The sequence below is a fragment of the Cyanistes caeruleus genome, chromosome 7, assembly GCF_971803275.1.
Source record: "Cyanistes caeruleus chromosome 7, bCyaCae1.hap1.1, whole genome shotgun sequence".
In the NCBI taxonomy this organism is placed as follows: Eukaryota; Metazoa; Chordata; class Aves; order Passeriformes; family Paridae; genus Cyanistes; species Cyanistes caeruleus.
The window spans coordinates 38,370,462-38,514,640 of NC_141707.1; the positions used below are offsets into that span (position 1 = coordinate 38,370,462).

At 41.6% G+C, this 144,179-nt stretch overlaps 5 long non-coding RNA genes across 5 annotated transcripts in view; all 5 read left to right on the forward strand.

Annotated features, from left to right (window-relative positions):
• Nucleotides 1-11,783, forward strand: part of LOC147652319 (uncharacterized) — a 19,867-nt gene extending 8,084 nt beyond the window's left edge. The window contains exon 3 of the long non-coding RNA XR_015289164.1: nt 7,851-11,783. This is a non-coding gene — a long non-coding RNA (uncharacterized LOC147652319). The remainder of the gene's footprint in view (nt 1-7,850) is intronic.
• An 18,137-nt stretch (nt 11,784-29,920) lies between these two features.
• Nucleotides 29,921-32,517, forward strand: LOC147652320 (uncharacterized). The gene is made up of 3 exons (XR_015289165.1): nt 29,921-30,835; nt 31,117-31,231; nt 32,398-32,517. It is a non-coding gene; the product is annotated as an uncharacterized LOC147652320 (long non-coding RNA).
• Nucleotides 32,518-32,915: 398 nt separating this feature from the next.
• On the forward strand, nt 32,916-52,694 carry LOC111931819 (uncharacterized). Its single transcript, XR_002865766.2, has 6 exons — nt 32,916-33,385; nt 33,943-34,158; nt 47,918-48,009; nt 48,650-48,727; nt 50,942-51,001; nt 52,498-52,694. It is a non-coding gene; the product is annotated as an uncharacterized LOC111931819 (long non-coding RNA).
• Nucleotides 52,695-58,205: 5,511 nt separating this feature from the next.
• LOC111932340 (uncharacterized) lies at nt 58,206-66,212 on the forward strand. The gene is made up of 3 exons (XR_002866100.2): nt 58,206-60,738; nt 63,504-63,613; nt 64,882-66,212. It is a non-coding gene; the product is annotated as an uncharacterized LOC111932340 (long non-coding RNA).
• Nucleotides 66,213-126,470: 60,258 nt separating this feature from the next.
• On the forward strand, nt 126,471-129,051 carry LOC147652321 (uncharacterized). Its single transcript, XR_015289278.1, has 2 exons — nt 126,471-126,669; nt 127,346-129,051. It is a non-coding gene; the product is annotated as an uncharacterized LOC147652321 (long non-coding RNA).
• The last annotated feature ends 15,128 nt before the right edge of the window (nt 129,052-144,179 follow it).

Genomic DNA, 144,179 nt, shown 5'->3' on the forward strand with positions numbered 1-144,179 from the left:
CTGTTGCACAGTGAGCTCGGTTAAGCTGAATTCGTAAAGTTTTAGTGGAATTAAAACAGCATGCTCCGTACCAAGATGCCTTCACTTCCTGTGCCTTAATGTTAAATCCTATAGTATTGTGGATCTTAAAGACGATTGAGTTATTTTTAAACCACTGGATGTTTTCCAGTCACTCTATTTCACACTGGATTAATTATGTAAGAATACTGACTTGTTCGTCACTAATGTTACAACTTTTAAAAACAACATGCTGTTTAAATTCAAGCTTGGCAACTCTTGCCTGAATCCCCTCAAATTTATGGCACCACACCCATAGCATAATAAAATCTTTAGTGGTCCTTTGTCTTTTAGCTTGCCTTCTATTTTTTCTCAAGGGTGTTTTATGCTGGAAGATGCATACAAAAGTTGTCCAGATGTTATTTGTATCAGAGCAGGGATTTCAGTCCAGCTATCTGTGGTTGCAAATGTTTATTTTAATGGGTTATTGTGCAATCCTTGCTGTGCGGACCTCAGTGGCCTTATATGTATGTTCTCAGCCATGCCAGCACATTGCTTTTGGAGATATTATTTTAGTCCAATCGCAGTGGAACTGGTCACTGGGGGGAGCAAAAAATGTAACACCTGTAGGAGCCCGGGCGGTGTTTTTGGCTGAGCTGGGTGCGAAGCTGGTGGGCGTTGGGTGGGAGCAGGGCTGAGACAAAGAGCTCAGCCTGGCCACCACGGGATGTGCTGGGAGTTTATTTTACCGTAGCTGTTGCAACAAACAGAAGGGTGGGTTTATCAAACATTTTTGGGAGCCTCGTAAAATCCCAACCGATGTTTCCTTGATACTGGAATAAATTGTTTATCTCGTAACTAAAACCACGCCATGTGTACGCCAATTAGGGCCGCAGATTTCAGCTCATTAAGATAAATTTAAGATGCGAGTTTCGCTGTGTGCTGTAAGGACTGTGAACTGCTGCAGGAGGAAAATATCTGCAGAGCTGGGAGCCTTCCACGGAGCTGAGCTAGGCAGGGCACAGTGCTGAGGGCTCATCTGCAGCCTCTGCTTTACCTGTGTGGGTCCTACTGAGACCCAGGTTTCCCATGGCAAAGAGTTTAAAGCTAAATTTGCATGCTAAAAGTGTCCAGCCTTGCGTTTCCAAGAAATGTGAGCAAGCAAGATGATGGCAATTAATGACAATGACAGTCATTTGCACATGCAAAGAATCAAGACCATTTAACCTTTAAGAGAAAACAGCTATTATATTTTAATGTTGTTTTATGTATTAACAGTCACATATTATTTTGATGTGCTTAATTAATATAAATAAGCTTAAACCATTATACTGTCATTTAAACCCACATAATTTCTTTTTTGTAGAAATTTGTGTGTAATTTACACTGTTGCATTCAGCTCCCAACGTTCCAAGGTCATGGTTCAAATAATTAGATTTCAAAAATACAATTGGAATTGTTCTTTGTCTTTTGATTTTTCAGCAGTAAACACATTTTGAACTTCTCAATAATAAGGACCAGGGGCTTGTTTTTAAAAGCCAAAGTCGATGTTTTGAAGCATCATATAATTCCTGGAGCTTGGGTTTGGTTAGATGGCCTGGTGAAATGGGTACCACCAGCAACTTTGTTTGTAGTTCTGCCCAACCTCACTTGTTTTCAACACTGTTCAATTACACGGGGCTTTACCACTAGGAAATTAGCCCAAATAACCATGTCACCCTCAAACTGAAGGTATCATGTCAGTAGTGAGTGGCATCAATCCTGTCATGGACATGACTTAATCTGGAGCCACTGGAAGCAGAAAACAGATGTCCCTTTAAAAATATGGGACTGGGATAGGGGTTAAATGTTTGTGTTCATGGGACTGTAGAGCTGGGAGAAGACGGGATGTGGCCTTTCTGATGAGACCCCATGTTCCCTGTGCATGATGCATCTCCTGCAGAGCCTCCTTCCTTGAGCCAGTCCCTGGAACAAAAGGGCCAAGTATTTAATCTTGGAGCTGCTCCATGCCAGGGAAATCCTGGGTGTAATAAACATCAAATCCTGCAGAGATCGGGGCAATTCACATTCATGAGGTCCAGCTCTCCTTTGGTAGCAGGGTGGGAGCTGCAGGTCCCAGTGTTCTAGTGGTCACTCCACCTGTGGTGACTGAAACCCTGCAGCAACACCTGGAAAAAACAAATCCCTGTCTCAGGTCTGGGCAGGTGGCTTGGAAACCAGTTGCTTTTCGTTTATGTTTTGTAGAAAGTACGAGCATTTGTAAATTTGAAAGCAGCTGCTGATGCTCAGCAGTAAACCAAACTGATTTTGTTTTACAAAACCTTTGCTGTTTGGTCTTAACTAGTGGAGTTGTGCATGAATCCAGCACTGCTCTTCGCATTGCAGGGAAGATTTTGTCTAGCTGCCTCTGTGACATATGGTAATGCTTAGTGTGTGCTGTATGGCCTGGAGCCATACCACTGCAGCCTGTATGCTGCTCAGATCTCCCAGGCTAAGGGAATCGGGACTAGACAGCGTTTGAATGCAAGGGACCTCCAGGAAAAAGTCAGAGTGCAGCGTTTTCTGCCGGTACGAGGACAGGATGTTCCTCCCTCAGGGCTGAGGCAATTCCCCACACGGGGCTAAGGTGACTGTACTCTCCCAGCCGTGGCTTTTTGGACTCAGTTTATAAGAGACCACTAATGTGCCATAAAAGATCTCACAGCTCTCAGGCATGGGAAAACAGCAAGCAATCCCCCTTCCCAAGGTAACCCAGAGGAAGTGGTGGCGTGGAGGAAAGCACTGCGAGACCTTTTCTCATCTTGTTTCTGGGGGGAGGATGTTCCCATTACCACCTTCCCTTTCAGGATGCAGCTAACCCTGCTGAGCAGTTGCTGCCTGTTTCTCACACAGATTGCTCCCTGTCTCCCTGGGAAGCAGAGGAATCCAGAGGCACCCTCAGCACAGCCCAGCAGGCACAGAAACCCACCCGTGTCACGGTGGGAAAGGAGAGAAGCAGCATGGCTTGCAGGGAGGCTTTGAAGCCTCTTCTTGGCGAGGTTATTAATTCGTTCTGGGACGTTGGGAGACTCGTTTAACCTCTCTTTGTCTCAGATTCAAACCTCTACAAGCAGTTATTATAACATTTGGCTGCATGATGGCATTGTTGAAAGGCTTAATTAAATTAAGTGTTCCGAGATCTTTGAATGAAAGGTGCTATCCAAGGGAAAGCCTGTTGATGATGATGACTCTAAATTATGAGGCCAAGTCCTTCACAAGTTTTACTCAGTCCTTGGTTAGACAAAGTTATTTTTAAACACTGTATTTGATGTAGCATTAAAATTGTTTGGGGAGTGCCATGTGTATAGACATGACATCTGACCCACAGTGGGAGGGATTTGTCACTGGAGGGTTTTAATGGCAGCAACCAGCCACACATCATCCACATGCAGGCAATCGTGCTGGTCACAAGCAAATTTTAATTGTTTGTTTGGTTTGGTCTGGTTTTTATAAATTTATATGAAGACCTCTATTGGGAAGAATAGCCAGGACTTTTAGTCATTTCAGGAGAAATGCTGTCTCAGGTGGGAAATTAAAAGGAGCTGCTCGATCAAAGTTCGTAGGCGTCTCAGCCAAAAGATGCTTGAACAGATGTCTTCTTTCTTCCAACCTGTCAGTACATCCCTAGAAGGACAACAAAGTTTGTTGGGGTTTTCACTGGGTGGTATCTTGCCAACAGCAAGAAGGAAAAATTGCAAATATAATTTTTTTAAATTTTTATTCTTTTGCAACTTATGCAAAAGTTCCTTTGCTTTGACAGAAGGGCTGTAGACCTAAACTTTTGTTATGGTCCTTTCTTTTCTTCCTACCAAACTTCTCCTCACCTTTTTCTTCAGTTAGCCTTTGACTCTGCCAGACACTCTTATCCTCTTATCCTCAGTGCTTTTCCTTCTTTAGCATCTTTTCCTCTTAATTTGAAAGACATAGTTTTCCTGACTGCTTTTATTGGGAAGCTTTGTCCCCCAGTAATACCCTGTCCCACAAAAGGCTGCTGCCCCTCTCCCTCCTGCTATCCTGTGCAAGTTATCAACCCTTCCCAGACTTTCCCACCAGTTTGTCTCCTTTTCCAGTTCCCCTCTTCTGCACAAAACCCACCTCAGAAAATTCACCAGAAACACAAGATTGAATCATAGAATTGTTAAGGCTGAAATACACTTCTAAGATCATGGAGTTCAAGAGTTTATGAGGATATTTTAAATGGGCTAATTGTTTTGCTGGGTACCACAGGCAGAGGACCACATCAAAAGTCTGGGCCCCTTAAAGGTCTGCTTTACAGCCTATTATATAATATGTGATTCTTTCAATAGACAGGAAGGATGGTATTTTGGTTAAAGCTTCCAGGAGATCAGGATTCAGCTTCTAGCTCTGCACACTTCCTGTGTGGTTTTGGGAAAGACACTTTGTGCCATAATTCCCCATCTGCAAACTAAAGATGATATTACATCCTGTTTCTCACCTTCCCCCTGCAAGCTCTGTAAAGCTGCAGAGCCTGTAAGCACTGTAGAGCAAATAATGTCATTTTTTAATGCAACACTCTCCACAACAGCATTTCAGTCTCAGCTGAAGACTAATGACTACTGTGGTGTTACTAATAAATAATAATTGTAATCATACATAAGACTTTCAGCCTTAGCTGCACTTAAGGTTGATTCTTCCAGACTTGCTGCAAGTTTACCCTAGGACCAGTCTGTGCAAAGAATAACCATATCATACTGTGCTAAATAATGTGGATTTCTTTTCTTGCATACTTTCTCTGTATTTGCTGAAGGACAGTGAACAGTAGACTTAAGACAATCAAACTCATTTCACCTTTGTAATATTTAAACGAATTAGTCTCAGAGATGAAAAACTTATTGCTCAGATTCCAGATAATCTTAAACAAAACACTTCATGCTGATTTTACTCCGCTTCTATCTGTGCAAAGATTAAACAAAACCCACAGTTGGTTTCATCTGCCAGGCTCTAAAAAAAAAAATCATGTCACAGAAAGAGAAAGGGGGGGAAATAAATCCAAGGCAAGGTTTGCAGTGCTTTGAGTTTGCTCATCCTTAGTTTATCTTCTGCAAATGAGCATGTATAAAACAGTCCACCTACTGTTCTAGTTGCTACGATATAATGCAGTTCCACTGAATGATCCTGTTAACCTAACCTTCAATTTGCTGGGATTTGAACTCTGAATTACAGCTTACTAACATAGTTTAACAGCTGGTACAAGGGCTTCTTTTGAATTTTTAATCACATGAATTAAAGATTGCTGGAGATGCTTTTCAGACCTCCACTAGCAGTGATCCAATGTACAGAAAGACAAGTATAGGTAGCCCCATGAGGATTAAGAGCACAAAGGTACGATGGCTTGTGAAGCTATGCTGCAGTCTTTGCTTGCCAAATTAGGAATACTGGTGCAAATTATTCATGTGAAGATAAATTCACATTATGGCTCCAAATGGATTTAAAACCCCCTTTTTAGCTTGCATTTTTACACACAGCGTGCATTGCCGGAGCACAGGTTTCGAAGATAAAGCTTAGTTTAACAAAATGTTTCTCCTGTTCCGTGTGTAAAGGGAACACAAGCACTCACACACAAAGCAAGAGAGAGAAAGAAATATATATAGAGTTATTGCAACTGATATCTGGAATGCAATGAAAACAAACATGACCGTCTGTGGATGTTTCGGGGTGGATGTAATCATTTGTTGCCGTCGTACAGCGGGCGGAATGCGGGTGTTTAGATTTTGCACTCTTTGTGTCTCCCGTTATTTATTCCAAGAAGACCTTTCTCATTGAGGATATTTCTCAGGGAAAGGGGAAAAGAAAAAAAAAAAAAAAGACAAAAATATAATTCGACTGGAAGCTTCTCTACCCTGACACGCCAGCTGATGAGTGCTGGAAAAACAGACCCTGCCTCCCAAGTTCACTACCCCTGCAAGCCTGAAGAACAGCAGAATAAAGTGGATGGAGTTGTTTAAACAAAGTATGTAGGGGGAGGAAAAATAATAAAAAAAAAACCCAAACAAAACTAAAAAATATTAGGGCAGCAGGAACAAGCAAGCATGTTGCTTCTTAATTATGCTGTGTTCCCTCTCTAATGGATTGGTCTCCCCACACGCTCTAAGTAAAGCAACTGGCATGTGGCATCCTCTGCAGAGAGAGGAGCGGTGGAAGTGTACAGCTGTTCGTGCTGACACACAGGTGTTGGATTTTTGGATCTGTTAGCTAGACAGATTTTTAAGGGTGTACGGGGGAATCATCTGCAGTTGTTGCACAGAGAGCGAGTTGTCCAAGAATACCGGAGTTAATTATTATGTAAATCCCGCTCCACAGCCAAGGCTGAGGGCTGGAGTTGGAGCTGTGTTCCCCTGCACCCTGCCAGCTCTGGGTCACTGTCTGATTTCCTTGCTGTCCCCTGAAGTGCTGCGGTGAGCTGGCAGCGATGGACAGCTGTGACAGCAGAGGCAGGAGGGTCAGGTGGGGATGAGAAGATGAAGGGGTGATCCCTGCTCCTCTCAGCTGGCACAGGATCTCTGAGAAAACACAGGTGGCCATGCCAAATCACTGAAGAGGTGGTGCTGAAGCCTCAGGGATGCTTTCCCCAGTCCTCAGGGAAAGCCTCTAGAGCAGCATGTGGGGAGAAAGTTCAGGCAGACCTTTAGCAGTTAATTGTCCTTTTATCAGCAGGACTTTATCAGCTCTGGCACTGAGAGCTTGTGCTGCACTAGCAGCCCTGAGTACCACAGTGGCTTTGGGCTGTGTGTAACTGGGGCAGAATGCATTTGAGTAGAAACAAGGAATATCATCTCCTACCAAATTCCCCCTATGGATAGGCAGTGATTTCTCCTTTTTCTTTTGCAAACCTCTTCACCCCTTGGTTTCCTCAAATAACATGTTGTTTGATTTTATTAAATAATAGATGTTATTTCAATACAGGGCAAGATGCCATGTTTTCTGTAAACTACTAATATGTATCAACATTTATATTTTTAATGATCTTTGTAGCTTTAAATGAGCTGTCATATGAAGCAGAGGTGTCAAGGGTGACTGGAGGGATGTGACCAAACAAGTCCAGGTTGGACAGGGCTTTTTGATCAACCTGCTCTTGTGGAAGGTATCCCTGCCCGTAGGGAGGGGGATGGAAAGAGATGGTCTTTAAGTTCACTTCCAACCCAAACCATTCTATGATCTCAAGATAAAAGATTTTGATCAGCTGCAGTTTATGGGGCGATTTCTCTTCCCTGTTGTTTCAGGGCTCCTGGGGTGGAGCAGAGGGCTGCTGATGGGTTTTTTTTCCACCTACAGCCAACAGCTCAAAGGGATAAATGCTATAACTTCTTATTTGGCCAATTTTAGACACAATTCCATCCTGATAGAAATTAAATTTTGTTTTATATGCTCTGGGACCCCTGGATTTTTGACTTCTGCCTGTCGCCCTGCCAGGTGTCTGTGATTCTCTGCCTCCTGCTGCCGTGGTGGGCTCTGAGCTGTCCAGGCTGCATCCCTGGTGGTGGCTGAGCATCGCTCGGAGGGGCAGCACCAGGGGAGCAGCAGGAGCAGCTCGGGCAGCCTTAACTCTCTCCTGTAATTCAGATTTGAGTGATGAAACCCAAGAATGCCGAGCAGCTGGGAGCGGGTCTCAGAGTGCTGATAGTGGGCAAGCTGGGGAGTATCACATTTCTCCCCGAGGAACAGGCGTGGGTTATTTTTTTTTTTCCCCTTGGGGTTAAGTCTTTTGTTTTGTTTGTGTATTCTGCTCTTAGCTTTGCTCTTTTCCCCGAGGTTCACAATGGGAAATAAATCAAACTCATCTCTTTTCCTTGCAGTTTCCCAGGGAGAAGAGCAGGAACACCTCATCCCATCCTCCCGTCACTCCCAGCCTCTCTCGCCAGGGTCTGTCCAGATCTCCGCGCAGCTCCAGAGGTCTGGATATTACCATCCATCACAGCAGCTCCGCTTCCAGCGCTTGCTAAACGCCTGAATTTCCCGCTGGCTCAATGAACAGCTTTCAGCTTGTGGTACATTACCCAGGCACCGGGTGAATGGGGCTGAGCGCTCCTGTTTGGCTGCGAGCGCCGCGTTCACCTGAGCTCGCTGGCAGGATGAATAGCTCACCACCGTTCTGCTGCTAACCCCCTTTGTCAACTAGCACTGAGCCATGGACCTTATTACAAAGGCCGACAGCTCCCTGGAAACTTAAATCCACTCTTTTTCCCTTCCCTACCATAGGGAGCTATAAAAGAAAAGGACTTGGTTGGTAGGCATGTAATATAACAAAAACCCTTCTGTTGTGGCAGGATCCAGACTCCCCAGTAACAATGGGGATTATGCTCTCACACCGAAAATGCAGTTGCTAGTTTTAACTGGAGTACCTTATTACAGATTCCTACAGAGCACATTTATGTCAGGGGCTTGGATGTTTAACTTAAGTCAAGCCTGGTAGCAGAGAGAGCTCAGAAACCTCTGGTTTGGGGTGTGGTTTTGGTTTTTGGTTGGTTTTTTTGGTTTTTTTTTTGATATGGAGGGCAAAGATGCAGCTCGATATGCTGCTTTGGTGCTAGTTTCCCCCAAACCACTTCTCAGAGAGCTTTAAATATCCTGACACTGGCACCGGGCAGGGGCTGGCAGAAGAATGGATTTTTTCATCTGATGGCTCGCCAAGGTTGTTTTCAAGAAGAAGTAGAAGAAGAAGGGGAAAGAAAAAAACCCTAAAAAACCCCTTTTGCATGCCAGTCATTCATTGCCTGCCAGTTCCCATGGTTCTCCTACGGATGGTAGCCACAGAACTATTCAAAATACAGTAAACACTGAGGAAAAGTGAAAAGAAACTCATGAAGCAGAGAACAGAAGGAAAAGGAGCTGGGTATGGGATACATGGTAGTAAGAGTCACTTAGGAATTACTTTAGGGTGTACCATGAATGCTCCACTCAGTGCCAGCAGTAGCTGGACCAGCACAGTTTAGGGAGGACCTACCCCACTTCAGCAGGATGGGGAAACCAGCTGATGTCACAGCAGGTGGGGGCAGTGACTCTGCTCTGGGCTATCACAGATGGAAAAAAAGGGTGTTCACAATGTAATTTAGCTGCACTTGGGAAGAGTATGTACAGTCCTCTGCATGCACTGCAGATCCCAGGGGACTTGTGCCATCACCCTCTTTTCTGCTCTTTCTTCCTCTGGAGTGGAGTAAGTGTTGTTTTTTTAATTTTGGTTTTCTTCTTAATATTAATTTTTGTTCGTTTCATAAGTCAGGGGATGAAAAGAGAGGAGATGAAGTGTGACATCCCATCCCTGGAAGTCTCCCCTGGGATAGTGGCAGGTGTCCCTGCCTATGGCAGGGGGTTGGAATGAGATGAGCTTTAAGGTCCCTTCCAACCCAAATCAGCCCATGATTCTAACTCTTGTTTTCTTAACATGAGTTCATTTTTCTTATCTCCAGGGCAGGGGAGCTGTAGGTGGAGATCTCCATAACGAGACCACTCGTGCAAGGGACATCTGCACTGCCTTCAGTGTGTGTATCATATTTAACCCCCTGGGACGAGAGAGGTGATGTACCAGAGAAAACGTAATTATCTCATTCAGAGCAAAACTTTCACAGAGGGAGAGAGGGAGTTTAGCACTATGGATTTTTCTGATACAGTTAAGCACAGGAAAGATGCTGAGATGGATCAAAACTTTCCTTCCCTGTGAATGGTACAATGTGGTTCCCATATTGGTTTTCTTTTAATACTTTCATTATCAAAAATCTCTTTTCTTTGACAAGCCATTTGAAACCCTACAGATTTATTTGTTGTTTACATTATGAATTGCACAAATCAAGCCATACAGGATTGGATCAGAGGATAGCTTTCCTCTGATTAAAAGATAGTGGGAAATCCCACTGGCCTGGGGTAGTTCTGAGATTCATCTCTCCTGAGCTTCTTGTGCCTGAGGTTGGTACCTAAGACAGACACCTGGTCCCGTGACTTTTGAAATCCCAGTTACTCTCCCTGGTGTCATCTGAGGGTCTCCCCTGCCCTCCTGGGTGGGACAGGCTCTTCCCTGCTTTTGTACTCTTGTGTGAAATGAAAACTCAAGAGTTATGCTATCAAATTATGCATTGTTTAGGGGAAAAAAAAAACCAACAAACCAACACAAAAATCCACCAAAAAATTTCAAAATCAAGCACTTCTCTGACTGAAGATGAAGCTGCACTTGGAGAAGAGCAATAAGAGCTTTTAGGTGTCTTGAAGTCTGACTGTTGTGAAGATAAGAGGAACTAAAAGTAATAGCAAAACTTATATTTCTCTACAGCCACAGAAACTCTTTGTACTTGAGCAGAGCAGCTTTACAAGCAACAGGTAACAATGAGCATCTGCCCAAATCTGAGGACCAGCAGACTTTGAGGGTGCTGGTGTTCCTCAGGAAGGTGAGACCCTCAGGGCTGTGCAGCCACCAAGGGGGAGCTGGGATGGCTCACTGGGGTTTGCTCAGCACGGGCTCTGTGCGTGTGTAAAGAGCAGAAGGTCCCAGGGAGATCCCGACTGCCTCAGCAGCTCCCCTCTCTCACACAGCTGCAGCACTGATTCATCTCTGTTCCCAGGCTCTCCTCCACAGTGAGAGTGCAGCAGGCACCTGGTGTGCTAAATAATCCTCCAGCAGTAGGCTGGGAGATGATTAACTCTTCCATCACCACACCAGCGAGTTCTGCAGAGCACATGGCTGGCAGTGGGGAAGGATCCCACAGGAAAGCGGCGGAACACCTGTTTTTTATTGAAGTGGTGTACTCGAGGAGCATTACACTGCAGCCCTAATGTGCAGGGCAGACTACTTCAGAGCAGTGCAAAAGGGGAAAAAAGGCAGCCTGAAGTGTGTGTGGGTCTTTTCAAAACACCTGCAAGTAATATTGGAGAGGACAGATGCGAGATGGAGATGTGAAAGGGTGAAAGTGGCTTGATCCCCACCTCAGCTGCAGGAAGGCAGGGAGCAGCATCAGGGGAGTGTTTGAGGGAGGTCAGGTTGAGCAGCAGGAGGCTGAGAGCTCCCTTTGAATCTCTAAAACCAGAGGTTGCTGTCAGCCTGGCTGCTCCTCAGTGCAGCAAAGGGTTGGGATGGGGAGCAGCCATCCCAGGAAATGAGGAACCCCATTCACTGTGGCTGGACATCAGGAAGCATTTCTGCACTGAAAAGGTCATTAGACACTGGAAGGGGCTGCCCAGGGAGCTGGTGGAGCCCCTGCAGGTGCTCCAGAAATCTCAGTGCTCTGGATTAGTTTCAGGGTAGTGTTTGGACAAAGGTTGGACTCGATGGCCTTGGAGATCTTTCCCAACCTAAACCATTCTGCAATTCTTTGATCCTTGCAATTGGTTCCTCCATCACAAGCTTTCCACTGGTTTAAGAGGCTCCTGCCCTTCTGTGCCCTCATTTCAAGATTGATATGGCTTTGTGCCACTAAAAGAGGTACACAAGGGAAAGGGGAGTTGACAATGACTCTCTTTAGGATCTTTCTCTGACTTTATGCTCTAGGAAATGAGGGAGTGGGAGGAGCACACTCGATGCCAGCACGTCTACCTGTGACCCCACACTTGTGCAGCAGGCTGTGCACTGTCCCTGTGGAGCTTCCTTCATGTTCCTGATGATTTATAGGGGAATTGGCAGCAGGAAATGCAGCTGAAAAAAAAATCTGCTATCCTACAAAATAAAGAAAGTTCTGCAGATGGCAAAGGGAATGGGCCTGGGGTCTGCAATGACACATTAAAAAAAAACCCAACAAAAAAAAAGTTCTACATGCTGAGAAAACAGACATCTGGTCATCTGGGACCAAAATCTGACTTTGTTCTTGAGCTGATGAATAATTCAAAAGGCCAAAGTGTTATTCAAGTGTGGGTGTAGACCTCTCACTTCCCAACACACCTTCTGCAGGTAAGCCATTGTTCTGGATGACCAGTGCAATTCCAGGGGCACAAAGTGCTGGAAGGAAGACAGGAAATCTGTTTAAATACACCCCAGAAATGATGAGTTTCAGTAAGGTTATTTAAAGCTTAAGAGAATTTGGCAGAGTGTCTGTTGCTGTTATCCCCTTCTTTCCTTGGTCCCAGCTCTCTGCCATGTTAAAGTGAGCAGGAGAGGTGGCCCTGTCAAGCTTTCAAAAGGCAGAATACTGAAAAGGTCAGAGTAGTAAACTATGACAGAGCATGTAAGTCATTATCATTCTAATATTGCCTCTGTAATGAGAACGGGAGCAGAGCAAATTATTGTGAAATATGTTGTAAAACTTGGGAAAATGCAGTTCTATTGCTGCCTAAGTTCTTTAATGACGAGTGTGTTCTATGTGTGTCTTTATAAACGTGCTCTGTAGCTTGAAGGAGGCTGAAAGAAAAAGATTTGTGGCAATTTCCATGGTAACTATTCATTTCCTGCCCCCAAACATAAGGAAAACTCACATTGCTGAAAGGTTGGGGGAAACTGAAGCAAGCTAAAGAGCTTGGGGATTTTGTTTGATTGTTTGTTTGTTTTGTCTGTTGCTTGTTTTTATTTAGGGTCTGTCAAAAGTTTGCCATTAATTCCTGACATTGGAGTAACACAAAGCTGAGGGTGAGGTATTTTTGCTATACCTGGGTCCACGTGACTCATAAAAGTCCCATGCTGTATGAAGAAAAAGCAGTCAAAGAAATGGTGATGTTGGGAGCACCACCTGGTAGAAGAGCTTATAGCATAGTAAAAAAGAGATTGAAGAAACACCTGTGTAGGTAAGTCCCAATTAATTCTGGGTGTTTGTTTGAGGGTGATTGCTGTGCTGGAATAAATCCCTCAGACCCAATCTCCATCCCTGCAGGGGGACACCAGGCCAGGAGGGTTCACTGAAACTGATGGGAACAGAAGAGGAAATGTCCTCAAGCTGTGCCAAGGGAGGTTTAGGTGGATATTAGGGAAAATTTCTTTGCTGTCAAGGTGGTCAAACATTGGAAGGGGGCAGAGGTGGAGTCCCCATCCCCAGAGGGATTTAAAAGCTGTGTAGAAGTGGTACTTGAGGACATGGATTAGTGCTGGAGAATGGATAGACTCAAAGATCTTAAAGATCTTTTCCAACCTAAGCAATTCTATGATTCTAGCTTTTATTCTGACAACCTGCAGCCTTTTTTGCACTCAGAGATTTAAATAAAATAGATTATGGGTTGATTTCTGTAAACCATGGAAAACTTCACTCTTGGGTTTGCAAGCTGGCTTTTGTCAGTTTGGCTTTCTTTGATATCTGAGATTGCAAATGAAAATACAAAATGAAATGAAAGTTGTACCAAATGTGCAATATGTTGTTTCTACCAAGGAAGATGGCATTTCTGTGTGAACTGTACACATTCAGGACTTTGATCTTCAGGTGAGAGAAGCCACAGTCAGAAAGTGCTCATGGCATTTCAAAACTAGGTTGTGATCACAGGAAACCACCTGTGATGTATTCTGGCTCAGATAATTCAGAGAGACAGAGGAAATCAGACTCTTTGCTCATCTTGTTCTAACCCCTGCCACAGGCAGGAACACCTCCCACTATCCCAGATTGCTCCAAGCTCTGTCCAGCCTGGCCTTGGACACTTCCAGGGATCCAGGGACAGCCACAGCTGCTCTGGGAACCCTGTGCCAGGGCCTGCCCACCCTCACAGGGTAGAATTTCTTCCTGATATCTAATCTGAACTTGTTCTCCTTCAGTTCGAAGATGTTCTTCCCTGTCCTACCACTCCAGACCCTTGTAAATAATCTCCATCTTTCTTGTAGGTTCCCTTCAGGTACTGTAAGGTTGAAATCAGATCACCCCAGTGTTTTTTATATAGAAATATGACAGTGGCTGTCCTGATGGGACTAAGTGTCCCTGGTGGGTTGGACTGAGGGTCCCCCAGTGCCACTGCAGCCTCTGGCAGTGTCCATGAAATCAGGACAAGGGACACCTCCTCAGATTTCTCTGAAACACTTCTCTGGAAAGCAGTGATTCAAGATGGCTTTTGTTGGGAACATCTGGGATTTGGTTTCAGGCTCAGCTGCAGTGAATGTGAGGAAAAGTGTGTCTTCACGGTTAATTTTTAGCTTATGCGACAACATTTAACGGGCTGCTGAAATGTTTAAAAGATGGCACATACATAAGTGTTTGTGGCTCCTCAGTTGGTGAACAATCTGCTCTGACCACACATGAATTTGATTTATGTGAGAGGGCTGAAGTACCACAGGACATCAGAAACCCCTTGATCTCAAATTTTCAGGTTTTGGCAGAGTTTGCCAGGAACAGAAAACGCGTGGAAGCCTGTGAGCCCCTTGGCTTTTGCAGGGGAGGGTGGGGGTTCTGAGGAACCAGCTCTCACCACACACCTCACCTTGGCAGGTAGCTGAATTCCTCCAGAAGGTCTTTATTCAAAGGACATGAAGCACAGGACTTGTCTCATAATCAGGTCATGGCCTTCAGAGGGAAATATTGAACTGCAGAATCTGCCACAGCAGGCAACTACTTCCCCTCATGTGAATTTGACTAAATAAGTTCTGACTGCTTCAAAGTATCAGGCCAGAGGTGAATTAAATCTCCAGTAGGAAGTGTGTGGTGCTGCAAGGGTTAACTGCAGCCTCAGTATTTTTCTGAGAAAGCAGAGGGGGGAAGAAATCTGGACCCGGATTCCAGATCCAGCTAAGCTTCACGGGGTGAGCTTCACTCTTCTCTTTAAAAGGCAAAAAACAATACGGTGCCCCAATTATTCTTTTATTTTGCAAAATGTCAAACTGCACGTGATCCATTTAATTTCTACAAGTGTTCCAAACGGGAGAGCTGTCTAGATGTCCCTTTAATTGAGCAATACCCCGCATAGCAACTATAGTTTCAAACATTCCTGAAAAAGCTGCAATAGACCTGAAACACATACAGAGCCTCAGTTAGAATCTAAACTAATTTTTGGAGTTAAAACTCTATTTAACCTGTAGCTGTAACTCCTTATTGAACTCTCCTCATCTATTTTTCCTTCAATCTGGCTTGCAAAAATGATGCTTTTTTATTTTTTTTTCCCCTAAAGTTGTCTATGAGATCTTCCTCTGATGATGGATCTGTGCTGTACACTCACCTCCCAGAGCTGAGAAAAGGTCACTGGCAGTTCACTCTCTCCTTAAAATTTGAGAGAGTGGCTTGCTCTGTAGTACTAAAGTTGCATATAGAAGCTGTGAGACATAAAAACAGTATTGTGCCAGCTTGTCAGAAATTCACCAAGCAGCTGCCCCTCAGGTTTCTCATGGATGCCTGTGTGCACATATCTGGCATTTTCCAAACTGTAAAGGGCCTGAAAGGTAACTAAAACAACCAAGGCAATTTATTCACTGAACAGAGGACACGGCTAAAGGAGTGAAAATCCTGTGGGGCTTTTCCCCCCCCACCTTTCCTTCTATTTTTTCCCTCACTGGCAAGAATGTGGACTTCGTTTGTCATCCTGTGGGCCTACCTATAGCGGTGCAAAGGTGAAATGCCTGAATATTAAGCCATAATCCATCATTGTACACACACTAATTACTTTCTGTCCTCCCCTCCTCTTGTCACCGTGGTCCAAAGCAGGTTTTGGGAGGCTGAGTACATTCATCTGAGATGTTTAGCTGCCACGCTCCGCTGCATCCCTGTATGATCTGCCTGGGCTCAGGCCCCCAGAGGAAATTTGTGCATGCATACTGTATGTGAACTTTAGATAAATAAATAAACAGGAGAAACAGCTTCCAGATAATTGAAAGCGAGTGAAGGAGGGAGCAAAAAGAAAACAATTTCTCAGGGGAGAAGCAGGCTGAGGTGGCAGGTATGATTAAAATCCATATGATTTATGAGTAGGTGCATTACTAACATGACAAACCCTTACTGTTTGTTTGTTTTGTTGCATTTGACAATAAAGTTTCTTTTTTTCACCCACTTTTTTTTTTTTCTTCACCTCTTTTTTTCCTCCCTTCTCCTTTCTTCCTCTCTCTCTCTATCTTTTTTTTTTATTTTTTTTTTTCCTCCTTGTCTCCTTGCTGCAGGTTTTGCTCAGGAGTTAGCCACTCAGGAATTCCTAGTGCCTGACTGAGCAGTAATTTAGCAAGCTCTCTTGTGCTCTTTTCCTGTCAGCATTAACATGTCAATTCATTTTAATAGTCTGGGCATGCGCAGGGGGGGATGCATTTTCTCAGTAGGTATCCCATGAGCCCACCCCGCGGTGCAGAAATGTGTTATAGCTTGTCTCAGGCCACAGAGACTTCAGCAGGTTTATTTTCATTATGGCCAAGCATATTTGTTAAGACAAAGCATGAACAAGAGAAAAGAATACACAAAAAAAATGAGACTCTAAAATATTAAAGGGGGATCTATGTGTCTGATTGGTAATTTATGACCTGTGCACAGGAGTGGTTAGAAAGGACTTCCTTGCACGATATCATTACGTGAGTTCAAGAAAATACACGCTGTCACTTCCTCTGGTTTTTGGAAATTAAATGATATCGTGCCACATTAGGAATTATCTGCAATCGTGATTAATAGTTGAATTGGATTTTATATCAAACCAGAATTTACTTGCCATCTTTCTTATTAAAGAGCCTTCAGATAGATTTGTATCTAATGCTTTGGCTCCAGTATATAAAACCAAGGGCTGTTCAGACCAAGAGACAACCCTTGGATTACAGCATAATCTTCCTATTTAAAAAAAAAAAATTGAATTTTTACACACTTTAAACTTGGGAGCAGAAATTGTAGATTCATGAGAAGAGAGAAGCAAAAAATTAGAAAGCTACCTCTTGGCATCTCAAATGACATGTTTCCAGATGCAACCTAAATTAAGCCAAGGTATTTTGGTTGTACAGTACCTTAGTGGAATTAAATATTTAAGCACACAGAGCTGTGGTATCAGCGTCTGTATGGTACAAATACTTCTTCAGCCCAGCTGGACTCAGCTACATTATCTAAGTGACCTGAAAAAGGTAAAATTCATGGTTTATTTTTAAAGGATTCTCTTCTCTCAAGGAAAATATAATTTTGTGGGAAGTCCTGCCTTTCTTGCTCTCTGTAGGCACATGGAACAGCAACATCCCCAACCTCTGCTGGGAACATGCTTGTTCTGTTCTTGAGTAGGTGGAGAATTATGTCAGGAATCTGAAGTCTGGCCTAGAGATTCCCTCTCATTGCACTGTGGAAGGAACAAACTAATTTCCTCAAAACAGGAATGCACAAAGTACCTTTCTTAAGGAGCAGGCTCTGCTGGATGCTGGTCAGCAGGGCTTTTCTCAAAAGCAGCTGGCACAAGACCTCTCAAGACAAAACATTATGGCACAGGGCTATAGAAAATCCAAACAAACCCCTGCTTTGGGCTGAGTTGTGTCTGTCCACTGGTCAGACAGTTGCTTTTTATGGCCTGAAAATGCACAGTGACAGAGGAAATGCTGAGTCTGAGGGAGGGCTCAGCTCCTGACAGACAGCACATCTGCTGAAAGCAGGAGCAGGGGCACAGTCTGTGCTCCATGTCTGGAGGGTAGCACAGGACCGCTGAAACTGGCTTCTGGTGAGCCATTCCTACAGCAGGAAAAGAATAAAATATGGGAAAAGGTGAAGGGAACTCTCAGACTGTGCCCAGCACTCTGAGAAATAATTGTGTAGGTCAGGAAATGTCAGGACACACCTGCTCCGTGAGAGCCTTACATCTCTTATTTTCACCATCTCACTGATAAAAAGTGGGATGGTAAAAATGTCCTGGATAGATGTGTAATGTGTCACCAAACCACCTGTGGCCACAGCCCACAGAGCTGTCCCTCTGAGAGGGTCATTTTGCCACCAGTGTACGTGGCTGGTGGGTCCCAAGGAGATCCTTCTCCTGGTGCCTTGAGGAATTTGGGCAACTTGTTCTACCCTCTTTCAGTCAAGAATTCCCTCCTAACACCTAGATTAGGTCTCCCTCCTTTAGCTCAAAAACGTTCCCCTTGTCCTGTAACTATCTGCCTTTTAAAAAAGTCAGTCTCCCTATTTTTACAAGCTCCTTATAAGTGTTTGATTTCCAGGATAAAATATAAATATGTCTGGGGACAATCAGCCTAAGGTTGGCTGGTATAAGTAACATTGAAATATCATCAAGTGTATTTTTAGGAGGTGATATGCATGTCCAGTAATTGAACTCATTGGCCAAACTTTGCTTAAATTTGATTGCTGGCCAGGAGATACAACCTGTTTCTGTAAATAAAAGATAAGGTAGAGAAGACTTTTGAATCAGCAGCCTCACAAGCACTGTGATCTCATCAGGTACCTGGAAGAAAGGAGGAAAGAGAAAGAGGTGTAAGGAAGAGCCCAGCAGCAATAGAATCTTTAATTCAGCTGCCTGTGTGACTTTTCCTGAGTCTAATAAGTCATAGAGCCAAAATTTGCTCCGTGTGGGAGTTTTTCACCAACCACAGTCCAGGAAAAGATGCACTGCCAGCTCCAGATAAGCGTGATAAGCAGAGGATGAGGTTTGGGAGCTGATTCCCATGTTCTGCCTTTTCCCATGGAGGCTAAGGGTTCATGCAAGGAGGTGCATCCATCTGTGCCAGACTTAACAAACACGCGCTCTCACCCTGCAAGTTTCACTGCCAAGTTGCTCTACCTTAAATCACTCGCAAGGAGGGTTTGAACTGCAATTCATGTTGGGTTCTGGCAAAACCGGGAATCAAGATGTAAGAAGTGCAATGGTTTGGTTCCTGAGAGAAAAAAAAAAAGCAGGGGAAGTGGGGGGTGTGGGGGCACTTTGCAGCCACATGGCAGTTTCACCATGTGGGAAAAAATGTCTTCTTAACTCTAAATAGCAAAATTGCAAAATCCTGGAGCATTTCAGGGAGATCAGTCATAGCAAAGAGCAACACAGGAGGTGGGGAAGGAAAATCTGAGCCTTCAGGAGCAAGACAGGCAAAGCTGCTTGAGAGGAGGGTGAATGGCATGAACTCCCCAAATTCACACAGGTGTGAACCTCCTGAATTTCCTGAGCATCAAGAAGAGATTCAGAGTTTCCAGGGAATCTCCCAGCCCAATGGGGCAGGAGGACCCCCCATCATTTCTCATCCACCACACAGCCAAGTGAGGAGAAAAGTAATTGCTTTGGGTAGGAGGCACAATAAGACATGAAATACAAGCGTGTCTTTCGTAGAATTTGTAGGCCATAAAAAGTATTTTAATGACATCTGGTGCAGGGGCGTGTTGGAGCTTAATTAATTAATCCTTGCAAAGAACTCAGAAATTCTGGGATCAAAGGTGTTGCAGAAGTGCAAAATGCCATTATTATACCTATAAACGTGTGCTTGTTAAGTTAAATGCTGTTTATTTCTTGCCACTATATACTCGTTCAGCAGTGTATATCAAGTATTTTACTAACATTTTAAAAGTACAGGTTTTTATCACGTAAAACTGTCCCTGTCTCAGCCCCCTGCACAGGCTGTCAGGTACTGCTGGTACTGAATTTCAAAACATGTAATTGAGTCTGATAATGCCTCTGCTCCTAGGTTGGTTTTATTATTATTATTAATAATAATTTTATTTTTTTTTGGTGTGTCTGTGGTGTTTTCCAGTCTGTAATATTAACATGGATGCTGCTGCACAAGAAGCAGAGATTATGCACAGCGGTCCATAGCCATGACTAAAACCTCCAAAATTAACTTCAGGGTTGGTTTCAGCTTGGTACGTGGCTGCAGTTTTCTGTTCCCTCTCTCTTCCTTTCTGTTCCTAGAATCATTAAGGTTGGAAAAACCCTCCAAGATCGAGTTTTCACCCTTCAACCAAACACCCCCATGCTCACTAACCCACATCACAAAGTGCCACATCTTCTTGTGCTTCAGACAATTCCAGGGCTGCTGACTCCACCACTGTCCTGGGAAACCTTTTCAGATTTTTTGCAGAAATTTTTCCAACAATCCAACCTGAACCTCCTCTGGAGAAACCTGAGGCCATTTCCTATCCCCTATTCTAACATCCACCCTACACAATTAAAAATATTACATTTGCGCTTGTTGATTCCATGAATAATTTGACTAAATTCATTGAACTGGGCTCTCCCACCCACCTAAAATTTTTTGTTTGCTTGGGTTTTCCTGGGTTTCTTTTTTTTTTTTTCCTGTGTAACAATTTATAAATAATATAAACCATAATCAACGCTGTGTTCCCACTAATTCAAAATTTAGCGTTGGAGATTGTTACAAGTCAGAGGAGCAATGCACCTGCAACCTCAGCAGTCAGTTAGAATGCAGGGTCTTTTTTCCCTCCTCTATTTGAGTGTGTAGTAAAATTATTCTTTCCCTTAGATTTATTTCAGCTTTTGTTAAATGATTGGCTTTATGGCTTCCCATAGTTACATGGAATAAAAAAAAAAGTTTAGAAATGCACTCCCTGTGATTCATAGCAGCATTATTTAGACTAAATTTGTAAATTCTGTGCAGATGACAATAGCATCTTTGTAAGTCTTTTAAAATATAAATGAAATATGAGTTTTCTTTCAAGGTACAAAATGTCATTAAGGGCTCAGGTGGTTAAAATCAACATGAAAAATACATGCTGCATTTTCCCTCCTTAAATGCAATAATGTAATCAGATTTCAAGTCATCTTACCTACCTCACTTACAGCTTTATGGAGATTAATTAGTTTTTAGCCCCCAGTCACATGATCTTTTCTGACTGCCATTTAGCTACATTTGCTATCTGACTTGAACCTGTAAGCTGTCTCCAGCCCCAGAGGACAGATTAAATTTTAGTATTGGTTGCCTTCTTCCTTTGATTTAAAGGTAGATAGTTAGAGCCATAGTTCAATTATTCTTTGTTGTTAATTAGCCATGTGTTGTCATCATTTCTTTGGGCAAAGCACATGTTTGATGAAAGAGGTGAAAAACGGCTTAAGAGTAGGAGACAACTTTCATGTGTTTGAGCTGAAAAAGATTTTTCCTGATCAGGTGCAGAGCCATAAAAACACTTTTATTTCTCATCTACATCACCCACCTCTCCCTGCTTTGTGTATGCCTGGCTTTTATGCACTGCTGATCGATAAGGTTACCTTCTCATTTCTGTAAAACGAGCTGGCCAGAGAGGAGGAGAGGAAATATTTCAGTTCTCTTCCCCAAGCAGGAGCGAGGCGAGTTTGTGTGTGTGTGGCTGCGACTTGGCTTTTGTTTTCTAAATTTTCCCCTTAAATTAACTTGAACACTTTTTCTATAATGTGATTTTATGTAAAGGGAATGTTTTATCCCTTGTTGAGAATGATTTCCAGGGCCTTTTAATATCCAAATAAATTCCCTTCTTCTCTCCTAAATGTATTAGAGACGATAAACGTAGATTGGATAAAACAGTGTGTAGACAAATTCCTGCCCTTAATTCTGGGTATCCTGTTTACTTCAGTGAAATCCTCCTTTCTCAAATCAGAAAAGTACATTTTGGCCCATGCTCTGAAAAGACAAGAAATGGATAAGCTGCAGGGGGAAAATAGAAGGATTTTTTTTTTCCTTTTTCCTGTTTGTGATTAAAAAGGAAGTAAATAATAAAGGGATTTGACTAGTGTTGGTTCTTAGGGTGATGTGTAACTGGGCTCCTCAGCATATATAACAAAAGATCAAAGGGATCTGTGCCTCACATAAGTAAAGGAGTTCTTGGTGTGAAGGCTGTGTGGATTTTCCCTAGGTGAGGGCTGGCAGAGAGTTAAGATAATGAAGGTGTTATCTGTTACACGTTGAGAAAACATCAGAGCCAAACCCATCGAAGCCTTTATACGGACATTACATGTGGCTGCCTATTTGCCATTTTTTTCCCTAAATTTCCTCTAATTTGCTCTTTAGCAAGCATTCACCTTGGTTAAATAGGGCTCGGCTCAGCGATATTCCACAGAACCGCGGCGTTTCCTGGCTCCGGCCACCAAGGCTCTGCAGGATTTTCACTGCTCAGGTGTTGCAGAGCCTAATCCTTATTCAGGAACCAAAATGATCCACTTTCCTTGCCTGCGGTGCTTGGATCCCTGCCTTTGGCAGTAGCCCCAGACTCCTGCAGAAGATGAAGACATCCCTCCATGCCTATAGATGGAAAGGCGCCAACATGGATGCCATCAGAAGGACGCAGCTGAGCATATGCTGAGAAAATTGTGGCATCCATACTGTACATGGGGAAGGGCTGACTGAACACACCAGTTTGTTGAAGCTTATGGCCCTGAAAAGGAAACATAGGTTTCCTGTAAATGTCATTCAGGGATATGCTAACTGTTATTTCCTGGCGCTGGATCATGATGCTTTCAACACATTCTGTTCATCTACCTCTGCTGCCTGCCTGCCTGGCTGTGCACAGCGATAGCTCTCCTGTCTTCTCACCTTTCCCTCCTCCCTGCACAAGGCTAAGGTAAGAGAGAGTCAGGAAAAAGGGGGAAAAAAGTGGCATGGGGATGGAGCGCCAAGGGGAAAAAATAATTAAAAGGGATGGTTCGGTGTTGTGTGCCTTCCCCTGGTTGCCACCTTACTGGTGTGATTGGGCTCCATCCCTTTGGCCCCATTAGGAGGGAGCTGGTCCCCTGGTGCCATTCTGTCATGGAATTCCATTTGTACAGATTCATTTCAGCCTTAGTGCCCGTTCCAGGGCTGCTCTGCTGTAGAATCTTCGAGGGTTTCCCCTCTGTATCTCCTGCAATGCGAGTTGTCTCTTCCTCTGCCTGCAGTCCTCACATTCCTCCTTCCCTCCAGGTGTTGTGTTTTGGGCTGGAGGTGTCAGCCAGTGGGATGGGGCACCAGGGAGATGTCCAGGCACATGTCAGAATCTCACTGCCCACCTCGGGCTGGAACCTGGGCCTGGCTGCTCCTCCTTCCAGTGCAGGGAAATTACAGGAATAAAGGTAAATTCTTACAATCGATATGCCGAGGGTGTCCTTCCAAGCCAGGGGCATGGACACTGATCTTTTGCCCTGGCAGTAAAGGAGCTGTGTTATCTCCGTTCCAGCTCCATACAAGGCGCTGATGAAAAGCAATTTTCTGTGTCTGGTGATTACAGATGGTTGTTTTGGGGCTAACGAGGCTCCACTCCCTTTTGGCTCCCTCTGAAAGGGCCCAGCACTGGTGGAGGAGCAGTGCCCTGGGTCCTCTGAACGCGGGGGTGGCAGGAACAGTGTTCACAGCTACCATGAAATGCCACGGGAGTGGGTTTGTGCTTCTTGTTTCACTGCATCACCCCTCAAAAAACCAGCAGCTGGACACAGGGCTGCCACCTCCTGCCAGCCACCCTTTGCCACCAGGCCCTGGTGTTTGTTTCTTTAGATTTCCACTCCCTCCTCCTCACACAAGTCAAGAAAGGAAATTAATTAAAAATTCAATATTTTCTAAATTTCTATATCTATTCCCATACTTCATTGCTATATTGTCATATTCCTAAAAATTCTATGTTCATGCACAGAGCAAAGAAAATAGATTAAAGCTGGATGCCACTATGCTGATTTATGTCATACCATAAATAATGCTTTAATAAAATAATAATTAATAAAATAATATAAATAATAAATACAATAAATAAATAATACAATAATAAAACACAATAAGGAAAACATGATAACATGAAACTAAGCAGGTGTTCAACTCATATCAGGAACATCTAGAAAAGCAGGAATATCTGAAAATGTCTGGTTGAAGCTCACCAGAGGTGAAATCCAGTGAAGTTGTGGGGTCTTTGAAATGCTGACGTCTCTTTCTAACTGAAATATGAATATGAGTGTTTTTTTCATAAGTACTTTTATTTTGGACTATCTGTGTTTGGGGAGCTCTGACCTAAGTGTAGCACGTCACATTCAGGAACCAAAAAAGGCTTTTTTATCATTATTATTTTCAATGAATGTTATCCTAAGGAAAAAAAAACCAAAAAATAAACAAAAAAAACCAAATAAAAAATAAAAAGAAAACCCTAGGTTTTATAAGACAAAAGCATTCCCATTTGAAACAGGAATCATGGTTTGCCAAAATGCTGCAGCACGACCCCCATGGTGCCATGCAGGCAGCAGGGAGCAAGGAAAACCCCTCACTTTGGGTGGTGGTGCTCTGGATCAGACAGGGAAATACAGGAAATGTAGGGAAAAGGTGGAGTTAAAGCAAGGAACAGCAGTACTGATTTCTGTGGAGAATATAAGAGATTCCAGGGGTTTGCAGGGGTCTGGTGGCCCACAGGAGCTCGTCAGTAGCCACCCCCGTGGCCCACTGGGGACAAACCACACCGTGTGTATCTCCTGGCTGCTGAGGAGTTTGGGGTGCCCAGTTTTGGGTTATTTTTCCCATCCTTTTTCTCCTTGGAGGGTTTGAGGGCCGATGCTGAGCATTTTTGGAAAATTGTGCCTCTTTGGAGCGTGCCACTTCCCCAGTTGTCAGGAATGCAAGCAAATAAGTGAAAAGCCAAAGAAAAGCAAGATTTTCACCACACAGATCTGCTTTACAACTGGCTCTGAGCATGACCAGGTTTGCTTGGAGTGGAATCATCTCTGAGGCAAATGCTTAAAGCAAGGAGCCAAAGGAAGCACTGCTGTAAGGATGCCTCTTCCAGCCATTCCCAGATGCAGAAAGAAGCAGTATTCCCTGTGTTTCCCTCCAGGAAACAATGATTGCTCGTGTAGGCTGCATTATGAGGTACCTGTTATTTACTAAGGCAGTTGAACTCAAGACCTGGGCACTACTGGACCCAGTTCATGGATATTTATTGCACCAAATCCAATCTATAATATAGTGTCAGCCTTGTACCAAAGCAGGAGACAGTTGTATTTATGATTATTAGTACAATATTGAATCATCCTGAACCAATTACTGGTCCAATTACTGTGTCATTATTATCTTCTGAATAGGGCTTGATTTGTCTGTGATAAATATGATGCAATTAAACTACCTTTTTACATAATAAAACACTGCAGGTGTTTATTCTTAAGGGTTTACGGATACCAACAACCAATAGATTTAATTAAAAAAAATCCTTGAAATAAATGTGAATTTCATTAAATTGTTCTTGCACTGGTGAATATTTTAAGGCTATCCTCCAAAAGATTCTCTCCCTATAATCTGTCTTAAAAGCTATGCTGAGTGCACAAAAACAATGACCTCAGCTTTTTAATGTTTCAATAATTAATAACATTTCTTTAAAGAATGTGTAATTGGTCTGTAATAGTATAACTTAAGAAACAAAAAAGTTATGTGGGTCAAATTGCTATTACCATTGTGTCAGTGTGAGGGATAATTGTATGCTGGCTTAACGAAAAATCTTCTTAAATTCAAATTTTCTGCTCCATAACTTTAAATTTAATCTTACATTTTTGGCACTACAGCCATAAACATAATATTGACTTCACTCCTGTTTGGTGCTAGGAATGGGTACAGAACTATGTTGTGCTGGCTCTAGACACTGAAAGGAACAGATCATTAATGTGAAATCCTACCTGGAATTAATTTGTGTCTCAGCACTGGGGATAAATACTATATAGCTTTAGCTATAAACCAAAGTCAATACCTTGTGAATGGGTATAAAACCCATTTCTGGGCTGGGTTATGCTGGTTGTCAGAAAGGAGAATCCCCTTTGCAGTTTTGCTGCTGGGATTCCCTGTGCTGCAGCCCTGAGGAATGGTGATGCTGGTATTTTCTTTCCCTCTGACAGCTGAATTCAGCTCCTGATCATCAGATTTGGGGTTATCCTGTGTGTGTTGGGTTTGTTTCTTGTCTCTGTGGATTGTGGCAGCACAGGATGCCGTGAGGTAACGCAGGGCTTCTGGAGGCAGGCAGGATGTTTGATATGGGAATTTTTTTTTGCGTTGGAGCAGAAAAGGCTCAAAATGTTTCTACCAACACTCATAGCTGAGTTCAGGGCCAGAAGGAGCTTGTGGTGCAGTTTTACAGACAGGGAGGAGTGAGGCAGAGGTAGGTGGCAGCTCCAGAGGAAGTGTGATGCTGACCACACCAAACTGGGCTCATGGACCCCTGGCTCTGCAGCAGGGAAGCTCCCAGGGCTCCAGGCTCCAAAATAACCCTTTCATTTGCAGACTTCTTTTTATATCCAAATTGCATTGGATCATTATCAGCAAGATCCTTTTCTGCACACTTCCAGACATCTGTATTCTCTCTGAATGCATTCTGAGTGAGATGCTTTAGCAGAGGATCTCTCCTGGCTGTCTAACCCTTCACAGGAGCGCTCATGGCTCTGTGGAATAGCATTTCAGGGCAGGACACAGCCCAGCTTCCCACCCTGCACCCTTGGGATGTGCCTCTGCACCTCCAAAGCTTCACCCATTCCCTCCCATCCATCTTCCCTGCAGCACGGGCCAGGCTGGATGATAAAGTAAAGCTTTTTCAAAAGGTTTATTAAGCAAGATGTAAGGTCAGGCTTTTAGCTGGAAGGCTGGAAATGAAAGGTTACAAGCAAAACAAACACAAACACAGTCTCAGCCTAAGCTTAAACAACTGGATTCCTTTTCAATTGCTTGGTCTGGTTTCTCAGACACTGAAGACGCACTGCAGCTGTTGGGATTTGGAGCATCCTAACTTCTGCCCCAAGTCCTGGTGCTGTGGTCAGGCACAGGCAGTTTGGCTTCCCTCCTCTTCCTCTGTTTGCTGCAGCTCCTGGGGCACACTGACACTCTTCTGGCTTGAGACAAGGCCTAATTTGTGGTGTGATGACCCCGCTGTAGACACAAGACGTGGGCAGTGTGTGTTCCCTCCTCCTACCCCTCACCTCTTTGGGCAGCACCAGAGCAGATCTGGGTGTTCCCATCCTGGAGACCAGATCTGGGTGCTCCCACCTCGGGTTTGAGATGCTCACAAGGGCAGTGGGGGATGCTGATGCCTTCAGCCCCATTTCAGTTCCTCATTCCCACCTCTGGGGCTGCCTGCTGACCATGCTCACCCATCCTTGCTTGTAACATCCAGGTATGGAGTAATTCCTACAGCATCCCTCTTGCTGTGTAGGACCCACCCAGGGGTCTGCACTGCACTGCCACCTCTCTGCGGGGTTTTGGCACCAAAACTGGAAGAAAGGAGGAAGTTAATTACATTTTCAGCTTGTTTGTGAAGTAAGACTGGCTAGAGCAGAAAGCTGTAATGAGAGACAATGAAATAACCCAGGTCAGCTTTGTGCCTGGCTGGGGATGTTACGCTCTCTTGGATGATGATATCCTGATTTAAATTAGTGACAGCCCTACTCTGAGACATGGCTCAACAGCCACTGAAACAGAAACACTCGGGGAAGGAGAGCTAAGCTGAGGGAGAAAAAACAATAAATGACCCCCCAATCAAATGACAATCTAATGGGAGCAACCTGGATAGATAATTCTTATAATTTCAAAGCAGCCAACACATTTGGGATTCTACTGCAGCCCTTCTGCCATCACGAGCTCGTGTCCCATTTGGCATCCAGCATCAGTTTTGAGGTCTGCACCCCTGGGATGTGTCTGCCAGGGAGCACCAGGGAGCACAGCAGGTCTCAAAGACAAAAAAGTATTAATGGATGGATAATTGCCCACCTTGTAATAATTTACTGGGAACCTGATACTTTTATAATTTGTCACAAACAACTCCATGGTGTAATAATATCGGAAGTATCATTGGTGCTATAAAAAAAGTGATGGTGCAAATTACACTTCTCTTTCTGCTGAATGGTGCTAAATAGCAGGGAGTTCCCATTCTTCTATTGCCAGGATTTCAATAATTGTAGATGTGCATTTGCAGGGATCAATTGATAATTTGGATCACATGCCATCAATATTTCATTTTCTCTATATTTTTAAATGAAAGGAAGATGCCCAATTTCACAGTGGTAAGATTAAAAAAAAAAATCTCATTTTGTTTTCCTGTCTGCTCTTAAGGAAGAAAGCTCATTTCTTGCAGCATAAAGGGATATTAATGAATGCAAAGAGCATTTTCCATATTGCAGAATAAAATTTACTGTTCTAACCAAAGATATTTTATATAAATTAAGAGTTTGTTTAAAAAAAATCGAAAATGGGAACTCAATTCTAGACAACACTTAATTTAAACTAAGTGTTAAAATAAAAGCAATAACACTGAGAATAAATTAATGAACTACAATTAACTATATTTACAATAAGTGGTTTGGTTGGAAACACCTATTCCCTGCACTGATAAAATAAAACCTGCATTCTGCAAAAGCTGAAATAAGTTAAATGAAGATGCTTTTAACAAGGTTATTACTTAAGCAGTGACAGGTTTACAGATTTTAGCACCATTGGGTTTTCACAGGAGCTGCAGCAAGTGCTAAAATAACACACACCTTCAGGTTCATTAAATTCACCAGTGTGATGAAATAACTGATATTTTTCTATATTACTATAGTGCCTCAAAGAACTGACTATAAATAAGATACACTAATAACAACTGTTTGCAGTGCTAAAACAATAAAATAATTCTTCCAGGCTTATATGCAAAGGAAGAAATAAGTGTAAGGCAGACTGTTAGCAGAGTTATATCTGGTGGCTTTAATTCTACTGGTGCCATGCCTTCAGCCATTTACTTATCATAGAAATGCCCTATAAAATGTTTTATCACTCATTGTGGCAGGAAGAAATTTGTTTAAAGGCTGCATAAAGAGGGGGCTCCCGTCCCGAAATGCTCTCTAATCTGGTGTTTATTGGAGCATTTCTGAAGCCCAGCTTGCACGAAGAACTGATTTTTAAAAAGGAGCATTTCAGATGGCAGTAAATCCCACATTATGCCCTGTTTGGGAAAGAACCAATGCTGGGGGAAAAGAAGCAGATTTCTAATAAATCAATGGAGTGTGGCCTTTGGAGACCTGGGAGGCATATGGACAGTAATCGAGTATCCCAGGTTGTTCCGTGAACGATTCCATCTGGATGAGGCCTCGGTGTTATTCGCAGCCTCCTTCTCCCCTAAAACACCTCCAATCTCTCCTGCAGCCCCTCTCTCAAATGTCAGACCACCTGGGATCCGCAGCTGTCGGGCTGAAAGCGGAGCTGCCCCGGCCCCGCTGCCGTGGGGGGAACCGGGGGACCCGGGGCTGGGGTGTGCTGGGGAGCACTGTGCTCCCTTTTATGGAAAAATATGGGTTCAGTGGGTTTTATAGAGAATGTCCCACTGCCACTAGGACAAAGGGGAAGGGCTTTAGGATGGACGTTTAGGTTGGACATTAGGAAAATATTTGTCACTCAGAGGGTGTGGAGGCCCTGGCACAGGGTGCCCTGAGAAATGGGGCTGCCCCTGGATCCCTGGAAGTGTCCAAGGCCAGGCTGGACGGGGGTTGGTCTGGTGGAAGGTGTCCCTGCCCATGGCAGGAGGTCAGAATGAAGCGAGTTTTAATGTCTCTTCCACCCCAATGTGTTGTTATTCCATGACTCTGCATATATGTGTATGCATGTATATATATATATATACATATATATATATTTATATATATATATATGTTTATATGTGTATAAACACATGTGTTTAAACATATCTTTGCATACCTAAGCCATCACAATAGCTGTTTCCAGTGCCTGGGTTTGTTCTCCATGTGGGTACTGTTCCCTCCACCCTGATGGAGAGGTAAAACCAAGAGTCACTGTGCAGTCAAAGGGTCTGAAACACCACTAAATGGGTTAATCAACCCCACAATGTCACAGCCATGCTCCAATCTTGTGATGCTGTATCTCTCCTCTGAGTGATTTGCAATTTTGTTCTCTGGTAGAATCACAGAACCACAGTCTGGTTTGGGTTGGAAGAGACCTTGAACTCATCTCATTCCACTAGACCAGGCTGCTCCAAACCCCATCCAAACCTGGCCTTGAGCAAAAACTATGTGATGTGGCCTTGGGGGACATGGTTTGGGGTGGGTTTAGCAGTGTTACATTAACAGTTGGACATGATGATTTTAGAGGGCTTTTCCAGCCCTGATGATTCTGTGACTCTGATCTGTAAGCTGCTGTTTTGCTCGCCCTTAGGGAAGAGTGTGCAGCCCACCCTGCTCCGAGGCACTGCTGAGTGAAGGAACTGCATGATGCACATCTCAGGTAAACAACATGTCAAGAGCACATTGCACCTGGGCAAAAACCTTTAATTTCTCCACTTTGTTTATAACTTCCTTGCACCATCTCTCTGAGAAGAGAAATAAGACCATTTTATTGGTGAATATGCAAGGCAACAGCAATATTAAATGGTTCTGAGGCCTTCGACACAAAAGAGCTGTTACTGGCCTGTAAATGAAAAAGATGTTTTTCACTACAAGTCCTTTCTTTCAGGAGTTTCCCTTCCACCTGGAATTTACACAGCTCACACTCACCAATCTTTTGGAGTTACTAATCCATTTAGATTTTTTTGTAAACAGCATGAAACTTTGGGAGCAGGTCGGGTTTGAGTGCCTGGTGTTATTAATAATTTATGCTTCACACAAAAAAAAGAAAATTGATCCAAAGCATCCTGGAGAGGCCAATCCATGCTGCCTCTGTGATCAGCTGAGACACAAATTAAATGTGAGGAATGAATGGAAATATATCATGGAGAAAAGCTGCACAGACCCATTCCAAGCCAGGAGGTGTAGAGCTGGTGAGGGCTGTCAAAGGGAAGAGCACGGTGTCCTTTGAAGCCCGGTCATGGAGACAAGGATGTGGGAAAAGATCCTGCAGCAAAAAGTGGTCAAAAGTTCTTAAGAGGAGGACGAGAGCAGCTCTGTTTCCTGAAGGCAGCACTCCAGATCAAACAGCTCTTTGTGGAAATGTTCAAAAACAATCCAAACCACCTCATCCTGGGTTAAAGATGAGCTCCAGTACCTGGGGCTGGATGGGAGGTCAAAGGAGGAGCACTGGGGGACATCAGTAGATGCTGAGGCTGTGCTGGAGCTGTGAGATGGACCTGTTGTGTCAAAGGTAAGAGTTTATATTTTCTCCTAAGAAAGAAAAATGTTCAGAAAGTAATCCCTAATGGAGTTTGTGAAGCATTTGCTGAGCTTTAATTTCATCCTGGATACACTGATACATCCTTTGTTTCTCTTTGTTAATCTTGTGTTTAAAGTAACTTCTAGTAGAAGTCACACATATCTGACCCAGAAATACAAGAATTTCACAGTCTCTGAGGAAATGTGCTGAAGGCAGATTTTCTGGAGCTTTTCAGCTGGGAATGAAACCTTCTGCCCATTTGTTTACCGCAGAGGGAGCCCAGGAAAAGGACGAAGTGCTGGAGTGAAGGAGATGGTGCAGAGGTCACTGCAGGCACCTGCTGTTTCTGGAACTCTCTGTTTTGAGGTATATGCTGACTTTGGACAGGTGAGCCACCATGGACTGGTAGAACTTTTTATCAGATATTTTTCCTGTATGTTTTAATTGCTATACATGAATAAACATGTAAATGAATGTTGGAGGAACTTCTCTTTGTAAGTGTGAACCGTATAGATAAATGCATCTACATATTTATGTGTCCCTATCAGTCTTGATACCTTACTTGTTAATGTAATAGTGTCATCTAAGTTCTGTCATACTTTGTTCAGGGCAGATTCATTAACTGGCAAATGAGCACCTATTTCAATGAGGTAAATCCAGAATAAATCCCTTGATCAGGGGAATCAGACTCTTGTGCCATTCCTGCTTAAAAATACTGGGAAATGCTTATACTCAAAGGAAAATGAGATCTCTGACACTGAAAGGTGCAGTGAACTAATATGGTATAGCTGGGCAAAATAATAGAATTATATGTTTGTACAAATTACTTTCTGTGTTCTAAAATCCTGGAATCATAGAATGGGTTTGGGTTCAAGGCACCTCAAAGATCTCATTCTATCCCCTGACATGAGCAGGGACACCTCCCACTATCCCAGTCTGCTCCAAGCCCCATCCAGCCTGGCCTTGAGCACTTCCAGGAATCCAGGGGCAGCCACAGCTTCTCTGGGCTCCCTGTGCCTCTCCACCCTCACAGGGAAGAATTTGGTGGTGACACATTGTGGTCCAAAAACATTACTGCTCTGGTCCTTGACACACAAGATGGGTTGACACAGAACAAATGCGTTGTTGACACCCTGTGAGCATCACGTGCTAACCATGAAGAGCTGTCCTGCTCTGAACACCCCTGTGTGAAGCATCCATCCAGGTCACTGCATCCCTGTTCATCCCTCTGCTCCCACGGTGTGGGATCATGAGGAGCAAACAGCCTGAGGGCAGGTGACCTGTCAGAGCAATAAACTCACCCTGGATTTTCAGTCCTTGGCTGCTCTGTGAGATGCTGGACAGGGTGCCAAGTTTAAAGTTGTTTCTAATGATTTGCCACTTTGCTGTTGAAACTGAAGTAGGAGTGGGAACATATTGGCTTTGGCCGACCAGTAATCAGTGCTTGAAGGGGATGAGCACCAAAATACTTTTTGGCCACTGTTCATTAATTTCTCTAAATTCCCAGGGGAAGATGTCAAATTTTTGCCTTTTTATTTTCTTTTTCCTTGCAGGTTCAGTGCCTTCAGCAGCTTTTGCAGGGTGCCAGGTCCACAATCTGGTTTAACAAAGGCCACTAGTCCAGGAACCTCTTCCATGGGGCCCACATGAAAAACAGGAGTTGGAGAAGCAGAGTGAAGGTTTGGAACCATCAAATCCTAGAGTGGTTTGGGTAGGAAGAGACCTTAAAGATTATCTCATTCCACCCCCTGCTATGGACAGGGACATTTCCACTATCCCAGGCTGCTCCAATCCATATCCAACCTGGCCTTGGACACTTCCATGGATCCAGGGACAGCCACAGCTGCTCTGGGCACCCTGTGCCAGGGCCTGCCCACCCTCCCAGGGAAGAATTCCTTCCCAATGTCCCATCCATCCCTGCCCTCAGTCAGTGATGTATTTCTCCTTCGCAACATCAGCGTACTAAGTATGCTGTAGTTTTTAGGCACATTTAAATTGTGCAAAATTGTATCCTTGAAAAACACGCAGAGATCTTCTCCATTTATTGTTTTGTTGTTTTCATGAAGGTTTATCGTATCTCCATATAGCCAACATTCAAATATCCTTCAGGAAGGGAATGCTGGAGCCTGGCTGAGACTCTGGAGGTCTCTGCAGTGGTTTTGCACAAGTTGTCTAGAAAAAGGACAGAGTCTCCTGGTTGAGAATTCGTGGCATGAAGGTCTGAGCAAGAGGAACTGTACTTTCCATTGCATCACTGGCATTTCAGCCCAGAGCTCTCCCACATCTCATAAGCTGCTTTGAGCCCGTGCAGTACGCAGAGTGGAAAAAAAAAGGAATTGAAGAAGCAAAAATAAATATTAAAGCACGTAAGAATTAAATATCACCTATTCAAATAGCAATTATGCCGTTGAAAACAAGATCACCACACCTGTACAAGAAAAGACAACCAAGCCTAAAACATCTGTTTGGATCCACCTGCCAAGCACCTGTTCTGCTGTTTCAATGCCATTTGATTGCTGGAGATGTAGAGGCTCTTGTGAGGTAATGAGTGATTTTACATTATGCATGATTGAAAACAGGTGTTCTAATGCTGTACAATTCTATGCATGAATAATTCAGTTTGTTTAGAGCAAGATCTTTAAAAGAAATATGGTCTTTATTTTTTTTTATTCTTATTTTTTTTATAAATATTAAGGTAATTCTCTGTAATGTATGGTGGCTGGTCTTTTCAGCAGGCTCACTGATGACCATTTTTGTATAATTTTATGGGTAGGAAATAACACCGTGAAAGGTAAAAAAAATAATTATACCTAAAGCACATAAGCAATGAAAATTGAAAGCTTTCTTTAGCAAGAAGGGGGGAGAAAAACCTGTCAGTGTTCTAAGGGAGAAAGCCAGATGACTTTTGGCAAAGCCTGCTTCTCACCACTAACAAAACAGCCCAAGAGCTTAATTATAGAGAGGGGTGAATGTGCCTCAGGGATAAGTAAGTAGCTAGTCCATCTCTTGGTCCGAATTCCAGCTGAGTCTGAATACGTTTAAGAATTTGGGTTGTTTTTTTCTCTCTCTCTCTCCTTTTACCTCATGATTATGAAAAGGTTTCTTGCACAGTTGTTTGCTTTGTGCTGATGGAAGATGCTGCAGAGTCAGGTCTTTATCCACAGACCAGTTTCCACGCTGGGAACTGCGGGATAAATCAGCCCATGCTTCTCATCATGGAGAATTCAGCAGCTGCTTGGGATCATCTCCCAGAGATGAAGGAGATGTGGAAGTCAAACTGAGAGGCTGCAGCATCCCCTCTGCCTCTTCCCAAGGTAAGCAGTGCAGCTGGAATGACTTCAGCCACAAGAGTTTGGAGCTGGGATGAGATGGACTGGAGCAGCCAAAGGTTTTCCTGCTACAATGTGTGTCTGCTCTCTCCTTATTCCCTCAGCCAGGGATGTCATTTAGTTCAGCAGCTTTAGTTTAACAACAAGGTTAGTGTCTACTTGGTGTTAGTTTTTATTATAGGAGTCTTCTGTGATGGGCAATCTTGGTGAGGGTGGAGGGAGTGGAGAAACTGAGAGGGAACAGAAGATTTCAGACCTTCCAGGTCTTCCTGTCCATTGCTGTTGATGTGACAATGAAGTGGGAAAACTGTAAAAGAGAACGAAAATTATTGATTTGAAAGGAGGAATGAACAAAGGTGTCCCTCAGGTGGTAGATGCCCCATCCCTGGAGACATCCAGGGACGCTTTGGACAGGGCTCTGAGCAACCTGGTCAAGTTGAAGATGTCCCTCTTCAATACCAGGGGTCTGGACTGGATGGTCCCTTCTAACCCAAGCCATTCCCTGATTCTAGGAAAGAAAAGAGGCTGAAAGACATTATTAAAAGCTGCTGTAGTTCCCTGTATTAATTAAAATATGCACCACAGTGCAAGAACACTGATTTTTTTTGGTTGTTCATGTATAACCTGAACACTCCAGTGGCTTCCTGTAATAAACTTCAACACATTCTGTGGGTTCAGGAAATGTAAGGAGGAAAACTCAAGATTCCAGAACATCCAGGTGTGACCCAAGACCTCACTGGGAAAACAGGGGCAGCTCAAAATGCTCAAACTGTGGCCCAGACTGCTCAGGGAACATCAGGTCAGGGTTCCTTCAGGCCCTAAAAACAAAGATTCTATGGCCAAACCTGATTAAGCTGCAGACATTTAGGGGTTTAGCTGAAGCAGATCTGTGCTCTTTTGGTATTTTATATACAGTAAGTTACAGGAGACTGTAAATTAGAGTTTATAATACCCTATCCATTCAGCTACTGACAAAGTATCTAAGGTAATCTGACCTGCTTCACAGACCATGAGAAAAATCCTCATGTAAAGTGAAAAAGATAAATTACAGAGAGGTGGAGGAATTTGTCTCAACTCAGATATTGGGTTAATTCCCATGTCAGGCAAAAGATGTTTCACCAGGCTTTACTTGAATAAAGTTGGGGAGGTTTAATAGATTCAGCTCTAGAGGACAAGGGATAAACTCTGCTCCCTTAGAGCCAATGACCAGGCCACCAAAAACATGGGTAGGAATCAAAGTGAAAGGAACAAAGGAAGAGATCTCTGAGAGAAGAAAAACAGCAAGGTCAAAATATTGTAGGGAAAAAAGGGCTGGGGCTTTTTTCCTGAAATGATAAGAAAGAGGAGCACATCCTGGTACTCTGAAATAGGGAAAGCTTTTTCTTTTCACTCAGTTATTCTCCCCTTTAATAATAAGAAAATAAGTTAAATCTCATCTTTATAACATGTTGGATGAGGGGGAAATGGAAAGGGGTGATGTTGCATCTGTTGGGCTTGAAGATGCCTGGGCTCCTGAGGGTTTATCTGTACTGGTGCAGATGATGGAAACTCACAGCTCCCACTGGGCAGCAGCCAGACAATGTCCTGCAAAAGGCAGGACATTCCTGCTCCTTCCTGCCTCCTTCCCACTCGTTTGCAATCATGAGAGATACTGAAGGCTTCCTTCAGCTTGGTGGAGGAATTTCCTGTGGATCTGCAGCTCTTTCCCTGCCCCCTTCCCCTTTCCCAGTAACAGCTGTTTCACTGAACACCTTATCTGATTGTTTTTAACTTAATGTTAGGGGGTATTTTCTGTTTTCTGCTTTAAACCCAGCACATGTCTCTCCCAGAAACACATCCTTCTCTTACTCCTGCCACATCTTCTATGCAGCAGTAAGAGAAGGCTCCAGTAGCTCCTCTACCACATTCTTAACTATTTCTATTCCCTTTCTGGGTACTGAAGTGGTCCCTTGTCCTTGCAGTTGAATCCTGCGAGGGCAAAGTGTGTCTTGGTCATGTTCCATGGGCCAGGTCAGGTGCCTGCAGACAGGAAAGAAAGTTTGGCTTTCCACCTTCACTCCTTTGCTGTGTGAGAAGGAAACAGAGGTTTCCAGAAACACATCCCAAAGAAAACCATCAGTTTCTCTTCTGCAAGGATAGCTGTGTGATCAAGGGCTGGTAGGAGGTTTCCAGATGAGGCACTGAAAGATGAATGTGGAGCTCCCTGATATCTGTGTTGGATGTAGAAACATTTGGTTTCTGAAACCTTTTGATGGACTCAGATGGAAGTTGTTGCAGAAATCAAAAGTATGCATTTACCTTTTTTATATACACCTCCTGTGATTTATTAGGTAACTGTTTCTTGTCATTATTACACCCTAAATTATTTGACCATGGTTTCCTTTCAAGAATTAACCAGACTATGATGAATCATGGACTCACAGAATGGTTTCAGTTAGAAAGGAACTTAAGGGTCATCCTGTTCCATGCCCCTGCCATGGCAGGGACACCTTCCCCTATCCCAGGTTTCTCCAAGCCCCATCCAACCTGGCCTTGGACACTTCCAGGGATCCAGGGGCAGCCACAGCTTCTCTGGATAATGTGCCAGGGTCTCAGCACCCCCACAGGGAAGAATTTCTTCCTAATCTCTAATCTAGATCTTCCTTTTGACAATTTAAAGCCAGATCTCTTGGTCCTATCTTGTGACTTGCAAGAAGTCACTCTCCAACCTTCTGTATGTCCCCTTTGTGTATTGGAATGGTTCTGTGAATACACAGGAACTTTTCCTTTGCTTACTAGGAGATCTATTCCCCTGATGTCTCTGTTGCTACAGCAGAGGTCACAGAACAAGGTCCTTTCTCTAGGTACCAGCAGTCCCATTCCCTAAACCAGTAGTTCACTCCTTCTTACCCCCAGTTAAAATCCTGTAGAAACTGTCAAGAGTTGTTTCCACCTCTTTAATATCTTTCTCAAACAAAATCCTTCACTTCTTTGTATGCAGGGGCTGCTGCAGCCTGGATCTCATCTTGTCTTCTAGTAACATCTTCCAGATTTGTTTTAAACTGATTAGGCACTGCTGAAGAATCAGCTTCTCTCCCCCGGACAGTACAAAGCCAAGTGTTGACAGAGCTGGCTCGTGGCCATCGGCTCCGTGATGACGCAGCATCGCATCTTTTGACAGCCCCCATTCCATTTGGGGCACTCTGAAATATTCACACACCCTGATGAATTGAAATAAAATAAATTACAGAGTGACAGGAGACTGCAATTAAAACAAAAAAATAAAATAGAAGTATCGGCTTGACCAGAGAGTTGCTTTAATTAAAGGACTTATTCTATACACTGGAGCGAGGAATCAGAGTTATTTCTGCTGTTCTAATGTGGCTGCAGTTTCTCTCTGAATTCTGGTTTTGAGAAACAGAAGATTATCCTTTTTATTGGGCTGTGGAGAGAAATTATGAGGAATGAGCTGAGTGATTTTAAAATTTTCTCAGTAGGAGTATGAAAGGAGGGAAATACTTGTCCTTCCTTAACTAAATAACTTCCAGTGCAGTGTAGAAACAGGGACACCGATTTCTGGGTCCCATCTCTGCCCAGGGATGTATTTAATTCACTGAGTTCACATACATTTCTTCCATCTAGATTCTCTTCTGGGTGGAAATCACCCTGTCTTTAAGCATGAGGAGGAATTACAGAAGGTCATAGTAACAAATACTCTTTCTGGGATTCATTTGTCCCTAAAGGTTAATAAAGCTCATCAAGAAATACATTGAAATGAAGCAAAGTTATCTCTAGCTTTGAGTCTTCCCATCACAGTGTCCTGAGAGATGTCCTGTGGTTTGACACATAATTAATATGTGTATTTATCTTAGCTTTCTTTTTTAACATCCATCACCATAATAGCCAAATATAAACATTTCATCCTGTTTTGTGAGGAGCCTATGGTCCATTTTATTGCATCAGTCACTTTCCCAGCTCCCACCAGTGACACGGAGTAGATGGCTCAAAAAAACCCCACCAAATCCCTGAAATTTTCTCACCACTTTTGCTGGAAGCTGTTGTGTTTACAAACTTGTGGAAAATGTGCCTCTTCTGCGTCCTTGGAGTGTCATGGGAGCACAAACTGAGGTCTGATCCAGTAGCACCGCTCGGGGCTGCCTGGTGCTTCTCGGGGGTCTCATAATCCACCCACGAGGTTGTTCCAGAGCCCAGCTTAAGTCACACTCTGTTTGCCAGCATCCAAGATCCCAAACTATTTTACAATTAACCTGGCTTGAGTATTAGAATCTGACCATTTTTCAGACAAAGAGAGATGATATTTTTGTGATTTATCCATGTTAAAGCATTACAATGTCCTCATTACTCTCATTTTAACTTATGGGTTGCCCAAAGAATATTTGTTAGAATTATTTGCTTTAGCTTATGCTGTTTGTAACTCATTTTTTATAGACTTGACTGGACAGGTAATTACCACAGTATTGTTCTTGGCTCCTTAACTGGATCCCACCCAAATTTGCAAAGTGCTTCTACAGAGATAATGGAGGACATTCCAGCATCCTGTGAAATGTCAGCTGAAAATCCAGTGTTAGATGTGTGGAGATGACCTGGGTAGGGTTGCCAGATGCTGTAATTTCTTGCTTGGGAGTACCAAACACCCTGAAGTTACCAAGACAGTTCTGCCAAAAGAAGGAATGGAAATGCAAAGGAGAAAATAAAGAGAGTGAGGAAGAAGAAGTGTCCATACTCTGTAGTTTGATTGTTTAAACTGAGGGGTTTACCTCTGTTTCCTTATAGGAAAAGCAAATGCAGCACTATTGTTTTATACCAAAGAATGATACAGTAGTTGATGTGAATAACAAACTCCCATTGTGAAAAGTATTAAATATTTTTTTTGAGGAAATCCTTAAATCCCGTATTAAAAAAGAAAAATAATGCAAACGTAACTTTGATAAATATGAGTCCAATCAGCTGAGAAAAGCACGATGATAAAAACAGAACCATAAATTGAAATTGGTAAATAATGGTTTTTGAAAAATACTTTTATTATATAAATAATATATATTATATATATATATTATTTCTTATATAAGTATTTATATATTATATAAATTTTATTATATTTTATTATGCATGGATACTTTTTTAAAAGGGGGCCACTGAGATAAGCAGGTCTCAGAGGTGCTTGATTTGGGCTATGTAACATCCTTGGATGTTGGACTAGAAGATCTCCATAGGTCCCTTCCAATCTTAGCTATTCTGTGATTCTCTTTTGAGGATATTTGAGAAAGTTATTCCTGAATGTTCAGAGATCTCCCTGCTTTTCATTATCTTTCTTTCTTTTTTTTTTTTTTTTTCCTTTTCCTTAACGAGGGCCAGAACCGTGCACATGATTTTTCTGTGATAGATTCACACGGGAGGTATTCTGGAACTGGCCAAGGACACAGCATTTACAAGAAGGTCCTGACAAGCATCCAAAAGTCTTTGTGAAGCTTCCATCCTAGATGACCCCATGGAATGTGAGAGAGCTTTCTTTTAGGGGAATGGCATCTTCTGGCCAGAGTTATATCCAGAAATTCTGCTGTGCTTAACCCGTTCTTGAAATGCCCAGCGCAGTGAATTTAAGGGTGGAGGCAGCAAAAACAGGTTTCTGTTTTCTCAAGAAAGGTGCCAGGAGAGCCCTCAGGCTCTTACTCTGATTTTGTTTTTTCTACTCACAGAAGTACCTCCCTGGTAAGTAGGGTTTCTGTGATCATTTGGATGTTTGAGCCCCTCATCCTGGAAAAATCAGAAGAATTTGGGTTATCTGCCTCGCTGACATAAAAATAGCTCCATTTAATGGCATTTGGAAAGCCTAGAGTTTTGAACTCAGTCTTCCACTTGTGAAGGGGGCAAAGTTTATAATTTTGGGTGGAAACCATGTGAAAGTTATCTGGTTCATCAGGGCTTTGTTTTGCCTTTTTTTGGATTTGTTCAAAATCAAAAGTCAAAGTGAAACTCGGGGGATGTGAACCCGCTTGAATCCAAACCAAGGGAGCGATGTGCCAGATCTCCCATGAACCAAAAACCACTGGCTTCTCACAGTCCCCATCCAAACAAAAATGCACACAAATATAAATCAAATATCCTCTTGTGCTCCTCACAGCTTTCAGGGAAACAAGAGAGAATATTAAAAAGATCTGCTCGGTTTTGCTGCAGCAACTACCAAAATATCCTGTGATCACTCGATAGCTGGCAGTTAATATCCTGATCTATTCTCTTTCCTCAGTAATCCAGCCCTTTCCAGCTAACACTCGACGTTGGCATGCACAGCATAACCCCTCAGCATCTTCCTCGCTTGTACAATTTCACAGGGAAGACTCTGCACAATTCACAGTCCTTTACATCCCTGCTCCAGGAGCCAAGGAGGGAGACGGATTTGCAATTATATGAAAGCTGCAAGCAGCCTGATCAGTACAAAGACAGGACGCTTAACCAGTCTATGGCAAGCTGGAGTACTGAGAAAATATTTAATGATATTTTTTCCCTGTGGTTCACCTTGTTTGAGAACAAATGCCGGCTCCTAAATGAGAGAGGAAAAAAAATAAATAATAAAAATCGATGTTTTTCAGTGCTCATCGTGAACCAAACACTTTCTGAAGACATAAAAAAAGAAAAGTGCTGGTCATGGAAGAACAGCAAAGGTTTCCTTTGTAACTAAGACACACTTGTTTGCAATAACATGTGTGCTTTTAAATGCTGCCAAGTTGCTGAGGCTATCTCTCCTAAATGCAATCTTTAAATATGTAAGTGTTAAAAAAAACAAGGTAATGTTCAAGAAATGTTAAAGTAAAAAAAATAAAAAAAAAAAAAAAGTTTGATCAGATGGTTAAAATCCAGTCAAACCAAAGACAACCTGTTTATGACCTCTCTATGCTAAAAGCTAAAAATGTCCCTTTTTTTACCCCTACAAGATTAATTGCCATCACTTTGGGAGTAGTGAGCTGGACATTATTATATGATGTCAATTAATGATTAAAAAAAAAGGTGGTTTGCAAATGTAGCGCCACAGTCCCTGGTGCATTACATCATTCCTGAAAGATCTTAACACGTGATAGGCAAAGAACACTTTAACCTAAAAGTCCGAGTGTTACAACCTCGTTTTTGCTGTAACACCCTATGCACAACCTTTTGGCCAGTTGCAATAAAATGAAGAAGTCGAAAAGAAAAGGAAAAAATAACCTTTTAGAAGGAGGGGACACCCTCCTGTCCTGCTGCCTGAGTGTTGATGCCATGGAACGAGTCAAAATTTGGTGTTGATCTGTGCAGTGTTCTGAGCGAGTTCTGTCATCCAGAGCTCCTGCTGTGCTCATGGGGCTGCTGTGATCCAGGTATCATTCCCTGGATAATGCAGTTATCTCTGCCAGAGCCTTGGAAATTCCACTTGCCCAACAAAATCACTCTTGCCCGGGCCCTGCTCTCCCTCATGGGGTAACAATGGTCACTTTTGGGCCTTATCCAATTCACTGGATTACTCAGGAGGGGTTTTACCTTTATTTCATCTCTCCTCCCATCACAACCTTCCTTTGCAGCAAGTTGGATTTCTTTGTCAGTGCCACGCACAGCCCGACCCATTTTCCTAAGAGCTCTTCCCCACTTTTAGCATCCAAACGCTGCCGAGGCTCCTTTGTAAATGAATGACACGCATTTAAAATACCTTTGTAATAATAAATACCACATGAACATATGTATCAAGCAAAGGATTTCAATTTTGATGACACTTGCTTCTCAAGAACAGACATTCTGGAAGAAAAAAACATTGCCAGCCCCAAATTGATTGACATTTGTTTACTTAACTCTCTCTTCTTGAAAGTCTGCACACCTATTTCAACCTTGAACAGTTTCCAACTGTGGTATACTGGAACATTTTTTCATTTATTAAGTTCAGTGTTGCCAACCCAAACAAAGAGTAATCAGTGATGATCCAAGCAGACCAAGCTGTCTAGCACCATACAATGTATCTGCATGCTAATTTTCAAATTCCCTCACATTTCCAGAGAACTAATGGGATCATTTTCATTCTGTTACAGCAACTCAACAGTTACTGAATCACCATCTGTGTTTTCGTTAACCTGAATCAGATATAAATTCTGTTATTGCAAGGTAGAGCAGCTTGTTTAATGATTCTTAATCTTTTCTTTAATTAAATCATGCAGCCAACCTGAAAAATCTATCTTAATGCAAATTAGGAGCTTTTTTGGCATTCGCTTACAGTAATGCACTAATAAGGTTAATTTATGAAGGTTCTCTTCCAGTCTGTACAGATGATATTTGTTCGCTGCATATTTTTAGCATATTGTCCCTTTTTGTAATATTTAAAAAAATAATAATAAAAAAATGCTTATTTTCCCCTGCACAAAGGAGGGAGGTTGCGATCTGCTTATTGTTTATTAGAAAGTTAGAGCACAGAAAATGAAAATCAGCCTCTCCCTTCTGCGAGTATCAGGCTATGAGGATGCAAAGGCACAATTCAGGAGCCTATTGAATTAAAGGGCTTTGGCCAAGCACTTTCCTGCCTTTGGCTGCTGGAGATCAGGTCCCTGCTCTGATAATCATCTTGAAGATATCAGGGGAGACAGTTTGTCTAAAACCTCTTTTTTTCTTTTTTTTTTTTTCTTTTTCTTTTTTTTAAATTTTTTTTTTCTTGTAGGTGTGAATGAATAGTTTAAAGAGTAAATAATTCTTATGAAATAAGCCTGAATACATTGCTCAGTTGCACAATTGCTTCAGCTCTGGGCTCTGATGATCTCAGTCAAGAAAATCTCTGTCTTTGTGAGCATTCCTCCCAACTACAAAATGACTTGAAATCTGTTCAAGTTGCTGAGTAAAGAGTAAGGGTTTGGTTTTTTTTAAATACTTTTTTTTTTTTTTTAGGTTATTTTTCAACCCACTAGTAAATGGGGACAGAGATTGTGAATTTCAACACACAGTCTTTGCTATTTAATTAAAATCACAGAGGCTGGCTGGACAGTTTTCAGCAAAGACATTTTTTTGCATTGGGTGACTGCAGATTCCTGAAATCAGACATTCTTTTCATAGAAATTTGCCTGCTCGGACTAGGAATGATTTATTTTATTTTACTGTATTTTCCAGTTCTAGGAGAGAACTCACCTCAGCTGGAAGATGCACAAGTTCATTTCTCCTGGGCAAGAGGATTGCCCGAGCTCAGCAGCATCGAGGGCAGGCTGATGGGAAGGGGAGATCCATCTCAACCTCTTCTTTTACCCCCACTCAGCCTTGTCCCACCTCCTTTTCCCTTTCCCTCTTCCCAGCTGGACCCATTCCACACCTCTTTTAACTCTTTACACAAAACCTGAAGGTTTTGCCCAAGGATGAAGGAACTTAGGGAAAGATGTGAAACTCTGTGTTTAATCAAAGCAAACAGCACCATGGAACAGCTCTGGGATGGATGATTGAGGGGAACCTTCCTACGAGTTCCCTGGAAAAAAATATGTCATGCTATCCATGGAATGATTCCTGGCTTTTTAAGGATTCTGGTATTGCTCTTTTATTCTGATTTTAGGAATTTTTTTTGCTTTTCCCATGCTCACGTGGGGTTTTTGCACCCATGGAATTTAGGAACAGGAGTTCTTCATCTCCCTTTCCCTCCTTTCATTTTGGAAAACTGTCTTCCAGACATTGGTAGTTTTTCTCTGTAATATTAGCACAGCAAGAATGACAAGTAATTGTTTTCCTTCCCATTTAATTGTACCTATGTGTTCTTAAGTCTATTACATGCTTCGCTTCATGCTTCACCCACTTTTAAAACATGCAGATAAATGAGTATCAGCACAAGACTATTTTAATACAAGCCCAGGGTCTTGTACAGCATCTTCTCTAAAGACTACCTACATAAAAAAAAATAAAAAAAAAAAGACAAAAATCCCCAAAGAACAAAAACCTAAAAGAAAATTAATGATTCCAAATTCTAGAACTCTTTCTGGGGGAAAAAATATAGACAAATCTTTTTTCTCTCTTTTTTCAGCAACACTTAAAACTATCTGCCACATTCCTTGGTTCCTTTAACAGTGAGAGAAAGTGAATATTTTTCAATTTAATCGTAAAAGTGATATTAGGTCAATCTACTCTCTTTCTCATCTGTTTTCTCTTAAATTTATTGTTTTCTCTGCATTTTAAACATTTTCCTGCACTTCTCAGAAGGGTGACCAATCTCTAGGGGACAGGGAAATGCTTGACAGTGACAATGGTTTCCTTAAATCAAATTGCAGCCTTTTCTCACGTATTAGAGGAACACTGCTCAAATAACTGAATTATTAAACTGCCTCCCAATGAAAGTTCTCCATGAGGAACCCCCAAAAATCAGAAACTGAGCTACTGAATTATGAAGATTTTTGCTGTAACACCGCTATGAGGAAAATAGGGAAGGCTGTACTGGAGATTTGATCACCACTGAGGGGAAAGGGAAAGAACATGATCCCACTTGACACTAAAAATCTTGCTGGGTTAATTACCACCTCCCTAAGCAGAGAAATTAAGGCAGGGAGGGCATTCTCATGCTGACAACCTCTACCCAGCAGCAAGCTTTGCATTTTCCCAAGGCTGAAGACAATTTGGCCCTGACAAATCCAATCAGTGATGCTCAGGCGTACCCTCCAGAGCAAAGCCCCAAGTTTTGAGGATGGACAGGGCAAAAAAGATGGGCTGCAGTAGGTCACTATTAAAATATTTACAATATGGCTTGGCCAGTGCTGAAATGGCACAGTTGGCCTGAAGTCACATCGAGGTCTTCTGGCATTTGAGTGTTTCCCCAATGGCTTTGTGCAGCAAAGTGTTAAGTCCTCCTGAGCATTTTATGTATTTAAGGCAGTAACTTTAAAATAAAAAAAAATTGCAACCTTAGAGCAAAGCTGCTATTTTGAGAATTTTAAGCCATTATTGACTCCTGTCAGATCAGTTTCTAGACTTATTGACTCTAGAAGTAAATATAGACTGAGAGAAAGCGAGGTCAAGTCAATATTTATCTTGCAGATCAATACATTTTGATACTAACCAAAAATTAAGCTCAATACATGCATATATTATATGCAACAAGGTTAGGAGAGATCCATTCAGAAAATTTGTCAATTTGAAATTTCCCCACGGAATCCAACCTTTCCTATTCAATTCCCATTAGAAAACCTGTCCCTTTAAGGAGGTCTAAGTGACAGGAATCCCAATTCCACATCATCCAGTCAGGTGAGTAACAGGAAAAGGAAAAAGGGGAAAAAAAATGAGTGATAAGATGGGAGTTTGATGTGGTATTGGGAAAGGCAGGTGAGTTATGGAGGCACATGGGGACTAAGGCAATATGGAAAGTGATTTATGTGATATTGTACCTGCAAGGCCACGTTGGAGGGACCTTGGGACAGCCTGGGCTGGTGGAACGTGTCCCAGCCTTGGAATGAGACGATCATTAAGGTCAAACTCAAACAGTTCCATGATTCTCTGATTCAAAATATGAGGAAAAGGTGGAAGAGCGTGGAGGTGGACTGGCAGCAAGATGTGGCACCAGCTTCTCCGAGCAGGGATCAGGAGTTTCTGAGCTGCAGCAAGTGGGGTGCAGTGGTGGTGGAAGTTGGGGGGTTTTCTCTGTGGACTGAGCTGATATTTCCTGGTGAAGAGAGAAAAATTTGCAAACTTTGAAAAGATTTGAAAAGCCTAAAAAGCAGAAACCAAGTAATTTAGTGTTTAATGCTCCCACTTTACAGTAAGACAAGAAAAGGGCAACTTTGTCATCCAAAGTCTGGCACAGCATGGGTAGAAATTGTATCTTTTCTTCCCTTCCCTTCCCTTCCCTTCCCTTCCCTTCCCTTCCCTTCCCTTCCCTTCCCTTCCCTTCCCTTCCCTTCCCTTCCCTTCCCTTCCCTTCCCTTCCCTTCCCTTCCCTTCCCTTCCCTTCCCTTCCCTTCCCTTCCCTTCCCTTCCCTTCCCTTCCCTTCCCTTCCCTTCCCTTCCCTTCCCTTCCCTTCCCTTCCCTTCCCTTCCCTTCCCTTCCCTTCCCTTCCCTTCCCTTCCCTTCCCTTCCCTTCCCTTCCCTTCCCTTCCCTTCCCTTCCCTTCCCTTCCCTTCCCTTCCCTTCCCTTCCCTATATATATATATTTTTTTTTAAACACTGTTTTTCCCCTTCTTTTATCCCCTTCCACCCTTCATTTTTCCTTTTTTTTTTTTTAAATTCACATTTCCCTCCTTCTTTTTTGTTTTTTTCCTTAATATTTTTTTTTTCCCCTCCTTATTTTATGTTTTTTCCCTTTCATCCTTTTCCCCCCCTAAGCCTCTATCACAGCCCAGGATGCATTTGCACCCCAGATAGCGGCGGTGACCTCACATTTACATAGCACCTCTCACCCCAAAGGATCTCCAAACGCTTTGCAGATTTAACACAGGCTTCTCTCCACACTTGGAAATCCCTCCACCTTCTGCTGGAGCCCAGGCAGCTCCTGCTGAGAGAGGCAGCACTCACAGCACTCCCCAACAACTCAGGGAAAAGGGGAATTCCTTCTCAAAAAGAAACCCCAAAAAACCCCAATTTAATCCAGCAAGAATTTAGCCAGGCTGAGTGTAATTACACAAATCTGGAATTTGGCCACTGCAGGTACAGTGGATACTTTCCCTGGAAAAGTTGGATGTGCATGACCAGAAGGAAAGGGTATAAAAGTAAATGAATGCTCCTTGCCTTTTTAAACCACCGTTCTTTCCATCTGGAAAAAAAATGTAAAAATAAAACCTGTGTGTAGCTGTGCAAAACCCTTCCTTAGAGTTAATTTCAAAGAGAATAAAGATGATAAAATGGTATATTAATGGGTAAAATATGATTTAATTCAAAGTAAAGTGGTGATTCTCACCAAATTTAGCTCTGCAAATGCAGCAAAGTATATTCCTCATCCAGCATAAAAAGGTGGCATTTGTTTGATTTTGGTTTGATGAATTATTAATTTTATCACAGCTAAGATGACAGCTAATATTAGGACATTGAATTATTAATTTTCAAATGTGGCAATAAAAAAGCAGAACAAACACAAATTGAGACACATTTTAGGTGTGAGGTGACTTGCTTACATAATGTGTGTGAGAAAACAAAACTGCAGAGACAGAGATTTGAACCTTACCGAGAAACTGCTTTTGCCTTCAAACCTCAGGTATGATTTTTAGCCTTACTTTAGAAAAAATATTCCTTGACTACTCTAATGTTCATATTGGATATCATACTCCTCTATTTTCCAGCCAAAAAAGGGTCTCCAGGTGATTTTTCTGGCTGTGGATACAGTTTTGGAGGCCAAGGAATAATAAGAGAATGTGTAACCTAGGTAGAATTTAATCTTTTTTTTTTTTTTCTTCTTTTTTTTTTATTCCAGGTTGAAAAGTACAAGAGAATATTATTTAGTTTATTCCTTTTCTCCTCTTTCCTGCTGTTTTTTTCACCACTGCTTGTCATGTGGCACAGGGTAAATAAGCACTTCAGGGCTTGTTTCCTTAAAACTGTTTCTGTGAGGTTTCAGCCTTAAGAGCCAGTGCAGGATTTATCTGGCTCCACTACTGCCCTACAGGCTAATACTGATTTTCCTGTCAAATGTCTCCTTTGCAAATATTCTTCCTTCCCAACTCTCCAAATGAAGATGGGAGCTTTGAAGTCTTTCTTATTCCATGGCAAAACAGTCAACAAAACATTTCCAAATGTCATATCTTTTTTTTTTTTCTTTTCTTTTTTTTTCTTTTTTTCTCTGAGATGCAGACACTGGTGCAATGCTGCCCCTGAACACAGGGTGAAACAAGGATCTGGAAATGAGCACAACCCGTGTCCAGCAGGGATGCTGACAAGTAGAGGTGGGTTTTTGAGGGCAGAACTCCCAGGCCAAAGAGGAGAAACAGCTGTCTGTCCCCAAGCCTCATTGGGAATTAATCCAGCTCAAAGCTGGATTAACTTCTATTTAAAAAAAAAAAAAAGGCCACAAACTTGTATTCCACTGCCACATATGGCGATTATTTAGACTACAAATATTAGGCAGGGCTATCTGGTTGGGTACTAAAGAGAGACTGATTTAAATCACTTATTTTTATCCTGCTGACAAAACGGAGTGGGGGAGAAAAAGCATCTGTCACCCATCTGAGTTGGGAGAGAGGCCATGGCAGAGGGAGAAGTGCAGGAGGGGCTGGGGTGTCCTGGTGGAACACGGTGTGAGAGCCCAGCAGGGTCTGCTCGAGAGCCTGGGGTGAGGCATGAGCTCACCTGGCTGCTGGAAAAGGGGAGAAGGGTGAGCAGAGATGGAAAAGAAGGGATGCTGGAGGAAGCTGATTTGTCCTCTGGTCTCTCCTCTGATCCCAAGTGGATTATTGCTGTGCTCAGAGTGGGAGGTGAGGCCTCAGGGCTGGAGGACAGGTAGGCTTGAAAGTGCAGCCTGCATGGGAAGGCCAGAAAGCATAAATTTGTCCTCACTCCCACTGAGTGAACCTGTTTATTTCTTAGGTGGACTCTGACTTGCTGTGTGCTCATCTGAGAATTTCAGCAGGGACAAAAGCATCTGAAGTGTTCAGGAGTTTTTAGGTATGACTGTGACCTGCAGTGCAGGCGTGGTGGGAGTTAAAGGTAACATCTGCTGCAGATGTGTGAGCACTCACAAAATCCCCACATCCCAACATGGGCTGAAGCTTTGGCTGTAGATACAGGCTTGGAACAGGAGGAGAAGGAAGTTCATGTGTCCCAAGGAATGGGGTGTATTTGTCAATGCCCCTCTTGTAGGGAGGTGGTAGAGATAAAGCTCCTTCCTTAGTTTCATTTTATCATTCTGCTTGTTAATTTTGAAAAGAAACCTCCTGTTTCTTCTTTTCTTTTGTTTTTCCTTTTCTTTTGTTTTTCCTTTTCTTTTTTTCATTGTTTGGGTTTTGTTTGTTTGTTTTCCACTTCAGAGGGGCATTCCATGGTCACACATCTGCCATGGCAGGAGCAGTGGTTCACAGGTGTGCTGCATTCATTCTTGGTTTACATGTTCATGCACAACACAACCTTTTTTTCCTCTCCCTCATGCAAAACCAGTGGAGTTTATAATAAGTACAAAACCCCAAAATACAGCTGATCACACCAGAGTGAGTTTCAAGGTCTGCCTGACTGTGCTCAACCAAAACCTGAGGCATCTCTGCTCTGGGTTAATACACACTGGTGGGCATTACATCACCCAAAACTCCAATATCTGCCATAAACCAACTGTTTTCCTAGTGGATCCCAAAATTTTTTTGAGGTTTCTCCTCTCCCTAAGATGAAGACCTAAAAAGAATTAAAGGATAAGCCAGTCTCACCACCTTTTAAAGGTGATTCTGAGTGTGTGGGTTTGAGCTTCTCTGGTTTCACACATTGCTGGTTATGTTGCCTATTATAAAGGATTCAGTAAGACACACTTTCTCCCAGTGGTATTTTATTTTGACACATCTCAAATGAAAATACAGCTCATTATTTCATACAGAATTCAAATGTGTTGTCACCTGGGTTCCATGCATTAAAATGTGATTCATTTTTTGCTGTAGGTACATGAAAAATTAGAATGAGTCTGTAATGAGCATATTTAGTAATTCATTTATCTATTTTTTTTTGGTCATCCAAAAATGGGGCAAATGTCAGGTTTTTTTCCTCTTTTAAAATGTGTCTGTGTTGAGAATGTTTGTCTGGCCCTGTTGCATTCTTTATCTTCATGGTTTGGCTCTCAAGAGGCATATTTAAATTGTCATAAATGTAGTAAAACTTTTCAGGAGAAAGCACTCAGAGACCTTGTTTATTTAAGTTTTAAAAATATTATTTATCATGCCCTGTAAAAGATCATGTATCAATCCTCCAGGGACAGGGCAGCCTTTTCAAATCACTCATAAGATGAAACCTTGTAGAGGATGCAAATTAGGAGCTTGATTAAATGAAAACTGGTGTTAAGTCTGTGCCTGGTGAAGTTTCTGTAGGAACAGCAGCAATTAATGTGGGGCCAGCTAAGCAAATCTGTTGTGAACACGTTTCATTTTATGCAATATATATACACAGAAAGCATGAAATTTTGGCCCAGGTGGATGTGCCAGTCTGTTGAGATTACCTGATCCAGGAGGTGTTTAAAATGATGGAAACCACACGAGATCGGTGCATCTCCAAACGTCTCTGGCACGTTGAATTGACTTTTTTCACAAGAATTTCTTTTGCAAGGTTTCAACAATACCCAATCCTCGTCTGAAAAAGGAGCCCATTTAAGCTTGTGATTAACCAGAACCAGCATTGGAGAGGTGGCCTCTGATCCCCCACGCTTGAATTTCAGTCTTGGAACAGGGTGCAGGGGCTGGATTTAGTCTGAATTTTGTTTCATTTGCAGTAGAACGGCAGAGCTGGCAAGCTCAGGCACTACCAGTGCTTTGTGGAAGCTGACATATGAATTTGTTCTACAAATGTGCCAGGGACATGCTGATCCAACAGTTAGATCACTTCCAGAAGACACAGAGTTGGATCTCTGAGCTGACTTCAAATTCTTTATTATTACTATCCAGTAAAATTAAAAAATTCTGCATCAAGAAACGAGGTGATGAATGTAGCACTCAGTGATACCCCCTGAAAACGCTCCCATTTTCAAATGGATTAAATGAAATAAAAAAATAAGCTAAAATATCCCAAGCCTTCAAACAAAGAAGGTCACACTCCTCTCATGGCCCTTGGGACTTGAGGTTGCAGACAGATTTTGGGGGTTTGTGCTGGATTTTGGTGGGACAGAGTAACTGAAGAGAGTTTTGGTTGCAGGAAAGAGAAGGAATGTGTGTGGAAAGGATGGAAAGGCCAACAGGAGGAAAGGAAAAACAGGTAAGCCAGAAAATCTCTTCAGCATTGTGGTGGGGTAAGTACTGCAGATTTGTTACATGGAAGAATATTTTTAGCCTTTTTTGTCTCTGTTGTGTTTTTTAAAAATGTCTTAATCCTTGTGTATCATGACACAAAGTTCCTTTTGTGTTCTTCTATTAAAGGTCACTAAATTTAGATTCTGATGTCTTAACTATTTTTATATTCCTGAATCTAACCTGCAGATAGCTGAACATGTGTTTGGAAAAGGAGGTCCCAAGGGAAAATACCATAATAGGAAGTATATCAATAAGGAAATACTAGTAACTGCAATGTGATATCATTTGTGCTTTATTTCTGAATGGATCAGAGGAAGCTTGCCTGCCACTGCGGAAGGGAAAGGATATGAGAATGAACTCCATCAGAAAATACTACATTAAAAGTTCCTCCTTCTCTGGCATGAAAATAGGTTCCTACAAAAAAAATATAATAATAATTATGTGTTGATTTTAAATGCTGTGTGAGAATGAAGGAAATATGAGCTGCAGAGACAAGGAGGAGTGGTACAGGGTGTTCAGGCTGGGATGGTGCTTCACACACCAACAGTCAGAGAGCAGAGTGGAGGGTAAAATATGGGGAGCTGCTGTATCCTGAGTCATTAACATTGGCCATGTGGTGAGTTTCTCCACACTCATTTACTGTCCTGTGAGGAATTGAATGGATTTTTTTTACTGGTAACTCTTCTCCAGTTCCTTTTGTACTTGAAGGAGATGGAGAAAGAAGAGAAAGCCCCCACTGACCTGCTGGATCATGTTGCCTCCAGAAGCTCAAGGACTTTTAAATCCATTTTAAAATTAAATAAACCAACAAAATGTTAGACACTTATTATTCTTACAACCATACATTCAGTGCAAGGTAATGCATTATTTCAGTTATGGGTTTGTCCTCACAGTGACATTGAAAACTCTGAGAATCCTTTTCCATAAGTGCCAATATTTACCAGAAAGAAAATCTGGTCTTTGGTTTTCATAGACTCACAGAATGGTTTGGGATGGAAGGGACCTTAAAGCTCATCCATATCCACCCCCTGCCATGGGCAGGGACACTTTCCACTGTCCCAGCCTGGCCTTGGACACTTCCAGGGATCCAGGGGCAGCCACAGCTGCTCTGGGCAACTTGTGCCAGAGCCTCACCACTAAGATTTTCTCCCTGATGTCCCATTTTACCCTGCCCTCTGCCACTTTGACTCTATTCCCCCTTGTCCTGTCACTACTGGGTGTTGTCCAAAGTCCTTCAAGTAGTCATGGACAAGGAATGGGTGCAAGCTGTCCCATTGCTGGGGGCTCAGGGACAAGGTGACCATCTCCTTGCCAGCCTGTCCCTCCAAAGACAACAAAAAACAACAGAAGTGGCAGAGATGGTGAACAATTTTTCCTTTTGTGTAAATTTGTTCCCTTTTCTTCTTCTTTCTTTCTTTTTTCTTTTTTTTTTTTAAATTCCCTTTACACTTTCTTTTGCAGTTGCAAATGTTTTGAGAATCCATCATCTTCCCAGGTTGATGGTACAGCCCTCGTGACCCAGCTGTGAGTCACCATTCCCAGCTGGGTGGCTCTGAAGAGAGACAAGAAGCTCAGATGTGTCCCTGATTCCCCACCAGCTCAGGCCAGGAACATCTGTCTGCTCCTTCCCTTCCTTCAGACGGTCCCAAGGAGGGGGCAGACAGGCAAGTAGGAATATGAAAGGGAAAGGATCAACTGGCCATGTTATATTAGCCAACTTAAATAATTCTTCTTGGCTGTGGAAACAGTCTTCCCATCCAAAGCTGCTTTTTTTTTTTTTTTTTCCCCTTTCCTTTATATTTTTTCCCAAACAGGAACAATTTATTTCCACTTTTGGGCAGGTTTCTTGGCCAAAGGCGAGCTCTCCCCATTGCTTCTCATGCACCATTCCCAGTGCCCCCCAAGTGACCTTAGAAAGTGCCTCAGGGACCCAACTTTGGTGAATAGCAAAATCAAAATATGCAAATCGAGCTTGGATTATCACATATATAATCATGCAAACATTTTTCCTGCACTACTGCCTGTGCCCAGCTTCCTGCCCTACTGCTCTGAGTGCCTCAGCACTGTCTATAGCTGTTGAGCTGAAGCACCCGGGGATGGCTCCTGAAGCAGGAAGAGAGTTCAATCTGCAGGATGGTTTTTCCAGACACTTTCTTTCTCATTCCCCACAAGATAGTTGCTATTCCTCCGGATTTCACTGTTGTAATTTGGATGCGTCTGCTTCAGAGCAAAGAGGAGATAAATGCCTCGTTCAGCCTCTTCAGTCCACTCTAGTTCTATTTTAGTTTAAGGAGCCTGTGCTACTTGGAGAGTGGGAGCAATTCCTGCCAATAACTCAATCTTTCTCTAAAGTTCAGCATCTCACTCTGGGGAAAAAACAAGTGAAAAGTAAAACTACACGACACAGTGCAGAGTCCTGGAATCAGGTTTAGGTGACAAAATCCCAGATCCTGAATCCCAGAATGGGTTGGGTTGGAAGAGACCTTAAAGATCATCATGTTCCACTCTCTGCCATGGGCAGGGACACCTTCCACCATCCCAGAGTGCTCCCAGCCCTGTCCAACCTGGCCTTGGGCACTTCCCAAGGATCCAAGGGATCCAGGGACAGCCACAGCTGCTCTGGGCACCTGTGCCAGGGCCTCACCATCTTCACAGGGAAGAATTTCTTCAAGTTGGAGTCATGAAATTCACATGGAACTTTATCTCTTTATTTTTTAATGCTCTATGCAATATTTTGAGTATCAGCAAAAGCCCGAACTCTATCCATTTAAAAAAGAAACAAAATCCATAAATTTGTAAGGAAAAACCCTTAAACTTTTGCAGGTAATTATTTTGTACAAAATTCTTTATATAGTTTGCTCGAATTTTTTATGCAGTCTCAAGGAATGATCGATTTTCACAACAAGCCTTCTTCCTAAGCCCATAGGAAAGCACTCCCTGTGCTATCCCAGTGTGTGTGAGATGGGAGCATCCCGTGGGCTGAGGAGCAAGTGGAGAGGAAGTGTCATCCACTGATATCTGAACAGTGAACAGAGCACCTTCCCACAAAGTCAATTATCCTTTCAAAACAACCATCACACATGCTCAGGAGCCAGATGTTGACATTGTGCTATTGTGATATTAACCTAAAGGGAAGGTTGAATTTATTATTTTTTAAAGTGTTGGCTTCTTGATGATTAGGTTGGATATTTTCAGTATAGTTGATAGAAGAGAGTCATATCCCCAAAGCCTGTTTGTTTCAAACTCAATATTTTTTTTTTTTTCTGGAAAAAGCATGAAATGAAAAACCCACTGTGAATCTCAGAATATTTGATTTGAGGTGAAGTGCCGCATCAGCTGATGGTTTTTTAAAAAATACACATGCATCAAAAATTATACATCCACTTGTGTGGGCTGGACTTGGAATAAACTTGTCTAGTGGGAGGTTTACCTGGTCTAGGGGTAGGACTCATGGAATGATTTGGGTTAGGAGGGACCTTAAACCCCACCCCATCCCACCCCTGCCATGGTCAGGGACACCTTCCACTCTTCCAGATTGCACCAAACCCCACCCAACCTGGACACTTCCAGGTGTTCGCTTAAATTAATGTTTTATAACTGTATCAGCCCCTGTGCTCATTCAGAGACTTTTCTTATTTATCCAGTTGGACATCCTAAATTACTTTTATCGTAATGCTGGAGAAATAATTGTCTCACCTCTCTTAGGACATGCTGGAGGGTTTATTCTCCCCTTGCTATCTGAGCAGTTATAGTCATAAATCCTTGTGCATTGAGAACAGAATAGACATTATATGCCTAGAAAATTCTTATGATTTCTAAGCTATTATGCCCAAATCCTAATTAACCATTATTAAAAATAATGTGTCCTTTTTAGAACGTGAGATATAGCAGCACGATAAGATACGACGTGAAAATCCCAAATATCACAGTGTAATTTTGCTGCTTTGCTTTTCTTCTTTTATTAGAGATTTCCAGCATCCTGCTGCATTTCCATTCCAAGTGGCAAGATTCAATAGTATATATTTTGCAAACTGCCAAAACAGAGCCATTGGATTTAGTTTTCTAATAATCAAACAACCGTATAACGTGCCTGTACATGTCAGGGACAGAAGAAAGCAAATTTATACACAACACCGTGTATTTTGTGGATAGCGATAACCCACCCAAATCTAATTTAATCAAATATTTAAAGAGGTAATAATTAATTTTTAAAGAATTGAAGTGAACCGTAACTAGGAAGAAATGTTATTGTTTATTTTTAATGCCAGAACAGTATTCCTGATGCATTTTTAATATTTCATTAAGGCAGTAACTTTCATACTGTATTTTTTCCAGTTTTTGTTATCTCAGTAATACTTCTTTTCCTTGAACAAAGGTGAAACATTACAGGCAAACTTAAGTCTTGAACTGATGCAGTGTTTGAGGATCTTTTGTCATAACTAATTAAACACAACCAGAAGTATTTTTAAACAAGCTAAGACACAACACCTGGTTGAGAGCCAGGAGTGGGCTTCTTTTTTTACCTTGTGACAGTGTCCTTCCCATCAGATATAGCTTTCTATCCTCTCTTTTGAGCTATTATTCATAATCCTTACATTTTAGGAGAGGTATTTGCAAGCAGGGCTCTAAACCCCACCACTCTCTGTGCCCTCCAGAGCTCCAAACTGCTCTGTCTTGGTCTTTTGTTTCTTTTGATGAGGTGTCTCTCACATTTCCAGCCTTTTATACTCAAAACTGTGGAAGGCTGTTTATTGCACTCTGGCTCCAGCCCTAGTTAAAGGTGTGAACTACCAAAGTGGAAGGGAGCACATGCACATTAACACTGCTGTGGGAAACATCGCCTGACAGATGGATGCATGTTAAATGGATGTTGGAAGGAAGGTGTTTGCAATAAAAATCTTGAGTATGGCATCAGAGGAAGACCACACACAATTTTCCAGCTTTATGTCTGCAGTATATAGGGGGTCAAGCTTGTTGTAGTCCTCGTGTTCTTTTACTGTCACAGACTTTGCTGTGCTGCTCTCAACAACACTGACAAGAAGGTGAAGTATCAGGGTTCAAATGCCACATATGAGTAGTTCTATTTGAATCCATACGTACACAAAGACACATTTCTACTTGATATTTTTACAGCAATATCTCCCAAGAAGGGCAGTGGAGCTGGGGAAGCCTCTGGAGCACCAGAAGTGACTGGAGGTGGGGCTCAGCCTGAAGAAAAAGAGGATCAGAGGGGACCTTCTCACTCTCCACAACTCCCTGACAGGAGGGTGCAGCCAGGTGAGGCTTTGTCTCTCCTCCTCAGTATCAAGCAATAGGAGAAGAGGAACGACCTCAAGTTGCACTCAGGGAGGTTTAGATTGGGTACCATGAAAAGTTTCTTCACTGAAAGGGCTGTCCAGCCCTGGCACAGCTGCCCAGGGTGGTGGTGGAGTCCCCATCCCCAGAGGAGTTTAAAATATGTGTGAATGTGACAGCGAGGGACATGGTCTAATGGTGGGCCTGATAACCTTAAATATCTTTTTTGACCTAAGTGATTCAATGAAACATTAATAATTTTGCTTTTATTTTAAATACACAGCCATTTCCAGGAGTCAGGAGCCAGAGGATCTGAGAAGTTGTGGTAAAAAATTGTCAGTTCATTCAGTGAAAACGTGACAAAATGGTCTAAGGATAAGCTGAGTTTCTCCAGCTTCAGTTCAGGTTTGTGGAGGATGAAGGAGATGTTCTTAACATTGCGCAAATGCAGAACTGGGAATTTGACATGCAGATCTTCCCTTGTTTGTGAAAATATGTGTCTGAACAACCCTGAGAGCTGAAGCGTTGAAATCCTGGCTGAGAATATATATCCAGGATTAGGAACAGAGAACTTCAGTGGGAAAAGTCATCTGGGATTTCTTAGACATTCCTCTGGTTGGAAACTTGGCCATAAAAATTCTTCCTTTTTTGTCCCCAAGGCATTGTTGTCAGACACTTTGTACCTGAAGATTTTTCTTTCCCATTATTGAAGTTTTCCTAACCCAATGTGCAAGGACCTTGACTGGGAGCATGGTAGGGAAGAGGAGCTTTAGGCAAGAAGATGTCCCCTTATCTGAGATGAATCTGACGGATCCCTTAGCTGTTTCCCGTACAGAAAATAAGACTTTCCAAGCAGAGAATTGTATTGTCTATATTTTTGCTCTTTTCCCAAAATATTTTTGGCTAAACCATCTCCTTCCTACACAAGGAAATTTTTCACCCTCTACCTTAGATGAACTGGTTGTTTTTCTTTACGTATGGAGCTCTTTTTTGAACTGAGTTCATAACTCCTGTTTCTATTTGCTTTGCATTTTCAAATATCTAGTCCAGGAATCCTTTCACCTGAGATTACCAGGGGAAAAAAAAAATTCAAACACATGAATAACAGCTATGTACAGTTTACAACTTGTAGATTTGAATTTGTTTACATAAATTTGCAAATCTGAAAGGATCTGTGAGAAGAATGCAGGCAGGGGACACAACACGAGTCTCAGCTTATTTGTGTGCTCTAAATTTGCTTGGCTTTATGGAGACCTGCTTGTCCTTGTGCTATGACAATGGATGGTTTATAGGGTCTTAAAACATTGATGGAAAAGAGGAAAAATTCTTCCTTCAAAACTTTTGAGTTGGAGAGGAGCATTTGAAGCCACACTGCTGGAATATGAACATTCACACCCACGGTACCAATGGTACAAAAATCCTGTTTTCTCCCTCAGGCCCAGCTCCAGCAAGCACTTACACACATGCTTAACTTTATGCACACAAGAAATCCCATCAGTTTAATGGGATTATTCCCTTATGTGTAGTTACACACACGTAAGTGTTTGCAGGATTGGGGTCTATTTCTCTCGCAGTGATTTGAAACTTACGGTAGAAAATTCTGTGTGCAAACTTGGTGTTGCCTAATGGCCAAACATTAAAACTGAATTTTTCTGCTGAAATGCATGGGGCTGTGCCAGCTTGTCCTGTCCTTTTCTGTGTACGGTTTGAACTCTCTAAATGCAATACTTTTGTGACTATCACAGCAAAAAAGGGGATTGGAAAGATAACTAAGAACAAAAATCAAGAGTGGAAATTCTCCATGCCTAGAGGTTGCTCTATTCCAAATCTTGATTTAAAATTTGAATTTAATCTAGAAAATGAAATTAAAATTAAAATTAAAATTTGAATTTCGTTCAGATGTGTACAAAATATCCTCATCTAGAATGAAATAACCCGTAACTCTTTCTGCTCTGAAGAAAAGGTTTGCCTTTGAAATTTAATTTTGGAAGTCTACATGCACCCAAATTTATAGGAGAAAAGTATTTCCAGGGAAAAAAATGTGTATAAATCTGGATGCTCACACATGCAGGTAAACTTGCATGTACAGGATGAGCACTACAAAAAAAAAATAAAAAAAATCCACCAACCAAATTTTAAAAGAATAACTGAACTTATCCTTCCCTCTGACTTAGGGAGTTTACTTTTAATTTGAAATTCTGCAGCCAAGATATTATTTAAAAATTTAAGGCAAGTAACCATCTGCCATAAATGATAGAAATGGAATATAAATAAAATAGCGCTTGTAGTATTCCGATGGAAATCACACACCAATCGCTTCCACAGCCGAGGCAGCAGCAATACTTTCAGATGTCAGGAACAAAGGCAGAGAAGGGAGTTGCTTTGGCCAGGACATGTTTTGCTGTACATGGTGTAACTTGGCTGTCCTGAAAGACAATGTTATTAAGCAATTTAGGCTGGAGCGTCATTATGCCCCATGAAGAATTTAAGGAAGATCTTGACTTGAGCGTGCTGCAAGAGGAGTCCTGCTGTGCCATTTGGTACAAAAGGATAATCAGTCTTATGCCACTGGCACACTGGAACACCTAATGGGATATGCCAGGCATGGATGTTCAAGGTTTTATATAAGGTAACAGCTGCCTTGGTCAGGCAGTTAATTAAATGTGTTAATTTTCCATACAAGCAGCAGTAGTGACAACAGATCCAAGTGGGATTTTATGACATTTCGGGGTTCCCTTATGTGATCACAGCGATGGATCGCACCCACATCATCTTTCACATCCCTGCCTTCCCCCCTTGGACATGGGGAAATTTGGAAATTCACTCTCTGACTCCATGAATATTAGAGCAATGGTAATGCTCTGGTAGCACTTACTGCATATTGCCAGTTGTCCCAACTCCAGTCTTGAAAAGCTGTTTGGGCTTATTCCCACACTGATATTGGTTTAGTCAGAGATGCAGCAATTCATTTACAAGGCAAAAGTGCTTTTTATTTTCTCCCTCTATCTTACATTCCTTATTAGAAATGTTTAATGAGCAGATATGTAGCCTGGAAATAAAGCAGTGTGATATTTTTTAATAGATAGTGTGTTCTTCAGATGTAGAATTACAGAAAATTATCTTCTTGTTCTTGATAGTTTGGCTTGTACAACGTTGCAGGATGACAAATTCAACCTTTTCTGTGCATTATTACTTTCATAACATGATAATAACTCAAATGCATCAAGAAAGAGAAGGTAAATGGGGACAATTCGTGAAAAGGACTAGGAGAACATATTTAGAAGTAATGGTCTGACAAATATGCATACTGAATAATATAAATGAACTGAACAAGTTTCCTCCCCACCAACTGGATAATACAGTGTGAAGGAAAGTGGAAGAAATGCAAAATGCCAAGTTAGGCATGTGAGGACTGACCAAAAATGAGTCACACTCCCACGCTTTTGGCTCACAATTCGAAATATTTGTTTTTAGTTGATTGGGTAGCCACTAAAAGTATATGGTGAGCTTTGTTTGAATTTGATCTGTCACTTTTTTTTTGATGGGTGACAATGATTTTATGACATATGTCACATTGTGTCACATCACTCACAACACATCAAGTCACACTCTATCCCATCATTTCTGAAGGCAATAATGCCACTCAACACGACGTGACGTGACGAGATGTAACGCAACTCAGAGGCTGAAAAAACAACGGGAAACTTTGGTGGGTGTGACATGGGTCCCTGAAATTACCTTGGAATGAGCCTTGGGAAGATCCCAGGAGTTAAGTTTGCAAAGTGGGACAGCTGGGTGACTTCTGCCTTCGTGAAGGTGGGCTCTGAGTTACTCGGTGTAGAGAGGCAGTGAGTAGTTACTCTGTTCATGGTGGGAGTCTGTTGCTGGGCTTGGTGATAAAAGTGAGTTCTTCAAGAAAAAAAACTTGCTGGAAAGATGAGCCTTATGCCTGAAATGTGACAAGACTGGAACTGTCTCTGACCTGAAAGCCTGCATGTCTTTAAGTGTTTTAGAGCTTTTAAAATATCTGAAACCTCAGGGGATGTCCTAAGCATAAACATTACTTTAAGCCAGGATTTAGCTGGATGTGGTCTTCTAACATATTTCAAACAAAGATGGCTGCAATCTTTATGAGTTCTGCCCTGTTTTTCCAACAATTATCTCCTTTCCCGTGTTATCTCCTTTCCAGTGTTTGTGTTGTATATGGTGTCTTATCTGTTCTTATTGGCTGCAGCAAACTATATCCATGTGCACACAAAAAGGACCTTCATCTACATCAACAGCAGGATATTTCCATTTAAACACACCACTTAAGCACAAATTGTGAAATTCCCTCAATTTTTGAACACTTCACTGGAAGAGCCTGAATTCCTTATCTGACAGGATTGCACCAGAGAGGTTTTTCAGGTAGGTGAAACTTCTTTCATTGTGTGCATAACCAAAGATCAGGTTCTTGCTAATCCAAAGCTCAACATGGCTCATCAGCTCCACTGATCATCAGGTTTTCTTGCACTGTTTGGTCAGTGGAGCCTCTGAACACAGTTTATCTGCATATTGCAAAATCAGGGATGGAAGCCCCATCCATGGAAGTGTCCAAGGCCAGGTTAGATGGGGCTTGGAGCAACCTGAGATAGCAGAAGGTGTCCCAGCCCATGGAAGGGGGTTGGAATGAAATAGTCTCACTCCTAGGCTGGTGAGTACTGACATGATGTCCAGAAGAGTGCTTGTGGCTCTGAAGTCAAACAGAATGATGGACTTCGCTTTCTGAACTTTTGCACCACCCTCTTTTCTTGATTTCATGTTAATGAGCTTCTTGTATATCCTTTACTGTTCTTCAGGTCTGATTTTCCCCTTTAATTATCTTGGAAGTCATCCTTGATATCTGGAGTTTTCATTATGCTCCAGGGCAGACGAGAACTGAGCTGAGTAACACCCACCCCCCCTTTTCCTTGGTGACATTTTCCCATCAGAAAAAAAAAAAAAACCAACCCTGCAGTTCTCTTCAAAATGCTGCTAAGTAATTTACAGACTGAATAACTTGAGATTCTTCCACCTTTCCTGCACACACCGACGAGGAACTCGTGTAAATTCTCACTTTATTACCACACCTGTTAGAAATCACTGCTGCAACTTAGGTGTGAAAAAATGTGGCTGTCCTATACCTAGTCAGGAATCCATCCCAGGCTCGGTGTAAGTACATCACCACTGCTATAAAACAGACACAACTACTTTGGTGACATTCACTGTTACTGTACGTTGACAAGTTCCCATTTAATTTACTACATATGGTTCCACGTCTCCATAGCTACTCTCGTGAATTCATTATTCATTAAATAAGTGATGAATTTACTTAAATATTGCGGCCACATGGCCGACACAAATGCATTCTAATATTATTAACACGTTGCCAACTTGCAACTCTTCGAAGTCTGAGTAAATGTTTTGACAAGAAGAGGCAGCAAGAACAAATAAGTAGTAGCAGCCTAGATGAAGTTCAGCCATAGTTCTAACAGCTTTAAAGTCTTAACAGTGTTTTCACTGGGGCAGTACCAGATAAATTGCTCTTATGTGTGCATACAAGAGACTAAAATTCCTTTGAAAGTTTATAATTTCTCATGGGAAAACACAACATAAAAGTTACTTTTACTCATAGAAAAACAACACCATATTTTCCTGTCAACCTTTGCTGTTGGGAATTTCAAACTTTTTGCATTTTTTCCCTGTGATTCTTTGTCGACCCGAGGGACAGGCATTTACAACATAATTTACTTTCAGCGTGTCTCTGTAAATCATTGTAATACTATCTATGGCTAGTGGGGAAAAAAAAAAAGCAGCACTCTCCAGTTGGACTGACAAACCACTTTTCCAAAACTTCGGCAGCAAAGCAAAATCCCCCATTTCAGCAGGGAAGCACTGACACGTGAGATACACAAAAGAAATGTATTTTATGAGGGCTTTCATATGAATTTTTGTATTTAGAAGTTGTAATATTTATTGGGAAACATCTATTGGACTGTGTTTGCTTGCAGCAAAATATTCAGAATGTGTGGAGTATAAAACATGTCTTGGTGGGAGAATTCTGGTGCAAAAAGAAAACCGCTGATATTTCTTTTTTGGAAATGTCAGTGTATTTTTTCCTACTGTTCTTAAGGCCTGTTGTTGCCACTGTTGTTGTACAGGCTTAACAGTGTTGTCAGAGGTGAGGTGTTTTAAGCACAGGCTGCCATAAAAAAAGCTGGAAACCTGTAGAGCCTTTCAGCCTCACTTTTTGAGACTGCTGCTAATATCAAGGCTCATTCAGTTTTACATTAGAACTTGATGACTTGCACATTGGTTGAACCTTCACCTTTTACAACCTTAATGGGGATTTATTAGCTATTTCACAGTGTGTAAATTTGAATCTAGGTCAGATGAGGAAGAAAAATAGGGCAAATCTGGGCCTTAAGTATAACCTGCATATAATATATCAGGATAAAAAAAAAGGTGCAAAATTAAACAGATGATTAAAAGTGTCTAGAGCAGGCAGAGTTTGAAAAAAGAGCTTGATAAATTAGGGGTGTATGTAGGATTTTTTTTTTTTTTTTCCGAGTTCAAACTCAGGTGACTGGTGAAAGTCTGGTTTCCACACAAATTCAGCAGATTAAGGAGTTAAAATAGCTTGTTAACCTGTTTCTGCTAACTGCTAGCAAGAGGAAATGTAACACAGGTGTGTTTGATATTCACAAGATTAAAGCTTTTGTCTACCATCAAATGTTCACCACATTAAAGTGGTTTTAATGAGGTATTGGGAGATAATGAATGTACGGCTCTAATTCAGCGCAGCAGAGACAGCCTGCCCCTGCTCTGACCCCGCTGCAGCCAGGTACCCAAACCAACAGATTGGTCTCACTCTTACACCAAAAGATGTGTGCAGAATGGAGCAGCCACTACCTGCTGCTGTCCTGCCCTGCTGAAAATGCATCTGGTTCAGGTGCCTCGAATTACCTAGAGCCTGACAACAGGTATTGATGGTGTGGTGGCACTCATCCCTCACCAGCTCCTTCAGGAAGGTTGTCTGGAGGGAAAAAAAACACAGCTGGGTTTTAATAGTGTGTGTGCATGAGGTAGGCAAAAAATGGGTACAAATTAATACTGTTCATGTTATTAATGTTATCATTCGTTCTGGTACTTAGTGATGTTCAGCAAGTCAATAGCTGGAGTGAATAAAGGTTGGAAAGGTCTCTGTGGTTCATCCAGCCCTGTACTCCCTGCTCCATGGATCCAACCCTCCTGCTAAGCTAAGGTACGCTGCCTGTTTGCTTATTCTTAATAGAATAAGCTCCAAATAAAAATAAAATTAAGATCCTGAAAGGTTCTCCAAACCAGATTTATTTTGGCATGCATATGCAGGAAACTATGTACTGTAGCAAGTTTTAAATACTGTATTTGGACACTAATTCTCAACTGCCGTCATCAGTTTGCTGACAGCCATCTGCTTGGACCCTGCTCCTTCCTCCCGTTCAGCACCGTTAAAGTAAAATATTGACAGAAACAACTTCTGCAGCAAAAGTGGAAAAGTTAATAACATAACTGAAGTCACACAGGATTTTTCTCTAATGTTCTGGAGCTCTCCTACAATTTCGTTTTACTCATGCCTTAATTTAGAAGTGTCCCACCCCGGCTTAAAAATAGGCGTTTGTGTAGCCAGCTATCTATAGATGGCACAGGTTCCTGAGGAGAGATGTATCGCTGCAAGTGCCTCCTGTACAGTTCATGTGACTTCTTGTAATGAGTAATGCACATGCTCCTGGAGGAGCTGACACACCGGGCGGGATGTTGTCAGTCAGAGCTGGGAAAAGAAGTCATCACAGTAAGGTTGTCACCGTGGCTGCCAAAATCTGCTGCAACACGAGCAGCAGATTGGTGGAATTCAGATCTACCTGCAGAAACATTTTGAGCAGCGATGTAGGGAGCCGATGCAATCCTTTACATCGTTGCACAGTGCTGGCTTTGAGCTCCAGGGGGTACCTGGACATTTCCAGAATGATTCTCAGCCTCCCTGGGATGAGATTTTTTTTTTGTTCTGTACATGCCTTGTGATGATCCCCACATTAATGAGTCTGAGATGCTCCAGTTCAGCACAGAGCAGGCTCTACCTTCAGCTCTTTGTGTGAAATGTCATTAAAGCTCTTGCACAGGTCACAGGGCAATGCACAATAAAAGACTTTGCCACTAATTATTTCAAAAAGGAAAGTGGACGTGAGTTCATGTACACACACACATACACACACAGATATACATTCACATAAATAATTTATTTGTCATACCTATTTATAATACATGAATCTTTTATGTTTTATGATGATACCATCGCAGTTTTCAGATTTACATCTCTTATTAAATTCCCCACACAACAAAACACAGTACTATGGAAATATATAGCCCTACAAACTGATTCAAGGTTTCTAACCCAAGTGGTCTCACTGTCTGCAATATTCCTTTCTAAATTGTGCCATTACATCCCACAAATCGACTTGCAATGAAAGGTAGTTTCTCTTTATTCTCTTACAGCTTTGTGGGAGAAAGGAAGGCAGAATCTCACCCCTACAGAACAGCACAACAGTTTCCAGGCTGAACTCTCTAACATACACAATCTCCTCTGTGCTTCTGAACACACAGACCCACCAGCCCTGTGAGAAGATGAGTGTGTTTACCACGTTGAAGAAATCAGCAGTAGATTTAGTGGAGTGCCTTTGGGCAGGTGAGAAAAATTCTGAGAAATCCAGTTTCCAAGCAGGAAATTCGACGAGTGATGCAGAGATCGTGGCAGAAGCTGAAAACGGTGTGCATGCAAGGACAATGCCTCAGCATCACACTTAACACAAGAAAACGGGAACAATACATATTTTTAAGAGATGCTTTATATATTTGACCTCGTTTTGGTGGTTGTTTGTTTTTTTTCCCTGTAGAGGAAAAATGAATCAATCTGTTCACCACCCTGAGAGTGAGCACTGACTCCCACTCCTTGCCTGGTGCACAGCCCTCAGGTCAGTGTGTGGGTGAGGGAGGTGAGCCCCGAGCACTCTCCATGCTGGGCAGAATGATGAGAGGTTTCTTCTCCTCTCCTGTTCACCTCTGTCATCCTTGTTCTCACTTTGGGATCACCTCCTCAAAATTTGTTTGAAAGTCCTTCACCACAGTGCTCCAGGTGGTCAGCAACTCCAAATCCCTTTATAGACCCTGCAGCTCTGTCTGTCCTTACATCTCGTGTGAAACATGCAGCCAGAAGTCCCCACCCTGCACCACCTGAAGCCCCAAAGGAATTGTTTTCTTCTTTAAGCAGTTCTCTAGACTGAAAGGCGAGGGCTCACTGTGAAAATAGGTATGATTTTAAACAGCCTTTCACATTTCACAAGTGTGGTGAGGATGGCTTACCAGCCTCACCAGGCTACCTTGCAGCTTCTCTTTTATGGTCTGAAGCTGGAGGTGCTGATGCATCCTCAGAAAGCCACAGGCAGAAACCACACAAAGAGATTAAAGATGTGACAGGGAGAGGCAGGAGGAAATGCTCCTGCTCGTTTTCTTGTGTGTGTTCTTCTGAAGGTAAAGCCAGCAGGAACTCCAGCACAGGTCCATGAGTTTCCAGAACAACCTTTGGAAGTTTCTGTCTGTTTTCCAAAGGAAAAAAGCACCAGCAGACCCAAAGCATGGAAAAATACTCAGCAGAATCAAGCATGACGGGAAAACTTCACAAAGACATTGCTGTTGCTTTACTCAACCATTTTCTCCTCCTCTCCATCTACAAGGCAGAGGTACAAGAGACCCAACACCTCTGTGCACATTGGTGGAAGGCTGTAATATTTTTCTCAATTAAAATCCCTGGAAAATGTGGTAACATTTAACTCCACATGTTAAAGAAGGTTCTTTCTAGTTCAGTTCTCACTGGCTCCGTCTGCTTCCGTGCTGTGCAGCTCCTTGTGACTTTTTTCCAAGTTCAGCCATTTAGAACATTTAGATATTTCAGAGACATTTAAAACACTGGGATATTTTAGAAGTCACAGCGATTTCTGAGACATCTTGGACCATAGATGGCATTTGTTAGTTTGAGGGGAACTATTTATTTTAATTTGCAAAGAAATGTAGGACCAGTGATCAAAAGTGATCCAAATCCATTCGTGATGTGACAAGTGGCAAACGATTTTTTCTTTTGTAGTATCTTCAATGCAAATGAGTGTAAAGTTCCTGAATATTTGACATGAGGATGTATTTATTAAAGTGTTAATAGCACAAAAGAGCATTGTTATATCAGGGAGACACATTATTAAAAAGTTTATAGCAAACAAACAAGCTTTCAGAGCTGGATTAGAAACCTGATTTATCTGCATTGTTTTAAATAAAACAATGAAGAGATAAAGTAGCAAGTGAATATCAAATAGAAGTGTTCAAGGCCAGGTTGGATGGGACCTGTTCTAGCAGAAGTTGTTGGAACAACAATGGTCTTTAAGGTGCATCCCATACCAAACAGTTCTCAGATTTTAGGATTTTGTCACACATTTGGGATAATAAAAGGAAAAAAAAATATCTTGGGCATCTAATAGACAAGTTAGAATATGAAAAATCTTGTTGCCTGCTGTGGTGTGGTGATATCAGGGAGACTTGGACTCTCTGGTGTGCATCAGAGCTGCTCCAGGGGGCATCAGTCAGTGTCCAGAGCAGCCAAAGCTTGCTGAGGGGATATCTCATTGCAAACCTCTGGCCACGAGTCCAATCCAAAACCTGGGAAAGAAGAAGAAAATCGCTGAAGGTCTTTGCTATATATACATCCTGGGGAAGAGGAGCACCTAACACAAACTGCTGCCTGGTTTGGCGTCTCTGCTGCCAGCATTTGTGTCAGCTGAGCCTTCCAAGTGACAGCTGACGTCACCAGAGAACCTAAGAGATTTCCACCAGAAAAGTGTCACAGGAGAGAACATCTATTTTCCCAGGAAACCCAGTCCCTCTCCCTCACTGGCTCATGTGAGAAATGCTCTTTGTAGCCTCCTCTAATTGTGAGGTCACACCTTCCTTTAATGAGTTTCCTAAAAGTTTACATCAAGTTTCCTTCGTGACACAGGTAGGGTTTCATTGATCTCCAGCCAGGGCTGTCATTATCAGAGCACGGGGTTCCAATTTCTGATTAATGAAAATTATAATTATGTACAGATAATGGGGAGGGAGAGGGAGAGAGAGATGTTTCCATGTTACTTTAAACAAAGAAGAGTTAAGGCCTTATCTTAACTATGCATTGGCACTGCAATGCGAAATGGTCATGCAAAATTAATTTTTAATGTGTTCAATTTATATTAAAAATTTCTGCAAGTGTGTGAATTTTTTTTTTTTCTAAGGCTGGAGTGCTACTTCATTTACAATATTCCCTGAAGGTGTTTTTTTTTTAAAGAGACTCTTAAACTGAAGCCATTTTAAGGGTTTTATGAGACATTATGTGAGCTTTCATATGCAAGTTAGTCGTTAAGTACCAGATATTATATTCTGTAATATGCTTAAGTGATATTAGAGGCTGTATATAGCCTGCAGTAATGGCTATTGCTGCTTTTTTAATTTATCAAGAAAATGTTGCTTAAATAAGGAGCAAATCAGTGTTTGGGTGTTAGAAAATATAAATGTAAAGGAAGCAACAATATTGTTGGGACATATTTTGTGCTCTCAGCTTCACTGGGTAGCAAAACCAGGGTCTGCTTCTCCTACTCCTGCTCACACACATGGCAAGTTCCATATATAACATGCTGGACACATATAAAAAAGAGAAATTTCACCAGACATTGCTCCTCATGACTTCATGAGAATTTATATCATGCCCCTGTTAACTGGATTTTTTTTTTAATCATATGATTCCTGGCATTCAAACAAAGTAGCAACTCACATTTGGACTTAAAGGAGTGAAGTCTTTGAATATTCAGCCTACAAAGGGAAATGTTTTTGTTAAGCTGGATTCACTGGTCAAGCTATAAAAGACAGGATAAAAAAAAAAAAAAATCACAACAAACCAGCCCTCACATGGTGAACAAACTTGCTATTTTTTTCTCCACCCTCCCTCCCTTAAGAGTCAGAGGAAGAAAAAAGAGAAATCTTTAAGCTGACAAGTTTGTAGAAATGTAAAAGTCACTTGACTTTCCTTTCAAACGTGCCTCTTGCTCCTTGTCCTGACAGCAAAATAAAGGCTGTCTGTAGCTGTGCTGCAGAGAAGGGGAGTGCAGGAGTGTTGGAGACTTGGCAGGGACACCTCGTGTTGGCCACAGAGTTCCCCACCTGCTCTGACCCCCGCGTGGAGCCCAGCTGACTGCTCAAAATATTCCTGCTCCAGCCACGGACCCCTCTGCTGTGCCCAGCTGCAAACTCAGGCAGACTTGTGATTGAAGAAATGTATTTCAAATGAAAAATAATCTTTTCCATTTTCTTCTCTTCTCCCAGCTGCTGATTCCCACCCTGATTCCTGTTCTGGAGCTGTGATTAATATTTTTTTTTTTTTTTTTTTAAATCACATCATCCTTCTCTCTCTCTCTCTCTCTCTCTCTCTGCCTCTCCTCCCCCTCCTCTTCCCAGTCCTCCTCACAGCTGTGGATCCTCACTCCTCCTTCCAGTTGCCTCTGCTGTCGTCCCTGCTCTCCTCCCTCCCCCAGCTCCCTTAAATATTTCAGAGGAAAGTAATCCAGCTTCATCCAGGCTTTATGGCACTGCCTCTCCTCCTGTCTGCACTTATCCTCTCCTGCTGCCTTTGGGAGGAACGAGCCCCTGGGCACCCTGGGCACCCTGGAATCGGCCTCCTGAACAAACCCACTGGGCACCAAATGGGCACCATGGACCCAGCCAGTCCTAGCCAAGGGACCTCTCTGGAGAAGAGAATTTTGCAGGGAGCACAGGGGGCTCCCCAAAGCCATGCAGCCCGGGATAAACATCTCCAGGCTGCTGCCCGGGCTCCGCCTGCTCCATGACCTTCAGGTGCAGCGCCTGGAATCCCCTCAATGCCAAAAATCAGTGGTCCAGAGGGATCCTCTTGGCAGGGAGGAGATGGCCAGCGAGCAGCAGGTCTGTGCTCCAGGGGAGAGGAGGTCAGGACGGGGTGAGCTGCTTTGCCCTGCCTCACACACTTTTTAATGGCTTATGACTACTATGAATTCTCTTCATGGAACAAAAAAAACTTTTCCACAGCCTCTCCACTCTGTGGTAGCTGTCGGGAGATCCACATTCTCACTGAAATACAGAAACACTCCCACTTCCATCAGGAATTTCTCACTGATGACTCCCCAGCCCAAGCATGAGGAGAACACAGCAGTCCCCGAGGGCAGTGACTTTGGTGTCTCCAGCTCAGACACGGAGATTTCCTGGCGTTAGAGGACAATGTTGTTGGTCTGCCCATTATCCCGTCTTTGAGGTGGTTTTTGACTTTCCCTAGGGATGCCCCTGCCATGCATTCCTACCTTCTCTGGCTGAGCAAGCCCCAGTGTTTTTGATGAAACAAAACTAAGCAGATAAAGCAGTAATAAATATAATAAATCTCCCAACACCTGAACCACCTCCTGTCCCTGCTCTGTGCTCTCTCCCCATGATGAGCCCCAGGATCACTCTCACCTCTGTTCCACAGCCTGAGCTCTGAGTTCAGGAACCAACTTCTAACCACCTTTAAACTCTTTTGTACGGCCTAAACCATTTTACCCTTTCCCCAAGGATGTCTCTGCGTGGAGGTTTCCTGTTAGTGTTGGTGTGGTCAAAGGGCAATTAGGCTTTTCTCCTGCAATTTGGAGCTTGAACTGGCTTAATCTGTGTTCGGCAACACAAGCATCTGCTTCTCTTCTCCCTCCCACCCCCTGCTCATGCACACACAAAGCCTCATTATATTAATAAAATATTTTCCCATTCTTCACCTGATTAGCTGCCTGCACGTGCCTGTGAGCCCATTTTCCATGAAAAATGTGTGTATGCATTTACACCCGTACGTGCCAATGCACCCTCCCCTGATTATATACAAACAGATGTTTATATATAGAATGCATATTATAAATTTAAATTGATACGGGAACATAAATCTGAATAAATCACAGCTAAGCTGCAGCTTAAAATAAACATTCTGGAAAAAAAAAAAAATAAGCAAATAAACTTTTTTTTTTTTTCCTTCATTTTGGCAGAATGTTTATTTATTTAACAACAGCGATGCAGTTGCTTACACTTTCTACAAATGTTTTATCTCTTCTTCCTCCGCACCTGTCCCTGAGTGAATAGAGCCACATCTGCCTCATCTTGGCATAACAAGTACACATCTACATCTGTGAAAGATGATTCCATTTTTGAAGGAAACACTGTCTACTTTTACACTCCTGCAGTCTGCTAGAAATTATTACACAATGGATTTTGTGTCTTGCAGGAAGGCTGCTAAATAGTGAATAGCGAGTTTGGAAATGGTACAACAAAAGTAATGCCCTACTTTAACAAATAGATGGCTAGATATAAATATATATTTATTCTAAACTTTATGGGTAAGAGAGACCCTCTGATTAATGTTACCTTCATTTTACTCTTCCTGGTGTAGTGGACTCAGTTAAAAAGCTCAGGAAATAGGAAGTGCAGAGTAGAGGGTAATAATAGGATATAGATGCTTTCACCCATCAGCTGCCATGTCAGAGCCTACATGAAGCTGATAACGACTGGAAAAATAGCTGAAAAATCCTTCCCTGTGAGGGTGGGAAGGCCCTGGCACAGTCTGCCCAGAGGAGCTGTGGCTGCCCCTGGATCCCTGGAAGCATCCAAGGCCAGGCTGGATGGGTCTTGGAGCAGCCTGGGAGAATGGAATCAGCACGGACAGTGGGCTCTTGGTTGAGAGGAGCCAAGAGCTGGAGTGCTGTCCAAGGTCATGTCATAAATGACATTCAGTAACTCATTAAATAAATGAAGAGGTGAGCTTTGGCTGATAAGGATTTAATGAGATAAAACTGTGAAACAGCCAAAAGCCGCTCTAGTGACACTGAACTGATGACCGGCAGTCCTTTCTTTGCTCATCTCTCTTCTATGGGCTTGACCATCAAAGCTGAAGTAAAAACAAAGAGGAAGTGTCCTGAGGTTTCTATATTGTATTTTCCTCACCATTATTGCCTTCCCTGCACCCAACAGCTCTTGTAGAGATGTAAAAGCAGTGCAGGAACATCATCCATCCATCCATCCATCCATCCATCCATCATCCATTCATCCATCCATCCATCCATCCATCTATCCATCCATCCATCCATCCATCCATCCATCCATCCATCCATCATCCATCCATCCATCCATCCATCATCCATCCATCCATCCATCATCCATCCATCATCCATCCATCCATCATCCATCCATCCATCCATCCATCCATCCATCCATCATCCATCCATCCATCCATCCATCCATCCATCCATCATCCATCCATCCATCCATCCATCCATCCATCATCCATCCATCCATCCATCATCCATCCATCCATCATCCATCCATCCATCATCCATCCATCATCCATCCATCCATCATCCATCCATCCATCCATCCATCCATCATCCATCCATCCATCATCCATCCATCCATCCATCCATCCATCCATCCATCCATCCATCATCCATCCATCATCCATCCATCCATCCATCATCCATCCATCCATCCATCCATCCATCCATCCATCATCCATCCATCCATCCATCCATCCATCCATCATCCATCCATCATCCATCCATCCATCCATCCATCCATCCATCATCCATCCATCCATCCATCCATCCATCCATCCATCATCCATCCATCATCCATCCATCCATCCATCCATCCATCATCCACCCACCCACCCATCCATCCATCCATCCATCCATCCATCCATCCGTCCATCCATCCATCCATCCATCTTTCCTCACTTCTCACCTGGAGGGATTACCACAGGAAGAACATTAATCCAAGGTGTTGCAGGATCTCTTCCACCTGTCACAGCTGGTTTTTGCCCTGTGCCAACACGTTTGTGTCTGCTGACCAGTCATAAACAGGATTGCAAAGAAATTTCACTGAAAAACGAGGCCTGGCCAGGAAATAGAAACTTTTTTCTATGGAAAAAAAATCTGCCCATAGTAAAATTTTCATTCACCACTTCCCAACTCTTCCTGACTATCTTTTGTCAGCCTGGAGTTCTTGTGCAAAGTGTGAGAAGCCTTCCTTGCTTCTTCAGCCACCAAGGCTCTCCTAATATATATATAAAAAAATAAATAATAAAAAAGTAAATGCAGAAGTGACAGCATTATTTCATTAATTTTGAAGACAGCTTTTCCTTCGCTATGTTGCAGGACAGACACTGAAAGCAACACAGATTCACTATTTCAAAACAGTCTGAAATGTGCTCAGATCAAAACGAAATCAACGTCTCCACGAGTGTGATTTCAGAATTGAAATATTTTATGGAGAAAAAGAATCCAAATTAGAACACATTATAAATTTTAATTAATTTGATGGTTTAAAACATATATAAAGATTTAAGGCAACATTATTCTGGTAGCTTTATCATTCTAAGAAAAGGTCAATCCTTAACAGTTCAACAATCAGGACTGATTTTCTTTTAAGGCAAGTTTGGAAGGCAGAGCACAATTTGTCCTTCTGTGGAGTATATTGAGGTATTGATATGCAGGTCTCAGATGCCATAATGCCAACCCTCTTCCTCTTTTTTTTTTTTCTTTTTTTTTTTTTTTCAGTGTTTCATGTACTATCTTTAGGCTTTCTCAAAATCAACTGCTTGATTTACCCATCCTTCCTGGGAATTTATGATTCATATCTTCCCTTCTTTTCCCTCCCCTCTCTTCTGCCAGACCTTTCCAACTCCCAACTGCTGTTCTATCTTCTATATTAAGCACCCCAGGCTCTGATGTACTTGACAGTGCCCTGTACTTTAAACACACACACAAAAGCACTCTGGTGATCTGAGATATCTTCTACAATGTGACATACATACACCAACCTCAGACTCCAGACTTTTCACAGTCTTAATAAATACCTTATATTTAAATTCTTATCTTTTATTTTTTTTTTATTCTATTATTTTTAAAAGGGATGGGAAAAAACCCAAACCATTGACAGTTATATAATATGCATTATTTACTTAATAACTGTTCTGGTCTATTGGGTAAATATATAGCCAGGCAGATTTTAAAAACACGTATTACAGACCCAAGAGACCAGAGAGACTCTGAAGCAGCTGTTCCAGTCTATTGGGTAAATATGTATTTAGGCAATTTTTCAAAATACGTTAAAACTCCTTCAGTGCCATTCTGGTCAATTGGTTAAATATGTATTTAGGCTTCTTTTATAAATGCCTTTTATGTAGCCGATAGACTGAAGGAACTGCTGAATACGTTTTCATAATTTTTACCTGTGGGTATCACTGGGAGTTGTTTCCTGGATTCCAGCTCTGTCCCCTGCTGTCACAGCACTGAGGACGAGCTGGGTGTCACAGCCATCGTCACTGAGAACAAATACAAATATTCCCATACCTGGAATGACATTATTCCTTCTGATTGTCACCCCTGCTCACTGAGAGCGATGCTCTCCATCTATTTTTCCTCTCTGTCAGTGGACTGACACACTTTGCATTGTGCTGTGCTGGTTAGGCTGGTGGATATTTTTAAACCAGCCATGTTTTTTCAATATTCAGAGGCACAAAATGGCATTTTGAAGCCCTGCTGTCAATTCTGGTGTTGTTTATACGAGTGAAGTTTAGCACATGCTTAAATATGAGCCAGATCAGGGCTCAACCAACAGGACTTAAATTGCTTTATGGTTTAAAAAAAAAAAGCCTCCAAAATCTTTTTAGGTGTTCAAGGTGATAGGAAAATCAAATCTGATGGCTGAGCTGTAACACAAGTTTCTGAAAATCTTAAAGTAAAGTGCCTGTGACAGATGTGAACATGCTGGGGTTTGTAGAACTTCTGCTGTATTTCAGCCGAAGATTTATATTTACATCCAGCTCTTTCAGAGTGAGCTCTGGTGAGAATTTTATACAGTGAGAGAAGGAGGGGCTGGGCTTAACTCAGTGGCTCAAGGAAGCTTTTCCAGGCTTGTTTCTGTTAAACCACAGATTTCAAGACAATTATATTTGCTCCATGATTCCTTCTTTGCCTTCCCTCCCTTTATGGAGCAGACATCTCCATTGAACTGCTGTTGTAAATTAACCCAAATTTTATTGTTGCAAAAACAGGACTAAATAAATATCTCCTTTTATCCCCACTGCATGAACTGACAGCATAAATTCTTTCTCAGTTTGTTTCTTAATGATAAATTATTAACTCTCCACATAGAATCGATCATGTTCAGCCTTGCAATGGTCTGTTCATCCAGAGAATGTCTTCATTTTCCTGTGCTGATAATTATTTCAGGAAGAAAATTTTCATTATTTCAGGAGTGTCCTCAGCTTTCCTTGAAATCTGAGTTACTACTGGTAGTAGGTGGATTGAGCTATGCTAGAGCCAGTTCTGGTGTTTTTATCCCACCTCTTGTTCCTTCAGGATGGGTTTGAATTCTCCCTTCCAAGCAAGAATATGTTATTTATTCACCCATCCAGCTATCAGAGAGATTGCTCTGTCATGTTTTTCTATTTTTCAAAAATTTTGAGATAGGTTATTACAAATTGTTATAATTTTAAATTATTCTTATTCCTTTTTTATTCCTTATTCCCAATCTTATTCCTTATTTATAGGAATAAGATAAGGAACATCTTATTCTCAAACAAATTTCTTAATAGTTAATCTACTGTGAATATTTCTCTTAATTGTGTTTAGAAAGCTGGACTTGATGGGCTTGGGGGGGTCTTTCCCAGCCTTAAGGGTTATATGATTCTTCTGTGGGAATGGAAAGGACAAATAGGCAGAAACTACTTGGGAAAATGAGGAATACAAGTGTGTGCTCACAGAGGTTCACATGCAGGTATAAGTGCATTTGGAGATAGAAACGAAAATTTGGTGTACAGTAAAAAATAATGTATTTTAAACAGGCACTTGATAAACTGGAGCTATCCTTGTTGAAGTCAGTGTGGATACTTTAATTCAGGCAAAGTGTAAACCTCTACAGACTGGAGTAAAATGATGTCACCATTTTAAATAAATCAACGGTTTTGCATTAATACAAGTTTAATACAAGTTTAAATCAGAGGATTTCTAAAAGAAAAACAAATGGGGAAAAATATTGATAAGAATTCTGACAAGGAATATTAATAAATGAAAATGTTGATAAGAACTCTGGATACATTTGATGATTTATTGCCAAAATAAGTAAATTTATTATCCAAATTATTAGACTAGCTGTAATGCCAGGATAAAAATAACAGTGATGCTATGTCACTCACATAATTTCATAAACAATGATCAAATCCCTTCAGAATAAGAAACATCTTGTCTGTCATAGATTACGAGATGCTTTCCAGATCCACCAGTATATCCAGGCTTTTCCATTAATCAGTGCCACAGAGGCTTTTTTTCTTTTGGAATCAGGGAGCTGGATGCTGGGAGATGCTCTCAACAGGAACTGCTGCTATGTAATAGACTCAAGCCTGAAATGTGATTCTATTTTTACAATACAAGGATCCCTGCTGGCTTAGGGGAGTGCTGGTGGATCCTGTGTCCACATTGGATGTTGAGTTCGTTCTGTGGAAAAGGTGAAATTCCATTTTTAATAATATTCCAGTTTGTTGGGGTTGGATGAGGCCAAATTTTTTTTTTTTAATTCACCTTTTTACTTCATAAGGTTTTCCTTTTTGTAGCATGCTCATGGCCTCCCAGAGAAATGTGAGTAAACAGTGACTGGAATAACTTTGCCAAACTGCTACACTTCTGCCCCTTTGGTCGTGTCCATGGTGCTCTCCTAGATAAAAAAGGCAATTTCCTCTTTTCTGTGAAAAAAAAACTTAAAAAAAAAACAAACCCCAGAAAACATTACTGAGCCAAAGTGCCTAAAAATTAAAAAATTAAAAAGGAAAAAAAAAATATTAAACCTATTAATAAGTATTAATTATCTTTACAATATATAAAGCATATAAAGAAGGAGAAGCCCCTGCTGCTGCAGGGAAAGAAGGTTTTTGTGCTGGTGTGTGGCAGCTCTCAGAGAGGGCAGGAGACTGGATTAACCTACCATCGCCATAATTTGGTTTGGCAATTTCACTGATCATAAGAATATTCTTATTGTATCAAATTGTGTGACAGCTTTGTGATGGGCACAAATGTGGGACGAGATCAGACCCCGTTTCATTAGATTAAATGGAAATGTGATGTTTTCAACAGTCAAAAAACACTGGAGACATCATCAAAGCTATCAGTGCCCATCTCTGCACAATCTCTGCTATGATCATTTTGTTCCCTTACCATTGATCTACTACAAAACTGAAAATTAATTTAAAGGAGGAAAGATCTTCAAATATTAATATCTGAATATTTGTGTGGGCAGAACACAGGCTGAGCTAAGAACTTGTTACATTCACCCAGAAGAAAAGTAAACCCAGAGTACTGGCCAAAGCTCTCAGAGTAAAAAGATGATTTTGCAGTGACTGCAGTGGACATGAGGGTCAGCTCAGGTCTTGAGTTCTCCTTCCAAACCTGTGCCCACATTTATTCTTTCTCCCTGCTTCAAAATTTCTCTCCTCTCTCACCTGGAAAGTTTGCAGATGCAATCCTTCCATTTGTGAAGGTGCCACTTGGCCAAAGCAACCGGAGCCCAGATGGGAAAGAGAAAAATGATGGCTGAGGTGGAGGTGCAGGTAAATACACAGGGGTACAGAGGAGATACAGCACGTTGGGCAGCTAATTTATCAGCTGAGCAGCAGCCCAGCCTTTCCTAGCACACATTTACTTTGTTCCATGTGATATTAAGTAAATGTGATATCGTAAAACTGATAAAAGGAGTTGGTCTATGGAAACTGCCTGGACTCGAGCCACTTCTGTGCTCTGTCACCACCTGCAAGAGGAAAAAAAGAGGTGCTACAAAATACCTGAGTCTACCAGTCCTGCTGTACTGACTTTCCACTCAAAAATGCACACCAGCACATCCAAGGTCTTCCTTGCCTTTGAAATATGAGTCTTTCTTTCCTTGATCTGCTCTGGATACCACTCACAAACTGAAATGGATATTCTCTATTGCCATTCAGAGTTCCTCTGGCCTCTGCAATGCAGCAGAGGGAGCAGAAATTCCTCCCCAAGATTTCTCTGCCTGGGGAAAACAAAAGGTCCTTCTCAGCAATGAGTAATGTGCACACCCACCATCAGCACTGTCCCTGCCTCAAGAGGAGGCCACCACTGAAGAGTCCACTGGATACGGCACAAAGCAGATCCACCACAACCAGTGGGAGCAGTTCCAAAGGGGATTGAGAAAGGAAAACCCTCCAAGTGCCAAAAAATGCTGTCCTGTCTGTGGCACACATGGATGGAGTGTGCTCAGCACATCTGAGCACAAGGTTCCTGCCTCCAGGGGCTGGTGAGCCCCAGGCTGGGGTCACAACTCAACACTTGGGGAGCAGAGACTCCATTCAGCTCTGTGGCATGCTCTTATGCATGTCCAAAAGCATAGATGTGGTTCTGGCAAGACTTTTCTTTTTCTAATTTTAGTAAAATATTTGCAAGAGAGAGGTACTTCCTCACAGTACATCAGGCATTAGTCACTGATAAGAGCAAACATAAATTCTGGGCTTTAATCTTGCAGCATATTATTCCAAAAAACACCTTAACATGCAATGATACCTTATAATATTGAATTTTAAAACCCCCCAACTTTTAGAACTGTTAGAAAGCGCTATGTTTACAGGAAATGGAACATCAGACTCCTGATGTTGAGCCTAAAATTAGGTGATATTGTTTAAAATACCTTCAGAGTGCTTAATCTGATTTTTTTTTGTCCAGTCTAAGCACTTGAAAACCCGATGATAGGCATACTTGTTTGATATATAAAACTTTAAGTATTTATACTCTAAAAGGCAAGTTTCCTTGCTTTTGAGAATTTTTCTTACTGGGAAGGCTTCCAAATCCTCTCTCATGTAGCTTCATGGAATTTTCTCAGCTCTTGTGTTTGCTCCTTCTCCACACCTCTTCCCCAGTGCAGAGAGGCACATCTGTGTGTTTTCTGCCTTATCAAGCAGACATCTACATCTGTGAGGAAAACACCACTTCCTCAGCTAAAAACCTGTATCTGATTGTGGTAATAAAGCACTACTTCCTCAGTTCAAAACACACATCAGACAGGACCAATTACTTCAAATGACTCATAGCAACAGGCAAAGCAACGCTCGTCTTCGCGGAGCCTTTGAACTTCCACCGCTTCAAAGGTGTACTGAAACGTGGTTATGAGGCGATTGTCTAAAATTGCCAAATTACCAGGTTCCAAGCCTTGACATTTGTGATTCTGAGCCATGAGACAAAGGAAAGCAGCTCGTTCACCCGCTGAGAAATATGGAGGGAAACAAAAAAGATATTTCCTAGGTGAAGAGAGCTCTGAGCACGGTGAATTCTCCAACGCGAAACAGAAAAAACTCCCGTGCCTCAGATTAATCAAATAATATAATTAGGTGATCAAACAATGCACAACAATAATAATGCAAAATGCAAACAATATGAGCCAAAGCTACGGAGGGAATTTAACGAGCTTTTAATCACATCCTGGAGGTCAGGGAGGCTCGAAGTGTTATTAATGGGAATCAAAGCTTTTCACCTTTAGGTCACCAATGCAAACGTGGCACAGGTTGGTTCTGACTGAGTGTCTTTTCCATCTGGTAATTACTGGGGGTAGGGGGGCTTGTGGTCTCAGCATCCCCACAGGAGAGGAATTTGCAGAATCCAGCATGAGAATGTGCATCAGCTGCAGCAGGCCAAGGGGTGTCCAGCAGATGACAGATGACCCAGAATTGTGCACAAGAATGCACAACTCAATGTTTCTTCCAGTAAATGTTTCAGTGCTTTCTACTACTTCCAAGTAGTATTAAATAAAGTTCTAAAGTTATTGTCTAAAATTGTCAAATTAATTGTTTCTAATAAATCTTTTTTCTTATGCTGGGCATTGTCCCTGATGATGGCTCTCTCCTGACAAGCACCTTGCCCAACGAGATGCAACAGTCCAGTTAATTAATAGTTAATTTTGGGTGGGCTGATCCAGTCTCTCTAACTGTCACTATAAGTCAATTTACTTTGAAAAATTAAGTTAAAGAAGAACCCTATACTGAGCATCATAAAGCACATTATTATTAACTAGCAACAAAGTTATTTGGGTGCTCATGATGCAACAGTTATTTTTATCAGAAATCTTCCAATATTAAGACCACATTTAAATAAATATAGCTCTAATTCAAGAATGTATTTCTAGTTGCTCTATTTTCATAATGAGACACTCAGTTTTAATTTGCCATTTTGTTGAGCTTTTACCTGTTTTCATAACACTGAAGGTGATCAATCACATACTTGGAGTGCACATGAGAAGTGACAAGGATTATTGGGGTTTGTTCACAAGAAATCTCACTGTCAAAATTCAGTGATGGGACTGGCCAGAACAAACAGGATACAATCCCATTCCCTATTTGGTGTAACCCTTCAAATCCATTTTTTCTTGCAAACACCTATATAGAACCGATAATATTAAGGTTCCATTAATGTTTGGTATTATCTACATTAAAACTGCAGTTTCTCTACAAGTTTTGCCAGAAATATCTTAATGCAACTATTCAAATAGAGAAATGCAGCAACAGAGAGGCAGAGAAAATACATTTAAAAATCCCAGTTGTCACAGTGGAGGTCTTTTCAGGGCTAGAAGTCACTTCTGGCTTTGGTAGGAAGCCTACAGGCACTTCTTTTTATGAGTAAGTTACATCTGTTCAGGCACTGCACTTTCCTAACACCATACTTTTGTTTTTTAGACTGAGGATCCTTCAAGTCTAGCAGCTCAGATGCTTGCATCCGTCTGTACCCTTTTGGGTAAATACCTGTCACTTTAGGCAGCCTTCTCTGGTTCTCTGCTCCACTCTGAGGCTCAGATTGTCCCACTGACACACTGCTCGCTCTCCTCTGGCACACAGGACAGTGCCACCAGCACAAGACCTTCTGCATCACTCCAGGTAAGGACACACAATTCATCCCTGACAGTTTCCGCCTTTTATTGCTTATCAAACTCAAAGGATCTCCAAGGGTGTTTGATGGAGCAAAGAAAAGTGGATTATCTGGTTGGTCCCCCACTGGTTTCTGTGTCTGTGTCTTTGCTGGGCAGATCTGGGGGTGTCTGTCAGCAGACAGAGCCACACCTGGCTTTGTAACCCTCTCTGATGAATATTGTACACACAAGACACATATTTTTGGTGTTTGCCACAAATCTTCCTATGGAACACAAATCCCTTCACTCTGTTTTAAGGAGCAAGAACTTCTGTGCAAAACTGGAGTGGCAGCTTAGCCCTGTGTCAACAGAAATGCACTGATCTCTCCAGGAATATACACATTACAAAGAACTTATTCCTAAGGAACCATTGATCACCCACCTGGAAGGACCAACAAAACTTAGTCAAGGTCTGTGGCAGAGGTTTTAAATTGTCACTGCAATCTAGACTGAGTGTAACTCATCTTTCCTCTGCACCATTCTCTGTGTCAAGGGTCAGCCTGTGTTTTTCCATTCTCCCAGAGCACCACACATCCATATCCATAGAGACTTCATTGGTGACACTCTCAATTCTCAAAAAAAAAAAAAAAAAAATGTTTTAAATCCACTTCTTTCCCTTAAAATAAGCTTTTTCTTTATTAAAAATAAAAAACGGCAGTCCATTATCATTATTCTTAAATACTGGTTGTATCTCAGTTAAAGGGTCACCAGCCTGGAAAAGATGAGGAGCTCATAAATAGCCCATAAACTCCCTTTCATCTCAGGAGAGTGAACGAGGAGAACCAGAGTAGAAACAACTTTGGAGGAGCTATGTATGTTCTCCCAGCTCCGATACAACTCGGAACGATGTTTCCTGTCATCCACCCAGGAGCTGGATTTATGATCACGTCAGCGCCTGCATTTCAACTGAGGATGCCCAGATGGGGAAACCTCTCACCAGCACCATGAAATACCCATCTGCTGTGTATTAATATTCCTCAGGGAATTATTATTTCCTGCTGCCTGCCTCTTACGGTTGGTGTTGGAGGAGCACAAACCGGAGTGGCTCTGGAGTGAGGATGAGGTCGGGCATCCTCACATCCATGATGTGGGACAGTGTCACTTTAAGGATGTTCTTGGAAAGCTCTAAGATGGTCCACTCATCAGAAAAAAATATTGAAAAGCAAAATGTCCCCTATGCATCCATTTGATCAAATAATACGATTATGGCACTATTATTAGATCAAGAGAAGCAGTTAACTGAGACATGACATGTAACTGTTGAAAATTACACACCATCAAACATCAGCCAGGGACACTGAAAGGAAGAGTTGACGCTTATAAATAAAAAATGATGTAGAAATTAAACAAACAACCCATGGAGACTCTTTCAGGTTTTTTTTTTCTTTCCCCCCCTTTCTTATGTAAAACCACACAATAAATGGTCTTTGAGTTGCAGAGGTTTAATCTATGTGCAGAAAGGGAATTAGAGGCTGAATCAGGGTTTTTTTTTTTTTTCCTTTCCTTTCCTGGAGGCCTCTTTTTTATTTTCTTTCCAGGTATTGATCGTGAAAGTGATATCACACCAGAAGGTGCATTGATATGGTGTTGAGTAACAGAAAACTGCAAAGACTCCTTACAGTATAATCAAAGCTTCTGTCCAAGCCCCCCACTCTGATGAAATCCAATCAATAGGGACGATTAAATGACACATACAGAGCCATCAATATTAAATACAATCCATTTCCTGTACAAGAGCAGAGCAATGTAAAGTGGACAAGATAAAACTTGAATGGGCAGGTTATTTACGATGCTTGTACAGTATTTAAGTAGTGATGAAAGTTGGGAGCACACATGATTTGCATGTTAATCAAAAAAGCAAGTAAGGGTTTTCGATGTGCATAAAATAGAGTTTGGTGGGTTTGAAACTTTTTCAAACAATATACTTTTTTAAAGTTATTTTTGGAGGGGCAAAGTCAGAGAGGAGTCTACCCCAACCTGAAAAACTGTAGGTTCTACAATCTGTGATTTTAACGAGCCATTGGGCTCTTACAGTGTTTTTGCAGTATTCCAAACCATTTCCCCTCTGATTGTGCTGTGGAAGAAAGGGTCTGAGATAATTCATTGCAACTTTAGTCTGAATTTTACCTCCGGAGGTGAGGGAGAGACCACCAGGAAGCGTCACAATTTCCCACCATGAGCACAAAGGCAATGCTGGAGGCACCACCTCGTTCCACCTCCTGCCACAGGCAGAGACACCTTCTTCTGGATCAGGTGTCTCCAAACTCCATCCAACCTGGCCTTGGACACTTTGTTTTGGATCTCCCAGTGGCTGTTAGGGTGCCAGAGGGCCCATCAAAGGAAGGTTTTCCTTTGTGGAATTCCCTCATTACCCTCAGAGACGCTGCCCCTGGGCTGGGGAGATTCCACCAGCTGAGGTAAATGGTTTTTGGTAAACTCCCTGCTCCTCTCTGCTGTGCCAGTCAAAAGGTTTCCACCAGTTCTTGCAGAGTCTGTGTGCTGCAAACATTGAGCACCACCTCTAATAAATCTGATTTCCTTCTCACATATTTATCCACAACATGCAGGTGGGGAAATGGGAAAAATTAGGGATCTACTCTCAAAAGCAACAAATTGATAAAAATACAGGAATAGGTTTAAAAAAAATGGATCTCCAGCAAATCAGGCCCTAAATCATACTGTCTTTTGTTCTGGAAATGTAAGAGCAAGGTTGAATTAATTCACCTCAGAGGGAAAGAGACAAAAGGAGCAGCAGACTGGTAGAAAGGTATCACTATGATAGCTCTGAGCACATTGTTCTTTGCTTTTCACACATGAATCCTCATCATATTGATTGATAAATACAAATTCTTTTCTCCCTTTTTTAGCATCAATTCATTCTTTTTCAACATTATACTTTCACAGTATCTTTGTGAACAGATCAAATTCCTTATCACCAAAACTTGTGCTGGTTTTAGTGGAAACCTAGAAGGACCGTTGACAAGTTTAAAGTTAATCATGTATTTATGTTCTTTGTTATACTGGGCCATAACTGGGTTTGGTATCTTCAGGATGAAAACCCTTCATCTTAACACAATTTTCAAGGATTTTTTAAAAAAACTCCTCAATAAAAGTTTTATAGAGAAAGTGAGCCTGAAAAATGTTCTTGGAGATGACACTACTCTCTGCCAGGACACTTTCACAAATACTGTGGGGACAGCAGGTTGTTTGCCAATGAAAAGCTACTTTCTCTTGACAAAATTGAAAATTGATGACAAAGTGATTGGGTATTTCTCAAAATGCTGTCAAATGTAATGACATTGGGTGTGTTCCAATTAGTTTTGTAGGCTTTCGAGATGCAGCTCTCTCTCCTTGCCTTCTGTGTAAAAAAAACTTTGTGGCGTGAGTCTGGTCTGCTGAAGGACAGCTAGAGCTGCTACAGCTCCCAGAATTTGCTAGGGAATAAGGCTGCACTGACACATCTAGTCTGGACTAAATAATCGACTTTCACTTTGCAAAACTCGAGCTTTCTTCCCCGTTTTGACGTGGCGTTACTCACGCAGAGCGCAGGTCTGTAGGCCACGGTGCCTCTAAGAGAGTGGGGGGAATTTGCTGATAAAATAGCTCATGATGTTTGGCCAGTAATTAACCACATTCCTGCAAAATCAGAGGTGCCTGGGACCTGCTGAGCATCCCACCTACAGCAGCTGAGGGGAGAGGGAAGCCAAGAGCTCCAGCAGTGTGTGTCCCCTTTGGGATGTGGGAGCTGGAAACCAGGATCTCCCTCTCTCCCTCCTATCTGGAGCACAAATAACATAAAGCTGGGATAGGATTGATACGGAATGCTACATAAAATGTTTGCTTATAATTATTTCTAGCACCCTTTTGAAGCTTAGGGATAAAACATTTCTAATTATTCATCAGGCCGTTGGAACTCCTAGGCCTCTGTAATAGGGATTTAGCAGAACAACAAATAACATACAGGGATCCAGATGAAAGGAGTGAATTTGAAGGGATTATTACCATAAAAAAAGGAAATGACTATTTGATGGAGTTACAACAATGCAGAGAGTCAGACAGGGATAGAGAAATAATGCTAATTGATAAATACATAGCTGCTTAAGCTTTAATTTGAGCTGTGGAAGAGTTGTAAAACAAGTGATACCTGTAATTTCCTTTTTAAAAAAGATCCCTCTGTTTGAAATGCATATACAAGGAAAACCCCTCAAATGCAGCTTTCCTGCCACCCTCGTCCCATTTTCACCATATGAAAGTCCTAAGAAGTAATTCTTTAAAAGTCAGGACCATGAAATATTTTATGGCCTTGGCTGGCTTACAGCTGCATAAAGATTTGCTCCCCAGTTTAGGATGGGAGCCAGGACATCTTCTGCAGGATCCTGTGATCTGCTCATGTAGGAGCCCCATGGGCCACAGGGAGAAATGGGCATTCAAGGAATGAAGAGGGGATTTCGTGTTCTCTACCATGTACCACAAAATCATTGCCACAGCTTAATCCAAGCATTGCAAAAGTGAAAAGCAAATCATAAAGAAACTACAACAAAACCCCATGGAAAAGCCACCAAGTCAGCAAAAGCTGTGACTTTTTTCACACTTCAGGATTTGTGAACCCTCTGAGGTGCAGCCATCCCTACTCTCCCATTTATTCAATAAAACATATAACCTTTAGGCAGTTTGTCTTAAAGAAAGACATGTTAAATGGGTAAGTGGAACCTAAAACACAAAATAGGATAAATCTTCCATATTCAGTGATGTTATAAGCAACATCACTGTCACCACACCAGTGATCCCACACAAAGATAGTTTTTTTGAGGATACAGAAGCTGTCTTGCCTAAAGGAGGGAAGGAAACAAATCTGACTGCACATACATGCAAAAAAATAAAAAAAATAAAAAAAATAAAACCAAAGAAAAAGACCCTCAAAATATCATGGATAGGAGACTTACCAGCTACTCTGAGAGCTGTGTGCTTCTTTATATCACAAATACCGGTTTAAAGGGCAAAGGTATGCAAAGCAGATGGATTGTGCCTATCTCTAAATCAGAATTTCAATGTAAGACGTTCTCCAACAGCTCAAGAGTGGCTTAGAAGCTTTCTTCCCCTCCTTAATGAAGGTGAAATGTTAGCATTTTAAATTGCAGCTTAGAGAAATTATATTCAGACTTTTTTTTTTTTTTTTTTTAGGGAAAAAAAAAAGAAAAGAGAAAACCCGTATCTCTAGATTAGCAGGGGTGGATCGTCTTGTTGAGACTTGTGCTGCCAAAGCCTATTAAAGTAATTCACATTTTATACACAGACATTACCATTTTCTCTGAACTATAACGTCCTTGGAGCATTACTCCTCAGAGACATCCAAAATCCACTTTAGATGGGGCACAAAGGCACAGTTTGAGATTTACCTGTGTGACTTGTCTCGCAGGTGACAAGCATTAAGGAAGGAAATCTACACTTCTGTCAGATAAGCAGGAATTCCTGGTTTCTTAATTCACTTGAAAAGAAAGGATAATTACCTGAACTAAATTTCTGCGCCCATCTCAAATGGACTCCAGGGACAATCCTGCAGATTAATGCTCTAAGAACATAAGATTCAGAAAGAGAACGTAGGGATGTATGAAATAGGATCTCTTTTAACAACCTGGATCAAAAACTGTATCCTGAACTGAGGGGAGGGAGAAGGGGAGGAAGGGGCAAATCCAGTGCAGCACTAATGCATTCTTCTGCCTCAGCAGAATCAGATTTTGACAATAAAAATAATGATGATTTTTATAGGCTTTTTTTCTCTGCATTCTGATGGATTTCAGAGATTTCCACAACCTGAATGCTTCAGGCAAGATCCTCAGGTGATGTAAATTGGCGTTGTTTCTCTGAAATACTGACAGATTCACCCCTTCACATCCTCTACAGCTTTTCTGCTCATCTGCAGTATCATAATCATCTGGTAACATTAATTAATTTTCCCGGTGTTTTATGCAATGCTGCCTCTGTCTCCTCCCCGCCTCAAATTGTTTTGATTTTGTTCTTTTTTTGTTTTTGTTTTTTTTTATTGCTGTTATTGCTCCACGTCTGCTAAGTAAATCTGCAGCGTGTTACTTTAAAAATGAAATAAAGCTTGTGTTCATAGTGACAGTCAATAACACTACAGCATTATAATCAATTGCTATTTGTAGCAGCAGGACTAGCAGTGGGGGCAGATCAGTGCAAATTACTGTCACTGTGTGCTGTGGTGTGGTGCAGCCAGCCTGGATCACGGGAGACAAACCATCCCAGATCCAGTGGGAGCAGAGAGGACTCACACTACGGCACAGCCACGCACAAACACCAGGGGAAAGGGCTCATGGACCTGCAGGATGGAGAGGGAAGGGAAATAAATTAACCCAGTTGTGCTGCTGAGATCCTGAGCTAAACGCTCCTGCTTTTGTGATGGGATGGAGAATGGAGGATTACAAGTGTCCAGGGATCCACAAAAAAGGTTGGATGGCTCTTTAGTGAACACCAGTGACGTCTCTGTTGTAGTTTAAACTGAGGGTTTGTACAGACTCCTGCAATCCGTGGGGGTCTTCAGTTTGAAACACCTGTTAGGACCAATAATAATGCCAAAAATGAAATGTAACAGCTCCCCTCACAATCTTTCTGTAGAGCCAGGAGTGTTTGTTACTGCTACAGATCACAGAGATGCAATTTTTGGTCTGTGTTTCATTTGAGGAAAGAGATCCGGGCTCTGATCTCAGTGGGGGACAGAGCTGTTATCTCAGACTTGGGCTCTGGGAGCAGTAGGTCAAACAGGTAATTTTAAAGATGGAGATTCCCAGTTCTTTGTGTCTCTGCACCTTTCTCCTCCACGAATTTGGCAATTTACTTGGAACCCCTGGGACTAGAGAGAAACGAAAATGGTGTTTAGTGGGGAGAAAAGAAACCTGATGCAAATCAAGGTCACATCCTTTGGAAAACCAAGCCTTGGCTAGCAAGAAGTGTATGTTATGAATTTACATCTGATTACCTGGCTGGAGGGTGTCTTACTGATCTGGGAGGCTGCACTGCAAAATCCAACCCCCTGTTTTGGCTTCCAGCAGGGAGAGCAGGAAGGGGAAAGGAAAATCCCACCTCCAGGACACCCCAGCTCCTCACACACCCTCCTGGCGAGGGTGATGCAGCAGCAAGGCCAATGCAAACACTGAGCTCACTTCTGGGACTGCTGCAAAAGGATGACAATTTATTGCCCTTTTTAATGATAGAGTTTGTGATATGCACACTTGCCAACTGGGAACTGGAGTGAGATCAATGAGTTATTTTACATAGGTCCCTGTATTCTGGGCCAGAATGAAACTGTTGACCTAGAGGTGAAAGTCTCTAATTTTATTTCTAGTCCCTCTGAGTCATGTAGTCACCAGAAATAACACTGACAGCAATAAAACCAAGCAAACAAACAAAACTAAGCAAACATCAAATATTAAGGGAAAAGGGCTTTGCCAAAGAGGCTCAGCACACGTTTTGTGAGACGGCGTAATCCTTGACAGGGAAATCTGGACCATAAAACCCCTCTCTCCTGGAGCCCAGCATTCTCCTCTGAAGACAAATGTTTTATAATAAATATTTCTGTGCCTGTGGAGCTTTGTGCAAAGTTGGACATGATATTTTTGGCAATATCTGCGTGTCAGTAGGAATCTGAGAAAGTGTCACATACTGTACTCGAGCTGGCCGGTCGGTGAGAGCCATGGGTTTGAATTTACATCTCACACATGCGATGGGCTGAGCAGAAACAGGAACTTTTCTTCTCTTCAGCCTTTTTATCCTCTTTAATCCATGACCTGAATCACAGAATTCACGTAAAGTTGTGTTATCAGACTTCACCTCCCTGCTGCCAATTCTGTCCACCTTCCAAAAGCACAGAGCTGATGCCCTTGTGTATTTTTAGATCCAACATTTTTCCTGTTTAGCAAAATCAGAATTGCTCCTTCTTATTATTACTATTATTGTGAATCATCATCCTCATCATCATCATCATCATGGATTTTTCAGTACCCCTTTAGAAGGTAGTTTCCAAAGGAAATTTCTGTGTCTATTCCTGGCTAACAGGCATAATGGTTTGGGAAAAATAATCTTCCACTCAAAGGCAGTTTAATGTCCAATAAGGACTTTTTGGCTCACAGATTGTTAAGGAAAATTGCTTCGTTTTGCAACTGTAATTCCTATATTTAAATGAATGGGATTTTCCTTCAGAGAGATTTGAACTATGGAATTTTCCTTTGTTGGACAAGAATCAATGGAGTGTTTGCTGCTAATTAAACCAAATAAGTTAGCTGAAAAGGAAAATGAGTTGATTTTGAAGGAACTTCGTGCTACAATTGCAGTTTGAGTAGAAGAGAATTTAATCTAATTTATATTTCTTTCCTTAAATTTCAGGGTTTGTGCTTCTCTATTATTTTGAAGACTATCAGGGATCCCTCCCCGTTGATGTAAGTCACTCAACTTTGCGTGATCAGTGTTTAGGGTCTGATTCTACTGCCAATGAAGGCAACGGGGTTTGCATTAAACCTTTACAGTCAGTGTTTTTTAAGGTCTCAGACAGCAAAGATTCAGCTCTCAAACACCCTGAGATCAATCACTAAATTCAGAAAACTGGAACACATGCACCGAAATCACCACATTCTGTAGTGACAAAATATTTTGCAGAAACAGGGCTGTGATGCTGTTAGTGGCTTGGTTTGACCTGATTTTCCTCTACACAAACAGAAAATGTCAATGGGAGACGCCGACAGCAGATTTCATGGCTTTGGAATTTGATATTACTATGGATTTTAAAGCATAAGGGGGAAATGCATAACAGCAAATGAATGCACTGCCTTATTTTTAACCTGTTCAGCAATGAAATGATTGCAATATTGAAATATTGCAGATCACTGCAGAGCACAAACACCGAATTCCTAATGTTTCTATACACTTTGTACCTCTAAAGTCACGTAGATTGATAATAATCTGAAGAAAAAAAAAACAAAACAAGGGTAAAATATTCTCAGTGTTGTGAAAATACTCTTTAAGAAAGACTTTTGGGTTAACTTTTTTTGATTTTCTGGTGTTTGGGGAGTTTTGTTGAGTGCCTGGAGCTGCAAAGTTAATAAAAATCAATATATATTTTGCTGCAGTGGGTAGTGTCTTTTTTTTTTGCCCATTTTGAGCAGTGTAACCACTGCGATAAACAGCACAATAATATCCTTAACATTATTAAAAAAAATAAACCATGTGTTTTAATTAGCTTGAAAGGGTCAAACGGCAGAAAAAAAAAAAAATCACCTGTGACAAAAAAAGTCTGGCTATTATAATGATACAGAGTGTAATTCAATATATCTGTTTAGATATTGACCTTCTGCATTATTAATGGCTTTGAAAAGGCTACTGCTGTCTTGCAACTCTTTAACAGGTGGAAGCCACTGGAAACCCACCATTTATTGGTTTCTACATGCCAGATTACTTTCCAGCTAAAAGCCAACGCAGCTCTGTTTGCAGCCTGAATGTAAGAGGGAATCCTGATTTCTGTGGCTTGGTTGTTTTGGTATTTTTGTCTAAAGCTTCTTCTCTACTTCCTCGCCCTCCAAAAGAGACCTTGTTGTTAAAAAAGGATTAAATTTCCATTAAAAGTAGGATTTTTTTATTGTTAAAGCTGGTCATTTGGATAGGAGACATTTGGAAATCCCTGTCTATCCTTCTGAGTAGCCTCCAACTTTAGAAAAAATCTTCATTTATTTGAGATATTTGCTGGCCCAAAGTCCCTGTCAGATACATCAGATTTTCTGATAGGGAGCTGAATCCCCGATTAGAGAGCAGAAATCACAATAAAAATATTCTCTTTTCTCTATATTCACCTTTCAACAATACTTTTTGTGTTAGATACCATCTCCACATGTGATCCCAAAGCAGAGAATAGGGCTTCCCACACTAAAGGCACTAGAAATACTATAAATGCAAATTTTGGCATTAGTTTTATTTCCTTGTTGTTTTTTTGTTTCTTTTTTTCCATCCACCAACAATTAAATTCTGTTCAACACTGCAAGAATAAATATTCAGACACCACAAGGTATACCTGGTTTGCCAACAACTTCAGTATTTATATATTTTTATTTTCAGAATGCTGTTTTTATTAATTTACATATAAAAAAAATTAAATATGTTTCTTGTCTTCTAGGATTTTCAGAAACACGTCTTGTTAGAAGAACTAAATTTGAAGATCTCATTTTTCCCCCACCTTTCTCAATTATATAATGGAGAAAATTAAAATGACCATAATGACACAGTATTTCTTTGCTGCCGTGGAAAAATCAGTTAAATATAAACCAATATTTTACCAAATCTCTTGTGAATATTTCCCCTAAGGGCCGGATCCTGTGTGACTTTCAACATAGCAGAAGGAATTTATGTGCAAATCAACCATCAAGCATAAAACAACAATAGAGACGAGGGAAAAAAACCCCAAAGAAATAAATAAAAAAGAACAAATTTCAAATTATGTCAAAATCCTATATATACTATAAGAAAGAATGCAGAAAACCCTTTTTTATATAGCTTTTCTTATGGTCCTTTCACTGACATTTTTGAAAGGCAAATGTACAATTCTATTAAGAGAAACCTTAAAAAATAGCCATGACCTCATTTGTAACATCACCAAATATTATCATTTCCCTTCATTCTAATTGCCAATCTATTTACATACATTATGCTATATTCAATGTACAGTGATGTTCAACTGATTTGGAAGTGCTGACCTACAAGCAAGAAACAGATGAAAGGAAATTTTAGTTTCTTTTTAAACATTTGTTCTGATTTTAAAGGTCTGTTTGTAGTTGATTTTGTGTCCTTAGGAAGAGAATTTATATATCCTATGGGTTCTTCTGGCACAGGGAAAGTGAAAGCATATTGTGGGAATTTCAAACTGGAGTCAATTTCCAATAATATCATTATTCCACAGTATCATTCCTAGTCCATTAGCTAACAGTTGCTTGCAGTGAATGATGCTGGAAGATGCACCAGTGAGATGATTCTTGTAACTTCTCATCTCTGGATCTTTTCCTCACCACAGATTTCATCTGCTGATTGATCCAGGGCAGCTTTTCACGGATCTAACCTCGTTCTATTCCTTGTGTCAAGTGGAAATAGGCAGGAGAAATATTCTGTGATCCACTGTGACAGAGGAAGGAAGATTTTTTGAAGAAAGGTCTTTTTCCTTCTCAGGCTGGAGCCAGAGAAGGAAACCTGAGCTTGGATCTACATGGGGCTTTCCTTCCCTTAGGTTTGCTCACAGGAAGTTGCTCCAACCATTTGAGCAAGGAATTCCTGAGTTCATCACAACCACAAATCCATCTGCAAATATTCTTATCCTTCTCAACAGAGCTCAGCAACTGAGCTGTAAAACACAGCCAAACTCCTGAACTTCAGGTATTTTTAAGGTCCAGCCAGCCAGCTTGAGGTTCTGACATTTTTGTGCTTTTTTGTTTTTGCTTTTGATGATTTTGTGTTGCCAACCAAATCCAAGAATTCCAAGTGATAACATGTATTCATCCATTCCCCTCCTCTGAACTCCAGTGAGCTGCTGACAACGTCTAAAAAACTCCTTGATGGGCTTTTGGATTCAAGGGCTCTAGGTAAGCTCACAGATCCCTGATTGTTTCTCCAAATTAAATCTGAATTCTGATTTTAATTAAGGTTTCACAATTACTTTTGACTTTTTTCCCCAGAAGAGATAAATAACTTTGCATTTCCAGGTTGATTGAGATATGGGATTCACAGAACTGGCACCAACACAGCACTTGCTCACATTTCCAAGAGTCATGACTGAAACCATGCAACAGAATTTAACTCAGCAAAAATATATGGAGTTAAAATGATGGTTCTCATTTTCTTGTTGTGCCATGTGTTCCAAAACAATGGCTAAGGGTGAATTATTGCTGCTGAGAGAAGCACTTTCTGGTGATTCACCAAAGTCCCTGGCCTGGACTTTGACAGAGAAATTCCCTCATCAGATTAGGAACAACTTTGTGTTTGACTCCAAACATGCTGACTGGGCTGCAACTCTTTGAACAATCCATGGAAATCCACCCAAAGATAGTTCCTGCATTATTTCCCAAATGAACAGCTCGTTTGTAAAACTGAGATTTAACAGCAAATCCTGGTTCTGTGGGTGGAGGCAGTGGGCTGGAGTCAGAAGGTCTGGGGTGATCTCAGCTCTGCCAGCTCTTGTGTCATGGTTGGCCAGAGCTCTCAAAGCTCCCAGAGAAATCTGACGTCTAAGAGTAAGGGAAAATTTACCTCCAAATATTATTGGCACCTTTAGTGTCATCTATAACACTGCACTGATTTATAAAAGAGGTTGAAACCACTGATGCTTGATGGTATGAACCTGTGGGAGTGGGTCCAGATAAAGGACAAAGGGAATGGCTTCCCAGTGGCAGAGGGCAGGGATGGATGGGATATTGGGAATTGGGAATTCCTGGCTGTGAGGGTGGGCAGGCCCTGGCACAGGTTGCTCAGAGAAGCTGTGGCTGCTCCTGAATCCCTGGGAGATCCCAAGACCAGGCTGGATGGGGCTTGGAGCACCCTGGGATAGTGGGAGGTGTTCCTGCCCATGGCAGGGGGTGGAACAAGATATTTAAAATCTCTTCCAACCCAAACCATTCTGTGACCGTATGATTAATTTCTCTCATCCCTAATACACATATGTGCATGTTTGCCATGCTTAAAGCGCTACATTTTCACCTTTTTCTGCAATTTCAGCAGGAAATCAGAGTCATCAGCATCAAGAGGTGGGGAAGGAATGCTGGGCCACCTGCTAGACGTGGCTGCAGCCCCAGTTCTGCGAACCTACACGGATTTACCCGTCGAGGTTACGGCCTTGACACTAAGGATCAGACTCTGGCTTTTAATCACAACAATAGATGATGAAAGGGAAACATTCTGCCTGCTGCTTTCACGAATCCACGCAGTCAGGATGTCTTTCCTGCACTCAGCAGCGATTGGAGGTGGCAGAGAGGGGGAGAAGAGGCGTTTTACAGCGCACAGGATCATGGCTGGCAGGGGCAGGGGCAGCAGCCTGTGTCTGTGTCTCCTAATGTCCTGAGACAGGGATAGGAGGGATATTCTGCACACTTATAAAGAGGAGTAATAACGACTGACACTGAAATCACTGCCCCTGGCCATGAGAGAAGGAGGAAAGACTCGGGGTCCAGATTCTGGCCGCGGTATCCAGCGCCAGGAAGGTGGTGCTGAGCAGAAGTATCGTTTTCAGCATCTCTGTGCTAGAGAGATGCCGCTCCTGAGTGGCTCTGCCAGTGTCCCTGGAGGATATCTGAGCACCTCAGCACTTTGCAGAGCCTCCAGCACTGCCCCTCTCCCTCCGGGCCCCGCGAGGCTGCCGCTGCAAAAGCCATAATTTACCCTTTAATATTTTGATACTTAATGTGACGGATTTCCCTTTTAGTGTAAGTTGATTTGATCTGATCGAGGCACGGAGCTGTGCAGGTTTCCTGCATTTCAGATGATTTTAGTATAAGACATGCAAATCCCACAGTGCATTCCCCTGCTTCTGTGGCATTATGTCTGCAGAGCAGTGTCACGAACGATGACACCTCTTCACAGAAAAAACAGAGAAATATCTTCTGCAGGATGTGAGATTTCTAACGAGAGCTTCCCTGTTGAACTGTCTCCACAGAGTTCTGATTTAATTTGAACTGTTCTTGCCACTCCGTCACAAACAGCACCGTCCAAAATGCTAGACAATAATTAAATTTCAAAGGGAAATATTAATTAGTAAAGGCACAAGTGAGCTGCCTCTTCATTTAAAAATATTTCCTTGCCATTTATGCTTAGTTCTTCTGAATTGGGGTTAGAGAGAGATTAACAAATTATATTGAATCCTCTAACTTTTGAGGTATTATCAGTGAAAGGACTCTCATCCAGTTTTACAATTGTGTATTTTTAAAATATTATTTTCCTATCTCTTCCTATCTTCTTCATTATTCTCTTTGAACTAGCTACCTTTCAAATGTGTTCATAAGGTGGTACTATTCTGATGTATAAATCAATTTGCCTCAACTTATACCTATAGTTTGAACATATATTTTAAAAAAATATGAAGGAAATAATAACCAGAGACAAAACAGATGAAGGTTTTACTTTCAACATGAAGAAACATGCTCACATATTTTCAAAACCTGTGTGTTTTGTATTTACCCTGGACCTTCTTAAGGCAGGATAACTACATGATCCTCTTTTTCAAAATATATTTTGATATAGCTAAAGTATATTTGAGTTGTCCTCTGTCCTTCTCTCTTGCCCACAGAATATAGGCTATACACATGCATATTTATTCAAATTTCTTTTTCTTGTAGACATTCCCGCAGCTCTTTTGTTGGCCAACTGTAAACTGATCACTTACAATTGTACTTGAGTGTTTAGTGACCAGAAAATGTACAAATGCTGCTGCTGCCAGAGTAACTGAAAGTGCACAAGCAGATTGAGGGAAATACTACAGGCAAAAATTAGCCATCATTAGTTACCCCTGCTAATACTGCAGAAAATTGAAATGCTTGCCTCACTGAGAATTGAAGAGCATTTCTGAAGTTTATCCAGAACAAAATATCTGACTTTTAAACACAAATAAGATATAAAGTGTCTCCATGCATTGTTGGGCTGCACGGTGGCAGTTTGCAGGGAAATCTGCTAAAGCCCCTTCGTGGGAATCAATCCCAGGGAAAGGCAGCCCCGTTAATTACAATTTTAACAGCTTCAGATGCCACGTTAGGAGCGGTGGGGAGAGCAGAGGGAGCAAACTGGGTCTCTGCTCACAATGATAAACACAAGACCATAAATGTCAGACAAAGGCCAAGAAGGATGCAGAGGCCAGATTGCCGGAGTCCCAGCCTAAACGGAGGCAATGTTTGTTGGGTTGTGTTTGGGGGTTTTTTTATCCACCCTGAAAACACGGCAGAGAGTGCAAAATGCAATAATAACCCTGCAAAATACCTTTGCCCTCATAAAAGAGCCTAAGCTCCACCACTCTTTATGGTTAGGATATGGTCTGTATTTTATGCTTCTTCTGTATTTTATGTTTCTTCTGTATTTTATGTTTCTTCCGTATTTTTGCGTTTCTTACGTATTTAATGTTTTTAACTCTGTTATCTTGGAGGAAACAAATTTTCATGCACGAAGATGCAGAGCAGCAGCTCATTCTCTGTCCAATTTGTTCAATTCAAAGAGATGCCCTTCTGAAGGTGTCATAATCCCTTTTTATCACTTCTCATGCTTTCCAGCTCTCCCTCCTGCATCCTCACTAACTTCACCCCAAACCTTCCTCCCAAAACATATTTTTTTTTTCCCCCAGGAAAATAAGACAGCACCTATTTTTTTTTTTTTGGTGCTGCAGCACCCTGGCAGTGCAGAGGTGATATTCACTGCTATTTTGGGTGTTTGTTGTAACCTTGCAGGGATATTTTGGGTGCTTGCTGCGGCAGATGACCTTCCCGCCGATATCTCTTGTCGAGCGCGTTCCGGCAGCACCTGTTAGAAGCGCTACGGGCTTCCATGCACATGTGGCACCATATTGGAATGCTGCAGTTCATTTGGCAGGATGCAGGAAGGTAGGGGACATGTTACCCAACATATTTCAGCGGCATTTCGGCTGGATCAAGGGAGACTTTCGAAATAATTCGCGCAACGTTGAGGTTTAGGCTCGATAAGGTATAAAATTGCTGGAGGTTCATTTTGGATCCTCATTACCCAGACCAACCAACCAAGGAGATAACATAGAAAAACATTCTATTCCCTATTCTTTTTTCTTTTTCCTTTTTTTTTTTTTTTTTTTTTTTTAAGATAATGCCATTATCCACAAGGAAAGGTTAATAATTAACCACGGTGAAGACACCTTTTTAGCAGTTGTGTGAAAAATAAAATGCCCAGCAATTCTGATGGTTCTGAAGCTGTTCTACCCCTTGTGAAAAATTAAAATGCACAGACATCAGTACCTCCCCAAATGCCAAGGTTTCCAAACAATACAAGAAAACTGCTAAAATAATTTCCTGAAGAAACAAAAAAGCTCAACCTGTGTATCAAAGCTCATACATCTTACATGTTCTCTTCTCTCTTCCTATTTATATTTGGATTTCAGTACCTGACTGTACAAATGGTGCATTATTTTACGTCTCGCTCACACTACAAACATTTTTGTTGTTTTTTTGTAATGCCAGCAGATATGTCTGATTATTATTTCTATTAAATTTTGATTCAGAAGCACAGGGAAAAGAAATATTAAATAACAAAAGCCACTTTAATCTTGCCTCCACAGGTAATTACAGATGTGGGAACCTTTTGTAAATGCACAACATTCACTTTCACTGAGCCAAGTGAATGGAAGATGTTGCACTAATCATATGGAGTTATTGTATATAATCCTAAGGCATCCAAGGTAAATTGGATCCAAAGAAAAATCAGGGAGCCACACTAAAACAAACAGCCAACCAACCCACCTCATTCTAAAATGAAGAAGGTTAACAACAAATATAGTGCTGAGGTATTGTTTACCCCTACAAACTCTCTTGCACACTCTCACACCTACACAGTACAACAATTCAGTTTCTAAGAGGAAGGAAACACTGTGCAATTAAGTATTTAATATTTATACCTGCAAACACTGGGTAACACTGAGTATGAGATCTTCAATATTGTGAAAAACATTTATATCATAATTTCATCCCAGGGTGCCTTTACAAAACTAGCAAGACAACGAGCAGAACTAATCCTGTGTTGCTGTTACTGCAGCCTCACCTCTCTGTCCACTCACACTCTGCTTTACATCTTTAGGCTTAGTTTGCCTCTGACCTGAAATAACAAAGCTGTGAACTGTTACCCGGAGGGGGGAACCTCAGGCAGCCAACTTTTAATCTTCCAGCGTGGCAGTTCTTATTCTGTCAATAATAAACACATTTGTTAGCTATGCCTTGTGCAGCCTTGTGTGTGCATCTGTCTGTCCCTGAGAGATGTATTGGCACTGGGCTATTAACAACCAATAATGCCACGTGAGCACAGCAGTGTTATTTAAATGGAAAGGGGAAAAAAACAAAAACAAAAACAAAATAAAATAAAATAAAATAAGATCTCATATATATAAAGATGAGAGTCAGAGATGTAAGTACCCAGCTGATGGAGGAGAAAGTGAGGAGCAGAGTGGGAGGAACTCTCTCTGGTGTGGTTATATTATTGTGGTATTAAATCGAGTTATATCATCACTTTCTCACTCCCCAGGAGTGGCACAGATGGGAAAGCGTGGTGGGAGAGCACCAGGAATAATGCTGGCATGCATTGCTGCTGCGAGGTGAGGACAGGGGGCTGAGCTCCTCACAGGTGAGCAGGAAACCACCAGAGGAATGCAATGCTCCATCTCCAGCCTCCTTTTCCCAAGGATTTCCATGGCAGCCATGTGGTTTCTCCTCTGATCCCACCCCGTCACTGAGCCTCCCCGTGGCCCCTCACTGAGGACATGCTCTGCAAGGTTAATTTTTTCACGCTTCCTCTGTCTATTTTTTAATCTCCACTGTGATTCCCCGGGGGTAGAGCACAAGAACAGATAATTTTATTTTTTTTTTTCTGCACACTTCTCTACACATTTGAATTCATCTCCCACATCCCAGAAATGAAGGGACTGAGCCTTAAAAACACTTCCTCAACCCATTCCTTCAGAAAAGGTCTTTGCTGTGATGACTTAGGAAACTTAAACCCATGTTTTACAGAAAAAAATACAGGGAGAAAAATAGCCAAAGGCCTTTGAATGTATATTCTCAGACTTATTGAAGCCAACTGGCTGAAGGATGCCAAGTCAAATTGTGTTACTGTCCACAGAGCCTGCTTCAACCAGCTTTTTTCAAGATACACTTTCCACTTTTCAGAACAAGCAACAATTAGACTAAATCAGCTTAATCTCACAGATCCACGCAATTTTGATCTTAACTACAGATAAAACTGAGCTGATAGGTGCTAAGGATGTTTTGTAATATTAATATGTGGCGCTGGACTATGCAGCTCCACAGTAAAGTTCCCGTAATTGGAATTTTTATCCCCTGGAAGTCAGAAAAAATTATTGACAGTTTCTGGGTCCTAAATGCATCACCGTTTCAAGTAAAATAACAAGCTTTGCCTGGGGCTGTAGTTCATGCTATGTGATCACTTGATACTTTGTCTGTGTGGCTTCCCATGGCAAGAGAGAAAGAGACAGAGAGGAGCCTCCATCGGAGGAGGAGGAGGGAGGCAACAGATCGCTTCACAAGCAATTATTATTTTTATTATATTATTTCAACATGGTGATAATTAATGACTGAACTTCCCAACACGTTTGTGTGAGCCCAGCGTGCCGATAAGAGCGGCTGCCTTGTGGGTGATTTATATTTGTCCCTGGTTTTTTTTTTGCCTGGGTGCTTCAGCAGCAGATTGCTGCTCTCTAACTGCATTACTGTGGGGTAACTGGAAATGTTTCACAGGCAACTTCTGCCATTTAGCATGCAACTGTAATATGCTTCTATTATCCATTTTCAATCAATATTTAACCTTTTCAATAAACAACTTAAGTGTACTAAGCCAGAAGGAGGAAAGCTAATTGCCACATGATATATTTGGTTTCCAGGTATACTCAGCTGGCTAAAGTCAAGTTAATTAGGTTATAGGTAGCACAGCAGCATTTAGAAAAATACGTCTTCTGCCTCATAAACCTTTTGTTCAGTCAATGGCATCAACAAATACTTGCAGATGATGGCTGTAACATGATGACCATCACTTGGAGACCCAGGATGTGAGTTCTGCCCTTGCAAATGGCCTGTGTTACCAAAGGACATTGATGGAAAATGATGGCAGTGGGTCATGGTCACCACACATCTCCACTCCCAGCCTTGCTTTTCTGCTCAGCATCATATTTGTGAGCCCAGCTGTAGGAAAGCCAACTCCTTGGTGACTCTATAATGTGCAGCAGAGTTTTGGGTTTTTGTTTTTGTTGGTTTTTTTTTGTAGAAGATAAAACCCAAGAAATTAAAAGGCTTTATTGTTATACTATAAAAAGCTCATTGTTTACGGTAACTTCACTGAAGCAATATAAGCTTGAAAATACTGTTGTTCCTAATTAAAGGATGTTATTGTCCACTGTTCATATATGATTGCAGTTCCATTGCACCTCTCAGAAACCTTTCTGCTTTGTTATTGCAATGCCCCAAACACCAAATTACTTAGAGAGTGCAGTCTCTCTTGGAAAGTCTCTCACTGGCAATCATAACAGTCTTCTAGGCAGGTGTAAGGAGGTGTTTTCAAAGAAGAAAAATAACATTTAGAATTCACAATGTCAGTGTTAATGAAGAAAAAAGGTAATACATAAAAACAAAATCAAAAACAAAAGAAAGTTTGCCTAGAAATTGTTCCCATAAAGCTATTTCATTAGCATTTCATCCACTGTAGATGCATATGTTGTATTTGTTCATCTCATCTGGTTCTCACTTCTCTGACAGGAATTTTCATTTTTTTAAATAAACCCTACTGGTAATAAACCCCAGAAAAAAGCTACATTCTAAGGACCAGTTAGAAAATCCTGATGAGAACACCTATCTTGACTCAAGCAAGCAGTTCTGTTCAGAAAAAAAAAAAAAAAAAAAAACAAGACAAAAATAAAGAATGATTGCCACCCATTTAACTGATGGGAGCCTTTTCCTGGATCAAGCTTTAGATCCCTTGCTTATTTACCAGTGAATACTGTATAATAGGGATTCCAGGGAAGTCAAATGGCAAGCCAGGCAGTGATTTCAATGAGCCCCAAACTAGGCCCTGAATGATCAACACTGATCCTTATTATTTGAGGGTAATAATGTGCCCCTCTGGTTTACCCAAAGTGGCTGCTCTGAATATGCTATAGTTTCACCAGGAGTGAACGAATGCATCTGTCTTCATGAATGGTGATTAAAAAAAAAAATGCAAATCTCCTTACATCTTTTCTTCCTGACATTAGGTCATTGCTTTATGGCCTCCCTTTCATTTGCACATCCATAGTAATTTCTATTTTGGTCCACTATTGAAAATATGAGATTCACTGGGTCCAAATAGACATTCTTATAATAAGCAGATTGTACTGAGCTACAAAAGCTGCAGTATAATAAAACAAATTGTATGAATGTGAGAAGAATGTGTAAAGAAGTTTCATCATAAAAAAAATGACCAATAACATTAAGATGTTTTGTGCGAGGAAAACACTCCAAGCACTGTTCTTTGTTACTGTATAAAAAGCCTTTTAGCAATTGCTGTTCCTTGACACAGGGTCTTTATATGGGGAATAATTTATTGCCATACCTGTAACTGAAATAATGACTAAATCATTTAAAAAAAAAAAAAAAAGTCTCACAGCTCCAACAGAGTAAATCTACTACAACTTGCTGCAGTGCTAATCGTAAGCATGTTATACAGTAAGTTTGCCTGAAGCTAAGTTAAGCAGGCAGATTAGGACTGTAATATAGTATCAGGGCTCATAAATCAAGTGTGCTTGCAGATTTTCTTTCACTTACTGCTCCTTCTTACAGTTCAGACAAGTCATAATTACACATCAGTAGGCATTGTGAACAGAGGAATGAGCTACAACATAACGCACAATAAACCCTGTCATATAAAAGCAAACTGGATAAAATAACAGAAGCAATACTCCATTTTACAACATCACACTAAAGAATTACACCACACCATTGTGTAATATTCTGATCAATCACCAACCCATCCACAATTGACAGTCCCAGGAGGCTAAAATTTAGCATTCAAAGAAATTTTCCGTTCCTAATTATTATTATTATTACGATGATTATTATGATTATAATATATGGTGAATGAGAACTTAAAAAAGCCAGAGGTTCAAAATAAGAACTGCTGGGTTCAAAATACAATTAAAGATATTTTCCTAAAGCTTGGCTATGCAGGCAAGCTTTTGACAAATAATAATGGGGAAGAGGTAAATGATTTTTCATTCATATTTTGTGAGCATTTTGACACTGAGCACAGGTACTGTGTGCTATCTCCTTTAAAGCAAAGCCGGGCTGACTGATGTCTCCTCGTTATTCCAGGGCTTAGAATGAGATCAAAGGTGCTCCGGCTTTGGCGTGTGACATTAGCGGAACACAGGAAATGGGATTTGATGAAATGAGAAAATACAAAAATACTGGGTGTTTTAATTTGAATAAAACACTTCCCAAAGAATCAGGGTGCAGCAGGTAAATAGCAACCCCTGCACACAGGCACACCTGGGCTTCCTGCTCTCTCCCCTGGAAAATCACCCAACATTTTCACTTTTTGCACAAAAGAGAGCAGATAGCTGCCCCTGATTTCACTCACACAACTCCAAGGCTCTTTGGTTGACAGATAATTTGTATTGTTGCCAGATAATTTGTGTGGCAGCCCCGTGGTTCATCCTTTGGTGCACTCCACCTCCAGATAGTTTTTTCCACTCATGGTTATAATCAAGTCCCCATATTTGTGCCTTGATGGAAGATGTCATGGATTTGTGCATGGGGAGGTGCAGAGAAGATAATTCTCCTTCCAGAAAGGCAAGTTCTTGGAAGATTGACCAAGAATTCATCTTGGGTTGGTTCAGATAAGTAAAATTCACCCCTGGTAACGACATATCAACTGAATTTAATTTTTTTATTTTTCAATTAAGTTAATTTTTACTAAAAGTACACAGTAAGATTTACTGCTCTTCTGTTCTCTTCATGTTGGGATTTATGATCCTAAATATTTTAATGTGTTTTTAAATATCTGGCAGTATGGCAGCTGGAAAAAGGGAATTCTGTGGTATTTCTCTGGTTTACTATGGATTATGTCCTGCCTCCTTCAGGAGAAAAAAAAAAAAAAAAAGAAGGGAAGGGAAATAAAACAACCAAAAACCCATCAAAAACCCCAGGAAATTGAAACCTGAAGGTACATCAAATCTGGCATCTCAGTCAGATGGAACTTCCCTTTTCCAACTTGTCCTGATCTTTGCTGCCTCCCTCTCTGAATTAGTTGCCTTTTGTCAAGACTCAACGGGAAAAGTTCTGATATTTTTGGTAAGAGAAAGGGTAAAGATTGCAGCTCAATTTGAAGAGTAAAGCAAGGAGACATAGGCTTAGCCAAGGAACTCTTTATGCATATTAATTCTCCATTACAAAATGCAGAAGGGTGTTTAATTCATTTACAGAAAACAAATTTCTGAACAGGATGCCCCTCTGTGTCCTCACCACTCTCCTGAGGCCACCCTGGCTCTGCACTTTACCCAAGAAGTGATTTTATCCAATCACCTCAGTTGTCTTGTCTCCAGAAGTGCAACAAATAATCATTTTATTTCCCTGCAAACATCTCTGCTGCTGCTGATCCCCTCGGAGCTGCTGGGCAGAGGGACAGTGACTGCCCTGGTGCCAAGTCCACCTTCTGCAGCAGAGACATTTGCTTTTTACAGGCATCAGCTGCTCTGTCAAAGCTTCCCACACACCTCCCTCCATCAGATCTCGAATTTGTGACAGACACACAGTGAAGGAATGGTCTCCCACAGCAAGAGGGCTGAGGAGCACTGGGACATTCAGGAGCTGGAGGAGAAGTCAGATATTCAAAAGCAAATCACCTCAAACCATCAGGCTGTTTTCCCTTTAAAATCACCCTAACTCCTAAGATGTATGGTGAACATCCCACTCAATCAACTCTTCATGGTTTCTGTGATTTTCTGTGAGGGAAAAGGCTGGTTTAAAGCTTTAAATGCAGCAAGGCATTCCAGGAAGCAGGGTGGGAGCAGATTTCCCACTGTGTTGCACCAGCACAGGGTACCTCAGTCCACTCTGGAGTCCTTGGCCATGTCCTCAGATCCCTACTCCATTCTCACACACATACACATAAAACATACATAAAACATACATAAACTTTCCATTAAACAAACAGCTCTTGTGCCCTCAGCTAGTTATGGACTCAGTGTAGAGACAGAGCCCAGCTGCTGGGGCGTTTGTATTCCTCTTTTTAAGAGAAAACTATCAATAACCTACCTGTTATAATCCTCATTTTGCGCTGGCATTCATGTTTTCTATGGGCATTTTCTCTCTGCAGCTCTGACAACAATTCCAGCAAGGTTTGAGTCAACACAACACTGAGGGCTGGAGGTTTTGCCTGAGTGTGGGGACTTTGCTCCACTTTTTTTCACTTTTTGTTTCAGAATCAGTATTAGGATCCAAAAGGTGGTGGGTTGAAAAAAACCTCAACATTGAAGACTTGCATGAAATTCTGCAAAGTTGAATTTAGAGACAAACTTGTCTTTCTGCTTGCCATTGGAGTAGGCAAGATTCTGAGTCAGCGTTTCACTCCTGGAGTGTTTTAGTGAGTGTTCTGTGCTGATTGAATTGATACTTGTTGTAAAGTGCACGAAGATTTGAGAAGTCTAAAAAAGCAGGAACCAAGGAATACAGTGTTTAACTTTCCCACTTTACAGTGAGACAAGAAGAGGGCAATTTTGCCATCTGCAGTATGGGTGTGAGGGGCTGATTCGGTCAATCATCATTGCTCCATCTCTGCAAGTGCTCAAGGCCAGGCTGGATGGGGATTGGAGCAACCTGGGAATGTGGAAGGGGTCCCTTCCCATGGCAGGGGTGGGATGAGATGATCTTTCAGGTCCCTTCCAACCCAAACCAGTCTGGGATTCTCTGGTTCTCCAACTATGATCTTAACTTTCCATACTTCAGTGTAATTTTTGAGGGCAGATGTTTCAGTGTGATGAAGTACAATTTTATCCAGGGTGGGGAGGTCACCCAACCAGCTCTTTATGTGCTTTTGCCAACAGAGAGGGTCTGCTCAAGTTTTACGATAAAGACAAACATATTAGCAAGCCCATGAATCAATATTGTTTAAATAGTGTACCAGAAGGTTCACTGTCAATCACTAGTTTCTGAAAGTTGTTCATCCCAACTGTTAGGTGAATACTGAATATATTCACAGAAGTTTGGATCTGTTCATGAATAATTCATGACAAAAAAAAAACCAAAAAACAACCAACTGATCAATTTGCAATTATTAATGATTCAGCTTCTCCCACCCATGCTCACACAGCACAACACTCTTTCAGGGCTTACCCCTCTACTGAATCCTGGATCCATACCCCTCCCCTGAATCATGATGGAAGCAGACTCTGCTCCTATCTCCACAATAAATAATTAATCATCTTCTTTCCTAACAATGCTCTGTGGAAATTTCAAAGCTTTAGCTGAGGTATGCAAAAAAAAAATAAAAAAAAAATTCCCTAACACACCCAAAAAGCCCAAACCTATTGAAATGATTCCATGATTCCATGATTCCTGATAACCCATTTCTCTTCCCACAGCTCCTGGAAATCAGAGAGTTCCTTTATATGTATCACAAAACTCTCTAAGTCCCGTTTGTCCTCTCTTTCTCCTACTGCACAAATAATTCCAACCATGGCAACATTCTCTCAAAAAACATTCCTCTCAAAATTGAAGGAAATTGAAACATCTAATTTCATCAGGTGCTTTTTCTCAGGTTCTAAGCTCACACTTTCATGTTTAGCTTTTCTAAAGTAAAATTTTTTAAGTCACTTGTAACTTGAAATAGGTAATATCATATAGTAATCCCACTGGGAAAGAGAAAATAATTAATTGCATGGATTTGGGTATTCTGCTGGTTTAGTCACCCTTGAAGGAAGAGGACTGGTGAAATTAAATCAAGCTAAATTTGTGAATTTAAGAATTTAGAGAAAAACTTGGTAAATTGTAGCTACTGTCGCTAATGAGGGTAAGTTTTAGCCTGGATGAAAGGAAAGATGTTAAAAATCTTATTTTGTGACTGTGTAAGATGACAGCAGAACCTACCACTTCTATGAGTCCTTTTTGAAGAAACCAGCAATGTCAAACTTAAGTCTGCATGTAAAGATTACCACCCCAAAACCACTTTATGCTCCAAATTCCCATTTAGTAAGCTAAAATGGGAATTTTCTATTTTTCATGTGTTCATCTACATTGAGTTTCAACAGAAAGAACATTCTTTTAGGTAAAAATAATAATCAAGTGAAGTCAGATGATCTTTAATTTCAGTGCTTTTAAAGAATGTATAATGAGATGTATTGTTTAGTGCCAGACACCTCATTCATTTTTATTTTATTTTGGGCTTTTTTTCTTCCACCTTACCCTGAGAACAGCACTGATAGACAATGTCTTTTCTTTCTGTAAAACAACATAATTGTGCTAGCTGGTAGATATAAACCTACTACCCAACCTGTAAAGAACTAACCCAAAATGAGGTAAATTTAAACCAGAAATGACAAAACTGAATGGAGAAATTCTCCACCTGTGTGGCTTTTTATTGCACAAACCAGCAGAACAACACAGCCACACTACCCATTTCCATCTCCTTTTTGGATTCCCAGGACCAATACAAATCCTTTCTCCTCTTCAAAGGATGAATTCAGACCCCACATGTGTGACTGGGCTGGACTGAACACCCAGTTGGTGCTGAGATTAATGGCAGGGATCTCTTTCTTCCCTCATTCTCCCAGATGAAGTCTCTATGAAATATTGTCACCTGGAAGGATGTAATGCACTGCTTTGTGCTGAGATATGTTCTGTCCTGAGCAGAGATCCATCATACAGCTCTTCCTGCTGCTAGTGAGGGAAATTTGGCATTCCCAGTGTTTTCCAGCAGGTCCCTTCACGTGAGAGTTGCCACATCAACCCAACAGCGCTGGATTCCAGGGCTACACCAATGTCTCAATTGCCCTTTTGCATTGCAATATCCCAAATATCCCATCCATTATCAGAGCAGAAGGGCACGTACTGCCACAACAGGTGGTTCTCCAGGGTGATGTTTACTCAAGCTGCAGCAGAAATCATTAGCAGACTGAGCCCAAGCTTTCAGAAGTGAGGAACAATGCAAAGTTTCAGTAATGAAGTGCACTAACACAGGATCTCCTCATTCATCTGGAGCCAGGAGCCTGTATCGTGTTTTTCTGCGTGCCTATTTTTCATCAAACACCATACAATCTTTACTTGACTATACTGTATATCTTTCCTGCCTAGTGGGAACCATAATTTGCTTTAAATTGCCAAAGTGCTCATTATGGAATGCTTAGTAGCTAGAGTTTGTACATAATATTTGAAAATCAGCCTTAATTTTTCTGCCTGAGATGAACACTTGGATTTCAGAGTAAACATAATCAGAGATTTACACAAACTCGCTGAACCCTGTTTATTATATTTGCCTGGAATAGCTACAAAAGAGGTCAGAGGTCCAATGTCTTCCTGCAGAGACAGATCATGTTCTAGCTGGTAGTGAGGAGGAAAAAAACAGTAGGTGATGCTTTAATGAATGGCTTATCATGTGGAACACACCATGTGATAATAGCAGTGCTGGTAAGGAAAGAAGTAAAAAATATAAAGGCTTTTTGCTAGGTTTACATTGCTTGAAAGCTCCCATTTCCACAGGAGCAGATGAAGAGGGTTTATTAAGAATATGCAGTAAAATCTGAAGCGAGTTGAAAGGAGCTTTGAACTTTTTGTTTAAACATTATTTTGGGAATTGAGATGGCATTGCCCTGACTACACAGAAACAAATATCGGAATAATTTTTGATTTGGTGTGTCAATTTTTTGGTATCATTTTTACTGAAGTGACCTTCCCTAAGAACTCAGTTCAGAAAAAAAAAATAAATGAGGGTCACAAACAGATTTTTCCAGACACTAAAGGAATAGTCAGTGCACTAAGTTACAACTTGAATGTTGTTTACAAAAGGTTCTCAATTAGGAACTGTGAAAATGTTTGTTTCTTCAGACTAAAAATTATGGGGATAGAATGGCCCAGCTCTTCCAAAAAAAAAGCATTTCTACTGCATGGCATGGGCTGGATCCACATTTTAAAGCAGCTGATTAGGCTGCTTTATACAGCTTATTATTTCACAGATCTTCCCTCTGAATTACCCTTGCCTTTTGAAAGAAACGGGTTCAACATTGGAACAAAAATGTGCCTATCCCCAGTTGTGGTCTTCCATTTATTATTTTAAGCAACTGTTCTGAGCTTCCTTTTTTTTGAAGGGGGAGTCACAAAATGTTCTTTCCACCATTCATCCAGAAAACGATGCCTTGAAAATGCACCGTTGCCAGCATGAAAAATGCCAAGACATTGTGGCTTTAATTACTATTAATTTTGATGAGCCTGGCCCAGGGATCTCACTGTGAAGAAAACATAAAATTATAGAATCATTAAGGTTGTTAAACACCTCCAGGATCTTCAAGTCCAACTTTCAACAGAAGAAAGCCACAGCAGCTACTAGGTTGTTAAAAAAAATAAATATTTAGGAACCATAGATTTCTAACTCCCGCTTGAAACCAGAGGAAAGAAGGTGGATATTGGCTTCTATTTATCAGAGGGGAGAAAAAAAAAATAAAGCAAATTTATATTCATTTTGAGATGTCAACCCTTGGGAAAATATTAAAAAAAAATTTCAAATCCAAATTTTCCGTGGCCACCTGTATCCTGGTTGCTTGGTTCCAACTGAAGTGCCCCTCCTTATGTTCTTGCCTTGCAGCATCTTGAGTAATAAGAACTAAATGCCTGGGTTAATCGAGTAATTAATTCTGATTTATGTAGGATGACCCTCCTGCAGTGAAAACCTCTGGCTGAAATCTGAACGGAGTGGGAGGATATTCTCCACGGGGAGCAGGGCGAGATGGATGGGCAGCAGATCTCTGAAGCACCCGGCTTCCCTTCTCCCCTAAATACAGATCACACCCCTGGCCACATCTTGCTGGGCTCACCATAACAGGCAGCACCAAATCCTCTCCCTGGGGGTCTAGAGGCTGATGAGGAAGTGTCCTCTTTCCCTACTTTTTTGAAAAATGCTGGGAAGAGGCATCATCATCCTCCTCTACGTGATTCTACACTGTTCATCACTTCCCAACCCCTGCAGAGGCAGGGGAGCTTGCAGGAGGGATTTATTCTGATTTAGCCCCTGGCTGCTCCTAAAAAGGTGCATTTCCAGTGCTGACCCAGCCCTGAGAAAGCAAACCAAACCCTGAGGGAGCACCAAGGAGCAGACATAACCTGATCCAGAGGCAGAGTGAAGCTTGGGTTAAGCACAGCCTTGCAAAGTCAGATGAAACACAGAACAGAAAGGTAAACCCACATCACCATTTAAGCTAGGTTTGATCTGAAATATTCTTTGTGGCTTTGATTTCTCAGACTTTCATCTCTTGCCCAGCAATAAGTTCTACATGAAAGTCTGGTGTTGTGTGCTGCTTTAGAAAATTTACCTAGGAGAAAAGACAGAAAGAGTGGCTGCTGATGCCTCTGGAAGCTGATCCCTGCTGGCTGATGCTCAGGATGTGCAGGGTGCTATCAACTGGGCAGGAAACATCAGCTTCCTTTGCAGAAGGGCCTATCCCACCCTGAAACACAGCAAACCTTGGTGGTCATTGCCCTAAAAGCAAAGGTTTAATGATCCACCTTAATGCAAGGTATAACTCCAGCAAGGAGAGGAATGAATCTGGCCTTAACTTGCAACATGCCTCTTGTCAGCTGGATCAACTTCTTTCAGCCCTCCTTGGAGAGGTTCTGTGTCTGAGAATGTCACACCCAGCCCCAGAGGTACCAAAGAGACATTTACAAAGGCAAGAAAAGAAGCAATGCCACTTTCTATCCAACCCCTTGTACTACACATGCATTCACACTGATGCCAATAGTAAAAAACCCCCAAACATCTCACAAAGATGCTAAATATTCTCAAATCCCAATGCAAACAGTCCCGCGTTCTTTGTGGTGTCCCAAGTGGTTTTGGAATCACAGGGAATCATTTAGGTTGGAAAAGACCTCTAAAATCATCAAGTCCAGGCGTTTGCCCAAGTCCCTGCCTGTGTCTATCCACCATCCTGCTGCAGGATTTTCTGGGAATTCCTTTCTGAGCACAGCACTTTTCTCTTTGGCCCATCAACACCCAATTTATATCTTCTTGTCTTCTATTTCAGGGTGAGAGTTTTGGGACAGAGACCATCTTTTTTGTCAGCGTGCCCAGGGCAGGGAGGTCCAGGTTTGCAAATAGGCTTCTGACAGCTTGTTCATATAAAAAATAACTGCAACCACAACAATATATCACACAACTGCTCTGACATGGACTTTTGCCACATCTCAGCCAAGTATTTCTTGGAAATTTGAAGCAGTATAGAGGAGTCAAAGTGCTGAAAAGCAAAAAAACTTAGTGTTGGTAACACCACCTTCAACCCGCACAACTTTTCAGTGAGTTTCCTATGATATCAGACAAGGTTTGGGTTTTTTTGTTTTTTTTTTTTCAGCAGATGATCAAGGCCCTGCCTGCAACAAATAAATAAAATTCCTCCTGTTATTTACAATGGAAGCTTCTAATTTGCTTATCACTTTGCTTATCTATTCATTGAGATAATTATCTGACACCTGCCAACAGCAGATTGTTCTGACAGATTTTTATTGGCTGAGATCAATTTGTTACTTGCCATCTGTCCAGCTAAAGGTGGTTTACAGGTCAACAAGCTGGTGAGCTTTGGAAAATCTTAAAATGATCTTGAGCAGTATCCTTCCTGAACTAATTTCATTTTAATCGCTCGTAAAGCACATGAAAGGATGGACTTGAAAATTAGCTTTCAGGCAGAGAAGAGAAAATAATTTGCGTTTCTTTGCTGTGATCCTGCATGATCTACTTCCAGTGAGGTTTTCTAAAATCCCAGGTGAACCCATGAGCTGATAAGTTGCTAAAGACATCTGGAGAAGGCAAAGAAAAAGGCCAGATATGGTCCAACCACCTTGGATAAAGGGAGAAAGAAATAAATTTCTCCCAACAACAATAACAACAAAAAAATTGATCCGTTAGCAGTTCAGGAATTATTTTTTGTGGTGTTCTTACTTCTTTGCTGGTGGGTAAAGACACTTCCCTCCTACTGAATTTTGGTAGCTTGAATGTCTCAGAACAATTTCCCTGCTGCCTCATGGAAGTGATGGGTTGGTTGGGGCTGAAGTGAACCTTAAAGATCATCCAGTTCCAACCCCATTCCAAGGGCAGGGAAAACTTCCCAAGGGCAGGGAAACCTTCCCCTAGACCAAGTTGCTCCAAGCCCCATTAACCTTCATGCCCCAACTCCCAGTGTCACGCCATCCAATTTGACCATTTTGGGAGCTGGACAGAAGCATTCCTCAGAATCCCCTATCCCCTTTCTTTTTCTCCTGCAGGATTTCCAGCACAGCTCTCAAATCCAGCTGTGTCTGTAGTAAGGATTCCTGCCATGCACAGCTCTGGTGGATCTGTCTGGTATTTGCACTTTGCTGGCCACGTCTCTGGAAATGCTGGTAGGCCTCTAATGGCTTCTGGGAAATTCCAGGCCCTTGGATTTCTATTTTATCCTGAGTACTAATGCTCAAACAGCTCTGGTCTTGGTGTTCTTCTGGATCAAATTTTCTTTGTGCTTCTGTATCCAACCAGGTTTTGACAGAATATGATGAAAAATATTTAAATTGTTCATAACAAAAAAGTATCATTCAGATCTTATTCTAATTTTACTTCTGAGCTGTCAGCAGTAAAATATAAACATCCCATCACTCAGCTAATACTTTTTAAAATTGCAAGAACCATTTTGATGGCTTTTCAAACTGTTCTGAAAGAAAAGGGAGGGAGCAGACAGCCCCTACCGCAGGACACATCAAATGAAGCCATTCAAACTTAAAAACTTCTCAGAGCTCCAGAAGTGAAAGCAAGCTTTAAACGATAGCACTGGATTACACAGGAGACTTCTTTTCCTCCAAGAAACTCATCCTAGTAGCACCAGGAGAGCTTCCTAATGATTATGGATCATTTAAAGATAATGGCAGGGAAGGTCCCCAGGACAGCATTTTGTGTCAGCACATCCTTCTCCAGAACCTTTCCGATTGTCGCGCAAATGCTCGAGCTGGTCCTGTTGTGCCCAGATCACTCCTCAGTGGGTCCTGGGTCTGTCGTGATAATGTGGTGGGACACCCAGGCAAGGCTCCAGAAACATCTGAAAATCCTGGAAACTAAGCCCCTGGTGATAATTATTTTGTGGGAGAGACGGGGACGGCGAAGGCTGCAAACGGCAGTCAGTTTTCGGTGTTGGATATTGCAGCCATTTTAAACTAAACATAAAATTGTCTACAGAGCACAGCTCTGTAAGTCAGTCAGAGAAAAATGGCTCTGCATTCCAGTGCACGATTTAATCTGCAGTATATGTATGTTTATAAATGTATATTATGCATGGGATTTTTTTTTTCCCCCTAAAATTTTCAAATCATATGGGGTGTCAGGCTGAGATATTATGTGTTACAGTTGTAAGCTAGAAATAAACTGAAAACCAGTTTTAATGAAAAGATATGAAGCAGAGGACAAGCTACTGCCTACATTGTGGTTGTAAAAGGTGAAAATATAAAACACCTTTCCAAAACTTGTTCTTTAATTATTTCTGAATGAATATACTGTGACTGTCTTCAAATAATCATAAACTCATCAGTGATTTTTACTCCAAAGGTTAAGAATTTTCTGAGAATTTCCAAAAGCCTTGTGTTACTCATTATCAGTTTGAGGAATTGATTCCACTGGAAATCAAATATGTTCTATCAAAAATGCCCAGTGTATTTGCTGCTCAGCCAAGATCCTGGAAAAAGTCTTGATGACACCTTGTGAAGAGATGGATTGCTACAGGAAATGAAGAGGTCTGAACCTAATGGTTGGAAATCCCTGGCTGTAATTTGACATCTGAATGTGCAACTGGAGCCAGTGACATCTGTGTGTTCCCAGCATCTGTGGAAACCAGGCTACCTTCCTTATTAAGGATCCAGAGTCAAACCCTGCTATTGATTTTTTGGGCTAGGATTTCAACCTCCACAACTGGGCTTTGAGCCTGGTGATTTTTTTGGCCCAAAGAACTAAGTTAAAAACTCTTCCCGGAGTGTCCTCTGCTCATTTATCACAACCTTCTCCACCTCCTGCATACCAGCTTAATTTCATTTCAGTTTCCAGTTTGATGTGCACGGCAGGGATCTCTTTCCCAGGCAAAAGGCAATATGAGGTGAGAAGAAGAGCATGCTGCCAGCACAGGTATAGGCCTGCATAATGGAGCTGTGACGCTCTCAAAGAGGCTTTTCCTTTTAACAACTCTCCGAGTTGGGAGAGAAAAGACATAATGCAGATGGCATAATTGAAGTGGGAGAATGAAACATTAAGCATGCACAGAAGGGATTAGAGAGGAAGACTTTTGGGGTTATTTAATTTTGGCTCAGTTGTTATCTAACAGTTTTTGTCAGGAAAAAATGTTAAGGCTCCTTGTAGGTCCAGGGAAAAAAAAAAACAACAACAAAACAAAAAACTCAAAAAAACCCAAATAAACAACAACAACAAAAACAAACAAACAAAAAAAAAACTCTAAGGAAGATTATTACCTGCCTAGGAGTATGTAAAATCTTGTAAAACTATCAGACTTGAGAGAATTTATTCTTTATTATGTGACATCATGTTCTACAAAATATCTTTCCTTGCACAGCTCTCTTAGGTCTCCTTTCTTCATTTTTATAGACTTGTCAATTCTGGGAATGATCTAATCATGATGAGGATTTAAGGTATGTACATGCATTGTACTGAATGCTAACAATTCACGAGCTCCTGGTTTCAAAGATCTTCTCTGTGAAGCCGTGCAGTTCAAAAAGGAATGCCTAACATAAAAAGGATGCTAAGTCTTATATTTAACACTTAATGAAATCATTAAAGAGCGATCAGGCGTGATTGCAAATGTGAATTTATCAGATCTCACACCTGCCACAAGTATGGAGAACAAAGGAGGGGATATTTAAGCACCTTTAAGGTCTCATTAATTGAGGTAGAAAATAAAGCATTAAAGGGGATTTCAAAGGCTGGCCAAGACAAAAGGATCAATTTTGCACACACCTTGCTGGAGGAAAGTCCTTCTAAAATCACGGGGAGTTTTGCCAGGGAAAAGGCTGCAGGATCTAGTGAAAAATCAGGCATACTCAGAGCTTTTCTTCTGGATGAGGAGCCCTGGTGTGTGTTAACGACCCGACCAAAGGCACGGCAGCTCCTGCTCCACGCCTGTGGTATCGGTTACCTCCAGAACTCCAGGAAGAATACATATGAGGATAAGGAATAGTCGCTCTTTATTCCTGTCAGTAGGTTCTGCCTTTGACTCTGCTGATCAATATCAGCCCTGCATTGGTTACTATGGGAATGAGCCTTTCCTGCACTCAATAAACCCCAAGTTCCTTTTTTTTACAAAGGTGAGCAAAATACTTTTAAAAGAAGGTTTTATCTGCTTTATGCCTTGGGGGACTCTGCAGCCATCACTTTAAAGGTACTTGGGCACTTTGAAATGCAGAATATTATGATCTAGCTTTGGGCAAGTAAAGACTTAAAACCATTTGTTTACTCCAGAAATCAATGTCAAATTCATGTAGAAATCTGTGTGTGCCTACGCTCTGTGTCACTGTGCTCAGGCATGTGTGCACCACTGTGCTCGTGCCTATGTGTGCTGTACACTAGCAGATACACAGGAATAGAAACCTTCATTTGGATTACCTTTAAGGCTTGGAAACAAGATGCTCAGATAAAAAAATTATCTAGCAATACCTTGGATTCAGTGCCTCGGCTCAGCTAATTAATCCACCCTTACAATACTCCTGATTATAATGCTGGGATAAGAAATAACCTACTTTCTTTCCCCTTTTATTTATGGTAATACATTGTTTGATTATAAAATATTTAGCAATGCATTAATAAGTATTTCTGGTGGCACAGAGGGACAAGGATATGTGAAATAATTTGTAGGGTATTCCTAAAATGAAATCCATTTTAACAGAAATGATGATGGACATGATCTTGGACTGTTGCAATGTCAGCTCAGCAATGTAACCTCTTTGAAGACTTTCCAGGTGAAGCAGAAGAGTGGTAGCAAACTGCCACAGAAAATGCTGCCAATTATAGCCAATCTGTCAGATGTCTGTTCTTCAGACCTATTGCTAATTGGCTTGAAGAATGTTAAGAAATAGTGAATTAATCCTTTTCTTACTCTTTTTTGTTCATTTATGTGCAACACAATTTTTTTTCTCATGTGTTAGAAATAAAAATATTGAAAAGTAATGATGAGGATTTTCTGAACCTGAAAGGAACTAGAAAGGGTAGAAAATTACAGTAAAAAACTATTTACTTTTGAGATACCTTTTGGTACCTCTGGATTTGGGGACCTTTAACACAACTCATGGCCCAGAGAGATTTACAGAGCACATAAATCAGTGAAGAGTGTCCAGACAAAACAGAGTTTTGAAAGAGTTCCCTCATGGCAGAGGAAACATTTGCAAGATCCCTCATCTCTGTAATGACTCCCCCAACTCTATGTGCCTGCTCTCAGACTAAGAACAGACTCTGCATTCCCTGGGTTTCCTCAGGGTTCCTAGATGATCACAGAATCACAGAATCATTTTGGTTGGAAAAGACCTCCTGGTGACCCAGCTGCAGTGAGGTCCCCTTCTATCAGCACCCAAAACCCACCACAACCTCGAGGCTTGTCACAGGATCTCCAGCTCTACACACAGTCTAAAGGGACAAGAGCCCATTGTCTGTTTTAAATTATTGTTGGGAGAAAAAAAAAAAAAAAGTTAAAAATGCATTTGTGGGATTTACAATAAAAACACCTACACAGGTTCTGTCGAGTTTCCCATGGATCTTTCCTGATAGTTACCACCAGTGGCCAGGACTCAAGCTCACACCAAAGGAGAACAAAGAGATTTTCCCTGACAAATGGCAGGCAATTTCTAGAACCATAATATTCATCTACTCCAGAAAATAATTTCAGAAACTAATCCTTTAATTTAAAATCTGACAATTAAACCTCAGACACACAAACTCCTGAGAAGGAAATACGTATCTTTGTTTTCCACTGCAGTTTTGAGGCACAAAACAAGATTGTTAAGTGTCACTGTTTCATACCATAAATCCTTATGTGAGGTTTAGATTATGGAGTCTTCAACAGACTTAAAGAAATATCTTTCTTGAGGAGGAAAGGAAGAAAAAAACCAAAAAGCAAAACAACAGAGATATTCCAAACAAAGTCAGAAGTTGTAAAAAAGTTTATGCAAAACCAACTTGGAAAGGACGCTCGCTTCTGTTTCACAGTTTGCCAAACTAATGGGACCGAAGTGAGTGCTTAATCAAAGTCAATATTGGCCTGCTGACTCTCAGGAAACGATCTAAAAGTGCTTTGGGGGCTCTTTCTATGTTCATTATCTTTTCCTGTGTCACTTGGTGTCTCTAATGATAGACGAAGAAGCACTTAAAATGTCTCAACTCAATTCACTTCACTACGGAAATCTCAAATTAAATACTTATCCAGACAAAAAAAAAAAAAAAATCATATTCAGAACGAGATGGTGACATGAGGATCTTTTGAAAAACAGGCTAGGATAATTCAGCAGCCCCACTGGATCTTGCATTTAGAGGAGTCTGAAGTATTTGAGTGACTCAGCAACTCAGTGGTGGCTAATTTACAGCTCACTCCTTCTCGAGAGTAGAATTGCCAGCTCACCACCCAAAGTGCTTCTGCATCAACCTTTGCTGAATGCAAATGCCCAGCCCATGTCAGAACCAGGGGCTAAAAATAAGGGCAAAAAATCCAAATACTTTTGTCTGATTGAAGGTAATTCCATTTCACTAGTTGGAATGTTACAAGATTGAAGTTGCTCAAAGCAGGCAGAAACTTCATTTACAGGTGAAGAACGTAAAGTGAAAAGCATCATGGTTTTCTAAGATTTTTAGCAGGAAGGTATCAGATTTTAAAAAATCTTGCTTCTATACAAAACACAAATATATATCTTAAATAAAAAAAAAATTAAACTGAAACATAATCATAGAATAAAGTTCCAAAAAATATTAACCAGTAACCATTTAATTATTTGAATATCCACCACAAAGAACCAAGAAGCTCAAACTCTGATTCTCTCATGACAAAAAAACCAAAGTGTTTTAGTGTTCTGCTACTCCTACTGGAACTGATTTTAAGGGTCTTGACTCAAGAAATTTAATACTTCTTTGAGCATGAGAATTTTGCCCCATATCTAAAATGCAAATGAATTATTCTAGAAATACGTATGATTTTTGCAGTCTTCTATTAGCAAAACATCTCATTTTAAAAAGAGGTGGATTAAATTCTTTCTTCAATGAATGACCAGGAAGATTTATTTCTGTGAGGAAAAATAAAGGTTAGATTTTATCCTAAGAAGACAGGTTTATCCTAATTTAAGGTAGGCACAGCTCAACAGGGGACTTATCAGACTAAAAACTTATGGGTTTCAACCTAAAATATTGTCTTATGTTAATGCAACATAGTTTGTGTTTGAAGCAAAACGTGCCTGTAATTACTTTTAAATTGATTATAATTCTTCCTTCTTAAAGTAAAACACTAAACCTCAGCTGCACTAGGAAGACATGCAGCATAAAAACCTGCCCCCATACGTACTTAATATAGTGGGTATAAAAATACTAATTAAGATAAAACATTATACCAGAGTACCTACAATAAACACAAATTAATAAACCAATCAGAAATACGAGCACCTTCAGGAAAATTGTAGCATGCATCATATAATCTCACGGAGACAAGCGAGGAATGCCTAATGTGATTTTTTTTTTTTTTCTTTTTTTAATGGACAAGATAATTTGGGGCATAACTGAGAAAAGCTTCCATAAAGACCACAGCCTGTAAAAATAAATATATAATTTGTATGAAATGGTATTCTCCCATTCAGAGAGGGCATCAGCAGCTTTGAGGCTCCAAGCCCTTCCAGAAAGAGATATGTTTTGTTGGCAACAGCTCAAGAATTCCTACTCATCTCTAGAGAGAGAGTAGGAAGGAATGCTTCTGAATTTAATTAAGGTAATTTTCTCCATCTAAAAACATTTGAACAGAGCAACCTGTCTCACACAGACACTCTTTGCTGGGCATACACAGCATTTTCACAGGAAATTTTGGGGTGTTTCACACCACAGTGACCAACCAAGGCAGTGCAATCATCACCCTTCAGGAAGCACTGGAGTAAATGCAAAGTTACATATTCTGGCTTTAACCACCAGGAGACTCTGAAGCAGTTGACGCAGTAAACACATGTCCAAAACTGATTTATGTTTACCTTGCTGTGTTTATGTGCTCTAAATGAACACTGACTTTACCTATAAAGGCTGAAATTCAGATTATTCCAGTTTTAACGCCTATTAGGATGTGCTTAAAGGGACTTCAAAGTAAATTTATCACATGTAGAGAAGCTTATAGGAATTCAGAACTTATGCTTCTTTCCTCAATAAGATGCCTCATCCTCATAACCTGAGGGTTTTTTCAGCTTCTGCTTTGGTGGTGGGGGCTATTCTTTCTCTCTGAAATGTCTTTTAAAAGGATGATTCAACTGAATGTCCTTCCCTGGTAGGAAGACCACCACACCATAGGTAAGACCCTAACCCAGAGAAACTGAAAAATAGAGACTGTTCTCTGTATGTGTAGCTAAAATCTAAATTTGTGAAAATAAATATATATATAAAGGAAGAAACAAAACCAAACAGAAGGATAAAGGACATTTTCTAAGATTATTTTCACTGTTTGTTCTTAAGACTTTCAGTCACTTATCTTTTCCAGTCGGATAAAAGTTCAAACAGGAATTATAGCAATTTTACCCTCAAACTGTTTGTGAGACTTATCCTGAGAGTGAACATGGGCTGAAAAAAATAAAAAAGCAAACACCTACTAAAGAGATTCTCAGCCTTGTTCATCAGGAGAAGCCATGAGAACTAAGAAAGCAAACTTGTTCGGAATCCATCTGGGCCAACAGGGAAGAGGAAGAGAGAAATCCAGAAAAAGAGGCAGCAAATGCAGGAAGACATTAAAAAATGTCTGTTAGAAGCTATTTTTGGGATGTTCTTTATGCTCCTCAAAGGAATTCACTTACACACAGCCCAGTTGCAGCTGCATAAATGCCCGGTGGCTGGAGCTTCACTTGGTCGATTAGAAAACATGATATTATGAGACAAAATAATCACTGCTGGCAGCACAGCAGCTGAGGACTGGCACATTTTGCCCCGTAACGCCCCGCTGTGCCTTCCCCAGATGCCGTGAGCACGGACGGCGATGCGACCCCGGCGATCCCGCGGCGTGGAGCGACCCGTGGGGATGGAGAGCGGCTCTCGCTCGGCTCAGGCTGGCAACCAGGACCCTCCAAACCTCTCCGTGCCCACTCACTTCCAGCATGATTCATGTTGATGTTGTTTCCAAGGTTTCCATGGCAAATATGTGTCTGCATATTTCAGGTTTTGGGTTTTTTTTTAATAATGACTTGGATCTTCCATCTAAGAACCCGTCTCGATCTGCGCATTTACATTTAAATTCAACTTTTAATTGGCTTTTTTTTTTTTTTTGAGAAAAATAAAAAGAGAAAAGATTGACATGAAAGTGAGTCTGGTCAGCTGTTCTTGGTGGGGTTATTTTTACAGTGACTCAGTAGAGCACTGGACGAAATGTCTCATCGGCATTCCAGCGACTCTCTGATGGACATGGGGTGTATTTGGAGTTTGTAGGTGCTAACGTTTGTTTGCAAAAGGAATTTAAACAAAACAAAACTAATTTTCCCCAATATGCCATCCAAAAACCACTAATGAGTGTCACTGAGGCCTTCAGACATTCCTTCCATGCATGATTGCTTCAGATGATAAAGTCTCTCCAGAAGGGATTCAAAAGGCAGATTCACTGGGAAGGCTTCTATAAGGCTGTTTATTTGGGATATACGAGGACATGTTCCAAGAGTTCCTTGGTTATCACACACACAAATTGCACTGAAATCTGGCTTTGCCTCTGTGACCCTGCTGCTGCCTCCAGAGAATTTCCAGGGTTGTTTTTCTCCCTGACACACCAAGCTATTAGACATGGACCAGAATTAGAACTGAACTGCTGGTGGTGTCTAGAGCATGTGTTGCACAACTGGTACTCAGCAGAATTACCCTCACTCCCCACCACCAGAAATGGAAATCTTCCCACTGAACCAAAGGGGCTTAGGGCAGAGCCTTGAGAATGGGAAGCGACTGTGGTTAAAAAATCCCAAGTTCACTGTCAGTTCCACAGCACCACAGAGCTCCAGCTGTCAAAGGAGGCTGCTGCCACCCCTGTGGGGCATCCCCCAAGCTGCCACCCCACGCACACGTCTGCAGCACGTGCCACGGGCTGGAGGCAGCTGCGCTTCCATGATGCTGGAACAAACTGGGATGTGGGGAGTGCACGCACTCCAATGTTTTGTCGCTTTCCTGGGCTCAAGCAGCTGCAGTTGAACACATCATTCTTTCCCTTGTCTGAGAAACATTTACCGCTTGTTACAAAAGGTTTGGGGATGGCCTACTGTGTAATAGCTTAGATGACTGAAAACAAATTTAAATATAAGAAATGCGCTGGCTTATTTTTTGCATGGTGTAAATACTCTTAGGAACGGCATGGGGCCTTATTAAGTTTGAATCTCAGGTCTTTCAACTTCCTCAAGAAAAGAGAACAAATGGTAAAAACATGAGGAAATAAGTAACCTCTGTGATTTCCCACTTCAGTTCAAGCCCAGAGATTTTTGTCAGTGGTTATTACAGTCATATTTCTTTAACACCTTTAAAAAAGAAACAGCAAGAAAAAGGTTTCAAAGAGAGAGGTTGCGCCAGCTACGGAAAGTTCTGGTTTCTCCAAACATGTGGAAACCCACTGGGCAAGGAAGATCTGGGCTTCCTGCAGATCCTATTGCCAGTTCTCCACAATGGAGAACTTTTGATTATTTTCCAAACTCGTATTGAAATCAACTGGGTTAGTCACTTTAAAAAGAGACCCCTCTGTGCTGCTCTGTAACCCCTCAGTCCTTTGTTGGGTTTGGCTTTTATGTACTCTTTTTGCAAGATGGTGAATTGTATAAATATCTACCCAAACATTAACAGAAAAGCTGTGGTAGGACAATAGAAAGGTAACTATTGCTAATTATTTATTTGTGTATTTACCATTGTTCCAGCAAGATGATGTTGTCATTGCAACAAGCATTTCCCAGATTTGAAAGGGAAAATTGATAAATCCCTTATGAATCTAAAACACTTTTATGCTTGGGAACTATGCTCAGAGGGTTATTTCCATGGGGTTTTTCTTTAAGCGAGGGATTGATATGACTGTTTTTCACACAATCTATTATTCCAGTTATTTATCAAATTATGCTCCTTTCATTTGGTATTTTACCTCAGGTAAGTATATTTAAAACGCAAACCTGTGACTGCTATCACCATGAACCATTTGGAGTGTACATACTATTTTGCAATGAATAATGAACCACTCTGTTGTTTTCATAGGTTTGAGCACATCTACAGTTGTAAAACCAACAAAAGCATAGGGACTAAGGATCCTGTACCCACCCAAAAAACTCAGTTTCACACCTGAATTTCTAAGACAAGTTATTTGTCATTTGTTCTGTCAAATATGTGTAAATCCTTTGGTGGCTCTGTGTTCTTGGGGGGCTTTGGGTGGACAAGTTTGATGTTGCTCATCCTGATGTTCTGTTGGGAGTGAGGATTTACAGGACCTGTGAAATAATGCTGGGGACCACTGCTATAATTTAATTATCGAACAGATAAGTATGTTCATCCCAGTTCAGTTGAATAAATCTGTTGACTTTAGCCATGCTTATTTCACATAAAGTGAAAGTTTTCATGTTTCACATAAAGTGGAAGGGTTTTTTTTTGTTCCTGAGGAAGAGCAGGGAGCGAAGAAGCTTTGGGGATGGTCAAACACTGAGCACTAGGGCTGGGAACATGTTCAGCCATGAATAACCAACAGATAAGATGATTCACTGCTATGCACAGGTGCCTAACATTTGCTATGTGGGAACATGGGGTGGTGACTGGGTTGTTCATCATGCCACTGTGTCTTAATATGGAAAACTTTCCTGGCTTAATGTTGAGACTGTGTTATCCCCTAATTTTTCATGATGTGCCGTCTCATTTTGGAAACTATCTGTTATCCAATAAATGAGTAAGCAAAACCAACTGCCTATGAGCAATAACATAGCAATAACATGCCCTTCAGGAAGATCAGCCAATCCCAAAAATATGCTGATCAGGAAAATAAATATTGTTTTTCTAGGGAATATCCCCAGGTCATGAACAGAGGTAGCTTTTTGGTTCATAAGGAGAGGAAGAGAAAAGGGAGACCCAATGATCCTCCATAAAATGCCAGATGACGTGGGATGCCCACTGAAAATCACAGCAGCAAATATTAAAATGGATAAGGGTTAAGACATAGCCACAAGTGCTTAAAATAGAACAGGGAAAGGGGTTCCTGGAGCCCAGGAATGTTGCAACCCCCACCAACACATTAAAGGATGGCAGCTCCCACTGCATCACCCAGGGTTTCAAGTGCTGCAAACACCGGATGCACTCCTTAAAACTGACTTCATCCCAGTGCCAAATGGTCCCATTTCTCCTTGCCCAAGCAAGTTTTGGTGTGCCCCTCACACGGCACAGCCTGCTGATTGCTCCTCGGAGCACACAGCCGTCTCCTCCATGCAGAGCTCTCTCTGGCTTTGTGCCTCCAGCTCTGCCTCTCTGCTCATGTGTCCACTCTCCCAGACTCACAGCCTTGGAGACAGAGCTCATTTCTAGTTCAAAACCAGGTAGGCAACTTAAAAAATAAAGTAAATAAAATAAAGTTGTCATCTGCCCTTCATGGCAGGTGAAAATTGGTGATGGGATAACAATAGTTTAGGGGTGTAGGGGCCAAATTCTGGTCTCAGTTACGCTGTTTGGGTTTGGGAATAAATCAGCTGAATCCAGCATGACTCAGAGCAGAATCTGGCTCTAAATATTTTAACTGTAGCATGAGTTTGCTGTCTACATGACTGAATCGCCTTGAGAAAATCAGTGCCTCCTCTTTGTCTTTGCCAGTGGGGCTGCAGTGATCCTTGTGTGTATTTAAGGAACACGGCGTTCATGCCTCACCTCCTGCATCCGTACACGGAGCCGCTCACCTTCCCTTTCGTCTCGGCCGCTTTGCGTACAGGAGCGTTTAACCCTTTTAACAATTAGTGCCAGCATTCAAACCTGGTGTTTTATTTCTCTGGATTTCCCAATCTCTGGAGGGCTAATTATAAACGTTCTCCAAGAGCTCCACATCTGATGCCGGGGAGTCTACGCGGACACGGGAGACGCGAGGCAGCGCAACTCCGTCAGATGCTCCAACCGCGACTGGCGACGGCTTAATAGCAACAAATAGATCTGGGTGTCCTTCACAAGGACCTTGCCCCCAGCTGCTCCACACAGGTTTATCTCTGGGTCTGCCCTGTCAGGAAACAGGTGCTTTCCTATTAATAGGCATGAGGCAGCCAGGCAAGACGAAGGTGCGGCGCTGTATGAAAACAGGTGGTCTCCAGTTGAACAGTTTATAAACAATAACTAATCACTCAAGACCTGTAGCAGCTCCTAATGAGGACTATAATTACAAGCCAGGTGGCTGTAGTTAGAGGAATACATTGTTTTTAAACAGGTTACTTGACTCAACAGCAGTTTTACGGGAGGCAGGATTGTCTCCAACATATGTTCCCTCCTGCCTCCCATTTTCCTTTTTTTTTTCCTCTCTCCCTGTGTTTATGCATAGGGATGCTCGATGCCTTCCAGTATAAAACCCTGGGTTCTGTCACTTGTGATTCCAGAGGCCTGTAATTGTTCTGGCTGAATCCCGAGTGCTTATGTCAGGGGTAATTTTTGAAAAAAAAAAAAAATCAGCATAAACAATTCAGCCATTTTTCAGATTGATGGTGAGGAAAATAGGTTTAGTATGTTTATATTTATAGTTTAAAATATTATTTTTCATGTTAAAACATTAAAGAAGTGATAGGGCTGTTGCTGTGTCAGGTGCACAAGAGAGACAGAAGTTGAAAACTGTTGAAGGACTACATTCTCAAAGATTGCTTCTTTATATTAATTTTTGTTGGTCAGCAATCCCTTCTCCTAGAACATTAATACTAAAGAAAACAAGTTTTATTTTTTAAAAGTCCAATTTTGCCCAGATTTTGACTCAAAATGTTGGATGCTACAGCCACAACATTCTCAATACCAAGACAAGTTTTACCATTCCACTAAAAATTCACCCAAATATTTTCAAGTCATCACCCTCACAGGGAAGATTCCTTCCTAATATCTAATCCATACCTGCTCTGTGTTTAAAGCCTTTACACCTTGTCCTACCATTCATCAACTCAGCTCTTCCACAGCTATAAAATTTCCAGTTCTGCCAGAAGACGTAGCCAGTTCAGAGCAGTACCACATGAAATCACCTCTGAAATCATTCTTACCCCCTGTTTATTTTGTAATAATAAAGGAAATCATACAAAGGAACCTACATTAAGGCTCCAGGCTAATTCACTTATGTCATTACAGTGTCAAGGTTGATCTTGAAGCTTGATTTGAAATGACAGGCTGAACTTAAGCACTTTCTTAAGTGATTTGCTGGATCAGAGCATATGTGTTATGATACGGCAAATCATTACAAGATCACATGTTAATTTCCACAGGGCTTTCAGGTCTATGTAATTAACACAGTTTCCATGTGTAGAGCTTGTGCCTCACGTGTTGCAGTGTCCCTTACCTTGACCATTTTTAGATTTGTAAAATAATCTCAGCTACACTGAAAGTTGTCTTGATTTGGGCACTAAAAGTATAGAAGCAGTTCAATCTTAATTTTTCTATACTTCAGCATTGTTGGTCAATAAAACAAGATTATTAATCACAAGGATATTGCACAGCAGATTCATGATATTGTGGATGCAACAGTGACACACTGAATAATTTTATAGTCAATAATAGGTTTGGATAGTGCCATATAGTAAAGGATTGTTGTGAAAGAAAACACATGAGAGGGCTAAATTATTCTCAATATACCAAATTTAGAGTCTACTCAAGCATATTTTCATGTGATATTGATATCTAGTTCCTACATTGATTACTGGTTTCTAAAGATAAGCAGAGGGACAGGTAATGACCATTTGATGGCAACACCATAGAAAAATATTTCCAGAGTCTGGAAATATAACGGTGAAGAGTCGTTTGGAGTTTTATGTTTTATTTTTAAATAGCTTATTTCTAATCCTTACCCTCTTTCTCACCCTGTGGGAAATTCACAGTTTTGGTTTCGGCTTGTTATAAAAAGAAGGAGATAAATGTGGCCCTGAAAAATTTTTGGTTGATGCTGGAAGACACAGCATCAATTTGTGAGGCTGCTCTCAGGGCTGCAATGAGATGCTCGAGTCTGGGTTTGGAGAGATTTTTTGTTTTCTTCTGAGTGCACACAAAGGTCAAAGCCCAGGTTAAAGAATGGATCTTATAATTTAATTTTCTCCCATTTTGACACTTTCTTTCTGCTGCTTTACATTTCCTCAGGACCATGGCATCATTTGGTGGAAAATACCACTAAAAAGCACCGTGTCTCAAAAAGGCCTTATTGGTTTATTTCCTGAAGTTCAAAGAGATTTGCATGGGGAGGTTTTTCCACACTCAGCCAGGCAAAGTGTGAGACTGAGCTAGACAATCTCCAAGGGTCCATTCTCCCAACCTCTCTGTGTTGTGTGTGAAGCCTGGCAATCAGGAGTTCTCATAATGATGCAAAGAAAGGAGACTCTCCACCCATATTTGAATCACAGAATCATTAAAGGTTGGAAGAGACCTCCAAGGCCCCCAAGCCCAACCATCAACCCAGCGCCACCACCACCTTCACCACTGAACCGTGTCCTCAAGTGCCACAGCCACACATTTTTGAGTCATTCAGAGGGATTCTGAGATTCTGTCCAAGTCATTGTTATTTTTCCCCTCATGCTGACACACAGTGAGAGATGAGTGGCTCCTAAATGTTCATCTGTGCTCCCTTTCCTGCAATGTGTGCACCCAGTCAGGGAGTGCTGGATAGCGCTCTGCCTCTATGAATTGTAAATTCAGGAAGGGCAAATTTGCTGTCTCTGGATTTTTGGATGGGGGTTGAGATGGATTAATTATATGTCAAGAGGGACTTGAACAATAATAAGTGACTTTATGACTGTCTTTACCACTTGGTGGAAAGGTTACATTTAAAAATTGGCTTTACTGCACTGGATTTTAGGTTAAGTTCAAAATGCAGCTTCCGCTGTTAGAACTGAAGGGTCATATAAAATTCATTGCAATAGAATATTTATAAGTATCTGGGATATTTGTAGGAAACACAATAATGGTAGAATCAGAGCTCACAGATAGAAGGGGGAATTGTTAAATGGCAAATAAAAGCTCCATTTTTCCAGCACTTAACCCTACATATAATAATAATTATTACAAATCTGAGCAATGATTAAATTTCATTCTGAACCCCGGTTAAACGTATGTGAATGGAAAATGATTTTTTGTGCTAATAACCGGCGTGCTGTGAGCACTCAGAGCAGGATTGATGTGCATGCACATCACACATCTCCCAGAGCCAGCGAGGTGCAGGTACTCCTGGAGGAGCTTTGGGATGGACATGCCTCGCTTCCCATGCCTGGGGAGGAGAAAAGTCCTGTTTGTTTACAGCCTCTTCTCTCTAATCACATAATTACAGCTCTGAAGGCAGGTAATGTGACAAAAGCCCCCCGAAAGTGAGCAAGGTGAGGGCTCGGCAGCTTTTGTTGCAGCTATTATCTCATCACCCTCCTCTCCTGCGAGATGCTGGGGGTGTGTTTGTGCAGGGCTATCATTTACCTCGCTGGCGTGTGCCACCGCAATTATCCCCCTGAAATTCGAAACTAAAGCGGCTGCCGCAGAAACAGAGGCCATTCAAAGGGAGGGGAAGAGAGCAGCCCTAATTAGCGTTAAGTACCTGTAATCCTCAGAGATTCCACCTAGCGATAAAAGCCAGGCAAAGTCCCTCAGGTAGGGGCAAAAAGAGCGCAGCCAGGCTGGCGCTGGATCAGGTGTTGGATGTCAGCTCCTCTGAATGCAGCCTATTGATCCACAAGTTGCGTGTATTTTCTGCCGCAAATTGGATTTAAATTGCTTACATGAAGAAGACATCTGGCAGGTTAAGGTTTACCTGCTTCACGTTTCGAAATAATTTTATCCACCGGCAAATAGGTAGGCAAGAGCTCTTTTGGAAATAAACCCAGCAAAGCTTTCTAAGAGATACAGACATATTCATTTGCAGTGCCCGAGCTTGGAGAGCTGTCAGATGAGAAATATGTTTCAGATTATTAAAATAATAAAGCAAGAGAGTTTCTACAGATTAAGTACCTGCACTGTGCTTTCATTCCTGTGAACAAAATACCTCCTCATCTTACAAAATATTATTACAAAGTATATCCCTCATTGAAAGGCTTTATTTTATTTGGTGGAGAGGTGTTGAGCAGGGCTTGGATTTTTTTGTTGCTGTTGCTTGTTTGTTTGTCCAAATCAAATAAATTTACTACTTTATTGGCACATGATGACAATTTTTTTTTGTTGTTTTATACAGTACAGTAATTTTAGGATCTCTGCCACAGGCAGAGTTGGTTGGAAGGAGATAATCTTTATGGTTTCTTCCAACCCAAACCAGTCTGTGATTCTATGAAACACTTACTGGAGATTGTTGTGTAGAACAAAATAATATTCTGAACATTTTTTTGAGGGGTTTGTCCTCACCATGAGGTGATCATTTGAACATAGGTGGTGGTCACCCAGGCCACTTTCTCCAGCCATGAAGGCTCTGAACCACCTTAACCTCTCTTCCAACCAAAGATGTTGTCACTTTAAAATTATTTTTCTGATTCCACAGAGTTATACCAATAGTCTTCCATGTGTTGGAGTCTTCAGTGCTTAGGGAAGAGCAGAAACTCATCAAGACAGCCTGGGATCTCCAAGCCTCTGATTCAGGGTTCTGAATTAAACAAATGTGTTGTACACTAACAAATTAATATAACACTAATGTTAGTAAGAACTCTGTGTGTGCTGCACCCAAACGATGAAGCCAGTTTCATAACTGGAAGAAATAGGAGGGGGAAAAAACCACCTTCAGAATTGCAAGAAGCATGGGAGAAACCTTTAAAAAAATGGTTTTATGTGTTTACTAACTTTTTTTAAAATAGTTTTTACTTATTGAGCCTGTTAAACCCTGGCCACAGCTCTTACATCAGCCTGTTTGTCCCCCTCATAAGACACCTAAGCTGCTGTTTGGACAACATCCATTCCATAATGAAGCAAGATGCAGGCTAGACAGCTGCTTTTTTCTCACTCATTTCACTCTGTTATTGGTTAACTTAGTGGAAAAATGTAAATTTTCCAGGGACTTTAGGTTGGAGGTATCCCAGCCAAGGTAGATATGTGCTTGACTTGAGGTCTAATTTAGCTCCTGTGTCGTATCGACCCGCCTGGCCCACCGGGGAGCCTCAGAGCCCTCCTTTGCCAAAGGTAGACAATGGGATGAAAGTAAAGTGTAATAAATGCCCCTGTCCAGTCCCATGTCGATATCCAGCTGCTTTCCCCCCCCCTCCTTTTTTTGCTGTTTTGAGTGCATCAGTATTTCACGTTTATTGTAGTGTGATGAAACACCTTTCAGAATGGCCAGAGGGACGCTCAGCAGTAGGCATTTAGGCAGTACAAATTGGAGTGAACAGGAGGACAGTTAGCAGGGAATATTTCTGAGGTCAAAGCCAGCTGAATCAGCTAAAAGCAGAGTTGAGAGCTACAGTACCTACTGCAAAGTAAATATAGATTACATTCCTTTGGACAAATTGATCCGCTGGAGGAAGATAGGGCTCCCAGAAAAAAAGAGGTTGCTACAAAAGAATTAAGTATTTTACACTGACATACATACAAAGAACCCTTAAAAACAGCAGCCAGAGATGTATCACCTGGAGAGTCCATCCCAGATCCTCACAAGAATCATCTGCAGTGCACTGCAGGATTTAAGGGTCCAGAATCTGGCACATTCCTGGGGATGCTGACTTGTGCTCTGTTACCAAAGCCTTAAGATTCAGCTTCTCATCTGAGCTACAGCTCTCACTTAGGCAAGAGGCAAAATCATAAAATCACAGGAAAATTCAGTGGGAAGGAGCCCCAGGGAGTTCCTGGTGTGACTTTGTGCCCAGCAGGGGCAGCTCTAGGGTCTGACCTGATCCACTCAGGAAACCTCCAAGCATGAGGGTGGTACAATCAGGAGAGGTGAATGAACATTCAGCTCAACAAGTCTGTCCTCAATACTGTTTCTTTCCTGTTTCCAGGAAAAAAAAAAATAAAACAGGACCTTGGATATGAAACCATAACAGTTTGTCAAGGACAACTTTCAGATTTCCTAAAGAAGCTACTAAATTCTTGGAAAAGGTGATGGAATAAATGACTCTGTGAGAGCTCTCCTCTCTTGCCACTGACCCTATAAGTGATGATGATTTTTTTTTCCCTGAAAAAATGTTACCATTGTGTGCATAACTGCTTTTAATCAGTAAATTATTTATAAAGGAACAGAGAATTGCAACTACCAATAAAGGTGCCATCATCTAACAGCTGAAACAAATCTTTTAAAGTCAGGTTATTCCACAAGATCAATGTGATTAAGTACACATGGGTCCAAAAAAACACCCAAAGAAAAATATTTTAAAAGGTCTAAATTATTAGGGTCAAAATAGGAATGTCATGAACATATTTGTAAAAATTCCTTGAAACTATTTTGAAAAACATCTTGAAAATATTTGCAAATATTTTCACTTCCTTCCCAGAGATTATTCTAGGCCAAGGAAACACTGAAGGCACAAAGGAGACAACTTGAACTCAGGGCTCTTCTCAAAGCTAAAGAGCTCAATGCCCTTTTTCTGTGTGTCCCTGCAAGCAGAGACCCTTCAGCACAGTGAACACACCTTTCCCCAGCCACCACCCTGATCCATGTCTGGGATATATCACAGCTTGATTAAACAAAAACAAGCGACATTTACAGGTGAATTAATCTCAGAACACCTTCTCAGCCCCTAAATCATGTAAATAAGATCAATCATGTACTACAGGGGTGTGCTAGGCTATGAGAGCAGTGGCACCAGTGCTGAGGGTGTTGTTTTTGTCCAAGGAGGATGCCCAGGACAGCCCATTTCAGGGGCTGGGATTTCAGCAGCACACAGGCAAGGCTAATGGATTTGCACGCTCAGCACTCCTCTGCCAACAAGCTGACTTTTAATACGGGAAATAGACCCCTGCTCAGGATGGAGCAGTCATGGGCAGCATCAGGGGTCCAGGCATCACTGCAATGCTGTTTTTGTCAAACAGGAGGTGTTTTGGAGGCATGTCCACAATGGAGTGTAATATTACAGAGGGCTGGATTTAGCTGGAATTTGTACCAATTTATTGCAGCTTAAACCTACTCAAACACAGTCTTTTGACAGTCACTGTCTGCAAGTGGGAGAGAAACCACCAGAAGAGATTAGCTTTATATACAGTCCATTTGTTGGTTGTTTTCTACAAGAACCTCCTTTAGATTTCCCCACTTCGACCTCAGTAGGCTGAGTTTTGAGGGGCAGGTAACTTTGTGACTGCAATACATTTTCCCATCTAAAAGCCATCAGTAAAGTGAATGGGGCTGCTCTCCTAAGTGCTTAATGCCTGATGTAAGGGTTGCATGATCTAGTTCAGAAGTAACACAGTTACCTCAATTACTGCAGTCCCACCAGGCTGTTCACAGCAGCACTTAGGAAATGTTGTAGGCTCAGGCTCTGGTATTATAAACTCCTTAGGGCAGCATGACTACACACAGCATCTCATCAGGAGTTAACAAACAAGTCCTGGATGAGACAATAGCCATTTTATTTTATTTATTTATTTTTTGTTCTGGGCTCTTATTTATTTATTTGCACCCAGGAACGAGCCCAGTGTTGTTAAAGCGGCGGCGAAGCGCGGTCTCAGCGCAGCGCTCTCCTAAAGCAGCGCGGCACAGCGAGATGCCCCGTGTACTTTTTGTGCTTTTTTACATTGTTATCAGGGAAAAATATGTCTTGCCATTTCCCAGGGGGTTCCCCAGGACAGTGTCTCAGTGTGAAAGGGCACCATGGGGCTGCCTCGGACAGTTTCCTTTCAATAGGATTTGTTTTTGGTAATTTTTTTTTTTTTTTTTTGCTTTTTGCTTTTTGTTTCTATTGTAACCACTCTGCTCTGCTGCTTCACTGATTTCCCAGCTGTTCTTCTGCGGTGTCTGAGGTTGAACACAGAAAATCTGTAGCTGAGCAGCTCAGAAACAAGCAGCAGATCATGGCAAGCATGAGAAAACCATGAATACATCTTTCTCTCTCGACAGAAAGCTCCGGCTCTCCGCTGCCTGCTCCGGCACAGCGCGCAGGCAGAAATCTCCCTGCAAGGTACCAGCTGGGGTATAATCACACCTCCAGCACCCCACTTCAGAGCTGCAAAAAGTGCAAGTTGCCAGCACAAAAACTTGTTTTATTTCATTCTTGGTTAAACCCACGCGCAGAGCCGCGAGGGTGGCCCAGGTGTGGTTTAGGCTGGACCTTGGTGGAAGGAGTTAATTGTCCAGGGACATTGAGCTTTCCCTGACAGTGCACGGCTCTCACTCTGCTACACCAGGGAATGACAAGATTGAAGGCCCTTCCAATTGTTTATCCTTTTTTCTGTGGAATGCCCCAGAAGGCATTATTTCTTGTATGACTTCACATGGGGAAAAACCAAGCAAACGAAGAAAAAATGTCTTTCCAATGACAGTTGACAATTCATCTGCAGTGTGTTGTGCTCGGTTAAAAAGTCACTTTTTTAAATGTATTGTAAAAATACATTCTTCTGATAAAATAATTCGGCAGGAACGTGGAATGTGTTTTGAAAGTTACAGTAGTATCATAAAGAAAATGGTTTTAAAGTATCTACAAAAGTCATTTTTCCCAAGGTGAAGGACTTTCTGCACTTCCTGACAAGACTCTCTAGCCCACCCTAGGTAATTTTATTTCAGATTATCCCAGTAAACCCACAGAAATCAGTAAATTTTTTTGCAAATCTACAGTTCATCGCTTTTATTCTGCAACAGGAGGAGGAGGAGTAGCAAGAGGAACATTTGAAAAAACAGAAACATAATGTATGACTACTTTCATAATCAACCCTTTTGATTTCTGCATTTGAAATATTGTAGACCTAAAATGCCATTCAAATACAATTGTAAAAAATAACATGATAAAGTTATTAACATTTGAAATATGTGGTGAAAACTTATTCAATGTGAAACAGGGTTTTATTTCACGAAAACGTTTTCAGAATAATCCGTATTTACTTGATTCAAATACTTATTTTTTTACAAGACAGACTAAAAAATGGAACAGCTTTTCAGCTGACTCTATTTCAATTTATTTTAATTTTATTTAATTAAGTGAATGCAGTAAGCTATGTCTACTTCACCCTGTCTGAAAACAGTGTCAGATACAATACAATTCTTGAAGAGACACGTAAAATTATTATTTCACTTATATGTAGTCATGTTTTGGAGTACGTGATCCATCAAATCCCTGCCCAGATTGATTTTATTGACCTTAAGATTATTTTTTATATTTGCTTTATACTACCTGGATTTTTCTTTGTGCACTTGGAACATTATCATTTCTAGGCGCACTTCACTTTATCCAAACACGTTTCCTCCAAGCAAGAAAATCTATATCCTGTTTTATCACCCCTATTGGTGATGGGCATTGCCTACTCATCTCCTGATAGGAGATTTTTGTGCCATCTGGTTCGAGCCTGCTTCCATTCACAGACACCAAAGAGTTTCCCAGATGGGTCCTGCTGCAGCTCAAGGTGTGGCTGCTCCTGCCCACCCCACAGAACAGCAAAGTGAGGATCAAAGAACCTCAACCACATCCCTGAAGGACCCACAACGAGGGATCCAAGCAGCACAGCCTTTCCCTTCCAGCTCCAGCAAACAGGTTGCTCTTACTACTTTACAGCCACCCAAACCCACTGCTGCCATAAAAAGTAGTGAAAACAAGGCCCCACCACTTTTTGGGAAGATCAGAACCACAGTTTCAGTGTTTCCCAGCAGGTACCTAAGCACAACCATTGCTTCAGTCTCCATTTTTATTGCTCTAGGCAATGGAAAGTGTAGTTTCCATATTTAATGTATTGAAACTGCCTGGTCTCCAAGGTAGCAGGGGTATCTCGTACACACTGGTAGAATGCATTTCAGGCTCAATCACTTTGAAAGCCTGGATAATAGAGGAGCACTTGTACTTTGGATAACAAAGTTATTTCCTTTAACATCAACAAGCTGCTCAGCTAGTAACTGCATCAGGCATTGATTTTGTGAGCCTGTTTGTGAGCACTGGGGGGGGCTTTTTTCACTGATAAAACTAAAAAAATTTGCAGATCATTCTTCACGTGCATTATTTCCCAGAGCAGAGCTGACAGGAGGAGCTGTATTCATTTCAGCATGGCTGTTTGGAATGTCAGTGGAACATCTGCAGGACCAGCCCTGGATCTGTCAGCTTTACCCTCCCCGTTTTAAGATAGATTGAAGCCTGAACTTACATCTCCAGCCAAATTTTGTACCTGGTTCCTATTGGGGCTGTAAAAGTGCAATCACTTCCCAGACTTGCTGCTTAGATCCCAGACTAATGGTTTGAACATGCAACTGGATTCAGATGTGGGCTCCTTCCTGCTAGACTCAGGTTCATGCATTTCAGCAGGCCAAATGTCTGCCTGTTTACCCATTTGTCATTACAAAGTGCTAAATTAAAAGTATCAGGAGCTACCAGTCATATATTCCCTGGCCATATTTTACTTTTTTCTTGTAAGAAATTCTAGATCTACATTTTATTTTTCCTTGCATCATGTGCCTCCTCTGAATAGCAGCAGCCCTGCAGTGCCCAGCACATTCCCCCTCCCAGCCCTCACCATCCAACTCCTATTACCAGTAAGGGGAGCTAGGCATGTCCATGGAAATGAAAGCAGATCCCTCGGTGGAAACTTTTTTGACAGAAGCGTTTGCAGCAACTTTTCAAAAAAAAAAAAAAAATATATATAAAAAACAAGCGAACCCACGTCTCGTTTATTTTCCCCTTTCTTCCTCCCAGCTTTCTGTCAGTCATCAATCGAACAGGAGACAACTCATTTCATTTCTGTGACACACAATGATGGACTTGTGTTACAACCCTGACTTATTTTGAGAACTTCAATTTCTCAAGCTGAAAGCCTGAATGTCCCATGCTTGGAAGGGCTATTGATCTGATGTAGATGGACAGCTCAAGAGGAACTGATACATTCCTTACAGCAATTTTTTTCTGACCACTACATAATGTAGACTTTCTGCTTGTTTGTTGACATCTAAAAACTTTGATCCTGTGATTTAACTGATACTCTTCTGCTGCTTCCACTCAATATTTCCCTGTACTATTTGATGTAGGAGTTATTTATTATCCACTACCTGGAATGGAAAAGCTGGTTCACTGTGATAAAATGTGTGGATTCACGAGGCAGCAGGAACCTCTGAATGCACATCACAATGGTACAGCTGCAAATGTGGGACACTTCCCAATCCTGATCCTTCCTGGTGTCCCTCAGCAGATGTAAAGTCACCATGGAACAGGTTTGGATCCTCACTCCCAGCCTGGAACAGGAGGGACCAGACCTTGCAAGACCACCGTGTGCCCAACCCAGATGGAAAAACCTCAACATCCACACTTTAATTACAATTTAATCGAAGCCAATTTTGCTCCAAAGCAGGATAAATACACAGATCCACACATCTTCCCTTATTTCTTTCCTTTTCCTCAGCTTTGCCTCAGCTTCCCTGCTCTTCTCCTGCGTGGACAGCAGGTACCTGTCAAGCAGGGGATGTCACCACGGTGGCAGAGCCCCAGCACTCCACTCCTGCCTGTCTGCAGGTCACAGGAAACAATTCATTCCACTCTTAATGATTTATGTAATTTCTTTGGACTCACTCCTGGCTTAGGGGGTTTTCTGCTTTTCCTATTACAGCTTAGAGAAGCAAACCAGAGTCTTCCAGGGGCAGCACCTCAGCCAAGGTAGCTCTTTGTGACAGAATTAGTCTGTGTTAATTCCAGCCCAGAATCAGCCCCAGAAATTCATTATTATTGCCTTTAAAGGAGGGTCTCCTCCTCCTCCTCCAGGACTAATTTAGAGCAAGGAAAATTAAAGTGCATCTCATCTAATAGTCAAAAAGATCTGCAGAAATTGTCCTCATTTAAATACCAATTCAACACTTTTCTGTCACAGCAGGGTAGTGCATCTATTTTTTTTTTGTTCTAAAAGCCAAATACTATTCAAACAAAAGAGTCACTTTTACGTTAATTACACAAAAGAAAAAAAAAATAAAAAACTGGGGGAGAAAAAAAAAAGAAAGACAAAAGCCACAAGAAAAATCTAAACAGAAAATTAAAGGATCTTTTGAGAATGTAGATTATGCAACTAAAGCACGATGTGGTCTTAGACCTTTACTTTGTGTACAAGAGCCGGACGTTATTCTTTGATTTGGTGCACAGGATCACAGCTTATTATGACTATAATGGTTGTAATTTTGTTGACATTTGAACAAAATAAGGAAGGAAGGAGGAATAGAGGTAAATGAGCTTGCTGCAGAAAAAGCATCTGTGATTCAGCTGATGGGAAGAGAATGTTAGCACGGGAAAGTGCTTTGAGAAATCTAAATGTCTTGTCCCATCCCAAAATCTCTCTGCATTGGCACTGGGCTCTTTGAGTTAAATTCATAGTAAATTAAGAAGAAAGAATTTTGGGCTCTTGGGGTATCAAGGGCAATCAATCATCATTGCAGCAGTTTAAGACTGATGGAGTCAGGTTCTTTTCTGGTTTAACCCCTGGATGCAGCAGATCTCATTCCTCCCCTCTGCCTGGTCCTGAATCCCTGTGCAAGGTGGGACATCCCAAAATAGTCATCCATTTAGTTCCCCCTTCCAACCTGGGCTGAGGCCATTTGTCACCAAAAACCAACCCAGTGGGATAAGAAAGGCTTTGGAAAACTGATTCAGTTTAATCTCCTTGAACTTTTTTCACAGTGTGACCTATATTTAAATCACTCTCTCTTTTTTCCCCATCACCAAACCACCACCTCATGCACAAAATCCCACATAGGATCTGTCACTGGCACGTCAGAGGAGTAAAATATTTGCAGGGAGTTCAGTATTTTCCTATTAATAACTCCTTCCCCCTCCTGCTGGAAGATACGAGGGGCTCAGGTCAAGGCAGATTTCTGATTCCCATCTTGGAAATCCGGGAACATCCCATATGTGCTGTGAGCAGCCACTTCTCAGCATGGAAAATCCTTTTTCCCTGGTGAGAGGCTGAGCTACTCCCAGCTTTTCCCCTTGGAAGCCCTTTTCCCTTCTCCTTCCCACCCATCTCTTGTTATCCTCGATCTCCAAGGTGGCGGAGGGGCGAAGGGAACCTTGGCAAGGCTCCGCTTCTGACAGCCCCTGTGAAGCCATCCCTCCACAATATGGAAAACTAATAATAATAAAAAAAAAAAAAAAAAAAAGGAAATAAAAAGGTGGAAATTCCTGGTTAAAGCCTCTGCCTGTACAAAAAGCATAACAGCTTGTGTGAACTGCAGCACGATGACTAGTGCTGTTAATGCTTCCAATGACATCAGTGTTTTCCAAATTACAGAGTGCAAGGGCCTGGTTAGGGCAGATGAAGAGAAGAAGCTGAAGGTGGTGAGGATTTTAAAGGATGTCATAGGCAAAAGATGTTTCTTTAGATAGTCTTCCTTATTTCACTAATTCTTTTATTTTCTCAGTTTTGGGGATTTTTGGAAATATCACTGCAGCAATACCCAGAGAGTTAAAACCTCAAACGCCACCAGGCCCACCTCAGGTCCCCATTCCTGCTCACACACCCCCTGCACTGCCTCTTCTGTGTGCCCATTCCATCTCCCAGCTTTCAACCAAAGTGGTTTTTGAAGTAAATATTGAGTGATGAGGCCCGGAAAGCTTTCCCAAAATGCAGATGCATTACAGCTATTGCATTTTCACTCTGCCCCTTACAGAAATACAAGGAGCTTTTGTCAAGATTTCTGTTTCAGAAATCCCGGCTGTTCACTGCCTGGACACTTAAAGGGGTTTTTTTTTCTTCCTTTTAGGCTGGAGGAAGACTGTCAAGCTGCTTTTCCAGGTGTTGGAATAGTGCAGAGCACTTGAACCATGCTCATGGATGGTGGCCATCTAACTCACATGGCCAAGAGTGTGTTTTCCTTTTTGGCACTGCTTTTGTTCCAGGTGGAATCGTCTTTCATCCACATGAAGGAAACTCTTGCTTGTCTCCCTCTCAGGTAATGGTCTATAACCATCCAGCTGGAGTGAAATATAGAATCTACATTTCTATATAAATATAAATATATATATAAATATATATATATAAATATATATATATTTATATGCACATGCATCTTTTTCATGCGTTGCTCACACCCATGCTACATTCCAAGTTAATTAAGTTAAAAATAAAGAATAAGGGCATTTTTTCCCCCCCCTTGTCCTGTTAGTGCCAGAAAACCCTGGAGTAGCTGCACTTTTACAACGCAGACGCTCCAGACCAGGTTCCAGCTGTCGGAATTTTATGTCCTTGAGATACTTCTGGAATAACAAAGTGTCATAGACGTCCCTGCCAGTACACGAGATCAGCACATGAGATCAGACCTGCAGATGTTGCCTCCACATCCACCCACTGGCATCTCATTATCAGTTTAGTTGGGATCCTCCACCCATTCCCAGCCAAGCAGGAAGTCAGGAGCTGTAATTTGTGAGAATGAGCTGTATAGCAACCATTTATCTGCAAAACAAACCTCTGCTGGCAAAAACTTCCCAGGCAAATGAGAGTCTTATGAAGGTTTTGTGTCTTGGCACAGGCAGGTAATGAGTGGGGAATGCTGTGATTACACAGTTCCATGAGCAGTGGGACTTGGAGGTGGAGGAAGGAATAGGGATTAGTACTGGACACACAAAAAACTGCTTTAATTGACTGGAAAATACATTGGTCAAGGGTTAGATTTGATGATCTTGGAGATCTGCCCCAACCTGAATGATTCCATGCTCGTATTCTATAATTTCTTTGGGGAAGGAACATCACAGACCAATGCACCTGAGTTCCTTCACCCTAATTCTTGTTGAGAAGGGAATATTTTCCTGGCAGGAAAAAAGAGCTGTGTCACGGTGGGAGGGAGGCAGAGGATGGTCCATGCAGGGACAGCAATGCCAGACATTCAGGCCTTCATCTAGGAACTGATGAGCACTAATCACCAGGGCCAGGAAGGAGATTCCCTTGATATCCCAGGTCACCAGAGGATTCCCAGCAGCAATTTTATTTCTACTCATTTAGGGTGGCAATCTTATCAGCACCAGGCACAGCACACAGAGTTATACAGAGGAAAACGAGCCTGGGAGGAGGGACTGAGTCAGGATCCGTGCTGCATCATTAATTACTCAGATAATAAATCCAGGAAGAAGGTGTGCTTGCATTCCTTGTCATGCAGGCTGCTACTCTGGCAACTGGGGAGAGACATCTGCTCAGCCCAGCCCTGTGCTGTCGCTGTGGATGATCACACCTTTCTAATGAGCATCTTAAAGCACTTCCTGAGCAGAAAAACCAGCCTGCCTTCAGTTTCCTCTGAGAGCTTGGTACCAACAGGTTGAGGAGCTCAGAGGTGGGGCCAGTCAGGCTGAGAGCTCTCAGGCGCTGGGGCAGAATAAATCCAGCTCCATCATCCCCTCACCCCTGACCTTCCCAAAGCAGGAAGGACAGGAATTTGCCTGTCATGTTTTTCCCTCCTTCTCTGCAATTATGATTCCTTGCTTAGGTTTCCAATCTTTAATTGGATTGGAAACTTGCAGTCACAGTACAGGGGAGAAAAAAAAAGAATAAAAAAATCCCAGCTCCTCTGCCTGACTCAAGCGCCTGTTTTCATTTACTACTCCAGGCTTCTGAGTTACTTTGTTAACTCAATGAAAATAAGGATTTCTTGAATTAAAAAGATGTTCTGCCCTTGCTGGCTGCTCTGCCTCTCTGTGAGCATAGTGAGGTGCCCAGGACTGCCTCTGCAGGGGAGTTTGGCCCGGGTAGCTCCATGTAGGAGGTGATATAAATAGACAAAAACCCTCACTCATGGAACATAAACTTATTGCTACATATACCTTCCTCACTGGCACACGATGTAATGTGTGGCTCTTTCTTGCCAGAGAGGCCCACTCACAAGTTTTCTGTTGGGCACAGCTATTAATGTCACACTTTTGTTCCCAGGGAAAAAAAAAAATAAATAGTGCCGCTACGGAGAAAACTGCTCAAGTTTCTATTGCACAGCACTCCAATCCCAGTGAACACTGTGCCAGCCTGGTCAAGTTCTCCAGTGCAATTAAGCAAACCACGGAGGGTTAAACGTGGGTTTTCTCACACCTGCCTCCCCCCTGGCAGGAGCAGAGTTAGAATATTTCTAATGATGGAGAGCACTCTTGCCTGAAGTTCAGAATCCATTCACCTGATGGTAATGAAGGAGGCCAATTTAGCTTAAAACCCCCTCTAAAAGCTGGGGAAGGGGTCAGGAATCAGTTTACACAGAACAACCCTGGGCAGTTCTACTTCAAAAGGTTCTGAAGTGCATCAGTGATGCAAAGCTGAATTGAGAAAACTGCAGCCTGGCGCTGCTGTGCTGTGTGCAGCTCTTTCCAGAATTCCAGGTCAGATGGAGACAACTGAAGCTTAAATTAATAATAATAGCAAGCTTCCATTTTAACCTCAGAATCTCTCTCTATTTTTCTCAGTAAACCCTGAGAATGTAACACCTCGGAGGGTAAACCCTGGAGCCTGTGAAGTGCAAAGGTTCTGGGTGTTCACAGCCCATCAGGAACAGTCAGGTTTTAGCACCTAAGCTGGTGCTCAGCTTTTGCAGGGCAGTGACAGCACTCAAACACAGAGCTATTGTCTGACCAGGACAAAGTGCTCATGGTGCCAAATCAGCCTCTCACTCCTGGCCCTGGACTCTTTCTGACTTCAGATGGCAGCATCTGATCCATAAATACTGATGGGTTCCTATGGCTAAATTTAACCTATAGAATATATAGATTGCTAATATTCATGGGCTGTGTCGTGCCAGCTGAAGCCAGAAGGATTCCGTGGTTATAACCTAAGTCACTGCTTCATAAATTTCCCTTAAAATACACAGGCCACAAATAAACTGGCTTTCTGTTAAAAAAAGGCATCGTTTACCACCCCTTTTCTCATTTTAGAAAATCACTAGACACGTTTGGGGACTGATAGACTTGGCTCAGCTACACACATCTCTCATGGAGCATCGAGGCTCGAGTGTGACTTTTAATGCAGAAAAAAAATAAAAAGTTAAGCCACTTGCCTAAAGAAATTCAGTTTAATTACTGTCTTATGGTGAAGTCTACAGTGGCAGAGAGAGAGAGAGAGAGAGAGAGAGAGAGGGAGGCCACCTTTCATTCAGTGCACTTCAGCCTCACAGTTGAAGCTCTGAGACATCAGAGCTTTTTTGAGCACCTTTCTAATGGGGAAATTGTGCCAAAGCCAGAACCAGAATCTCTCTTACCTCGGTCCCTTGGCAGACCAGGCAGTCCCAGGATCAACTCCCCCATGCATGCACAGCTTTCACCTCAAAAGTCAAGCCAGTGCTGTTCTTCTTCCTTTTTATCATCATTAAATTCATCCCCAGTTAGGAGAAAATGCACTTCAGTCCTCTGACTTCCCATGAAATTATGAAGCTCTGCCTCTGAGCTCAAAAAAAGGGGGAGGCACTCATTTATTTTCAATCTGAGGCCATTGATAATCACCTGTGTGTTAGGATTTGTACAGTGCACTGAAAATAGGCAAAGTTCATCCTAAAGTGCCAGCACAGTCTTCCATTAATCTCCAGCTCAGTCCCTTAAAGGAGGAAGTAAGAACTCTGTAATGATAAGGCTCGTGGCAGCAGCCAGAGTGCTTGAAGGTCTGTTCTTGTAAAGAAAATTTTTCAATTAGTTAAAGAAGCCAGGAGCATCGGCTTTCAAAAAAAAGAGCTTCCTTATGAATCTTTGATCTCCCTCACTGTACCATGTTTCTCATGAAATACAGTCGTAGTGGCACTGTTTAAATAACATCTACAAAACAGTTCAATTTGCAAATCAGTAGGATTACAGTTTCCTTTATAATCTTTATTTAAATGAAGTAGGGAGAATGAGCTGTTAAATTAAGGGCTTGTCTACAAGAGTTGTGTCCAACTAGAAGTGGCCAACACTTGAGAATAACGGGAGGAAAAAGCAAATACGATTTGTGCAAACTAAAAGCAGAAAAAAAAAGGCCAATTTAAAATGCTCGGTCTCAGTTCTGGTCCTAGAGTCTCAAAACCAAGGAGACTTGTTCAGGCAAGTTACCCACCCTCTTATATACTTGTGATTCCTCCTTTTATCTTAGTTTAGTGCTATTAATTAAAATTTTTAAAAAATAAGAACTTTCTGAGCACACCAACAGCTGGGCATGGCCAGATGTCGCTGCAGGGGAAGGGACAAGACTGGGGAAGTCCTGCACATCACCTGGGAGTGAGTTACCAGCACCTTCTTGGGTGGATGTGGTGCTGCAGGTCTGAGCTGTGGGATCCACATTCCGCACCCCAAACTCCATGCCAACAGGGAGCTGTGCCTGGGATGTCTCTGTGAGAGGCAAGAGCCAGTCACAGATTCCCAGAATGGTTTGGGTTGGAAGGGACCTTAAAGTTCCACCCCATGGGCAGGGACACCTCCCGCTATCCCAGGCTGCTCCAAGCCCTGTCCAGCCTGGCCTTGGACACTCCCAGGGACTGGGCAGCCAAAAGTTCACTTGCCTTGCCCTCAGTCTCCCCTCTTGGCTGGATGATGCCCCCAAAATCCTCAATGCTTCTTCACCAGGGCTTGTAAGGAGAAATTCTTACAAAGAGAAATTCTGGTGCTGTCTTGTAGTCCAGCCAAAACCTGCTCCCTGCCTCCAGCTCTTAAAATCCCAGACAACCACGGATCCACCCTCTCTCCCCCTGCAATTCATCCTGTCACAGATTTATTACTGCTACTGCAAAGTGTGATGGCAGAGGTTATGTTCCAAAAATGTAAATGTCACCAAATTACGTAATCATCACTTCAGCTTTATAATCTATGTATATGGGATTCAAATTCCCAACACGCTCCCTCGGATTATCCGTGTTTTCCAGTGCTCCTGTGGTTGGTGAAGTGAGCACAAAGAGGTCCTGAGCACCCTGAAAGAGGCAGAAATGCCTGATGGTGTAACAGGAGCACAAAGCCCTCATTTAGCATCTAAGAAATTTGGATTATTTTCTTTATGGCAAATGCCAACTAAGAGTAGAAGTAGGATTTTTCAAAGTTTATGATAAAAATATACCAGAACAAAACCACATATTTCATAATAAGAAAAAAAAAATAAATTGCATCTTGAAAGCATTTTTGACAGGCTTCCACTTTACAAGTTAATGGCAACATCAGAGGTACAGGAGTCCTGGAATAAATGGAAAATTGGCTCCAAATATTAAAGACAGAGAGCAAGAAACCAAGAAAAGCGTAGTCATAGATGGATGATACTGCCTTGGCAGGCAAGGTAAACAGTGAGGAAACTCACTGCCAGATGCAAAAAGGCTTAGATCATTAAAAGGGAAAAGAGATGAAAAAACCATTCAACACAAATAAATTAGAACAGTATCACCAATATTGTCTGTCAGCATTTCTGCTATAAATCCTGGTCTGCAGGAGTGGATTCCACATCTGAAAAAAATATCCCTTGGGTGGAGCTTGGCCTGCCAGATTTCTGGCCCCTGTTAACGTGTGTTTTGTCTTCAACAAGTTTTGTGAGGCATAAATGGAAATTTAATTTGGATTCACCACGATCAGCTCTCACACTCCAGGCACCCACACAAGTTTGTGCTACCTGAAGTTTGAAGAAGCCTTCGAGAATTATTTTTCCCCTCTAAAAACAGCAATAAGGAATTAGGGTTTAACCTGGGTACTTGAAATTTTATAACAACATTCCTTTCATAACTACTCTTACCTTCAGTAAAAAATGTTAAGATGGGGCATCAGTTGATGGTGCCTGCTTCGCAAATAATTTAACTCAGAAAATAATGTCTGGCCATGTAATATTTAAACTGTCAACTATACATCTCAATAAAACTTGACAAATACAGACAGATCTAAAGTCCAGCCTACAATAGATGAGTCTAAGAAGTAGCAAGTTTTCAGTGTTTGGTAAGAAAAACTAATACCTTAAAAAAAAAAAACAAAAACAAAAAATAATGCTTTAAAAAAGTTATTAGTAATCCATATTATTTCAGTTTTTAATCTGGCCATCATCAGACTATCAACTGAAATTTTTTACTGCAGGAATTCAGGAGGATAAAGCATTATCTTCTACTAGAAGCTATAACATTTTTTTGGCTGATACTATAGATTTTTTTATTTTTTTTTTTTTTTTTGGCAGCTTGTTTTCATCTATAGATACAAAGGATTTCAAGAGATTTGTCAGTGTAAAATTGAGTTAAGCATAAATTGTTTAAATGGCTGTGTGTGTACCATGAAGTGCCTTTGAAAAATAAGGCTGCAGCTCTGGATGTGCTGGTAAAAATGAGAAATTCCAAGCTGGGAATAGGTCGCGCCCTATGATCCGTGGTGCGCATCACTGCTGCCTTTGGAAATGCAGCCCCTTCACCTGTCCCCCTGATGGGATGGAGACAGAGGGAGGAAGATAAATTGCTCTTCATAGCAGAGATTAGGCCAGAGCAACAGAAGGAAAACCAGGAAGAAAGAAACTCTCCGAGAGGATGTATTTACTGCTGACCATAGCCCCGTCCTCCCTGGGTTTGTTTTGTCTTCTGGGGGAACTTTTGTGTCTCTAAACTCTCACTTCTTGTGTAAATAAGGTCTTCTAGAAAGGGGTTGTGTTCCTGTGCCTGAGTCAGCCTGGTTTGGATCTGGTGTTTTCCTCATCCTGTCATTGTAACCCACATTTCTTAGTGAGGCTTTCTCAGGGGTTTGACTCACAGGCTAAACCTGGACACATCTCGGTCCAAGATATTATTTATTTCTGTGATTTACTGATCTACCTGGAAGAAAACACACACTTCACACACTAAAAGAAATAAAAAGAAATAAATAATAAAAAAAAAATTAAAATAATAATAAAAAAAAGCAGCCTGGACCCTGGATGTTCCAAATGAACTGTGAGTGACACGAAACATGAGGAACCCCCATGGCATCGGGCACCAGGCAGACCATCCCTCCTCCTGGCATATGGAATGTGACAGCAGCTCCCACTGGGACACACCACGAACAAGTGGAAGCTCTGAACACATTCTGTGTTTTTCCAAAGGATATTTTATTTTTTTTTTTTCCTCCCTGCCCATGTTCTGTCCTGAAGAGTGAGTTATAACAGAGCTACAGCTCCCAGGGAAGCTCCGTCCCCTCCCGGTGTGCTTGTGGCACACCTTGGAAAAATATCAGTGCTGGGAGATCCCTCAGAAAACACATGGAAAAATAAACACTGAAAGCAGTAAGTACTGGGGAGATAAAACACTATTTTCAGACAGAATGCACTGGAGGAGAGAGGAAAGGCAAAAGCAGCAGCTCACAATTCTGAAAACAAGGAAA